The sequence below is a fragment of the Balaenoptera physalus genome, assembly GCF_965194825.1.
Source record: "Balaenoptera physalus genome assembly, chromosome: X".
Taxonomy (NCBI): domain Eukaryota; kingdom Metazoa; phylum Chordata; class Mammalia; order Artiodactyla; family Balaenopteridae; genus Balaenoptera; species Balaenoptera physalus.
Genome location: NC_138903.1, coordinates 118,023,974 through 118,155,393, shown reverse-complemented (window position 1 = coordinate 118,155,393; position 131,420 = coordinate 118,023,974). Strand labels below are relative to the sequence as shown.

The following is a 131,420-nucleotide window of genomic DNA, read 5'->3' as shown; positions in this document are numbered from 1 at the left end:
GACCTGGAGTAAACAGAAACTCACTTTTCTGAGACAGAAAAGATGGATGAGGAGGATCGTATACTGACAGGGATTGGGGGTGGGGTGAAGGGGGACATACAGAGCCTTCAGATCCAATGGCCACCACCTCTGTGTCCTCAGAACTTTGGAGGGAGAGAGGCGGGAGTTTGGCGGGGTTGGGGGGGCCATGTAGTCTGATGTCAAGCTCGGTAGAGCATGGCATTTCATAGGTAAATGACAGAAATCATGACACCAAGTGAGACTTGCTGCTTTTCAGCTTGTAAAGCACAAGCTGCAGCTAAACCCTCAGCACCAGGGACCTGAGACTGTTTAGCAGTTGTACTGTCTTACTTGGTTTCCATATGTATTCGTGGTGCCGTGAAGAGAAGAAAGCGCGTTTGTCGTATTACCTTCCTGCGCTCAATTTGAGGGGTCTCAGGCTCCGTCTGGTACATCCGCTTGCTTTATGAAACAATTTCCTCAAAACTGAGGAGCGCCGGGCTGTCCCTGTGGAGTTGCCATAATGCACCTACGTCACAGCTCCACTTGTTAATTTGGTTTCCAGATGTTACTGTCACTCACGACGCTCATGAGGAGAAGATGGAAAATGGTCAAATCTCACCCGATGGCTTCTTGTCAAAATCTGCTGCCCCAGAGCTTATGAATATGGCAGGAGATAGTATCCCACCCGACCAAGTGGATTCTCTGTCTGATGATTTCACTAGTCTCAGGAAAGATGGCCTGATGCACAATCCTGGTAGCAATGCACTCATAGGAGGAACCAAGAACTGCAATGTCTCTGTAGAGGATCGAAAAGTGTCAGTAACATCTGCTTTGGAAACTGGGCCAAATACGTTGCAAATAACTCCTGCTATGGCACAAGGAATCAATGCTGATATAAAACACCAGTTAATGAAGGAAGTTCGAAAATTTGGACGAAGTAAGTAGTGACAGAACATCTATCAGTAATGTAATGGGAGGTCCCTTTCCTTTTAGGATTCAGAATAGATTCCAGGTATCTCTTGAGGTGCATTTTCGGGAAGTATTGGGTTTTCACATAATTTAAAATGATTCCTCTTGCTTTACCTAAAAAAGACCCAATACGCCTTTCTCTCTCTTTTTCCCCTTACTTGCTGTAATAGTTTCCTTTTGCTGCTGTAACAAGTTATCACAAACTTTGTGGCTGAAAACTGTAGTATCTTAGAGTTGTGGAAGTCAGATCTGAAATCATTTTCACTGGGCTAGCATGAAGGTGTTGGCAGGCCAGGGCTCCTTCTGCAGGCTCTAGGGAGAACCTGTTTCCTTGCCTCTTCCAGCTTCTACAGGCTGCCTGTGTTCCTTCGCTCGTGGGCCCTTCCTCCATCTTCAAGCCAGCAACTTAGCCCCTTCTCTCCTCTCTAACCTCTGCTCCCACCCTTCCATCTTTTCTTTCTGACCAGCTCTACTGCCTCCCTTTCGTAAGGATATTTGTGGTTACATTGGGCAACATGTATAAGCATGGATAATCTCCCCATCTCAAGAGCCATAACTTAATCACATCTGCAAAGTAAAGTCTCTTTTGCCATGTAAGGTAATATGTTCACAGGTTCTCAGAATTAGGACATGGACAACTTGGGGGGCCATTATTCAGCGGACCACATTTAATTAGTGTTTAGAGTTTCCCTAGCAGATATGTGCAGATGTCTTGATTTGACAGTTTCAAATACAAATTATACCTAACTTTCCACACACAAGGAATGATTACTGATGACGTATAACGATTGAATTTTATTTTTCATCCATATTTTTAAAAATACTAATTTTTTAAATATCTGCAGAGTATGAAAGAATTTTCATTTTGCTTGAAGGAGTGCAAGGACCTCTTGCAGTGAGGAAACAATTCATTGAATTTACCATCAAGGAAGCTGCAAGGTGGGTGTAAAGAGGAAGTCTTCATAGTATTTTCTTTTAAGAAGGTGGGCCCAAGGCAAGACAGGCGGAGGCATTGGTGCTGCCTTGCTTTTCTTTTTTTTTAAATTAATTAATTAATTTATTTATTTTTGGCGCTGCTGGGTCTTCGTTGCTGCACGCGGGCTTTCTCTAGTTGTGGCGAGTGGAGGCTACTCTTCATTGCGGTGCGCGGGCTTCTCATTGCGGTGGCTTCTCGTGTTGTGGAGCACGGACTCTAGGTGCACAGGCTTCAGTAGTTGTGGCACGCGGGCTCAGTAGTTGTGGCTCACGGGCTTAGTTGCTCCGTGGCATGTGGGATCTTCAGGACCAGGGCTCGAACCCGTGTCCCCTGCATTGGCAGGCGGATTCTTAACCACTGTGCCACCAGGGAAGTCCTGCCTTGCTTTCCTAAGCCCTGGCCCTCAGTCATAGTTACAGCTGTCTCCAGAGGCGTTTAGATTAATACTACCTGAGGCCAACTCATTCATCCAGGTCTGTGGAGCCTTCTGGACTCCTCACACTCTGAGGTGGGCCTGGGCTCTCAGTTGGTACTCTCGGTATTAGCTAAGCCCTATCTTTACACGAACATACATTTTCTATTTGCCATGTGAATGGTCAGTCCCACTTTGTACCCCGCACGGTGCCTCGCACATCATAAATGCTTTAAGGACCTTTTGGTTAATAAAATTTCTTTTTCTTTTTTAGGTTCAAAAGATGAGTCTTAATTCAGTACCTTGAGAAGCTACTAGAATAAAATAGAATCCCATCACCTTCTCAACAACGTTAATCACATCAACAGCAGATCATGATGTTAACACAAAGACCAAGGAGGAACAAAGATTACTTTTTATGTGCTATAGGATAGAACGGGATATTGTTGAATATCCTACGATGTTTTAGTCAAGGGAACTGCCTTCCAGTGTTAGTTTCTGCTGTATAACAAAGTGAGTCTGCCATACATATACATATATCCCCATATCTCCTCCCTCTTGCGTCTCCCTCCCACCCTCCCTATCCCACCCCTCTAGGTGGTCACAAAGCACCGAGCTGATCTCCCTGTGTTATTCGGCTGCTTCCCACTAGCTATTTTACATTTGGTAGTGTATATATGTCCATGCCACTCTCTCACTTCGTCCCAGCTTACCCTTCCCCCTCCCCATGTCCTCAAGTCCATTCTCTACGTCTGTGTCTTTATTCCTGTCCTGCCCCTAGGTTCTTCAGAACCATTTTTTTTTAAGATTCCATATATATGTGTTAGCATATGGTATTCGTTTTTCTCTTTCTGACTTACTTCACTCTGTAAGACAGTCTCTAGGTCCATCCACCTCTCTACAAATAACTCAATTTCGTTTCTTTTTATGGCTGAGTAATATTCCATTGTATATATGTGCCACATCTTCTTTATCCATTCATCTGTTGATGGACACTTAGGTTGCTTCCGTGTCCTGGCTATTGTAAATAGAGCTGCAATGAACATTGTGGTACATGACTCTGGGCATAGATTTTTAAATAAGATACGAAAAAAAATGATTGACTAGTCAGATCTAATTAAGAACTTCTTTTCATCAGAAGACACCATTAAGAGACTGAAAAAGTAAAGCAATTATACTCCAATAAAGATGTTAAAAAAAAGTAAATCAGAGACTTATAGAAGATATTCATAGTATATACATCCAGCAAAGGAGTTGAACTCAGAACTCCTACAAATTGATAAGAAAAAGACAATCCAAATATGGGCAAAATTCCTTAAAAGGTACTTCATAAGGACATATCCAAATGGCTACTAAACATAAATAGGTGCTCCAACTCATTAATCATCAGAGAAAAGCAAATTAAAGCCATAATGAGATACCATTAAACACCCACCAGAATGGCTACAATTAAAGACAGACTACACCATATATTTGTGAGCATATGATGCAAGTGAACTCTTGTGCATTGCTGGAACCATTTTGATACGCTGGCTCCCCACTACTTCAGTTGGCGCTTTATGGCAATCATCCATCATGACACTTTTACAAATTGTGATGTCACTTCATGCCATGGGTTACTTTCATCCCATTTCCCATTAGCAAGAAGCAGAGCACTGTACTCAAGCCCAAAGGCACAATCAAATAAGTTCCCAAATCTCATCCTAAGGGTCTACCTTAGGGACCATGCACGGCACCAATTCTGTTTCAGACTGTGTTGAGTCAAGAGACAGAAACCAGATAGTAATTTGAACAGTGAACATTTAATATAAAGAATTACTGACTATAACGGGGAATAGAGTATCAAGAGATTGTCTAGTAAGAAGTCGAGAGCTCTAAACATAGAAAGAGCAGATATAAGGAGCTGTCACTATCTCCAAAGCTGAAATAGAGCACCTGCAGTGGATTGAATGTGCCCACCCCTCAAAATTCATATACTGAAACCCTAATATCAGTGTGATGGTATTTGGAGGCGGGGTCTTTAGGAGGTAATAGGTCATGAGGGCTCCACCCTCATGGGAATGGGATTAGTGCCATCATAAGAAGAGGCCAAAGAGCTAGCTGGCTCTCTTTCCACGATGGAGGATAAAAGGAGAAGTCACACCTGGGAGAGAGCTCTCACCAGAACCTGTCCATGCTGGCACCCTGATCTCAAACTTCCAGCTTTCAGACTGTACAAAATAAATTGCTGTTGTTGATAAACGACCCAGTCTATGATAATTTGTTATAGCACCCAAGGAAATCCATCCCCTAACCCCCATCCCCCAGCCATTGCTGAGACAGAACATTCAAGGGAAAGCCACTCCCCCCCAACCTTGGCTGAGTTAAGGCACTCAAGGCAGAATGCCCCAAAGATTGAGTTAGATCCCACAAAGAAGACTCTCCTGCTCAGAGCTGAGAAGGAGTACCCAAGGCAGAATTCTGCCCAGGCTGAGATAGAGCACCCAAGGCAAAGTCCCTCCCCACTGCCCCTGCACCAGGGAGAGCTGTGATAGAGCCCCTAAGGAAGAGTCTTTCCTACAGAGCTAAGATAGAGACCCAAAGAAGAGCCCTCTTCATGGATGACTTAGAGCACCTGAAGAAGACTTCAAACCCCTCCCGGGACAGAGAGAGCACCGTAAGTACAATTTTCCACCACCCTACCCCCTCCAAGTTGAGACAGAGCACCAAGTAAGATCCTCTCAGGGTAGAGTTAGAGGACACAAAGAAGACTCCTCCCCAGGGGATAGAGCACTCAAGAAAAAGTCCTATTCCTCAAAGTTAAGGACAATCCCAGCAATGCGGAAATAGAATACCAAGGACAAGCCACCTGGGGTTTGAGATAGAGACTCCAAGGAAAAGCCTGTACCTAACAGGGCTGAGACAGATTCCCCAAGGAAGAGTCGTCTGCCAGGACGGAGAAAGAACCACAGAAAGAGCTCCCACCCCAAAAGTAATACAAAGCACGCTAACGATGAGCCATTATCCCAGACTGACATAGAATATCCGAGTTAGCTGTCCCTCCACAGCTGAAATGGTACACCCAAGGATATTCCCCCCACCACCCCAACTGAAGAGCTGATGCTGGGCAACAAAGGAAGAAGCACCTGCTCCAAGACTAAAATAAAGCAGCCACTGATTTGACCCTTCCCACAGCTGAGAGAGTTCCCAAAGAAGAGCCTCAGGTTGAGGTAGAACATCAAAGAAAGTTCTCCCCACCCGAGCTGAGAGACAGCACTCAGTGAAGAAGCCGCAACCTGCAGTACTGATAAACAGAAATCCAGACCATGTTGGAGAAGCCCAGCTGTGGCTCACAGAGTGGCAGAGAAGATGTTGTAGTGTCACACCAGTGGAATTTGCTGGAACTCCATGCTCTGGAACATGATATAGAGCCACCAAGAAAAAGTACTCCTCCCGGGCTGAGATATAGCGCCCATGAGAATCCCACTGCACCCTCCCCAAGCTGAAACTCAGACCTTGTTGGAAAAGTCTGGAAGTGGATCACTGAATGACAGGGAAGGCATTGTGGTACCACAGTGGCAGAACCTCCTGGAAATCTGCCCTCCTAAACATGTGATAGGGCACCCAACGAAGAGTTCCTAACCCAGGCTGAGGTCCAGCATCCAAGGAAAGCACCCCCCCAACTTCACCCTGATGAACACCCAAGGAAGTGTCCCCCGCAGGTTGAGATACAGCACCTAAAGAAAGAATAGTCATCCCCCACCCCAGGACAGAGATAGAGAAACCAAGGAAACCATCCTCAACATAACCGAGTCCTCTACAGTGCTGATATAAAGCATCCAGGGGAAAGTATCCCTCCCCAAGGGCGAGATCGAGCCCCCAAGAAATGTCATCCCTCAGGACTGAGAGAGAGAGAGAGCACTTATGGAAAGTTCCCTTCTAGGGCTGAGATAGAGCACCTCAGAAATAGCCCCATCCCACAGAGATTGAGACAGAGCCCACGAGGAACCAACCATCCACCCCTGGGGTTGGGATAGCGCATTCATGTAAGAGCCCTCTCCCAGGAAGAGTAACCACCCTCAGGCTGAGATGGAGGACCAGCAAAAGTCCTCACCACGCTTAGAGTGAGCATACAAGGAACCACCCCCTCAAGGGCGGAAGTCTAGACCTTGCTGGAGAGGCCCAGCTGTGACTCAATGTGTGGCAGAGAATTTTTGTGGTGCCACCCTCTGAAATTAGAGATGAAGCACCCAAGGCAAAATCCCTTGTCCCAGGGCTGAGATAGGTCACCCGAGGAAAAGTCCCTCCCGAAACATGGCTGAGCTAGGAGTGCCCTGGAGATAGCACCTAACTACAGGGCTGAAATAAAGTACTCAACTAACCCACACAGGAGATACTTTTTCACCCAAGGAAAATGATCCCCTCTCCCAGTGTTGAAATTCTCACCTGGCTGGAGGAGCCTGGCAGAAACTCACAGAATGTCAATAAAGTTGTAGTGGAGCCACACCAGTGGAACTTTCTGGAAATCTGTGCTCTGGAAGTTGCTGGAAATCTTCCTGAGGTGACTGGCACTGTTGTACACGGGGAGGTGTCTCACCAGAAACACTCTGATATATTACTGCCCCAGAGGGGTCTAAAGGAAGCTTGTGGCTATGGAGTGGTGCTGGCCACACCGCCCTGCACCAGCCGGGCCCTGGAGAAGCCACGTGAGGTGCAGAGGCTGGCGCTGGAGAAGCCTGGTGTCCAGCGGAAGCCAGCTGTGCCAGCAACCTAGGACCAGGAAGCAAAACTCTAGCTTTTCACTGTCTCTGGCTCCCTCTAGTGGTAAACTTCAGTAACAACTGCCACAAGAAAAAAATGGAAAGGACCCAGAACATTTTCATGGAAGCAGGACAAAAAGGTGAATTTGGAGCTTACCGGCAATAGAACCATCGCATTTTATTGACAGATTAAAAGAGGAAAGTAATACAATCATCCCAATGAATGCGGACAACACATGGGATGAAATGCAACAACTATTCATAAAGAAAAATTTGAAAGTATGTTAAGAAGGTTACACACCAGAAATCTATAGCATACGTTATTCCTATATGAAAAAGTGGAAGTATTCCATGTAAGATCAAAAACAAGACAAGGATGCCAGCCATCACTCCTTCCTTTCAACACTGTAGCAGCTCCTGTAGGAGACCTCTCAGTGCTCTCATGCCCACTGATTGAAGTCAACGGAAACTACACCATCCTAATTCATTCAGGACTCCTAATGGCCATGAATCTCAGGAGTGAAACGCTGGGTCACCCCATCAGGAAAAGGACAATCAATCACCAGGGAAAGGGCTTGTGAGGGTAAAAAGATGTGGGATGGGTAGTAGAAGTAACCACATAACCATATGCGTAAACAAGGACTGTAATGATTATGAGTATTACTTCTTTGTTTTTGTATGAATTGATTCACATATATATTAACCAAATAATTTTGACTTTGACAGCCTCTCATCTCCTTATCTTCTAACACAAGATGTATTATTAGCTAATTATATTTTTCAGTATTTAAGATACAGGATATTAAACTGGGGTGTGAATCAGGTAGAAGAATGAACAAGACTTAAGATAGGACTTTGTGCCTTCTATCAGAGAAAGGTTAGTGTTTTCTTGGTTGTGGGAGAGATGCATCAGGTTAGACAGAATCATGATTTTGTTATTGCCTCTATTTAGAGATTAAGTATGGTCTTTTCTTTCTCTTGTGTTTCCTGCCTAGGGAAGTTCCTTTAGCATTTGTTGTAAAGCTGGTTTGGTGGTGCTGAATTCTCCTAGCTTTTGCTTGTCTGTAAAGGTTTTAATTTCTCCGTCGAATCTGAATGAGATCCTTGCTGGGTAGAGTAATCTTGGTTGTAGATTTTTCCCTTTCATCACTTTAAATATGTCCTGCCACTCCCTTCTGGCTTGCAGAGTTTCTGCTGAAAGATCAGCTATTAACCTTATGGGGATTCCCTTGTATGTTATTTGCTGTTTTCCCTTGCTGCTTTTAATATTTTTTCTTTGTGTTTAATTTTTGATAGTTTGATTAATATGTGTCTTGGTGTGTTTCTCTTTGGATTTATCCTGTATGGGACTCTCTACATTTCCTGGACTTGATTGACTATTTCCTTTCCCATATTAGGGAAGTTTTCAACTATAATCTCTTCAAATATTTTCTCAGTCCCTTTTTTTTTTCTCTTCTTCTTCTGGAACCCCTATAATTCAAATGTTGGTGCATTTAGGGGCTTCCCTGGTGGCGCAGCAGTTAAGAATCCGCCTACCAATGCAGGGGACACAGGTTCAAGCCCTGGTCCGGGAAGATCCCACATGCCACAGAGCAACTAAGCCCGTGCACCACAACTACTGAGCCTGTGCTCTAAAGCCCGCAAGCCACAACTACTGAGCCCACGTTCCACAACTACTGAAGCCCGTGCGCCTAGAGTCCATGCTCCACAGCAAGAGAAGCCACCACAATGAGAAGCCCACGCACCACAATGAAGAGCAGCCCCCGCTTGCCGCAACTAGAGAAAGCCCATGCACAGCAACGAAGACCCAACACAGAAAAAAATAAACAAATAAATAATAAATTTGTAAAAAAACAAAGTTGGTGCATTTAATGTTGTCCCAGAGGTCTCTGAGACTGTCCTCAATTCTTTTTGTTCTTTTTTCTTTATTCTGCTCTCCGGTAGTTATTTCCACTATTTTATCTTCCAGGTCACTTATCCGTTCTTCTTCCTCAGTTATTCTACTATTGATTCCTTCTACAGAATTTTTAATTTCATTTACTGTGTTGTTCATCATTGTTTGTTTGCTCTTTAGTTCTTCTAGGTCCTTGTTAAACGTTTCTTCTATTTTCTCCATTCTATTTCCAAGATTTTAGATCATCTTTACTATCATTATTCTGAATTGTCTTTCAGGTAGACTGCCTATTTCCTCTTCATTTGTTAGGTCTGGTGGGTTTTTACCTTGCTCCTTCATCTGCTGTGTGTTTTTCTGTCTTCTCATTTTGCTAAACATACTGTGTTTGGGGTCTCCTTTTCGCAGGCTGCAGGTTTGTAGTTCCCGTTGTTCTTGGTGTCTGTCCCCAGTGGCTAAGGTTGGTTCAGTGGGTTGTGCAGGCTTCCTGGTGGAGGGGACTAGTGCCTGTGTTCTGGTGGATGAGGCTGGATCCTGTCTTTCTGGTGGGCAGGACCGCATCTTATGGTGTTTGATATTACTTGGAGCTGGGAGGTGTCTGGTGGCCCAATGTCCTGAACTCGGCTCTCCCACTTCAGAGGCTCAGACCTGACCACTGGCCAGAGGAACAAGACCCTGTCAGCCACACAGCTCAGAAGAAAAGGGAGGGGAAAAAAAGAAAGGAAGAAAAATAAAATAAATAAAGTTATTAAAATAAAAAATTAAAAAAATTATTAAAAATAAAAAAGTAATAAAATTTTAAAAAAGAAAGAAGAGAGCAAGCAAACCAAAAAACAAATCCACCAATGATAACAAGTGCTAAAAACTATACTAAAAACAAACAAACAAACAAACAAAATGGACAGAACCTTAGGACAAATGGTGAAAGCAAAGCTATACAGACAAAATCACACACAGAAGCATAGACATACACACTCACAAAAAGAGAAAAAGAGGAAAAAATAATATATCCTTTCTCCCAAAGTCCACCTCCTCAATTTGGGATGATTCATTGTCTATTCAGGTATTCCACAGATGCAGGTACATCACGTTGATTGTGGAGATTTAATCCGCTGCTCCTGAGGCTACTGGGAGAGATTTCCCTTTCTCTTCTTTGTTCGCACAGCTCCCGGGGTTCAGCTTTGGATGTGGCCCCGCCTCTGCGTGTAGGTCGCCTGAGGGCGTCTGTTCTCCGCTCACACAGGACAGGGTTAAAGGAGCAGCTGCTTCGGGGGCTCTGGCTCACTCAGGCTGGGGGAGGGAGGGGTACAGATGCGGGGCGAGCCCGCGGCGGCAGAGGCCGGCGTGACGTTGCAGCAGCCTGAGGCGCGCCGTGCATTCTCCCGGCGAAGTTGTCCCTGGATCAGGGGACCCTGGCAGTGGCGGGCTGCACCGGCTCCCGGGAGGGGCGGTGTGGAGAGTGACCTGTGCTCGCACACAGGCTTCTTGGTGGCGGCAGCAGCAGCCTTAGCGTCTCATGCCGGCCTCTGGTGTCTACGCTGATAGCCGCGGCTCACGCCCGTCTCTGGAGCTCGTTTAGATGGTGCTCTGAATCCCCTCTCCTTGCGCACCTCTGTAGCTTTATTCTTTTAATTAATTTTTATTGGAGTATAGTTGATTTACAATGTTGTGTTAGTTTCTGCTGTACAGCAAAGTGAATCAGTTATACATATGCATATATCCACTCTTTTTTAGATTCTATTCCCATATACGTCATTACAGAGTATTGAGTGGAGTTCCCTGTGCTATGCGGTAGGTCCTTCTTAGTTACCTATTTTATATATAGTCGTGTGTGTATGTCAATCCCAATCTCCCAATTTATCCCTCCCCCCCTTTTCCCCTGGTAACCATAAGTTTGTTTTCTACATCTGTGACTCTATTTCTGTTTTGTAAATAGGTTCATTTGTACCTTATTTTAGATTCCACATATAAACAATATCATATGATATTTGTCTTTCTCTGTCTGACTTACTTCACTCAGTGTGACAATCTCTAAGTCCATCCATGTTGCTGCAAATGGCATTATTTCATTCCTTTTTATGGCTGAGTAATATCCCATTGTATATATGTACCACATCTTCTTTATCCATTCCTCTGTCAATGGACATTTAGGTTGCACTGTAGCTTTACAGTAAGTCTCGAAGTCAGGTAGCATCAGTCCTCCAACTTTGTTCTTTTCCTTCAATACTGTTTGCTTCTCCATATAAATGTTAGAATCAGTTTATCTATATCCACAAGAGGACTTGCTGGGATTTGGATTGGGATTGCATTGAATCTATAGATCAAGTTGGGAAGAACTGACATCTTGACAACCAAAAGTTGGCGTTTTTAATTCTCAGACGTGTCCACACTGAGCACCTAGCAATTTGTCAGTTATAGTTCAGGTTTTCCTACCCCGGCACTGGTTCTCACAGTGGTTTTCAGTCATGAATCTCTGCTCCAGTAAGCCATGACTACCTGTTATTTGCCTGTCTGTCTCACCAATATTGGAGGTTTGCCCGATGTCTCCCACTCTTACAGATCCAGTCTGTTCAGTCTTCTACTTGTTGGGACAGAGTGGTGGCTTCCAAGCTCTTTACATGAGGAACCAGAAACCAGAAGTCAGTGATTTAAAAAAAAAAAAACACCAAAAAAAACCACTATTACATCTTATAATTTTGTATGTCAGGAATTTGAGCATGGCTGAGATTGGCAATCATTCTGCTCCATATGGCATCAAGTGGTGTCAGATGGCAGCCGGGCTGCTCTGGAGCATTTTGTTGCTGTAAATTGTACATAAAATTCACCATTTTTTTTTTTGGCCACGCCACGTGGCTTGTGGGATCTTAGTTTCCCGACCAGGGATCGAACCCAGGCCCCTGGCAGTGGAAGCACAGAATCCTAACCACTGGACCGCCAGGGAATTCCGTAAAATTTACCATTTTAAAATGTACAACTCAATGGCATAAAGTATCTTCACACAACGTTGTGCAACCATCACAGAACTATCTGGTTCTAAAACTGTTCTACTATCCTAAAAGGAAACACCATCAGCAGTCATTCCCATTTCCCCCTTCCCCAGCCCCTCACAACCAGTTATCTACTTTCAATCTCTATGGATTTGCCAGTTCTTGATACTTCATATAAATGGAATCATACAATATGTGCTCTGTTTCCTCTGGCTTCTTTCACTTAGCATACTGCTTTCAATGTTCACCCATGCTGTACCATGTATCAGTACTCCATTCCAATTTCTCTGCATCCTCTGCACTTGTTCTTTCTTTTGATTATTACCATCCTAGTAGGTGTGAAATGTTAACTCATTGTGCTTTTGATTTGCATTTCCCTAATGACTAATGATGCTAAGCATCTTTTCATGTGCTTGTTGGCCATCTGTATACGCTCTTTGGAGATATGTCTTTTCAAGTTCTTTGCCTATTTCTTTCTTAAATTATATTTATGTTGTTGAGTTGAAAGAATTCTATTTATATAATGGACACTAGACCCTTATCAGATATGTGCTTTGCAAATATTTCCCCCTATCCTATGGGCTGTCCTGTCACACTCTCTTGATTGAGATCTTTGACGCACAAGAGCTTTGAATTTTAATGAAGTCAAATTATCTATATTTTTCTTTTGTTGCTTGTGTTTGGTGTCTTATTTAAGAAACCATTGCCAAATCCAAGGTCATAAACTATTACTCCAAAGTTTCCTTCTTAGAATTTTGTGGTTTTAACTCTTATAGGTAGGTACTGATTCATTTTAATTAATTTTGGTATATGGTATGGGGTGAGGGTGCGACTTCTGTTACTGATTTCTGGTTTGACTCTGTTATGGCAAAGAAGATTTGTTGTATGACTTCAATGTTATAAAATTTATTGAGACTTGCTTTGTGGCTTAATATATGGTCAACCCTGGAGAATACTCCATGAGTACTTGAGAAGAATATGTACTTTGCTGTTGTGGTGTGGGGTGTTGTACATGTGTCTATTAGACCTAATTGGTTTATAGTGCTGTTCAAGTCCTCTATTTCCTTACTTATCTCCTTTTTTAAAAAATATAAATTTATTTATTTATTTTTGGCTGTGTTGGGTCTTCGTTGCTGCACCCAGGCTTTCTTTAGTTGCGTCGAGCGGGGACTACTCTTCGTTGCAGTGCGCAGGCGTCTCCTAGTGGTAGTTTCTTTTGTTGCAGAGCATGGGCTCTAGGTGCACAGGCTTCAGTAGTTGTGGCACGTGGGCTCAGTAGTTGTGGCTCGCAGGCTTAGTTTCTCCGCAGTATGTGGGATCTTCCCAGACCAGGGCTTGAACCCGTGACACCTGCATTGGCAGGAGGATTCTTAACCACTGTGCCACCAGGGAAGTCCCTCCTTACTGATCTTCTAACTAGTTTTTCTTGTCATTTATTTTGCTGACCCTAAAGATTAGCCAGAGGTAAAATCTTATGGTCTTCTCCGGTCTTTTCTGACTGAGTCCTGCCCTGGGCATGCACATGGCTTTCTACATAACCAGATATACGTGGGAACATTTCAAAGCCCTTCTTCTCCAAAGCATCTCACTCCTCCCTTTTTCTTTCCGGGATTCTGGCATGACTGTTGTTTGCCATAAGCATCGGCAGCTTATTCACTTGCCTTTGAAAGTTTCTGAGGAACATCCTTCACATAGCTGCTTCTCCACTCTAAAAGAGTTTAGAGTTAAAACAAAAGAAAAGCAAAAAATCCCCTTGCGTCAGTCCTTCAGGGAGCCTTCTAGACAGCTTGAAACAAACACAATTCCTTGGGAGTAAGGTATACTCCTCCCTCCTGAGCCAAGAACCCTCACTTGGAATGCAGGCTGACATCCTCAAGACCGCTGCTCTACTAGGGAAGGGCTGGGGCAAGAATAAGTTTAAATGCCAGCAAATTCTCCTATCACATTTCAATGGCTCTTCTACTGACTTAACATTTGCTTGGTTGCTGTAAACCTCTAACGATCTTCCAGAGTTCCAATAAACTTGATTCTGTTCATTTTTTGTTAGTGTTTCCAGGGTTTCTGGAGTACCCTACCCAGAGTGCCCTACTCCACCGTGTTCACCAATTTCACTCAGTTCCGTGAGTGACGTTTTGAAGTTTACATCCTTCTGCTAACATCTTAATTTAACAGTGTGGTGGCTTCCCTGGTGGCGCAGTGGTTGGGCATCCACCTGCCAAGGCAGGGGACACGGGTTCGAGCCCTGGCCCGGGAAGATCCCACATGCCGCGGAGCAGCTAGGCCCGTGAGCCACAACTACTGAAGCCTGTGTGCCACAACTACTGAGCCTGCGCGTCTGGAGCCTGTGCTCCGCAACAAGAGAAGCCACCACAGTGAGAAGCCCTCACACTGCAAAGAACAGTAGCCCCTGTTCGCAGCAACTAGAGAAAGCCCGTGCACAGCAACGGAGGACCCAACGCAGCCAAAAAATAAAGAAATAAAATAAATCTATTAAAAAAAATAGTGTGCACTTTTTTTTCTGAAAGGAATAACAAATCAGAAGAAAGAGAAAAGTAGAAATTTCTCTAGCATCAGTGACCTTGTGAAAAATCAATAAAATGATTTATTTTATATATGCAAGTCAAAATCTCTTTGTACACTTAAACTTTTGCAAATTAATACAGACATAACAATACTGCTCCATATAAACCTTTGTATAAACATTAAAGGAAATATATACATTATTTTTTCTTTTAGTGCTTCTGAAGCACAGAATGCACAAGTCCACCTGAAGACTTTCTGGCGTCACATGCGAGAACAAATGTCAGGGGTTGAGGCAGCCTCAGGTGCACTTTGTAATGTCTCTAGACAAAATAGAACAGAGTTGGAGGTAGATTGTTTGGTGACTTCCCCTGCCCCTCCCACGGAGAAATAAGTTACCCAAATAGCAGCTTTCTTACTCTTTGATCCAAACTGTCCTGAATGTTGCATGGTTTTAAAGGCACAACTCGGAATGGTTGAAAACTTTGTTCAGCACACACAAGATTACCAGTTGGCCTCTGAACACCTGTTCTTTCTAAAGGACATAGTAAGAGCACCAAGGAGTGCTCCACCTGCACGTGGCCCCTCGTCACTCTGGAAATGCCCAGGACGGCCAAGTTCAAGAGTGAACCCTTATCACATGTGGCAGGGGCGACAGGGTTTACTGATTTTAACCTGCTGGATTAATAACATCACCCTCCTCAATTGGGAAAAGTAACAACAAAACAACCAATTAATACTTTCAAAGAAAACTCATAGGGCAAAAGCCAGCTTTTCCCGCCAGAGGATCTGAAAACAAAAAGCTCCACTGCTTTTTCTTAGCCTCTGGAAGGCAGTTCCCTTGACTAAAACATCGTAGGATACTCAACAATATCTCATTCTATCCTACAGCACAGAAAACTTATTCTTTTTTCCTCCTTGGTCTTTGCATTAACATCATGATCTGCTGTTGATGTGATTAACGTTGTTGAGAAGGTGATGGGATTCTATTTTTTCTAGTACCTTCTCAAGGTACTGAATTAAGACTCGTCTTTTGAACCTAAAAAAGAAAAAGAAATTTTATTAACCAAAAGGTCCTTAAAGCATTTATGATGCGTGAGGTACCGTGCGGGGTACAAAGTGGAACTGGCCATTCACATGGGAAATAGAAAATGTATGTTCATGTAAACATAGGGCTTAGCTAATACCGAGAGTACCAACTGAGAGCCCAGGCCCACCTCAGAGTGTGAGGAGTCCAGAAGGCTCCACAGACCTGGATGAATGAGTTGGCCTCAGGTAGTATTAATCTAAACGCCTCTGGAGACAGCTGTAACTATGACTGAGGGCCAGGGCTTAGGAAAGCAAGGCAGGACTTCCCTGGTGGCACAGTGGTTAAGAATCCGCCTGCCAATGCAGGGGACACGGGTTCGAGCCCTGGTCCTGAAGATCCCACATGCCACGGAGCAACTAAGCCCGTGAGCCACAACTACTGAGCCCGCGTGCCACAACTACTGAAGCCTGTGCACCTAGAGTCCGTGCTCCACAACACGAGAAGCCACCGCAATGAGAAGCCCGCGCACCGCAACGAAGAGTAGCCCCCACTCGCCACAACTAGAGAAAGCCCGCGTGCAGCAACGAAGACCCAGCAGCGCCAAAAATAAATAAATAAATAAATAAATTTAAAAAAAAAGAAAAGCAAGGCAGCACCAATGCCTCCGCCTGTCTTGCCTTGGGCCCGCCTTCTTAAAAGAAAATACTATGAAGACTTCCTCTTTACACCCACCTTGCAGCTTCCTTGATGGTAAATTCAATGAATTGTTTCCTCACTGCAAGAGGTCCTTGCACTCCTTCAAGCAAAATGAAAATTCTTTCATACTCTGCAGATATTTAAAAAATTAGTATTTTTAAAAATATGGATGAAAAATAAAATTCAATCGTTATACGTCATCAGTAATCATTCCTTGTGTGTGGAAAGTTAGGTATAATTTGTATTTGAAACTGTCAAATCAAGACATCTGCACATATCTGCTAGGGAAACTCTAAACACTAATTAAATGTGGTCCGCTGAATAATGGCCCCCCAAGTTGTCCATGTCCTAATTCTGAGAACCTGTGAACATATTACCTTACATGGCAAAAGAGACTTTACTTTGCAGATGTGATTAAGTTATGGCTCTTGAGATGGGGAGATTATCCATGCTTATACATGTTGCCCAATGTAACCACAAATATCCTTACGAAAGGGAGGCAGTAGAGCTGGTCAGAAAGAAAAGATGGAAGGGTGGGAGCAGAGGTTAGAGAGGAGAGAAGGGGCTAAGTTGCTGGCTTGAAGATGGAGGAAGGGCCCACGAGCGAAGGAACACAGGCAGCCTGTAGAAGCTGGAAGAGGCAAGGAAACAGGTTCTCCCTAGAGCCTGCAGAAGGAGCCCTGGCCTGCCAACACCTTCATGCTAGCCCAGTGAAAATGATTTCAGATCTGACTTCCACAACTCTAAGATACTACAGTTTTCAGCCACAAAGTTTGTGATAACTTGTTACAGCAGCAAAAGGAAACTATTACAGCAAGTAAGGGGAAAAAGAGAGAGAAAGGCGTATTGGGTCTTTTTTAGGTAAAGCAAGAGGAATCATTTTAAATTATGTGAAAACCCAATACTTCCCGAAAATGCACCTCAAGAGATACCTGGAATCTATTCTGAATCCTAAAAGGAAAGGGACCTCCCATTACATTACTGATAGATGTTCTGTCACTACTTACTTCGTCCAAATTTTCGAACTTCCTTCATTAACTGGTGTTTTATATCAGCATTGATTCCTTGTGCCATAGCAGGAGTTATTTGCAACGTATTTGGCCCAGTTTCCAAAGCAGATGTTACTGACACTTTTCGATCCTCTACAGAGACATTGCAGTTCTTGGTTCCTCCTATGAGTGCATTGCTACCAGGATTGTGCATCAGGCCATCTTTCCTGAGACTAGTGAAATCATCAGACAGAGAATCCACTTGGTCGGGTGGGATACTATCTCCTGCCATATTCATAAGCTCTGGGGCAGCAGATTTTGACAAGAAGCCATCGGGTGAGATTTGACCATTTTCCATCTTCTCCTCATGAGCGTCGTGAGTGACAGTAACATCTGGAAACCAAATTAACAAGTGGAGCTGTGACGTAGGTGCATTATGGCAACTCCACAGGGACAGCCCGGCGCTCCTCAGTTTTGAGGAAATTGTTTCATAAAGCAAGCGGATGTACCAGACGGAGCCTGAGACCCCTCAAATTGAGCGCAGGAAGGTAATACGACAAACGCGCTTTCTTCTCTTCACGGCACCACGAATACATATGGAAACCAAGTAAGACAGTACAACTGCTAAACAGTCTCAGGTCCCTGGTGCTGAGGGTTTAGCTGCAGCTTGTGCTTTACAAGCTGAAAAGCAGCAAGTCTCACTTGGTGTCATGATTTCTGTCATTTACCTATGAAATGCCATGCTCTACCGAGCTTGACATCAGACTACATGGCCCCCCCAACCCCGCCAAACTCCCGCCTCTCTCCCTCCAAAGTTCTGAGGACACAGAGGTGGTGGCCATTGGATCTGAAGGCTCTGTATGTCCCCCTTCACCCCACCCCCAATCCCTGTCAGTATACGATCCTCCTCATCCATCTTTTCTGTCTCAGAAAAGTGAGTTTCTGTTTACTCCAGGTCTGACACCTCTCCTCCGTTGACGCGTCCTGCTCTGTGCCGGGCACCGTGCCAGGAGCTGGGGAGAGGCAGCCAACAGGACAGGCGGAAACAATCCCCGCCCTTATGGAACTGCCATGCTCATGGGGAGGCCAGGCAGTGAGTGTACAATGATCCAACCAAACAATTACAGTTTGAATTCGTGTTAGGGAAGAAGCAAGCAGGGATGGGACAGACAGCAGGAGGGGGAGCCCCAGTGGACCGCGGGGTCGGGAAGGCCCTCCTGAGGAGGTAGGTGTCCTTTGGGCAGAGCCTGGAGGAGGAGAGAGAGCCGGCCTGTGCTCATGCAGAGGAAGAGTTCCAGGCTGCGGCAAGGGCACGTGCACAGACCCGGGGAGGGGACTGGCCAGGGAGCACAGAGCAAAGGACAGAGGCACAGAGAGCAAGCAGGAGACGACAGGCCACGTGTTAGGAGAGGATGGCGGGGCCAGGTCGTGCACAGCTGGTAGACCAGCGTCGGCAGTTCGGGTTGTGTTCTGAGCGCCTAGGAAAGGTGATGATGGGCTTTCAGCGTGGATGTGGCCTGATCTCATTTCTGCGTTGGCGTGATCACTTTGTTTGCAGGGCAGAAAGTGACAGATGTGGAGAAGATGGGAAATAGGGAAATCAGATAAGAAGCTATTGGAGTAGCCTGGTGACATGAGGGTAGCACAGATCAGAGGAATGGAGAGCAATGGTGGGATGCGGGGTTTATATTGGGCATCGTCCAGTGGAATGGAGGAGGCTGCGTCAGACTGCACTGGGTTGGAGCACAGAGAGGAATGGAGGGCACGGAGCACACATGCAGACCCATCCCTTATTGAGCCCATTTGCTCCTACTGACTCAGCAACTCCAAATGGCTGCACATCCTTCCGCCCTGCCCTGGCAAAGCAAACAGGCGTATCTCTTGCCATTTCTCCAACTTGTGCTAATTACTATGTAAGTAGAGATCTTCCTCCCCTCATATTTATTGAGATCCTTGAAACACGGTCTCCACTCCCCATGGGGCCCTTTGTACGTACCACATAGATGGTTTAATAACGGTTTACTTAATGAACAAAAACTGAATACAAAAGAAATGAATACAAAGGAAAAGAAAATTGTTTAGTGTCTTAGTCCTCTAGGGGCCATAAGGAAATCACAACCACTACTCTATACCTGTATGTACAAGGGTGGGTTTTATGAGGTTTGGATAAGATGGGAACCACGAGGCTGAGGGTGGTCCCTTTCCGCCCACGTGGTTAGTTACAGTAGGTGGTGTTTGTGGTTTCCTCAACAGCAGGGACATACTCCGCCTTCTCTTAGATGACAGAGGACTGCTGGCTTCTCCAGGACGTTTCACTTTGTTTTGTGGCCCTGTTACAAACTCATCTGCTTCATCAATCATCATTCCCTAGAAAACATCAATGAACATATTCCATTAAAGACAACACTGCAAGAACTCTTCACATGCATATACAATCATACGCTACATCAGCAATATAGATCTTAATCATGGGCCAGAGATTTGCCATTCCCCACAGAGACTGTTCTCAGAAAACGCTACTCAATTTCAATCTAGTCTAAGTGGAACGAGGAGGAAACTTGTTGTAAGGTCAAACATAACACAATCATGATTAACCAGAAAGCTTGGGGAATGAGCAACTCGATGAGAGTTCCAAAGTGGGAATAAACCCACAGTGACCTTTCTGAAGAAGTTACAAACCACTTTGCATCAACCCTTGGTAAGGGAAATCATTCCCTTTTGTGTGCTTTAAACGCATCCTTAAGAAATATTGATAGTCACTGTACAGAATGCTGCATGAAAATGGTGATGGGCAGGTAGATGGAAAATGTCATTCCCCCAACAGCAATCTCACAGAGATTCAAATATGTCCACCTTGGTGCTGGACAGAAATGAGGGAGGGGGCTTTTCACCCTTGGGAATAGATAAAAGATGAGAGCCAGCAGTATAGAAGGTTAACTAGAAGCTGTTCTCATCCAAGGATAACCCAAGAATGCACGCTCCCATTATTTGAATAAAATCATGATAAATGACTTTTCCAAAGCATTTCCCAAAGCAAAACAGTACATAAAGGGGAAAACATAGTCACTGAGCATGTACCACGTGTCAGGTAATGTTCTAAATGGTGTACAGGTACTAACAATACTCCACAGAGCTCTATTAGTTAGGTGTCATAGTTATCTCCAGTGCTACAAATGAGGAAACCAAGACACAGAAAGATTAAGAAAAACTCCAGTTAATTGAAGATTCAGGTGAAGCAGAATACCTTTCAGTCTATTTTTGTTACAGAAGACATTATTGCATGGTCTGCACCTTTATAACAATGGTCTCCTCCATGAATGCAGATATAATCTCCATTTGTCTTCATGCTTATATGTTCAAGTCAGTATATCTCTCACTTATACACACAGAGATACACACACACACACACGCATGCGCACGCACACATCTCACATGTATATCTCACGCACACATCTCACATATAGAACAAGCCATTAAGGCAACACCACTTAGTACTTCATATTTCAAGAGGAATACTTTATAACTGTCTAGATACAGCTCTAGAGATCTGAATAATGTAAACAGAGGAAATAAATGGTGATCTCAATATTAAAGGAATTAGTGTGTGGAGATGGGAACAAATACAGACTCTGGAGCTGGAAAGACAGGGGTTCAAATCCTGGCTCTTATCAGTTGTGTCACTCAGGGTGAACCATTTGACCACTGTGAGCTGTGATTTTATATTATAGGGCAGATAGTAGTACTCATCTGCAGTTGTGAGCATTCAATGTTATCATTTAAAACATCAGCTCCTACTACGTACGCAATAAATGCCAGCTATCACTTTTTTTAACCAACACACTCTTGCATAAGGAGGCTCCCACTTTCCATTCACAAAGAGCCCTGGAGGCGTATTTTATCTCTTAAACAAACAGAAGGAGAACCTCTGATTTATGTACATGTTGCCAAGAAGAAAGGAATTATCGCAAGAATATCACAATTTAGGCAGACATAGAAATAGATATCCCACCTTCTTATCTTGTTTAAATGGATTGCCAAAAGTATGTAGTCTTTTTGGTTGATCTGGATCAATCTCTCGAAGTGGAGAAGCCAATGTCTTTAGATATTCCTGATAGTTACCCATTTGTGCGACTGGAACACTATGAAGGGAATCTGCAAAATCACCGGAAAAGAAACAGATACTATACAGCAGAAGTGTGTGGTCCTTTTGAGAGGACATGATCATAATCTGATTTATCATTGTGTATCTTGGCAACCGATGGTCTAAAATCTCGAATCTAGCAGCCTAGGATCTAAAATCATCTCTCTTCATCCCACTCAGCACTCAGTCTACCATCACTACGGCCTACAAGCTCAAATCCCTAGGGCAAGAACAACTCCCTCACTCTTCATACCAGGTTTGAGAATGGGCTGACATTCCCTATACCACCATCCCAACTCAAAACCCCATATTTTGTGTTTTAAAGAGCCTAGGCTCGGGGCTTCTCTGGTGGCGCAGTGGTTAAGAATCCACCTGCCAATGCAGGGGACATGGGTTCGAGCCCTGGTCCGGGAAGATCCCACATGCCACGGAGCAGCCTAAGCCCGTGAGCCACAACTACTGAGCCTGTGCTCTAGAGCCTGTGCTCCGCAACACGAGAAGCCACCGCAATGAGAAGCCCGCGCACCGCAACTAAGAGTAGCCCCTGCTCGCCGCAACTAGAAAAAGCCCGCGCACCGCAACTAAGAGTAGCCCCTGCTCGCCGCAACTAGAAAAAGCCCGCGCGCAGCAACGAAGACCCAACGCAGCCAAAAATAAAATAAATTTTAAAAATAAATTCATTAAAAAAAAAAAAGGAGCCTAGGTTCCATGGTTTTCTCTTATCATCCAGAGAATCTTGGTTAGCGGGCCTCACCCTCTTGGAAAATTTGATTAGATCTACAGGCTCTCTTCCTAGAAAAGTCCCCCCTGCCAAAAAAAACAAAAACAAAAACAAAAACAAAATGGCGTATAATTTCAGGAGGTTGGCCAGGCTAAGATTTGCACATTTTAATGGACAAATGACCCTGCTTAAAACGAGCAAAATGGAGTAAAGGGGAATTACACACCGTCACCAATTATCCTAGACAATATCAGGTTCATTCTTTTCCTGTAAATGAGGAATGTGGATTGAATTCATCACAGTAGGCTGGGCGGTATAGCGTCGGGGCATGCAATTTCCAGAATCTGATAGACCTAGGTTCTGCCACTTTCCAACTCACTAAACCTGGGCAAACTACTAAAATGCTCACTCTCAGTTCCAATGTCCATAAAAATGGGCATAAAAACAGCATCTATCTCATGGGGCTGTTTTGAGACTTACAAGAGCTAAAACGTGTAGTGTAATATATGCACCGATTAATGCACACTTCCCCTTAAACCCGAGAACAATAAACTTGTGCCTGGGTAGCTGAAGGGATTCAGGGAAAAGAGGCATTATAAATAATAAAGTATTACAAAATAACTTACTCGTTATGCAATAAACATCTTCGTGAGAGTCAGACTTGACATTTCCCTAATCAACAAAAAGTACTTCTTTGTTCACTTACCTTCATCTTGTCCAACAATAAACTTGTGTGTTTTCAGCAGATTGGATCGCATTCTGGTTAACTGGTCTAAAAGACCTCTACGTGGAATATCATAAGCATTTCTATATGTCTGAGGTTTCAAATCCTATTTGAAATGAAACAATTTCAGTTACTCCTGAGGCTTTTAATATAGAAATATAATTCCTAATCCTCTTAAAATCTTAGTGAAGAGAGGGATATTCATTACAACTAACTACAGTAGAATTTTGCCAGTGGAAAATTTGCCTTCGCTGGCTCTGTTCTGAATTCTAATACACCCACGCAGCTTTAAGGCCACTGGGAATATCCTTTTACAAGTATGTCATTTAAAACATCAAATCCTGAGATTTGTGCCGGGGGCAGCCTTGCAGGCCCACTGTTTGTCATCTAGAGGTAGTCCGCCGGCAGCCACGGAGGTGAGCTGCTGGGACGTCCATCCGGGAAGCAGTGGCTGATCCTACAAGGGCTGCGGTGATCTGAGCACCTCCAGCCGCGGTACCTTCGGGATCTGGGGCAGCATTGGAGCCCAGGCTGTGCTCTTCGCCCGGCTGCCCCCAGCCAGTGATGGAGAATGATGGGGGACGTTAGGGCCTGGCCAGTTCTGCCCAACGTGGACCTCCTCTATGGGAAATCGTGGCGCCAGGCTTCCCTTCTGGGCTGGCCAAGACTTTCAAGAAGCCACACCTATGTCTGAGGCTCTTCATACCCAATTCTCCTTCCTTCCCCCGTCCTCTCACAAGTGTTAGTTCAGCAGCGTAATCTGATGGTTAGCAGACATTTGGTCCTGTCCAAAATGTCTGTACAACATTTGGTCCACGCCAGAGGTCCTTGATAATTGGTCACACTTGGTCCTGTCCAAAATGTCCATGGAGACATGTGGTCCACACCAAAGGGCCCTTGATATTTGGTTCTGTCCAAAACCATTTGGCATGAACCAAATATGCTCATGGATATGTTTTGGATCGAACCAGATTTCAAGGACCTTTTGGTGTGGACCAAATGTCTTATGGACATTTTGGATAGGACCAAATGTTCTGCAAGGGATCTGAAAGCTCTCTCTGCTTACTCTTGTTCCTTCTCCCCTTTATCTTTCACAGACCTTACCACCTCCCACCCCAAACAAGCTATTTATGTCACAGTTTACCTTGTTTAAGAGCCCTACTTGGAAGCCGGCAAATTCTTTGGTATTCAATTCTGCCAGTCTCGGTGCTGTTTCCCCTATGATTTCTTTCAATAGTTTTCTAAAATTTTTATTGTGAGTCAGGGACACTCCACCTCCAGAATGATTTTTCACTTTGATTCCAATTTCCTGGGGAGGTTTCTTCCCCACTGATGCTAGTATTCGTTCTGACTCTAGTTTGGTCTAAAATGAAAGTACATAGTATGTTATGAAAAGATCTATATTATCACTATTGTTTTTACTACTTAAGAAAGATAATACTTTAAGAACCCCATTGAACAAATTTCAATCGCAAATCACAGAAAAACGGATAATTAAACATTTTCCTGTGCTTCTCTGTACTACCACAGCAAACAGAGAGAGGGGGCTAGAAAGACAAATAATACACTTTTTTTTCTCTTGTCTAGTGTCAAAATTATGATTGAATCATGGAGAGAATGAAAACCATGGGTAAGAATTACATTCGTAGACATTTAAAATCACATTTTGTTACTGTAAAATCTAGTCTAAGTCAACATATTCATTTCGGACCCAGACATAAAGGGTAAAACTCTGTATTTATAAAAGTACACTAGTGCTAAAATTCAGATTACATAGATTGCATTATGTCTGAAAAAAACTTATAGTGTTTATTTCTAATATCAGACCACCCCCCAACAAGTAATACGCACTCAGTAAGTTTCTTACTAACTCACAACAAAAAAATCCTCTTAATAGACACTATTATACCATATTGATAAATATTGCTTGAGAATGTATTGTAGCAATATATTTGGGCATATTTCGTGATTTATATACATCTGAGATGGTTCAAAGAACACTGGTGACATAGAGTTATTAAATTAGTAATTAAATTAGTAATTAGAGCTAGTATAAATTAGTAACAATCTTTTCTTTTTCTCTAAAAGGTGGAATTCCACCAATGTCCAGTAAGCCCAAATTAATTTTGAATTTCTTGTGGTCTGGTCAGAGATACTCATAAATTTTCCCTAATTACTGGAATTAAGTATGTTTATTATCTTTTTAAAAATTTAGTCATGAAATAAGGGATAAGAGCAAATGAAGGGTCTGTTTCCACAAATTAGTCCTGAAAGGTCATTGATAAAACTATACAAGCAACGTGTCCCAGAAAGCCCCAGAACCTGCATGAGTTTCAACTCTGTTCACTATTCTTCCTTCTGGCCATACCCTGCTGACACAGCCTTAAAGGCCTAAGGTAAACATCAAATAAAAAAATATAAATCAATAGGTCAATAAATAAATAAATAACCAAAACAAAACATTTAACAACAACAAAAATCTATTAGCAGAGAGGGAAAGGGGTTAAGGGGACACTTGATAGATCAGAGATCTGGGTTTGCCTTTACTTTCTTTTGCATTTATGAGCACACTGGTCTGGTTGGAGCTGGTAAGCTCCAGGCTATACTTAAGCTTTTGCCAGTTCCTAGCAAGGTGTGTCAGCATCCCAAATTGTGGAGTCATTTTGGTTCTTTGGTGTCAGAAATCTGACACTTATTTGCTCTGACACTTATTTGCTCTGTTTTCTAAAGGCCCAACTTTGAAACATATCCAACTTGAAGCATTATTGTCACTGCAAATGCTACTACTATTCCCTACCTGGGAATACATTTGTGCACAAGAAGAAAGTAAAGCTGCTGCATTAATTTGTCATATAACATAACACATCTGTATGGCAGTGAAGCTCTAACTCAGTAGTTCTCAAACATTTCCACCCTGCAAGAATGGGCTAGGTAGAGGTGAGAAGTATGATAAGTAGGGGTGAGTGGAGGATGAGGTACTAATAGAGAGGGGCAGGCAAGGGACAAGGTGAATAATGGCAAATGAGGTGGGGGAACAGATGGAGGGCCTGTCACCCTCCAGTGCGAGGAGCACTGGTCTCACCTCCCCCTCTCCAAGAAAAAGCATACTGATATTTATCGCCTAAAAACGCATTTCAGGCAAGTCATTAATCACACCATGCCTCAGTGTGCTGACCTAAAAAGGGGGATGCTCTAGCCCAACGTGATTTGAGGAGAAACTAGGTTGAGGATAGACAAAATGTGACCCATGGATAATTCTATTAAGCCTCTGCCCCTCCTAGGCCACAAAATATCAACCAGCTTGTGGGTAGAACAAACTGGCAAGCGAAAGGAGAAATGGCACAGCATCAAATGATACTGACAGACCCTTAACTGCAGTTTAATGGTGAAGCTAGAAGCCATAGAGAATCACATTATTACTAATCCATAAAGTGTAGAAATATATACACATTTAATTTGAAAATTACAGTTACACTAAAGAATAAGGAAATGCACTTCTGAGGGCAAAGGATTTTTGTTTGTTTGTTTTTACCAATACTACCTGTTGGCTGAGTTTTTTAAGGTAAGAGATAACACTGTAACTAAGTCCACAATCTAAATTATCTGATATCAGATTTGGAGCTCCCATCATCCTTAGTGCTTTCTTTAATGGCTATAAGGAAACAAAATACACAACAGTAAGAATAGAATAAATCTTAAAATACTCAAACTTCAGTTATAAGGGGCAAAGGGACATGATTCATTTCTTAGAAGTCAAGGTGCTGCACATAAAACCAAACATGGAACATTAAAAAGTGGCAATGAAAATAGCAGAGAAGTAAGGAGCAGAAAGTAAAAAAATCAGAAGAGAGTGGGATAAGAAGAGCAAGTAACAGCAAATTCAAACAGGTAAATTGCTTTCAGTCTTAATTCCCAAGTCATAAAATCATTTCACATTGCATTTGATTGTGCACCCCATTCCTGCCATGGTAAATACTAACACACCCCAATTTCTCCTCCCAGTGACACCAACGGTACCACTTAAGATTCTGCCTTTTCACCTCTAGAAACTTGGCTTAAAGTTTACCACATCCACCTCTGAAATGATTTTGATAATCTTGATTTAGATTATATGACCAGTTCAAAATAATTATGAATATTTTTCTCAAATTGTAAAACTCCAAATGACGCCAAGTGATTTTTTACTCTTTTTGGATTCCCTCTAACCAGTGCCCCTACTTCATGCTGTGTCAAGGACACATCGATTTAACAAGCCATAAGTAAATATAATGTCTTCAGGTTGTTTGTTTTTTTTTCAGAGGAAAACCCAATAGTGCGAATTTCTAGAGTTAAAAAGGGAAGTTGATATAATACATAAATCCAGTCCTATTTTTCTTAAATTCCAAAATTATAATTTCACAAGGTTAGCTTTTATAAGAGAAACATAGATGTGTTTCATAACAATAACCATGGCAGTTAAAGGAAATAAAATAAGCAGTTCTCTTTTGTGCCGCCATGACATCCCCAAGCTCTTACACATAATTTGAGAAGACAATGGCGACCCAAATTTACAAATTAAAAAAAAAACTATCTTATTTCAGGGGTGAAGTTTTTGATTGATTGGATAGAGTTAATACATACTAATAAGTAGTATGGAGGCAGAGTTTTTAAGTAGCTGTCAAAAGCCTGTCGCCACTTCACATTTGGCTTAAGCTTGTGAACTTTAAACAAGTCATCTGCAAGAGAAAATCCAAGAAAATATTACACTATTCCAGTCCTAAATTCCAAGATCTAAATCAAGCAACCCACATCTATTATATCATATCCTAGAAATTTCCAGTTTCAATTACATTAGATGAACATTTCATCGGAGTTTATCTGATTATCTTTTTTTGGTACTATGTACCAAAATTATATATAGCAGTTTTCTAGAAAATGAAATAAATTCTCAGGTTACATATTCATCTTCCATCCGTGAAGCTACATAAAATATAATATTAAAACACTGATTCTGATCTATGTGAAATATTATCTTACATATTGGTAACTCTAGTGTAGTAATTTTCACCTGAGAAGGAATCCATGGTCACTGGTGGATGGAATATTTCTTTTATTTAAATAGAGAATGTTAAAACAACAAGAACAACAACAACAAAATGAACTCATAGATACAGAGAACAGATTGGTGGTTGCCAGGTGTGTGTGGGGGGGTGAAATGGGTGAAGGGGGTCAAATGGTACAGACTTCCAGTTATAAGATAAATAAGTCATGGGGATGTAATGTACAGTGTGATGATTATAGTTAACTACACTGTAGTGCATATTTGAAAGCTGCTAAGAGAGTAAATCTTAATACTTCTCATCACAAGGAAAGAATTGGAACTATGTGCGGTGATGGATGTTAACTAGATTTATTGTGGCGATCATTTTGCAATATATACAAATATTGAATCATTATGTTGCACACCTGAAACTAATAGAATATGTCAATTATACCTCAATAATTTCTGGGCAATGATGGCATGCTCTAAATTACATTTTGGATTCTCCTTAATCAGCATATATTTTGTTTATCCATATTTCCCCCCTCTTCATTTCCTTGATTTCAGTGGTCAGGCATTTTGAGCCAAACTTTGGGTCTCTCAAACATTAGTTAACAATTGGCTGATGGCACTAGTAAAAGCAAGTAGAGATGTATGTTGAAGTTGAAAATTCTGTACAACTAAATATGGTTCTTGAATATGGTGCATTATTAATACAACTAAAGATATTTTCCTTAAAAAAGGAGATATCCCCTATATTTTTACACTCAAATTTAATTATTTAAATAATCCAAAAGCATTATATACACTACATGGAAAATTCCCAAAATATCTCATTATTTCCTTCCAAGGATAAGAAATTTTTTAATATAATAATTCAAAATTGATATCCCCAGACATCAACCAACATGAACCTGCCACACTTATTATAAATATCAAAGATATTATAAATTCACTCTCTATATTGTTTCTTCATGTTTTACTGGCTTTTATCCAAAAAAACAAATGCTTTCCTTCTAGGAACAAAACCATCCCTATGCCATATGCACAATTTCTCTACAAATAGGGCTATTCTTTGAAATTCTGAATTTATTTGGTTAAGAAAAGCAACTACATTATTTTCTTCCTTTTACTACTATAATAAATTATTCACTCCTGCTGAAACTAATTTAAATGAATTTACAAAGTCATAAAATGTAGGTCTTTTGTTCTTTTGGTACAGGGTAGAAAGAACAAAGGAAAAAAGATCTGAAGAGATTTCTGGCTCATTGTAGCATGCAGGTCCTTTAAAGACCATTCATACCTTGACAGAAAGGAACGGGAGACGTGGAAATATCCTGTTATACCATGTCTTTGTGTGAAGTCTGTGGGGAATTAGGCAGATTTTGGAAACTAACTGACAAATGTAAATACTACAAGACTGAAGAGACATTTAGATATAAATAGATTAGACAATGAGAGTCAATAATAGTCTTAATATTTCTAACAATGCCAATTGCAATGATTCCACCCAGGAGCCAATTTAGTCTAATTACTTCTTGTCGGATTTATTTTTTAATGGGGGCGAGAGGAAAAAAGAAAATCTTCCACAGACTAGATCAAGGGTAGAGAGCAGTTAGGGTGACACGGCTTTAGTCACTATCTTTGTAGCTCAGAAAATGATTTCCATGGTATTAGATTTCCATTCACATGCAGTCTCCAGGATGGTACAGTAAAAATGTCATCAACAATCAGCTCATCCACATTTGAAAGATGAGATGAGAGTGTGGAACGAGAGTAAAATGACACTGCCAACACCTCAAAAACTACAGATATTTTCTCTTCCGGTTCCTTTCTCCCCATTTCCTGCTTCAAAAAGGCAGGGGTTTGAGTTCAAGCTCAGACACATACTATGTACTTAGCTCAGTGAGCTTTGAGAAATCACTTCACCTTTTTGTGCCTCCATTTCATCCATAAAATGAGTTTAATGATAACTGCCTTTTCCCACAGGACTGTTCTGAGGAACTAGATTATGTACGTGAAAACACTACATAAAATTTATAAATAGCGTAAACTGTGAAGCAGCGGATATATAGTGGTAAATAAACATCAGATTATCCTCTTTCGGTTATTCTCTTTCCCTCCTCCTGATAATAACTGGTCTTAATATGGAGATGAACTTTATTTTTTACACAAGTCCCCAGTTCTTAATTTTTTTTAAAAAAAGGTGACTGAATGTGGCATACTTAAGAAAAGAAAAAAAAAGAGGGCTTCCCTGGTGGTGCAGTGGTTGAGAATCTGCCTGCCAATGCAGGGGACACGGGTTCGAGCCCTGGTCTGGGAGGGTCCCACATGCCGCGGAGCGACTAGGCCCGTGAGCCACAATTGCTGAGCCTGCGCATCTGGAGCCTGTGCTCCACAACAAGAGAGGCCGCGATAGTGAGAGGCCCGCGCACCGCAATGAAGAGTGGACCCCACTTGCCACAACTAGAGAAAGCCCTAGCACAGAAATGAAGATCCAACACAGCCATAAATAAATAAATAAATAAATAAATAAATAAATAAAATTTAAAAAAAAAAAAGAAAAAAAAAGACAAGTTGCAACAAATGCCTTAATTTCTGTAGTTACTGATCCTCAATAGAAAAAAAAAATTTCCTAATTTCCTGATTGAGAGATAATCTTGCCAACTGTGATAATCTGGTTACCTACCACCCTACTAACATGATCCTTATGTTAACCTTCTTAACTTGCAACATTCAAAAGAATTGCTTTTTCAGGACATTTAATACATATAATATTGATAGCAATAAAAATCTTATGCTTTCAATGACTATATTAAAACTTAGTAAAGGTTTGTTCCTTTTTGCAAAAATTAAGAAACCTCAGCAACTAAAAATGTTCACAACTTTACAAAGAGAAGGATACCGTGTGGTACTGTATTACTCTAAACAGATGTGGCTCTTTAAATGAGAAAAAGAAATCACACACATTTTCAGTGATGTCTGAGTAACAGCTTCTGGAGTTGTTCCTTTTAGAATCTTGCCATGGAAGCCACAGCTTCTACAACTGCAGTTATTGCAGAATTCACTCTTGTATCTATTTCCTTAACTTGCTACTCTGCCTAAAACACATGCCTCAAGAGCATTCAATATTCTTTTGTGGAGGAACTTAGTGCAAGCCAACAGCCCCACGGAAGCCCTATTTTCTGAAGAAAACCATCAGATACTTGAAGTGTTAACCCCAATCAACTTTGGGGGGCCCAAACTAGTTTACCAAAAGCCAAGTGCACTTAAAACTGGAGAGAAGAGGGGTGACAGCATTGGAGCTTGCAACCCAGAGAGCAGCATAAGAATCACGCCCCCCGAGGTGAAGAGTCTCTTCTGTTTGATGTAAAAACAACGAAAGGAAAATGAACAAAACAGAAAACAGGATGCAAATTCTATCCTTCCAAATCAGTTTTTAGACTTTTATATATCCTGATATCCATTACTCTTTGACTACGTTTAAAATGCTTAGTTCATCGTCGATTTTCCTTTTTTGTTGTATTTCAAAGATGACTAAGTGGCACATACTTGACTTACCTAAAAGAGGGAGTAAAACTGGGTAGTTGTACGGCATCACAAAGAGGTTTACACAAGTTAAAGTCGTACTGGCTTTTAAATAACCAAACGGATATCCAAGTTCATTGTATTTTCCACTGCTAGTAACAAATACCTGAGAAGATGGTGAAGTAATGTACCGTTACGACAATAAGGATTTTATGTAAAACTAAACACAGCAACATTCCATACTGACATCTCTGGCACAATTTAATTGTAATTTAAAAATGGGAATAGTGCTTTCACTATATTTATGTCAAAACATATCGTACTAAAGAAGAATGTTCAGATTGCAATTCTTCTGCAAATTGCGTTAAGAAATGAAACCGTACTATGCAATAACGATTCAGAGACCACAGGCTGCATCAACAATACCCAAATATTTACTTGGTTAGCACGATGGAAAATAAGGCTGAAATACCACTAAGTGATACCAGCCATGAAAACAAATTGACTTCTCAAAAGAACAAGTGGTGACCAGAGTGGAGACTCTTAGGAAAATGGAACAAGCCCCTATGCCTAAAGCATGCAATTACAAAAACGAAGCCCATTTAAAGGATTATGCTAACACTCCTCATGTGTACTACTATTAAGTTTTGCTCTACTTCCCTTTTATGCCCCACTCCCCTACCCATTTATTCATTTTTCATCCAATAAATATTTATTGAGCAGTCTGTTACAAGCCAGGCACTGGTGATAATTATTTTGATGCAATTATATTGAGCAAGGAGATGCTTTGGTTCAATCTGGAAGGCACTTTCTCTTGTAAATGATCCTGGTGGAGCAAACATTCAATAAAAATGAAAACATTAATCTTTATTCCATATGACTAGCATCTTATTCCTTATTGATATTCCTGATGTGATATATATTATATTGTCAGGTCCCATACACCTGATATGCTATTCTGGAGTCCGCTGGCTATCATGTTTTCTCTGTGTTCCATGGTCACTCTTTGGCCCAAATCAGGGCATCAGTATGTACTTTTAGGGACCTAGACCTTTACCTTTTCTAAAGCCCTTCAGCAGGATTATTTAAGACAAAAGTCAAACCCTGATGGTGAACAGAACCCACTTACTTTGCTAATTCTTGGTACCAGCCATATCACCTACCAGCTCACTAAATTCTTGCTATACTTAGCTGTAGCTAAGAATAAACCCTTCCTATGTAATGGATGCCTCCACAAAAAAATGGGTTGTGCTAAAACGTGACTCACCTACTAGATTTCATGTCTTAATCTGAACCTTAATAGAAACAGATAATTGTAATAAAACATGTTGGATTTCCTCCAGTTTCCTAAGTGTGTATAATAGAAAAGGGGGAAAATCATCATAAAGGATAAAAAAGTTACAGCCAGCAAGGATCAGACCTGTAATTCCCCTGAAAGGAAAAGCACTGTTTTTTGTTCCTTTCTCACTCCCTTTCTGTCTTTACTCCCTCCCTTCCCACCTTCATACCTTCCTTCCTTCCCATAAGCCCACTGAGTTTTTCCAAATTTCTTATCACCTGCAGATTCATAGAATTTGGGGGTTCAAAGGGATCATTAGAGACCATCTAGTCTAGAGAAAGTGTCTGATCCAAGACCACATAGCTGGTGGCAGAGCTAGGGTTAGAATCCAGTCTCCATTATGATTTTGCCAAATTTCCCAGCTCCTGGCTCATCTTATTCTTTTTCACTCCCACTAATTCATCGCATTAAACTACTCTAAACCAAAGTAACGTAAGATGCGAGAGAAAGACATATGGCATATTCGAGGGGCGCTGCAGGGATCTTAAGGATTTCTTAAGTTCCTTTGGAGAAGATTTACAAGGAAGGTGCCATATAGAAAAGAGGGTTTCATTTAGGGAAGAAGTATAATTTATAATTTTATTTGCTTTTATTCCAAAATGTTTTTCAATTCATAAATTCAAGCCTCTGTCTTGATTTTAACTTAGCATTCTATCATCCCTATCTCTACATTTCTAGCACATTTTTGGTGTATTTTATTGAAATATAAACATACGTTCAAAAAAGTGCATGAATTATAAGTATACAGTTCAATGAATGTTCAAAAGCGAATGCACGTGTGTCATCAGCACCCAGATCAAGAAATAGAACCTAACCGGAAACCCCCTTGTGTCTTTTTCTGGTCACTACTCTGTACCCCCAAGAGAAATCACTGTCCCGACTTTTAACAGAGTCAGGCAGTCTTACCTCTTTTTGAACTATATAAAGTCGAATCATATGATATGTGATCTTTTACGTCTGGCTTCTTTCGCTCAATATCATATTTATGAGATCATTCTGTTTCTTGCACTTTTACATCCTTGTTTTATGCCTGTTCCTTTTTTTTCTACCCAGTTTTAGCATCTTTGGAGAATTCAAGTAGCTTAAAGGCAAGTAGTAGCAATGATTTCACATTTTAGGATGAAACAGATGGCAGTCTGAAAGTGTTCCTTGCGTAAGTGGAACCTAACAATTACTGATTGCTATACGGTGCTGTAGTTTAGAAATAGAACAAACATCCTTACAGTGTAGGGCTTCCTTATTATATTCAAATAAAAAGGCTGTGACTGCCACGTCCGGATTTTCACAAATTAAAATCCAAAGGTGAGTCTATTAACAAATCAGCAAGCCCTTCTGGCTGAAGTATAACCCTTGGAAGAGCCAGTGTATGTGCATTTGCCTGTACATTTGCCTCATCCAAGGAAAACCCACACTACACTCACCAATGTGGTTTGTACTACAGGAAGAAGGGTTTGATTACATTACACAAATAAAGTAGTTTCAGGCTTATTTATTTATTTATTTTTTGGTCAAAAATATCTTGTGGGCTTCCCTGGTGGCGCAGTGGTTGAGAATCTGCCTGCCAATGCAGAGGACACGGGTTCGAGCCCTGGTCTGGGAGGATCCCACATGCCGCGGAGCAACTGGGCCCGTGAGCCACAATTACTGAGCCTGCGCGTCTGGAGCCTGTGCTCCGCAACAAGAGAGGCCCGCACACCGGGATGAAGAGTGGCCCCCGCTTGCCGCAACTAGAGGAAGCCCTCGCACAGAAACGAAGACCCAACACAGCCAAAAATAAATAAATAAATACATAATAATTAAAAATGAATATCTGCGAAAAAAAAAAGAATAAATAAAGGAACTCCAGTTTAAAAAAAAAAATATCTTGTACTGGGAATTCCCTGGCGGTCCAGTGGCTAGGGCTCCGCACTTCCACTGCAGGGGGCACGGGTTTGATCCCTGGTCAGGAAACTAAGATCCTGCATCCCAATTTTAAAAATTAAATTTTTAAATATTTTTTTAATTAAAAAAATATTGTAGTTCCAATCTGTCAAGTTCACAATAAGGACTGAGAACATTGCTTCAGCTGAAGAATCCATAGGTGACTAGAATTACATCCTTTAGGTTAGGGATTCTTTTTTTTAAAATTTATTTACTTTCCTTATGTTTTTTGGCTGTGTCGGGTCTTAGTTGCGGCACACGAGATCTTTGTTGAGGCATGCGGGATCTTTTTGTTACGGTGCACAGGTCTCTCTCTAGTTGTGGCATACAGGCTCCAGGGCACATGGGTTCTGAAGTTTGCGGCACGCGGGCTCTCTCATTGAGGCACACGAGCTCAGTAGTTGTGGCTCACGGGCTTAGCTGCCCCACGGCATGTGGGATCTTAGTTCCCCAATCAGGGATTGAACCCGCGTCCCCTGCATTGGCAGGCGGATTCTTTACCACTGCGCCACCAGGGGAGTCCCTAGGTTAGGGATTCTTAACCTGGGGTCCCTGGATAGGCTGTAGGGGAGTCCTCTAAATCCTCAAATACATAGGCTTCATCAGATCATACTTCCTTAAATGGCAGTCTACGGTAGGCTAGTGATTCATATCAGTCTGAAATTATTTGCTTGGACTTGTTGCTTATTTGATAGCATTTGTGAGAAACATGATCAACAGACTCAGCTCGACTATTCCCAGATTAACCTTTGAAACTTCTTAAAACAATTCCCAGATCTCAGAGTGGTTCCAGACATTTGGCTGACAACAAAGGATAAGTACCTGCCAGCAGGTATGGGGAGACTTTCGTTCCAGGATGTACTGAGTTAACGGTGAAGGTTCAAGTTCGTATTTGTCAAAGGGAAGTTTGTCTATTACCATTGGCTCACAATCTACACAGGAGAACCTCACAACAGGATGAGATGTTCGTGGAGGCTAAAAAACAAGAGGGGAAAATATAATCCGTTATCAAGAGGGCTTACATTTCTGACAATTCTGCAACCCTTTTATGTTTTGTTAAACCATCGCTGAGATCCAGACTACTGTTTTGAGAAAGATGAATTGAGAAAGGTAAATTATAACACTCATAACTACGGTTTCAGGGAAGTAAAAAATAAAACTGCTTTGAATATTAAGAACTCTGAAATTCAGATCCACTTTGCGACCTCCAAGGACTACCTGCCCTTGACGCCTCTGTACCATGAGGTTTCAGACAGGCCAGACACTGCTAGGGAAGAAGAAATCCATGAAGCTTTCTAATGAGGTAATGACAGAGCTGGAGCTACTCACAAGCAAGGTGAATGACTGTAAAGGCATGTAAACGGCAAGATAGAGACTGAAAAGGAGCCCATCACAACTCCAGAGCCTGGTTGAAATTTTCTTCGCAGCTGAGTTTTTACAGCATTTCTCACACCCACACACTTCCTTGAACAGCTAGAGCTGGGGATGCTTTTGGCTGGGCTGAAAGGCCCGTGTACCTGGGGTACCAGAGCAGATTGATGGAGCAGCCATTTTATTAATGGCTTTAGCTTGTGGGGATGGAGAGCACCAGAGAGAGAAATGGTGGCAGCAGGGGCAAATGGAGAGAAAAAGAGATTGGACAAGTTCCAGGGTCAAGAGTGAGACGTGGCTCTACCTACTCTGGCTGAGAGATCTGTAAGGCTGATGTGAATACGACAAAACACCTGTTTCCTTCATAAAAGGGAAAAACATGCCCATTTGGCGTTATGATTTACAAGCCTACAAGATGTTTTGGAAGCTGAGAAAAATAGCCTTCCAATGTGCTTTTAAATCTGAAGCTACGAGCTATGTGTGAGTTTCCTGAAATTCCTTCTATTCTGGTTTTTAAAAAATTTTTTATTTTAATCAAAGTTGCAAAATATTTCTGGCTTATTAGATTGAAATCTATAAAAAGACATGAGTGGGGACTTCCCTGGTGGCGCAGTGGTTAAGAATCCGCCTGCCAGTGGATGCGACACAGGTTCGAGCCCTGGTCCGGGAAGATCCCACATGCCGCGGAGCAACTAAGCCCGTGAGCCACAGCTACTGAGCCTGCGTTCTAGAGCCGGTGAGCCACAACTACTGAGCCCGTGTGCCACAACTACTGAAGCCCTCATGCCTAGAGCCTGTGCTCCACAACAAGAGAAGCCACCGCAGTGAGAAGGCCATGCACCGCAATGAAGAGTAGCCCCCGCTCGCTGCAACTAGAGAAAGCCCACACGCAGCAACAAAGACCCAACGCAGCCAAAAATAAAATTAATTAATTTAAAAAAATAGAACTTCATTTAAAAAAAAAAGACATGAGTGAAACCCTGTCACCAGCAATAATGAAGCAAATTTGTAACGAAAACATTCAGTCTGGGGTTTGAAGGGGCTGAGAGTAACTGGGCCCTGAGGTTTGACAAGCGCGCCACCTTGGTGCCCCAAGGGATGGGATTAGGAGACAGAGCCTCACCCACGGCAGGGGCTGAAGATGGCTCTTCAGTCGTACATTCGGGCCTTTCGTGGCCACCTCTGAAAAAAATGCAGGAGCCTCAAAATAGCAATCCAGGAGAAAATGCAGTTCATGTCAGAAATGTCTAAAACCTAGATAGACTATAGATTAGCTGAACCAAGAAGGTGCTGGAAGAGCAGTGACCTTTTTGTGCCCCCTCCCTCCCTCAAGGATTACTCTGGCCTTTTTATATTGGCCGCGGGGAGGGAGGAAGATGAAAGGGAGAGTGGGTTTCATATGGTTTCCCTTATTACTAGACACCGCGCCTTCCCCCCTCCCAAGCCAATTCATCTGGTGCTAGGAGCAACTACAATATCAAACCTTCTTCCACCAAATACAGTGAACAAAAAGATAAACCCTTGCTTAGAGATTATTTTAAAAATATTGCTTAATTACCCATTGTTGAAAGGTGCATTGCCAAGGAACTCAAGTCCACTGATTACAAAAACCTGAAAAGTAGGCCCACAAAGTCCCACTACATGTCTAATGGCTCCCTCGGAGGAAGTAGAATGACCTCTGCTTTGAATATGTTTCTAGAGCCTATACAAGGTGCAAACTAAGTTCTAATTTCCAGGGGATGTACGTGAAAATCAATGCCTGCCCTTTTTAGAGATTGTTTTTACCATGTAAATCAAGTCAGCGGCTCTGGCTCTGAAATAACAACCAAGTCACAGATTGCAACAGCATCAAAAATAACAATATTTTAACATCTGAACAGGGCGGGTCAAGTGGCAAAGGCAACTGAAAGAAAGAATGCCAGAACAGAAAGGAGGTCCTCTCTTGCTTTTAGGTACAAGCTAGACTTTTCAGTAAGAAATAGAAGGCACAACTTAAAAGCTTCCAAGCTATTTTAAAAGGTTCTCTGCAATCAACTAATGGAAAATCCAGAATGATGTTTACCTTATTGTTTTATGACACTTACTAGTGAAGGTAAATTCTGATCTGGCCAAAAAGATTCTGGAATTGGCCAATGTCCAACAGGAACACCAGTCTTAGAGTTAGGTCGCACATAAATGAGCTTATGACAGCTATGCCATGGTTGAGCAGCAAATGAATTGCTTGGCCTGGATGAATCCATAAGTCCATCTAAAAGTTAAACAAAAGACAGACTAAGGCATGAATTTCCTTTCACAGCCTCTGATCTTCTTGTACAGATTTTTCAGTTAAAAGCAAAGTACAAAACAAAACCAAATCAGTGATTCATGAAAGATGGAAGTAAAAAGTGACTCTACTAGGATTTCTGAATGTTCTCTCTAGCAACTCTTTTCATCATCTAATCCACCCCCTCTAATCCAACATCCTGCCCCCCCCAATTCCTTAATTACAACCAAAATATGTAGTTATATGGAAGACTGTTACAAAGTTAGTTTTAAATTTTCTGAGATTTGGACACATAAATTAAACACACTAAATAAACCACAACAGTTATTTTTCCAAATTAGGCAAATGAAATTGTTCATTTCCTGGTATAGTTTTACATTTTTGAATCTGACAAATGGGTCATAAATTCTATTTAGATTTTCTATTTCCAACTAGATGAAAAAAAGTATTCTTTACTAAACAGTTAGACCCAATGACCACAAAGGCAAATTCACCAAAAGGTAGAAGGAATGCTGACAACACGATCTATGTATATAGTTGGGGAGGGAACACAAAGCAAATGCATCAAGTTTATGTGGACTAATTCATTATAGTTTGCCCATCCCACCATTAAAATCCCATGGAAACTGGGCATCGTATAATGCTGAATAATATATCCTGAATGCATTTTAATTATTTGAACTAGCATATTTCATTTGCCCCCGGAAAACAGGACAAGGCAGAGTTACATAACCTTTAAGGGGATGATTCATTAGTCTAAATTATATTTGTAAAAGATATGTGTTAGTGATTTGAGTCTCATTTTTTTCTTCAATATCATTTGATTTACTTAAGCATTACTTTAAACAAGTAATTACTTTAGAGCAGGGGATTTACTGCGGCCCATGGAGCTCTAGAGAATACATGTAATGCTTCAGGGGACCAAGACACCCCCCCCTAAAGTTGAGCTCACAATTCTGGGGATGTGCATTTTTCTGAGGAGAAAGTTCTTAGCTTTCACCAGAATCTCAAAGGTTAAGAACTCTGGACAAAGGGGAAATGGAGCTAGAAAGAATGTCTGAGCTATTTACGTGACACCATCAAACTGGTTTTCAGTAGGAAAGTTCCCTGTTCACATGAAGGTAATGAACACAAAATTATAGACCTGAGTGGTCAATCGTTACCAATATAACATGTCCTTCCTTTACAACTAATTTAATTAGTTTAAAATGGGCTGTGAAGCCTCAGTCTTCTACAGCAGGTGGTTTTTGTTGTTGTTGTTGTTTTTGGTTTTGGTTTTTTGTGTGTGTTTTTTTTTTTTTTTGGCCATGCGGCATGTGGGATCTTAGTTCCCTGACCAGGGATAGAACCTGAGCCCTCCGCAGTGAAAGCCCGGAGTCTTAACCACTGGACTGCCAGGGAAGTCCCTACAGCAGGTGTTTTTAAATTGGAGTCCAAGAACCCCTGAAATGAAATGCAAAATTATGTGTGTATGTGTTGACCATGTCCATTTTCCTGGGGAGAGGGCTCTCTATTTTTTCTAACAGCTTCTCAAAGGGTTCTGGGGACTAAATAGCAAAAAGGTCAGGAACCACAGGATCCACTGCTTCAGCAAGAAATGTGTGTCTTTCTGCCCCTTTGCACTTACTCCCTTTGCTTCTCCAGGCAGCTACCACTAATTGTGGGCACAGCGATTAAAATGTATGGATCAGATCAGACAAGCACTGTGGTGATGATGGAGTCTAGGTACACATATGTATGTATGTGTGTGTAGGAATGAGGAGAAGCGATGCCCTAGAACAGAGCTCTGAGGAAGCCGTGCAATGGGGTATGACTCCCTTTCCCAATACAAAAGTAGCTCTGCTTTCATATTTTGAGATGTTGAAGTTTCTATAAAATCTCATTTGAAGAGAAAAGGTTCTGCAGTTAAAAAGTGGCCAGGAAAATACTGGTGTAGGATCTTATAGAATATTAGCAGTTCCTGGCTAAACACACAGATTTCATCAAGATAGCTTGGCACGTTTGGCGCTCACAAGACCAAAAGCAGATGGCTGGTTAAATGGCACTCTGTAGTCAATCTCCAGATATTTCATGAATAGAGAAGTGAAGAATTCAGTGTCATCCCAAGACTGGGACCAGGAATATGAAATGGGTAGGGAAAAGGGAGAATTTTCTGAGGAGGATTTGACGTTGAATTAAAGCTAGAATTTGGCTACCTGAAATGTATCCACAGGCAATGAATGAATGGTAGTTGTTTGGATGGATGTTTGTAACCACTTGATTGTGTGTGGCTAGTGAAGACTGCGTCTATTGCGATTAGTTCAATGTTTTCTCAACTTCAGATCACTCTCCTATATAACACTTTAAGGTTAAAAAAAAAAGGGTTATCTACTGTACCTTCTCCAATAGGAAGTGGATCTGGTCCCGTTTTTTCAAAGTTAATAACTACACCACTCTGAACTTTTTGAACTAAAGATTCTAAACATTGATTCAACATTCTCTGTGTTCTAACACAGTAGGAGCGACCTATACCAGAAGGAAAAACAAATAGTACAAGTTTTATCAAATAAAACACTACTTAACAATACAAGCATCTGAAATCCTAAAATACAACTTGAAATCATCAAAACTACACTGGCAGCAAACATCACACTGATGATGAGCTTAAGCAGCAGAGTTGAAAGATTCGGAAGGAAAAGAAGTAAAGACTGGATGTGGCATTTAAGAAAAACGGTGCTCTGCTGCCCTGAATTTTTCCTTTAGAAATAGTAAATATTGCCAATACCTCCTGTGACCTCACACATCTGTGTGATGGCAGATTCATCAGTTGGTACACTCCCTAGCTGCTCTGGTTCAGTAGAAGTCAATCCAGGCAAACGCAACACCAGGGCAAATAACCTTTGATCCCAACGAAAAGGTTCTTTGGTTAGTTCACTTCCAGGCAGAGGAGAATTCAAAGGCAGATGAAGCTGATAAGGCAAAATTGGAAAAGTTTCATCATAACAACCCATACAAAAATGAAGACAGTTCAAGAGTTATAGAGTTCACCTTTCTTTGATGTCGTCAATAAAATGAGGCAATCTTTCAAGGATTACCAAGATGGAACGTTTGATCAAACTTATTCTTAACTGAAAGAGCTGCATGTTCTCTGCCATTTAAACGAAATTCGAAAAAAATGAAATCTCACCTCTTCTTGAACACCAGCAGTACTTGTTAACTTGTTTCCATCTGTGATGGTAATTAAAATAGATGGTTCTAAAAAAAATGGATTTCTCCCCTAAAATACATTTAAGAAGTATTAGAGCTGTGTAAAGTAATAACATTGTATTTCAACTTTTACATTTGCCTCGCCTGTGATCTTTCAAGTGTGTGATCAAATTTGCCTGGATCAATAAGAAGGAAAAGATTAGGGACTGAAGTGGGTGGGAATCAAAATAACAATCCCTGCAGAGGTAACATTCAGAATAAACTGAGGAATTCTTATAATTCAGGAACCACCCCAAACTATAACATCCGAATTCCCCTCTCCCTCTGCTTTCCAAGTAATCATAAAAGAAAGATATTAAAGGGATTATAATGGCAGCATTCCCCACACCCGTGTATCATTCAGAATCCTGGCACAGTGAGGGGGACGTTAGTGACTTATGCTCTGCAACCTGGCCAGGGACTGGTTATTGTGAGCAGAGCTTTTACAGTAGGAAAGTGTAATGATAGCATCAGCAAATGCTATTCTGCCTTCCTCTTATACTAGAGCTTTTTCGTTGAATTGAGAGGGACGAGGGACTTAAGGACTCTGAAAGTTTCTCTTCAATTGTCTTGTTCCAATATTTCTCAGCAATTTATTCATCCCATGATAGCTGATGATCTGATGCGTAGGCAATTTTAACTATTTTATGGTCAAGCCACATAAAAGACTCCCCCAAAAGGATTTTTGTTAAAGTATGTATTTAAAAGATACATGGACCTCCTTTTGGACGTTATAAAAAGGAGCAGAAAACTTGGTAGCCATGCCCAATTTTAAATTCTTACCCCAAGTCACCAAAATAAATTAGCTATACTCACTCAAAAATTTTTTTACCTGTCCATAATTGTCTATTCCAGATATTAATCTATTGAGATTTAACAAATCAAATGAGGATCTTAGAGCCTGACCAAGAGTAGTCAGTCCAGAAGCCTGAAGATTTTTTAGTTCACTCATGAATGTTGCGTGATTTTCCTTCCAACCAGCCTGAAAACCAAACATTTACAAAGAAATTCTCAGTTATACAATGAACGATATATAAAGTGCAAACAACCACCAAATAGCAAGTATCAAACCTCTAACAAATTAATAATTCCTTAATCTAATTCTATTCTATATCTCGACTGATGAAGTGGAACAAAAGCAGGCCATTAGGTTCAGAAAGATCTGCATTCAGTCCATTATGGCTGGAGGGCTTTGGCTCAAGAAGTCTAGTTTGCTATTCAGGCTCAATCAAACCTACCAAAACACCTCAGTATTTACCTTAGTTTGGCACTGAGGATGAGCACAGAGTACGGGGCAGAGGAAGGAGTAATTTTTTAAATGCATCGTCCTTGATAGAGACAATTAGCTATTGAGTGTCTGATTTACATGAACTTTTCTAACCAAGATTTTTTTCTCCCAAACAATATTTTCACTTTAAACAAGAGTATAGGTGGAATTATAGGAATGGAGCCACAACTATGTGGAGACAATCCTTCTGGCATCTTTAAGCATTCAGAAAGGCGCAAATCTGGAATAAGGGAGAAAGAAAAGAAACAAAAAGTTTTGACAAAGAAGCAGCATCGCCTAGGCACCCCCAGCAGCTATGAACAGCAGCAAAGAACCAAAGACCCAAGGTCAACAGCCAACATGCTCTGATTGAATCATTTGTAGAATGGAAGGAAAGGACCACGTTGACTGTTCAGCAATGTGGTTATAAAGACAAAGCAGCACAAAACGCCAAGAAGAGAAGCCAAAAGAAGATGGCAGCTAACAGTAGGTCACAGAGGAATAGGCCAGCAAAGGAGACAGTAGACAGCACAGCCCGGCGACTTTGTGGGACGAACGGCCACCTGAGTCTTGGTAGCCCTGCGGGCAGTAGTGTAATATGTTGAAGGTTCAAGTCATGCCAACCAGACCAGTAGAGCTAGAGGTGGAAAGCTAGCGCAAATAATGCAGAGCTAAACGAAATGACTGAAGTTTCATGTTCAGCTAAAGACCATTATCCACACAACTAGAGCAAACGCTATCTTTTCTAGTTTCATAGCCTCCTAAAGCAATCTGGGTCAGAGTGACTGAAAGGCAGAAAAGGGGCCCATTGCCTGTACCCTACTATGAAGTATATGCATGACCTTGAGCAAACCTGTCATCTCTTAGGACCTAAGTTTCATTATCTGAAAATGAAGAGGATTAGATAAACAGGGATACTGTGTAAGGCTGTGCATGTTACAACCCTGGAGAGCCATTCACATTGTGACCCATGAGAATGGCGCCCCCTAGGCTTGAACAGTATGCAACGTCCATAACCATACAAGGTGAAGGTGATCCTGGTTAAGATCCTTTCCAGTCCAATAGTCTGGATTCTGTGAAATTAAAAATGTGCCTTTAGGGACTTCCCTGGTGGTGCAGTGGTTAAGAATCTGCCTGCCAAAGCAGGGGACACGGGTTCAAGCCCTGGTCTGGGAAGATCCCACCTGCTGTGGAGCAACTAAGCCTGCGAACCACAACTACTGAGCCTGTGCGCCTAGAGCCCGTGCTCCACAACAAAAGAAGCCACCACAATGAGAAGCCCGCGCACCGCAACGAAGAGTAGCCCCGGCTCACCGCAACTAGAGAAAGCCCGCGTGCAGCAACGAAGACCCAACACAGCCAAAAATAAAATTAATTAATTCATTAATTTTTTAAAAATGTGAGTTTCCTCTTTGTGTGTGTGTGTGTGTTTCCTAACATATCCTGTAAGTCAAAGGATCTAAAGGTAGAAACTTTCCATGTATTATTCCTTTGGCCAGACTGTATATATGACTTATAGTAGCTGGGAAAAGTAGAGGATGGGAATAATTCCTTGTGGCCCAAGGAAAATCTTACTGAACTAGACAAACTAAACTTTTGTTAAAAGGAAGGATTATGATTTGAATTGTCCTCATCAAATACCTAGAAATATCAGCAGGTGATTATAAGTCACACTGAATTCAAAACTTAGCTTTCTTATTTGGGGTAGAAGAGAAGGTCTACAGCTGCAGGAGAGGGATAGCATCAATTCTTTCCTTTATTTATCCAACAAATTTTTATGGACCAACTATGCTATGCTGGGCAGAATGCTACATGCTGTAGATATCAAGAGGAATTAGCCCTTGAGGAGTTCCTGCCGCAAAGGAATAAGGAATGCAGTTATGGAGACGGAAAGAACAAATGACCAGGGAGTTAGGGAAGGCTTGTCACAGAAGACGGGGCATTTGAAGAAGTCTAATGGCATGAGGAGAAGATCATGGGATCCCCACACTGATGTGAGGAGTGGAGGGGGCAGGGCAAAGGAAGAGAACAGAGTTTATAAAAGGACGGGGCTTCCTGGGGAACCGCAAGTAATTTGATTATCATCACTCTGAGTACGCAGCAGGAGGCAGAGCTGATAAGCTGGGCTCTGACTATAACGTGCTGTGTACATTGTGCTCAGTAGTCTGGATTTTATCTGTTGGCCCTGGGAATGACTTGAGGTTTTTAATTAGGGGCGTGGCATGATCAGATCTGTATTTTAGCAAGATCGTTCTGCTGGGAGTTGGAGAATAAATTGTGGGGTGCAGGGGAAGCTGAAGCTTGAGGCAGGGAAACTGGTTTGGAGAATGTTGCAATAGCTTATGAGAAAAGTGATGAAAGCCTGAGCGAGGGCAGCGGGGATGGAGAGGAGGCTGCAGATTAAAGAAGTATTTCAGAGGTGGAGTCAGAAGGATTTAGTAGCTAATTAGGGGCATGGGTGAGGGAGAAAAAGGGTCATACATTAGGTTGAGTTCTCTTGCTTGGGCAAGCCTGTGAATGGTGGGGTCTTTCACCCAGAAGCCACTTTACAAAGTTGTCTTTTTTTTTTTCAGAACGGCTTCATTTAGCAATCTAACTTCTACACTGTACACTCAGAGTTATATCTGCAGCAAGTGTTGAACTCCTGAGAGCCACAAGATAGTTCAAGGCATGACTAAAGAAAAATCAGTGAACTACTTGATCTGGTAAAGGGTTGGGATAAGGTTTGAGTACCACCTAAGCAAGCACCCTATAACTCATCTGTGTTTAAAATAATGTGTCCTAATTGTCACTAATCAATCTGTCAGAATGATTGCTCTTTAAAATTTCCTTTCTAATATGAATTGAAAACATTTTACAAATTGTTTCTGCACCTGAATCACTGGCATTCAATTTTTAGGTCAATTCCAATCCTTTGCAATGAATTAGACAATACTTGAAATTTGAATGCTATTCCTATCTCAGTACTACACAGTGTATGGGCTACATTTACAACCCAAAGCAATAAACTTCTTGGTAGCAGTTTAGCTCCTTCAAGAGAAGAATTAATGCCCCTAAATCCAGTCCTCAGAATGCTGAAGGGGAAAAAAGGCCTACAGAGTAATTTAAATATCTAGAGAACCTTATTAATGTGAAAAATTCTTCCAAAAAGATAATTATTAGTTCTAGTGGGAGAAAGTATATGTTTATATTCTTCATTCATTGCTTGCAGTTGATTTTTTCATAAATGAATTCAGGACAGCCCGTTGACCTTCTTAATACAGTCTTTTCTTTCAAGTAACTCCAAAGATATCCTACTCTCATGTCAGTAAAACCTTTACTCCTGATAATAACTTCCATACATTTTTATGGAGCTTTACAGCTTACAAAGCATTTTCATACTTCACATTTGCCCAAGACAATCCTATAAAATAGGCATGGTATTACCATCCTTATTTTGTTTTAACAGACCAGGAGGAAGTAAGACTTGAGTATGTCTTGTTTGTTGGGGGGATAGTGGATAGTCAGAGAGGCACAGTCTGGAGCTGCACTATCTGATCCAGTAGCCCCCCAGCCACTGAGAACTTGAAACATGGCTAGTCTGACTTGAGATGCGATATAAATGTAAAATACACATGGGATGTTGAGGACTTGGAACAACAACAAAGAAGAATGAAGATATCTCATTATTTATTTTTCGATTGATTGCATGTTGAAGTGATAATGTTTTGAATGCTTTTAGGTAAATAAAGTATATTACTAAAAGTGTCACCTGTGGCTACTAGAAAATTTGAAATGCTGTGTATGGCTGGCATTATATATCTATTGGACAGAGATCATCTAGAGGGAACTGAAGGTCAGGCAGAACTTGGCCTTGCTTCAGCAGAAAATAGACTCATTACAGATTCCAAGGCTGGGAGAAACAGGATCAAACAGTGTCTCAGGAAGGTCAGTCTGGCAGTGAATTATAGGATAGACTGGAGAAGGAGAAGCTGTAGTCAGGAAAAATAAGCTAGGAGGTTAGAATAGGCATCTAGGCCTGAGGAAGGGGTTAACTGAGAAACATTTTGAACCACCAAGATAGGACTTGGTGACAGACAGACCATAGGCCTAAATGAGACAGAGTAACAGATGATTACAAAACTCCTAACCTAAGACGACTAAAGAATAGAGGTTTAGGACAAAGGAAAAACCCGGGGTGAATGAAATCCTAAACTAAGAGTTTACTGTCTTCACAGGTCAAGTTTTTAAAGCCTCCCAGAAGTAAAGTGAGAATAATGATGATGATGATAAATAATAATCATAGGTAATATTAATCAGTGCCTATGTGTCAGGAACTCACTTATGCTAAGCAGAGCATTTTATATCTATCCTTCTCATCTGAGCCTCATAACCACCCCATGAAGTAGGTGCTATTATTATGTCCATTTTATAGATTAGCACACTGAGGCTCAGAGAGGATAAGCAACTTGTCCAGGTCAAAACAACTAATAAATGGCACAGCCAGGATTTGAACCCAGGTAGCCTAACTTTAGAACCCACCAATGTAAAGCACTCTACTAGAGATTGTTCTACCTATTCTACATATTCACCTCATAGACACGTCTCGTTACACTAGCTTAAAGGTTCATAAGTTTAATGGAATTTCCAAATTTCATTAATTTAAGCCTACTTTCCCTGATGTCAGAACGCAGACCAGTTCGGTGTGGGGAGCAGTGAATTAGGACTTGGAAGACCCTGGTCTAATCCTGGCTGTAACTAACTAGCAAAACAAGTGGTCCAGAGTAAGTCGTTTCCCCTTACTGGGGCTGTTTCCTCACCTAAGCAATGAAAAACCTGAAAACCAACTCTAAGGTCCCTTCCAGTTTTCATATCCTAGCATTCCATACCTTGTATCCATCCTTTATATAAATCTGACTTACAGAAAGAAAATGCCTCATATCTTAATAAATATGCTAATTCAGGTCTGGTTTAGATTTGTATAGCCAACTAAAGACATCTTTGAATATCAGCAGGAAGAATATGGGCCTTTCAGTCTGTCAATGACTTGGGTTCTCCCCGCAGCTCTACGGACTAGCCTACTAGCCTTTTATTCCCTACTCATATCACCACAAAAAGGAGAGAGTCTGTACTCCTTTCCTCAGAAGGGCAAAGCCTAAAAGAAATATTTTCTACTACCCTCTGCACCCCTATTTCCATGTCCTTATCTGGTATGTTCTCTGCCATATGGTGCTTAAAGGGTAGGTTTTGCCCCTGTGACAGAACTATAGTGGAGGTCTGTCAACATGCAAACTATTTGGAAGCTTTTTATGAACACACATCTAAGTTATACCCTCCAGTCTAGCTTTTTTCAGGAATAACGCTGTTACTTAGAATTCTGGCTGGCTCCTGTGTCTTATTTCTCCATTGGTGTCAATGGAGGAGGGAAAGGTAGGGGTGTTATTTAATGGCTCCCCCAAACCTCAGCATCCGAACACTTGTCCTTCCTGAACTTCATCCCATTTCGGCAGGACCATTTCTCTGATTCATTGATCTTTATTTTATTTTTATTTTTTAAAATGAAGAACCCTTTCCTCCAAGGAAATCTTGCCAGGAAGTATAAACAAGTAAAAGAGATAAAAACAGATCAACTGTCCTTGAAGAGGATGTGGCAGGAGCACTCGGGAGCCAGAGGGCCATGTGGCAGTGGTGTTAGGGCCCTTTCTGTAAACGCCTGCTCTATCTCTGAAGGTCACTTGCAATCCTTTTCCAAAATATAAATGATCGTGTTAGACTCAGTATATAGTGCAGATTTAATGAACACGGTATTAACTTCTCCATCCAAGGTAACTGAAAAACATTTTTTAGGGCAGCTGCATCTAGCTTTCCACAGAAGAAGCGCCCCTTAAAAGACCATATAAATGGAATATGTATAAATAAAAAAACAGTTGAATAGTTAAAATCCTCTAGGGTGACAGCTCCTGAAAGAGAATGGCAGTGAATCTTTTCAAACAGCAAAAATAATCCTTCTCTATTACAGATTGTCACAAGCCAGGCTCTCACATGCAGCGAGAGAACCTCTCACTGGAAGGGCATCACTTGCTCTGTCCCTCTGACTGGGTGCTGAGACACTGCACTAACCCATTTTGGGCAAATGCACCCGAAAGCCTCTTTGGACCCTACCCTGAAGAGCAGTTCAATTCAATCCAAGGCTCCCTAGCTTGTTAGCAAGCCCTTCACAATGAATAAAAAGCCTCGCTGGATTGCAGAGAGAAAATACATGTTGTTTCCCTCTCCTTGACAAGACTTTTTAACTTCTATTAAAGGAAATGAAATCAGCCTGGTAATATTTGCCCTTCATAAACTCATATAGAGGGCTATCCCGAACCTTGGGCTCTTCTTCTAGGTGCTTACAAACAAGATGATTAACGGATTTAAGTATTTTCCCAGATGTTGCAAGTTAAAGCCAAAGAGTCTAAATTTAGCAGGGCCATCATTTCTCTTGTTGAAAGATAAACTATTTTCCTTTTTCCATCTGCTCTCCACAAGTTGGGGGAAACTTGCTCTGCAACAACCCAGACAATTTGAATAAATCAACTTCAACGGCATTTTTCAACTAACTTAACTTTCTTCTCCAATTTAACATTCTATCATCTTTGTCATCACAAACTGTTCTTGTGTTGGTAAAGTGACCAGTGGGACAGGATGACATGAAAAATAAGAAGCCCTGCTTTTCCAATCAACTCTCTCTCCTGAGAAGACAAATGACTTTTCCCTTGGTCTTTGCCCTTAGCTTTATATGGAATATTTGTGCGAGTTAAAAGTTTTCAACTTCGAGAATTTTCTTCTCACAACTAAAATGGACTCCAATTCTGATACATATAAGATGAGGTTTACTTGCCCTTTTAGGTAAACAGAACACTGTAACAGCTGAAATCACTTTAATATGTTCAAATGTCTTTTTTTTCAGTATTTTATTTTATTTTATTTTGTGTGTGTGTCTCCATATAAAACGTCTTTTTAAATTGTGTTTACAGCTAGAGCACTTTAAAGGAGGTTGTTAAAACCATGAAATACACATTAGGCAGACGCTATATCATTGAAAGAATAGGATTGTCTCGCTTCTTGTATCAACTTTGAAAACTCTTCTTGCACTATATTTTCTGACCCTATCTGACGCAATATTTTTCCCTTACTACTCTAGCAATTTGGTCTGATTTCACTTTTTTTTGTGGTTTTCTCACTTGACTCAAGGTACTGATACAGTTCTAGGTTCAAAGGAGACATTCTATTATTCTGTGTTTTATGTGTACTAATAAAGCTTTCTCTTGTAAAATTACTTGTTTTAAGACTATCCAGTTCTCAGGACAGGAATAAAGACGCAGACGTAGAGAATGGACTTGAGGATACGGGGAAGGGGAAAGGTAAGCTGGGACGAAGTGAGAGAGTGGCATTGACATATATACACTACCAAATGTCAAATAGATGGCTAATGGGAAGCAGCCGCATAGCACAGGGAGATCAGCTCGGTGCTTTGTGACCACCTAGAGGCGTGGGATAGGGAGGGTGGGAGGGAGTGGCAAGAGGGAGGAGATATGGGGATATATGTATATGTATAGCTGATTCACTTTGTTATACAGCAGAAACTAACACACCATTGTAAAACAATTATACTCCAATAAAGATGTTAAAAAAAAAACAAAACAGAATATCCAGTTCTCTTGGATTCCTTTTTGTCAAATTTACTTCCTCAGGGGCACTTCTTAGTGTCCTGAACTTGCTAAGATACTCGAAGCCCATTTTATTTGATTACATCAGTTCTCTTCCAGAGAACTCTGAATGTTATCATTCTGTGGTTGAGTCCACCAATTTTCATCCATAAGCTTCAGGAAATACTACCAGCCAAGACCACAAAAAAGAAATCTAGCTTACTTGAGTCTTCTACTTTTTAAAAAAATTCTTAGAAATTGACCCCCTAATATATTGCAGAAACTTATTTGACAGTCTGTGGCCTGCTGAATTGTTTTTTCAGCAGATGGTTAAAGACTCTCATAACCACATATTTTTAAGTAAACCAGGCAAAGACATGATTCAGTTTGATTCCACCCTCACAAAGTTCACCATTTTGTGTTACTGGTCTCTTTAAGATACCTAGGATGAGGGTTTTTTTTTTTTTAGTGGATTAACAATCATAAGGATTAGTCTAAAATATCTGCAAAATTCATTTATGACTTTTCAATTCTTACCCAAGGGAATTAAGATAAAATTATGAAGTAGCACACCTCTCAGAGTTCATGTGAAAGCATAAGATCAAAAGAAATTTGATCTTCAGCAGAGGACGCTAACATGTAGAAACCAAATTTTCTCCTCTGTCCAAGAGGCAACTGAACTGTTACTGAAAGAAAAATACCATAGAGTTGCAAAGAATTTACCAAACAACTCGGTCAGATATAAATGTTAAGTTTCCTCTTTCACTCCGAGTTCATTTCAACTGTAGCTACTGACCAATACTCATTATTAGAAAAACAAAAACAAAAATCAACCAACCAAACAAACAAACAAAATAACGCTATCATGCAGAGCACATGTTCAATTGCTTAGGTTTGGGGTTCTGATAGGAGATATTTTTATGAACACATACACAAGATAAAAATCAACAAAAGTGGCCTTGGAAAATACACAAGGACAGGAGTGAGACTAAGCCACCCAAACATTACAGAAAGAGTTGAAGAGAGGAGAGCGCAGAATGGCCATTCCTTACTTTCTAAAGATCTTATGGCATCTCTTTCCTCCAGACTAATTCTTTTTAAAAAATTCTCTCAAAAATTTTTTATGAGCTGTTTTTTACATTATAAAAGTAATGCACATTCATTGTTAAAAATCCCAACAGAAATACAAAGTTAGTCTATCTCTTCACCAAATTGTCAGTTCCACTATTCAGAGGTAACCATTGCTAGGAATCTGTCCTGAAAATTAAACTGTTGGCAGCAAGCAGAAATGACTCCAATAAGATGAAGTGACATTTACCAATAAGATGGAGTGACCGATTTAACCAGTAGGTACGTGATACAGCACTTTAACCACTTACAGAAACTGTTTTCTAAAATTTAAAGCAATTTTGGGACTTCCCTGCAGGTCCAGTGGTTAAGACTCCGCGCTTCCACTTCAGGGGGTGCAGGTTCAATCCCTGGCCAGGGAACTAAGATTCCGCATGGCATGCGGCGCAGCCCCCCCCCAAAAAATTAAAGCAATTCTGAAATCCCCCTGACGTCCCAGCCAGAATTATTCCACTTCCTGCCTTTCAGTTATACAATTCTCTCCTGACTTTTTTCAGAAGGAATAGTGGAAATAATCTAGTCTAATCCCTTCGTTTTACAGATAAGAAAACTGACACGTAAAAGGTTATGTGACTTGCCCAGGGTCATGTGTCTAATCGGTAGCTACCAGACAGGCTATCCTATGACCACTTTTTCAAATCTAATTTTTATGAAAGTACCTAGGAAGACTTTAAATAGACTTCTAACATATAGCTCAAAAACTTCACTATGAAATGGAATTTACAATGTCTATACACACGTAAGCTTTTAAGAAAAAGGAGCGCTTTGCTCCAAACATCTTGCACGTTCTCCTACGAGACATACAACAGGAGGGACCCCCAACTTTCCAATGTCACGGCTGTATTAAAGACTAGATATTCTCCCTGGAATCCCATTATCCAGTGTCTAGCTGCGTGGGCTCCCTTCCACAGAGACAAAGGCAGAGAGGGACTGGTTAGATAAACGGCAGGGCTTCCCGGCATCTTGAGGCCAATTTAAATCAGAACATCTTGGTCTGGTTCAGGCTAATCAACCACTAAAGGTCAGAGTCCAGCTCTCTCCCCCTTCCTCCTGCAACTTCTCATCATTATAACAGCATTTAAAGCACCTTCTGTCACATCCTCCCCCTCAAGTCACACCCTTGCTGGCATGCTTTCGGTTCATTTTCTCTCCTCCCCCAGGCCTCCGGCTCCTCTGGCTCTCTCTCTCTTCTCCCTTTGGTTAACTGATGGTCTAAGAGTTGGCATCAGGAGTGGGGAGACAAACTCAGGGGGTGGAAGAGAGAGGTCTGGCTGAAGGGCAGGGCTCCTGTGGGGAAATGATGGGAAATACGTTTATACAGACACATGGAGCAGGTCCTAGAGAGCTCAGAATGGCAGACTGAGCAATTTTGACTTGATTCCATAGGCACTGGGGAGTCTCTGAAGGCTTATGAGTGGGGGAGTGATATGATGAAACCACCTTTTTTAGAAAGTTAGCAGTTGGTATGGGTAGAGAGTAGGAATTTGGGAAGCACTTGGAAGACTACATAAGAAGGTTGTTATAGTGGCCAAAGCACAGAAGTCAGGACCTGGACTGAAGTGTTGGCAGCAGACGTTGAGTTGAAGGAACATATGTAAGGGACATTGCAAAGGGATAGGCCTCAGAAAAAGATGGAAGGACAGGATCAAAGCTGAATAATGTCCACCTTGCAATCCTGAGTGACTAACAAGATGGGGAATATAGAAGAGGGGATAGTTTTAGAGCCATAAGGAGGTCTGTTTGACATGCTAACTATGAGCTGATGGCAGGATAGACAGGCAAGTGGAGAGATGTCCCGTCGTCAGCTAGCGATGCCCGGGTGAGAAGCTGAAGTTGGGGAGTAGAAGGCATATTTGAAATCATGAATGAGGTAGGATGCATTCAGCAAGGGAAAGAATTTGGCAGAGAGGGAAAGAATTATCAGAGAGAGGGGTGGAGAAACAGAATGGAGGAGGTGATAAGTTTCTGGAAGGAAGAAGCATTAACAGTTTCAAATATAGGCAAGGACAAAAAGAATAAACATTAGTAAATTAGCCCAAGTAGCTATATAGTAAATCCTAAGACCTTAATAAACTATATTTACTTTCCTCAGTAGTACTACTCCCTACTCACACAAACAAATGTTTTGAGCCTTCTGTTCAATAACATTCAAGTCCAGAGTTTGGTTCTTAGTACTAAGTTTAGTGAACTATTCGACTTAACAGGGCAGGATATAACTAACGAAAGAGCAGGTGCATATGGCTGAAGATACAGGCACATATATATTAAGATAATCACGCACATATGGTTTAAGATACAGAATTCTATTTTTTCTACGAACATCTGGCACATCTGGCACAAAAGCCTTCGTGTAACTTTTCTCTGGTTAAGACCCCAGTGGCTAAATTGGCAGCACCTCCAATCCTCTGAAATTCATCCCTTACCAACGTAACTAAGCAGGAAGCGGGGGAAAAAGCTATCTGCCTATGGCAGGGGTGTGGCTTGAGGAGAGTGGGAGATCTGGCTGAAATGAGGAGCGGACCATTAGATCAGGCACAGGCTGATAGATAAAACTCGGCGAAGGCAGTATGGCGTACTCAGGCCTTTTACAAAATGGCTTCTGCCTCTCCCACAGGTTGTGGATTAAAGGAAACTAAATGGCTACTGTGGAGTACACTGACTGTCTTTCTTTTCCCTACAAGAGAAACATTTATCAGGAGAGTGACAGGGTGAAGATGATGTATCAGTTTCTGGAGGCCATTAGATCGCCAAAAACCACCCTGTTGCTTTCTCAAGCCTACCGTTCTTCCCACGGGGCCTACTCGGCCTAGGCCCCAGTGCTCAACCTCTACTCCCCAACTATCTCAAGTGCCATCAACTGAGAGTCCCAACAACTCCATCTCTTTCCCTGAGTAGGGGCATAACTGTGATATCAAAGACCAAAGTGTTTCACAAACAAATGCACCATGCTATTCACCTACAAAGAATCAGAGAAATAATAAAAATGGTAACACTAGCAGTAGTCATTTTCATTCATCGAGTGCTTGCTCTAGTATCAAACACTGTTATATCAAAAGCAACTATAAATAATAGCATGACAATTCTGTCTAAAAAACATGATTCCAGGACATATACCATAATGAGAAAATACCACTGAGAAATTATTAAAAGGAATATTCTACCATAGTTGATAGGGAAAGTGAAGTGGCTCATTACTTAAGACTTCGGAATAGAGACAGACCTGGGTTACTATTCAGTTGTGTTACTTAACCTCTCTGGCCCCCAGTTTCCTTATCTGTTAAGTGGGGATAATAATAGTACCTGTGATGTAGGCTGGTTGGGAAGATAAATGAAATAAGCACTGTACATTCATTGGCACATTGCCCTGTACATAAGCATTATTCAATAAATGTCAGCTGCTATTATTAGAAAGCTATTATATTATTGTTCATTATTATAAGGAAGTAGATATAAGTCGAGTCATATCTGTAAAAGCCAGATAACACCTTTGACTATAAGATAGGTTTTAGGAGGATCTAAAACTAGGGCTATAAAATGGTTCCACATCATATACATGCTATTCATCAACATATCTGTACTCTCACCCAGGCTCAGAATTAGACATTGGTATTTATTCCTTAAATGGGAGCCATTACAGTAACAAAAAATAACATTGTCACTCCTGTAATCCCCCTTAGGAGGATTGAGCTTAGAGAAAGCAACAATCATGGGAGCCCGCCCATGGCTCCACTTGGACCTCCCCCCTCCTTTTAATGCTACTGATGACTTCCCATGATATAAGACAAGGGCCTTGCTAGGGAACCTCAAGAAACCCTTCAACAAGAGCAGTGATACAAACCCCTCTTTGTTTCTTAGGTTTTACACTATGCCAAGCTAAAGAATTTATCCTTTATCCTCCTTCTGTTGATGAATACTGTTCCTGGGAATTCTTGGGCCAAGTAGCTATGTAACTCTAATAAGGGATATGTTACATATTTCTAATAGCACTAGAAGCATGGAACATTTTGTGCCACTGGTGACCACATATTACAAACAGAATTCTGAATTACTGTAGTTACATTAGGAGTTCACATACATATTTTTTTCTACTTAGCCCAGGAAAAAAACTTCTAACCCAACCAGTTGGATCACCAACTGTATCCAAAAGTCTAAGCAACCAAACTGGCTTTCAATACAAACAAGAATGGGATGCTTTCATATTTTTACCCCAGGGCCAAGGGTTATCAACCCAATCAACTCTGAACTGTACGATAACCTTTCATGCACAAATGACTCCATTATGGAGGCGCTCACTTAAAACAGAACTTTGAGAGGGAGGATCCCCCTTCAGAAACAATTTCTAGGACATGAACATCATAAATAGGTTAAGAAAAAATAGAGACCAACACGGCTGTCCAATAGAAACGCAGTGAAAGCCACATATGTAATTTTATATGTTCATGTACCCACATTAAAAAAATAGAAACAGGTGAGATTAATAATATATTTAATTTAATCTAACATATCAAAAATATTGTCTAAACTTGTAGTCAATATAAAAATTGTTAATGAGATATTTTATATACTTTTGGTACTAAATCTTCAAAATCGCGTGTTTAGTTTACACTTACAGCACATCTTGATTCAAACTAGCCGCCTCTTCAAGGGCTCAATAACCACACGTGGCTAGCAGATGCTGTACTGAACGGCGCAAATACAGCCAATCTGACATGAATGACTCACGGACACCTCAGCCCTTCACCCTCTCTGCTGGAGCTCTTACAGTGTCCACCCCCCCCTCTCTGGGACCACTAATCCACCTGGAGTTGTGAGGAAGAAGGGGGGGAAAGGATGTGTTTTTAACAAAGCACCTTGGAAACCCAACTCCATTTCCCAGTAGAAACAATAGCAAACACAATAGTTCTATGGCTAAGTGGTATTAAGGGTTAAATAGGCTTTCCTGGGGAGGAAGGTCTGGGAACCTAATCACCATTTAGAACACTATCCAGGAGATAGCGTGTTCCAACCTTCCAATAGGCACACAAAGAGACTGCCTGGATCTCTCATCTACACTCTTCGGAAAAGGGAACTGACAGCCATGTTTACAAAGAGCTTTCATTTAAGTACTTAAATTAAGCCAGTTGGTTCCCTTCTTCATCCCTGTCCCCTCCTCCCCGCATTCAGAGGGTCCTTCAATCCTGCCCTTCTCTGGAAAGCACATTTCTCCCTGAGATGTGGAACAGCTGCCATTTTGGAACACTCCGTGAAACTGAGAACCCTGTCTTCTGAACAGTTCTAGTCATCTTCCTGAAGCAAAGGCAAACTGAAAAGGACAATAGTTGCCCTTTCCTTATGTGTGCCCTGCCCTTCTGCCACCCCTCCTACCCCCATCCTAACCTCAAAGTCAAAAGCTCTCAAGTGGCCAGCACTAATGCAAAACTAGGCAATTTCAACTACATATTTTAGATCTCCCCCACCTCTCATTCTCTCATCTCCCCAGCCCACCTCAACGTACGCTTCTGCATGATAACCATGCAAGCACACAGACAACAAGCCTTACCCTATTTGTCTTCAAATCCACCTCATAGCTCTTCATTCCAGGAGAAATGTACAAACTCTAGCTTGCAGGTTTCGAAGCCCTTTTGTGATCCAGTCTTAACTAGTTGCAATCTTGACTGGATAAACTGAATCATCACTGGGTCCAGTCAATTCTCCCTCCCTCACCTGCAATCTGTTGGTTAAGAGTCCACTGTTGTTGACATCTCCCGTATCTTAATCCACATTCTCCAGTCACCTTTTTCCAATGACTATTCTCAAGACCCTTGAGGACTAGGACCATATCTTTTACTATTCCAATTTCCCCTCGGGCCAAGTCTTTCTTGGTGTCTCCTTTGGCCCCAAGTATAGTATAGTATAGTCCACAGAGGGTGTTGAATGAACATACAGTATACGAAAGCCTAGATTGCTATAGTAGCAATCCAATGTCAGACTTATCTTCCAGAAACACCATTTTGGTCATATCACCACAATAGTGGTAAAAGTCAGACCAACAGCTACCTTCAGGGGAGGAAGGGATTGCAGGAAGAAGCAAGAAGCATTTTCTGGGTTAAGTTCTAGACAGAGGGTTAAGGGATCATAGTGGAAGTTGTTACACTATTTGGAGTAGGGGTGGGCAGAGGGGCAGGATGACTTTTGAGAACGTAGAATGAAGAGGTGAGGCATGTCAGGCCAACCAGTGTGTCCCAGGCAGAGGGAACAACATATGCAATGGCACAGAAGCAAGAGGCAGAGTGAGTCTGGAGAAGTGACTCTGAAGAGTGTGGAGAGACACTGTTGGCAAAACCAGGTTAAGGAGTTTGGATTTTATTCTGAAATATAATGGGGAGTGCCTGAAGAATTTTTAGTAGGGGAATGACTTTTTAATTTACTTTATTTTAAGAATCAGCAATCTAGTGGCGATGAGGGTGAAGAATCAGTGGCAAGACCAGGAGGGAGACCAACTGAGTGCCTGCTGAAACAATGGTCCAGATGAAAGTTGAAACAAGGGAGGAGCAAATAAGAAAGAATGGATACAAGACAGGTTTAGGATACAGAACAGACAGGATTCCATAATTGTCTCAGCACTCCCTAGTCATCTCCCAGCTGGTACCTAATGTGAAAGTAGCACTTACTCCCTTGACCAGGGATCTAGTCTTCTACCCCTAAATCTCCCCTTTTCTTTCTTTCTTTTTTTTTTAACAAGAAATATTTTATTCGCTGCAAAACAAAACAATAAACAAACAAAAGTGCAGATAAACATAGTAGTATACACATGACCGATGGAGGGTTCTCTGTATAAGCTTTCACTAAAGTTCTAATTCCTCCTTCTATTCTTACACAAAGAAAAAGAGCTATCAGGCAGAGTACCTCATTCTTAAAATTCTTTCTAGTAAACTATATTTAATTCACAGGTTGGATAGAAGTCTGGGAGCATTTACTTTTTATGTATGTATGTATGTATGTTTAATTGATATTTAACATTGTATTCGTTTCAGGTGTTCAACATAATGATTTGATATTTGTATATACTGCAAAATGATCACCACAGAAAAGCTAGTTAATATCCATTGTCACACAAAGTTACAACATTTTTTCTTTTTTCTTATGAGAACTTTTAAGATCTACTCTCTTAGCAGCTTTCAAATATACCACACAGCAGTGTTAACTATGGTCACCATGCTGTACATTACATCCCACGACTTATTTATTTTATACCTGGAAGTTTGTACCTTTTGACACCCTTCACCCACTTTACCCACCCTCCACCCCCTGCCTCTGGCAACCACCAATCTGTTCTCTGTATCTATGAGCTTGTTTTGTTTTTGTTTTCATTTTGTTTTGTTTTAGATTCCACATTTAAGTGAGATCACATGGTATTTGTCTTTCTCTGTCTGACTTACTTCCCTTGACATAATGCCCTCAAGGTCCATCTGTGTTGGCACAAATAGCAAGATTTCCTTCTTTTTTATGGCTGAATAATATTCCATTGTATGTATATATCACATTTTCTTTATTCATACATCGATGGACATTTAGGTTGTTTTCATATATTGGTTATTATAAATAAGCTGCAATGAACACAGGGGTACATATATCTTTTCAAGTTAATGCTTTCATTTTCTTCAGATAAGTATCCAGAAGTGGAGTTGCTGGATCATACGTTAGTTCTATCTTTAATTTTTTGAGGAATCTCCATACTGTTTTCCATAGTGGCTGCACCAATTTACATTCCCACCAACAGTGGAGGAGGGTTCCTTTTTCTCCACATCCTCTCCAACACTTGTTACTTGTGTTTTTGTTAATAGCTATTCTAACAGGCCTGTGGTGATATTACTGTGGTTTTATTTACATTTCCCTGATGATTAGTGATGTTAAGCATCTTTTCATGTACCTGCTGTCCATCTGTATATCTTCCTTGAAAAAATGTCTATTCAGATCCTCTGCCCATTTTTTAATCAGATTGTTTAGTTTTTTTGCTATTGAGTTATATGAGTTCTTTACATATTTTGGATGTTAACGCCTTATCAGGTATATAATTTGACAAGATTTTCTCCCATTCAGCAGGTTGCCTTTTCATTTTGTTGATGATTTCCTTCCCCCTTTTTCGTCTCAAAATAACTATCATCACACGCTTCAAATGGCCAATGAGGAAGGTGAAAAGGAAGCAAGATCAGGGGAGGAACAACTAATTATAAAAGTCAATGCCCCACTTTTGTGGCATTTTGAGTTTTCAATGCACCTTCCATTGCCTCCGGTTGTTCTCACAGGCCACGTTGCCACTGTTTCACCCAAAACCACTTCCTTAGCTTCCAACCACAATGAAAGGCTCCCCTAAAAGTCACTCCTTTTCCAAATAAGCCCCATAAAATATACTCATGGACATATGAAAAAGTTAAGCCTTAGTTAAAAATACCACTAAATGCTTGGAACACAGATCCTTTAAAAAGCATAGGTTTACTTCTTAAATCTGTAAGCCAAAATACTGCCTTTTGCTGATACATGTTGACGAAGGCACACAGATACCAGTAAGCAAGGCTGGCTACAGGATGTGAAAAAGCAACACTCAAGGGAAAATTGCACTTTTTCAAATGCTCTCTGTTTCAAATTACAGACTTGGGATATTTCTCTGAAACAACTCTCCCTATTTATTAAAAAAAAAGTCTGTACATGATTTATACATGTGTTTCAGCTATTTCTAGAAAAATGACTCAGTTTTATGTTTAGAAAAAAAAGCATTTCCTTCAATGAAAAAGAAATCGCTTTAAGAAAGTAGCTTCAAACATCAAACCATTTTGAATACTTATTATCTACTTCAGTCTTACGCCTCACTTTCTTCTTGGTGCCCTCAATTTGCTCAGAGTTAGTAGTAGCGACAAGCTTACCTCTGCTATTCACTGAATAAAAGGAAATTATGACTCATAGCAAAACAAAACATACAAGACAGCAGAACCTCAGCCAAAACTATTAAGAACTATTATACCAAAAAAAGAAAAAGAAAAAAAAAAACCACCCCACTTCTTAAAACCATGTATTAGTCTTATAAGGATACACTGGAAATTTAAAAATATTAAAAGGCTTCATCCCAGCTGTGTACACTAAAGATACCATTGTATAAATGTAGTGTTAACATTTGTGACACTATGTATAAAACCTGTCTACAAAGCAACACTTGAAACAGATGTAGCACAAAATACTTGCATTTCATATGCTTTTTATATGGTTCCCCAAATCAAACTTAATTCCATCCATGCCCAGCTGACTGCAAGTAACAGGTATGACTAATTTTAAAAGAGCACATAGCCATGTCCTAAGGGGTATGCAGTAAGAAGCTACTAAGTCCTGGGTGAAATACTATATTCACATGCTCAACAGTATACTTTAGTGAAGAATTCCAGTCACAGTAACTTTTCACAACAAGATTTATTGTCAGAGCTTGTAAGTGGATATACTGGGAATAGTTCCACGCCTATTAGGAAAAAACCCTTCCAACCAAATGCACAACTCACGCCTGTTACACCACCAGCAGAACTGAATCTTCTACTAGGAAAAAAAATCGGTTTTGCAGTGTTTAGAGTTGGATATAACCAAGACCTGAGAAATAAGTAGGCAGTTACTTTGACAAGAGATAAACAATGGCCCTCCAACTGTACAGAAATCCAAAAATACACTTCACGTTATTCTGCAGAAAAACAAGTTAACAAATAAAACCCTATCTAACATCACTTTGCTGAAAGGACCTCAGGCTCCCAGCGAAGAGTGCAGTTTTAAGTAGCAACTAAGACGCCTGCTGACAGTCAAATAAAGACCTATTTGATAATCAGTGTGACAGAAAACAGAACATTTATGGCTCACAGCTATTAGCAAGTGAAAGATTAGACTAAATTTTAAGAAAAATTCACCAAATGTTCTAAAATTTCAGACCTTCCAAAATGGCTAGGTCCTAAAAGCAAAAGAACAAATAGTTACCACATGCTGAGGGGAGGGATGGGGGCAGGCAGCAGGGAGTGACTGAAAGGGACTCACAGAAAGAAAATGCTACCAAAATATGGCATATCATTAGAAATTCAGGTATAGACAGCAAAATGACAAGAACATCATTAAGATCATTAACCATTCCCTAGCACATGTAGTTATCATGTAAGATTAAAATGAAAAAACCTGAATGACTTTAGAGAAGCCTAAAGACTAAAGAAGATAACTCATGATCAGCAATTGAAAGTATTATACAAAGTATCTTCCCATACCTGCCCTGCATAAGAAAAGAAAGATCAATGTCAACTTGGAAGAAGGTTTTTTACTTTAGGAAAAAATGTAGTGTAGAAGATGGCAAGATAAAACGAGCTGACAGATGAAATTTCCACTAAAAACAGAATTCAACTTTTCCCCTCTGTTCACAGAACTATCTGGAGCCTCTAAAATACCATGGATAAGTTACATAGCCACTAAAAATTTTAAGTATGAAGACTATGTGGCAACCGGGAATAATTCATAGGACAAAATAGGTGGAAAAGGCAGAACTCAAAGTAATATGTACACTATGATTACAATACTAGGTAAAAAGCTGTAATGATGGTTGTTAAGAAGGGGGCCAGACTTTCTTTTTCCTTTCCAAAGATTCTGTAAATATTGCCATAAAAGTTTTATAGATCAAAAATCATGTTTAAACTATGAGTCTTGGCATTCAGGAAAATGTTAAATAAGTTATTCCTTTCAAGAAAAAAAAAAAGGCACACTGCTTTGTAGTTTATCCTTTTTACTACTTCAAATTAAGGAGGATTTCAAATGGCCACACTACAAACGGTGGGTTTTTATCTGTATGAGTACTCAAAGGGTGTAGACTTTCATACTTAGGATGGACAAACATCTGCTTTTCTATGTGGAAAAAATGGTCACACCCTTGTAGGAAACTGACATGTTTAAAAAGCTTATGGCATTCTTAAAGATGTCTACTTGCTCCATTTTTCTAAGTAGATAAATCAAAAACGGAAAACAAAGCATCAAAACCAGACCGGTCTTCAGGGGACCCTACTAATCAAACTGTTAACCGAAGCTACGAGTTACAAAAGTAAAGCCTCTCTGGTTTTATTTCTGAAGGAACGCTCTCTATAGCCAACTATTCAGTTTGGTAGGTTCCATTCTTTCAAACACCTCACTCGGCTAAAACGGATTACAACACATCCAGTGCCTCCCCGACCCTGTTAAGAGAATTCTGAGAAAAAGAGGGTATCTAGCGAAAGACGTCAAGGATTATGGTGATGTATTTTAAAATTTTCAATATGCAAGCAGGACTCTTATGCAGGTTGCTTTAATAGTCTGAGTTCTATTTTATCGGGCTACTGCAGGCAAAGCAGTTCTTTATCTCCTCACCATTAGGACAAGGGTAGGGAGGTGAAGTGCTCCCTACTTCTCTCCTGTAGGTCAGAACCCTGTGGATCGAGTCATCGCATTTGACTATTGTAACCGCGCTCAGCGAGTCCTCCCCTTCCTTCCTTTCTTTTCCCTGGACAAATCCCTACGTGACTAACACAAACCTAATTTATGATGTCAATAGGTAGGCCAGGTCCCTAAAAAGCTCTGTCCCCGCGGGTTCAGACTCTGCAACTCCCCGCCCCACCCTGTCGCGGCTTGGGTGGAATCGCCAATGAAACACTAACAGTAGCTAAGGTAACAGAGCCGGGCTTAACCGGACCGATGCCGGAGAAGAAGTGAAAAGAGTTTCTCCGGGCCTAGGGGTTGGGAGGCTGGCTCCGCGGACTGATTTTCCATTGGGTGGGGGTGGGTTAGAGACCACAGAAGCGCAAAAGCAGTAGTCTAATCTTTGAAGGCCGGCGGCCGGCTCTGCCACGCTCTCAGCAGGAAGGGGAGGGGAGCGGTAGGAAGAGGAGGAGGAGAAGCGGCGAAGGAAGGGAGGAGGGGGGGAAGGAGGGGCCGGGGGCGGAGCCAGGGCTCCAGGAAAACCCGCGCGCGAGCCCGCAGCACCTCGGGGCGGAGTCGCCGGCTCCGTCCGGCCCCTCGGCCTCCACCGCGCGCGGTGCGCCCCGAAGGGGCGGGCCCGCCCGCAGCCTCCCTCCGGGTCTCGGGCCCTCCTTCCCCTCTCCTCCCTCCCCTCCCTCCTTTCCATCTCAGCAGCGCCCTCGGTCTCCCTCTCCGGCTCATACAAAAGCAAAATGTCCGCCATCTTCCGAGGCGGCTGCGCTCGCCGCCGCCACCGGCCCGGCTCTCCTGCGCTTTCTCCCCGGGGCCGCCCTTCCCCCGGCCCCCTCCCCGACCCCCGGCGCCGCGGCTCCTCGGAAGCCGCGGAGGCGCCACTCACTCCCGCCCTCGCCCCCACCTCGCCCCGCCCGCCCCGCCGGGCGACGCAGGACCGCCTCGGGCGGGGGCAGGGGGGCTCGGCTGCCCAGGCCGACCGGCTCCCGCTTCCCGCCCGGCCCACCCCCTGGATGGCCCCTTTACCTTGATGCAGTACGGGGATTCGTCGTAGGTGACCAGCATGTACCTGTCTCCGCGGCTGGCCGGGTCCCGGGCGCGCAGCTGAGGGACGAGGGATGACGGAGGGGGCCGCGAAGGGAAAGGGGGAGGAGGGGGCGATACCAACGTTACAGAAGCACCTAAATCCACCACCACCCCCATCCCTAGCGAACTCTCCCCATCTCTCCCCTCCCCTCCCTTTACCTTCAAGAATAACTCCACAGCGCCTTTGGCAATGTCCAAATAGGTGGTGCCCAGGTCAGTGCGCTGGTTCATAGAGGCGGACGTGTCTATGAGGAACAGCAGGATGGGCATCTTCCCCCGCACCCCTGGCTCCGGTGCCCACTCTCCTGGCCCTCTTGCCCTCACTGCCGCGTACTGCCACCCGAACCCTCAACTCTCGCAGAGCCAGGGTGCAGGGAGCAAGAGTAAGAGGGGGAGATGGGACGGGACGGATGGAACTGCTCCTGGCCTCCTCTTTCTGCAGCCGCACCTCTTCTCCCTCCAAGGGAACTTGAAAGTGTGAGCGTGTGTAGCCCTCGGGACCCTCCCCCTTCCTCTCTTCTGCCACCACTACTGCCGCCGCCGCCGCTGCCGCCGCAGGGACTATTGCCCGAGCATCGGTCCAAGCTCACTGAAGCGCTCGCCCCAGACTGAGAGCTGTCTGTTAACCAACACACAACTTCTGTTCGCTCACCTACCATGGGCACCATGTGACCAGAACCCACGCCATTGGCTGCCAATTATGTGTTATTTGCATATTCATTAGATGACAGGGCAAGGGGAGGGACTTGGGCGAACCCTGGGAGTTGAAGTTTGAACCCAGGCAGGGGGTAAGGGGAAATGTTAAGGACCCTCATTTAAAGGACTTGGAAGCTGTTAGGATACTTAGGGTGGTCTGGATGGACTTTTCTCTTGCTCTTCAAAGATGATAATTCGAAAGGAAGAGTGAATTTGAGCAACAGTTGTGCAGAGGTACAGAAACAGATGCTTGGACAGGCTGTATAGAAGACGCTTTGCTAACTGCAATCGATCAATCCTGCCAGTGGCTAAGACCAAAACATTTCAGAAGCAGCAAACTTCTTTCCTGGCAAGACCTACTCGCATTCCTTCAGATCCCTCCCCACGCTTGATCAGTGTTTGTGAGTCGGTCGCTGGCCTTGCATTCCGCGTATATCTACTTAGAAAGGAAACTAAAACTTAAACACAGTTACCTAAACTGGCCTTTTGTGTGCACAAGCTTCTTCAGTTTCATTGAGCACTTTGAAGTATTGCCCTGCCTGTGATAATTCCACCCACTGTCGTGTCTGTGCAGCCTTTACACATGGAAGGTTTGCCATCCTGGATTCTGATTCATCTCACATTTATTGAGCACCTATGAAGTGTCAGCCACCCACGTTAGTCTCATTTAGTCTTTGAAATAATTGTGGTAGGTGGCATTATGTTCAATTTTCAGTAAAGGAAAGTGCAGCTCAGGGAGATGAGGACAACACTGAGGGATGTTCTCAGGTCTGGCTCTACGGAGAGTCTCAATGAGTGGCCAACCACGCTTGGCTGACTGCTTCATGTAACTCGAATTTTAAATATGGAGGTGTGTATTCCCAGCAGTATGCTGTGCACAACGTGGAATCCTGAACTTCAGTGAGTTTACAACTTCATTTGATATGTTCCTTGTAATATATATAAAATCCATATTCAATAACATTTTCATAAAAATAAGATTTCAGAAGAGGCCATATAGCAATGTATGAATCAGGGACAAACAAGTGATGCAAATAAAAAGTGCAGTGGGGGAATTTCCTGGTGGTCCGGTGGTTTGGATTCCATGCTCTCACTGCCGAGGGCCCGGGTTCGATCCCTGGTCAGGGAACTAAAATCCCACAAGCCGCGTGGTGTGGCAAAAAAAAAAAAAAAAAAAAAAAAAAAGCGGTGGAAGCAATGGTCCAGTGGTCTCGAAGTTCAGAAGGTTTCCTAGATGAGGCACTTAGCAGGAAGGGAGGGATTCTGGATTGAAAGGAATGGTGGGAACAAAAATTCAGCCAGAGATACTAACATGCATAGCACAATTCAGGCCCATCTGGGATACAGCTGGTGGGAATTAATGGGGAAATAAGGATGAAAAAGACACATTTGTTATCTCACAGTTGCCATGAGTCAGGGGTCTGGGCACGGTGTAGCTGGATTCTCTGCTCAGTCTCACAAGACCGCAATCAAGGTGTCAGCCAGGCTGTGTTTTCATCTGGAGGCGTGACTGGGAGAGAATCAGATTCCAAGGTGAATCTGAATCCTGAATGGATGTTGGCAGAATTCATTTCCTTGTGGCTGTCTGCTGGGTGGAGGCCACCCTCGGGTCCACCTGCACTTACCTCCCTCCCATAGGTTGTTCACAGTATGATTGTTTGCTTCTTCAGGGCCAGCAGGAAAATCACTCACTGCAGTCTTCTAAGATGGAGCCTTATATAATGTAACTTAATCATGAGAGTGCCATCCGTCACCTTCGCCATATTCTATTGACTAAAAGCAAGTCACAGGTCTTACCCACACTCACTCAAGGAGAGAAGATTACACAGGACATAATATCACGCAGGGGAGATCATGGGGACCATCTAAGAATTCTGCCTCGCATTAGGTGGGGATGAGATTATTACCTGGAAACAAACTTTGCCTCATTCACAGTTTTTGTTGAAGTCAACTCCAAGTCATAATATAGCACTTTCAGCTCACTGGATCACATGCATGGGGTTGATTGCTTGTTTAGACTATCCTTTGGTGAAGAAATACAAGATTTCCTATTAGGAGCTATATATATACACACACATATATATGTGAACTGGGGCATATCACAGTCCTTATTTATATACTTAAATATATATAAACAAACATATATTTATATAATAAATATAATCAAGATATTTAATTATAAACATATAAATAAATATTTATGTATTATGTATATGATATATTATAAATGTATATGGACTGTGATATGCCCCAGTTCACAGTGTTTATTTATCTCTTTGTTTGTTTGTTTATTTCTTTGAAGTATAGTTGATTTACAATGTTGTGTTAATTTCTGCTGTACAGCAAAGTGACTCAATTATACATATAAATGTTCATTTTCCTATTCTTTTCCATTATGGTTTATCCTAGGATACTGAATATAGTTCCCTGTGCTCCACAGTAGGACCTTGTTGTTTATCCATTCTATATGTAATAGTTTCCATCTACTAACCCCAACCTCCCACTCCATCCCTCTCCCATCCCCCCTCTCCCCCTTGGCAACCACAAGTCTGTTCTCTATGTCTTCACAGACAGTATTTTAAGATGACATTTAAAAATCTTTACAATTTTCCCCTAACTTTTTACAATGAGCGTGCTTTGCTTTTATAATCAGGAAAGAGGCTATGTTAAAAATCACAAAGTATCCCAAATACAAATTACAAATTTACCAAAAAAAGAAGAAAAAAACCCTCCAAGGCGAATACTATTGAAACAGTTTTCCAAAAAATGCTAAGGAAGCACAAATAGTCTTAGTCACCAGGCGCTCCAGTGGGACAACATCCATGTCTTCATTATAAACTACAAAAGTGACAATATACAAAAAATAACCAGGGGGGAGGGGTAAATTGGGAGATTGGGATTGACATATACACACTACTATATATAAAATAGATAACTAACAAGAACCTACTGTATAGCACAGGGAACTCAATACTCTGTAATGGCCTATATGGGAAAAGAATCTAAAAGAGTAGATACATGTATACGTATGACTGATTCACTTTGTTGTACACCTGAAACGAACACAGCATGGTAAATCAACTATACCCCAATAAAAAAAATAACCTTCTGGTGGATTTACGAGTTTATTCAGATTAAACCAAATTCCAAGCCCTTAGCCTGAAGCCTCTCTTCTTCACTTCTTAGGGGAAAGTAAACCCTGCATTATGCTGGGGTGGGTATTTTTATTGCGTTTCTTTGACACACACCAACACTAAGACCCCCAGAGCCCTTTCTACGTCTTTCTCTGCTACAGAATATCAGCGCCGCCCCCCTTGTTATAGGTTGACTTGTGCTTTGGCTTTGCTGCTGTTGGAATGTAAACTCCTGGAGAGCAGGCTGAGCCTATAACCAATGCCTGGTGCCAAGTACCAGCTCAATCAATGGTTGTTGAAAGAAACAGTTGCATGTGCTGTGGCTGCCCTTCTTTCATTGTCTTCCCAGGTGCCCCTTTCCTCGGGGTGCCCAGCCCTGCCTGTCACCCCACCCCAGCAGGGCGGGAGGCCTAGCTCCCTGTCCCTGTGGATGCAGGGTCTTTGGGATTTGGGGCCCAGTAGGCCCCTTCAGACCAAGCCCTGGAGCTGACTGCCCCCCCACCCCCGGGCAGAACCCCTGCAGCTTCCAACTTTCAGGCCCACTTTCGCTGCCACCTCTGGCCAGTTAACAGAATTCTTTTTTCGCGGCAGCTCTATGACCTACACCAATGCCCCTGTCTTCTTTCTGGGTTGCTCTTGCTTTTTTGAACTCCTGAGCTTTTGAAAATAGTTTTCTCTTTTCTCTTCGTGTCTCTACTCTTTTTTTGCTTTTCTTCCACTCATAGCCTCTAAATCAATTCACTTTAATACTTCACCATGGCCCCTCATTGCAGGCCTTTCTATTGTACCTCATGTCTGAGGTTACCAGACATCTCTCAGGAAGGAATTCCTACCAAGCACTGCTCTCCTGGCCTTCATTCTCTTCACAACAAATGTTAGCATACTTTGTGCATGTTTCCATTTCATGTGGCTGGCCTTGGGGTGGTCCACCACCATACAATAGACTCTTTGTTTTGATGAGGGCTGGTTTGATTTCTCACTCGCCAAAGATTTGTTACTTCTTGCCTTTAAGCAGGCCCTAATCACCGCATCTTGACAAAAAGACCTTACTTAACCTGATTACTACCCCCTCCCAAATTCCAAATTCCACCATCTACTCCCTCCTCAAGGCCATGCAATCTGGTTTTTCTCCCTAGCACTCTTTGGAAACTACTCTGAGGTCCCAGGGGCCAGCTCCTGGCCAAATCCAATGGTCTGTTCTATATTTTCCTTTGTCGACTGTAGAGCCATTTGTCACTTGCCTTTCTGAGCTTCCCCTGCCCCCGCCACCTTGCCTTTCATCACCTGCCACTTGTCCTGGAATCTTCCTTACCCCTTGGACTATTTGCTTTCAACTTCTCTGACTCCTAAACTTAATCTCTGTCTCGGTCTGTGGCTACCGCTTTTCCTCCCACTGGTCCCACAAAGGACTGTGTTATTTCCACAGCCTTTATTCATTTAGCCATTCTTTCTTTTAATCAAATATTCCTTGGGTGGACCTTCTATATGACAGGCAACGAGAATATATTGGTGAACAAGGGACACAGCATGTTATAACGGTTAAGAACTTGGATTTGGGGGCTCAAATCCCAGCTCTGCCGTTTACTAGCTATGTGACCTTGGGCAAGTTACTTAACTCTGCCTCAGCTTCATCATCTGTATAATGGCAATAACAATAGTACCTCATAGGATTGTTATGAGGATTAAATGAATTAATATTTACAGAGTTTACAGAAGTGCTTAGCACAGAGTTATCTCTGTATAAGCATTAAATAAAAGAATAGATATAGTCCATGGCCTCATACATTACATTCTAGTGGGGAAAATAATCAAAAGTGTAGATGCAATGTTTTATTAAGTGTTATGAGAGAGGAAATGCATAGTGCTCTGGGAGCAGTGGAAAGAACGTATATTCTAGAAGGGCTGGAGAGGTCAGGAGGACATACAGAGAAGGTTTCCTGAAGGATATGACTTGCAGGAAATGTAGGAAGTAGCCTGGTGAAGGAGGGCTCGTGGAGGTAAGGAATGGGGCAGGCGAGGAGAGAGAATGTTCTAGGCAGGCAATGGTGAGGTGGTCAGATGGTGAGAGACATTGAAAGAAAACCAATGGAAAAAAGAAAGTTCTGTATTGCTAGAGTGTAGGGGAGCTGGGGTGGGGGGGAGTAGGATGGGGAGAGAGGTGGCTAGAGATGAGTTTGCAGGGGTGAGAGGGATCAGGTCATGTAAGGCCTACTAGGCCCTGCTAAGAACTTGGGATTTTATCCGGCAATATGGAAACTGTGGGTCCACTCGCTGACACAGGCGACAAAGGAAGAGACGCATATTTGGAGCGGGGGCGGGGGGGAGGGGTTCATTCAACAAATGTTTATTAAGCATCTGCTATGTGCCGGGAGATTCTCCCAAGAGCCAGATATACATCAGTGAACAAGATAGACCCAATGGGACTTCCCTGGTGATCCAGCGGTTAAGAGTCAGCTCTTCCAGTGCTGGGGACGCAGCTTCCATCCCTGGTTGGGGAACAAGGATCCCATATGCCCTGCGGTGGAAAAAAAAAAAAAAAGCCTAGTGCCCTGCATGCAAGGGCACAAGCTGGCTGAGTGAAGTATAAAAGTAAAAGTAAGTCTCCGAGTGGGGAGAAGCTGCCCCCCTCTGACAGATTTTGGGGGGATACACTAGAGTCGTGAGTGCTTCATTTCTTAAGCACTATGTGCCAGAGCAGCCTTCCTGCGATTTAAGGGCTATTATTTTTCGTCCCATTTTGCCAGGGGAGGAAACTGAGTTTGCTCAGGTGGTCAGCCTCCCGATCCCGGAGCCCAAGCTTCCCTCCCGACTCTGCAGGAGCAGTACCAGAATGAGAGGGGTGTGCGGGGTGCCTGAGAGCCTGAACGCATTTGAAGGAGCCCAGCATGGGAGCAGCTCGCCAGCAGGGTGCAGAGGGGCCAGAAGAGAGAGAGGAGGGTGGGAGGGAGCCCACCAGCTCCAGGCAAGCACCACAGGCCTGGGAGAGTGCCCTCTTATTCCCCGACAGATTGGCCTTGGATAACCCATCCTGTGGGATTGTGTGGGACCTGGCTTTGCTGTGATCTGCCTCCTGACACCTATTGATTTTGCCTGTGCTCGGGGAGCCTTATTTCTGAAGCCTGATTGGAGGAGAGCTGGTGAGGGTTGATGGCTCTGGTGGGCTGCGCAGAGAACTGAGGGCAGTGGTCCAGGAGGTAACCCGGGGCACCGGAGATCCAGCCATCTGCCAACCGAGGGCAGCGAATTTTCCAGCACAAGGCTTTTTAGCGACTCCCTTCTGCCCTGGGCCCAGGCACAGCAAGTGGTATGGACATTTATAGACCTGGTTACTCTGAGAGGTGGCGTAGGCTAAAAATAAAAAGAGCTGATGATGAAACTTGGCCCAGGGCAGCCCCCAGACAAGCTCCCCAGCGGGTTTTGCCACTTGGCTAACCTCTTGTCACCAGTCAGGGGGTAGGAGCCTCTGGGTGGCCATCTTGGAATCTCCCTCTTTTCCTTTCATATCTTCTGTGCTGCTCCCCTCGTTCTCTCTCACCGCCCTGAGGCCACCGCCCTACGTCCCCTGTGGTGTGGGGCTTCAGTCAGGAACTCACAAGGCATCCTCAACCCTTCTGTGGAGCTCCAGGGGGCACAGCACACACAGGGAGTAACCACAGCCATCTGGAGCCCTCCGTCCCTCCCCCCATCCACCAGGCCATCAGGTCCTGGGGAGCTTTCACCTTGTAGGTATAACTCAAATTCATCTCACTCCTTTTCCCTTGGTTTAGGCCCTTTGCATATTAGTTAGCCCACGGCAATGACATACCTCTAGTTTCTTTTTTAACTTCTGGGTTTTCTATTCCTGCTAAGGCATAGATTTCATAATTCTTCCCTCTCCTTTTTTTAATTTATTAATTAAAAAAAATTTTTTTTTGTTTTTTTTGTTTTGTTTATGGCTGTGTTGGGTCTTCGTTTCTGTGCGAGGGCTTTCTCTAGTTGCGGCGAGCAGGGGCCACTCTTCATCGCGGTGCACGGGCCTCTCACTATCGCGGCCTCTCTTGTTGCGGAGCACAGGCTCCAGACACGCAGGCTCAGTAGTTGTGGCTCACGGGCCTAGTTGCTCCGCGGCATGTGGGATCTCTCCAGCCAGGGCTCGAACCCGCGTCCCCTGCATTGGCAGCAGATTCTCAACCACTGCGCCACCAGGGAAGCCCCCCTCTCCTTCTTAAGGCTATTTTTTTTTTAATTGACAGCATTTAAACCATGTTAGCACATACCTTTTAAAATGTAACAATGGTAGAACTGTATTTGTACTTAGGTGTAGCAAGAACCTCTACAGCTAGTTTATTTGTCGTAAATCACTTAATTTGTCCCAAATATATTGACAGGTTTTCCATTCCCCCCCCCCACTATGTGGGGATGGAAGAGCTCTTGATAGCAGAGCTGGAGGGCCTTGCACCGTCACCTAGGAAGTCACTTACCTGGTGTTCAGTTACCCGGATATGTACCTCGGCCCGCTCTGCTTGGCACTCCGCTAAGTGCCTGGGGCTAAACGATGAGCAGGACGTACTTCCTGTGCATCTGAGCTTCTCCTCCACCGAGGGAGGCTGGTTATGTACGCAGATACTTTCAATACAACGTGGTAAGTGCTGAGCTAGAGAGATAGCTGTAGCAGGGTTTTATTCAAGCCCAGAAGGGTAGGCTGTAGCCGGCTAGTTATCAGGGAAGGCGTCCTGGAGGAGGTGATATCAGTGAAGAAAAGGAGAGGCGGTTGTATCCCCGGATAAAGGACTAGTATGAGCCAGGCTCTGAGGCCTTGAAACAGGTGACCGTGCGTGGTGGCCCCTGCTGGTGCCCAGCCCACGTCCCCTTTTGTGAACACGAGCTGCTGGAGGCTCACCGCTGCTCCCCCTGCTCTGGAAAATTCCCCTCAGGAGGGAGAGCTGCCTGGGCCCAGAGGTTAGGCTCCATGCCATGTGGGCAGCCTGCCCGCCTCCCCTCCCCCAGCCTGCAGCCAGCGACACAGCCCCCTTGCCTCAGAATGGGATCACCTTGTGGTGTCATTCGTGCTTTACAGCTTTAGGGATCTGGCCAAAGCTAGACTCCAAATGAGGCCACATTCTTGCTTAGCTCCATTGCCTGCACTACCCTGCTTCTCTCTCTCTCGTCCTTCTTCCTGAGAGCTCTCCACCAGTAAGTTGCAAGGACCCGGATCCTTGTCCCAGGCTCTGCTTCTGGAGAACCTGACCTAAGAGAGTGTGTTTGATGAACTTCTCGAAATTTGGCATACCTGGTATTTTGACATACTTTGTATTTAAGGTGTGAGTTAAGGAATAATTGGAAGATTAAATCTAAGAATTAGGCAAGGACCGGATCATAGACAACCTTGTGTGCCATATTAAAGACTCTGAGACTTTTTACTTTTATATTAAGTCTTTCTATATTGAGCCTTTTATATTAAAGGCTAAAATACTCTTCCTTGGGGATTCCCCTGGTGGTCCAGTGGTTAAGACTCTGCGCTCCCAATGCAGGAGGCCCAGCTTCAATCCCTGGTCAAGGAACTGGATCCCACATGCCACAACTAAGAGCCTGCATGCCAGAACTAAAGATCTCGTGGGCCGCAACTAAGATCTGGTGCAGCCAAATAAATAAATATTAAAAAACAAAAAACAAAAAAAGAATAAGTCTTTCAAAAAAAATAAGATAAAATACTCTTCCTCGATTCATGCTTCCCACTTTTAATGATGTAGCCTCCTCACCTTCAATGACTTATTCACTTAGGTTGAGCCATGGGGGACTACTGGGGTCCTTAGTTAAATACAAATAGCTCTGAAAGTGATAATCCATTACTTAGAGCCATTAATAGTCTAATTCACCTTAAGATATGATAGAGTGTGAGAGACTGTATTGTCCAAAGATGGCCACATCTATGTATTTATCTCACCTGCATGCTTTTATAATGTTACTAATATTCTTCCCACTGTGAGATGGGGTCTATGCTTCCTGCCTTTGAATCTGGGGATGGGGGCTGTGAATGCACTGGCCAATGGCATGCAGTGGAAGCAATGCTAGGAGATGGCCAGGGACCTCCCTCGTGGTTCAGTGGCTAAGACTCCACACTCCCAGTGCAGGAGGCCTGGGTTCAATCTCTGGTCAGGGAACTGGATCCCACATGCCCCAACTAAGAATTCGCATGCCACAACTAAAGATCCTGCATGCTGCAACTAAAGATTCCCTATGCCACAATGAAGATCCCGCATGTGGCAGTGAAGAACCCATGTGCCGCAGTTAAGACCTGTCACATCCAAATAAATAAATAAATATATATATATATATATATATATATTAAGAAATACTGGGAGATGTCCAAGGCAAGGTCATAAAAGGCAATGGCTTTCACCTGGATCGATTCTCTCTCTCTCCCTCTCTCTCTGTCAGGATGATTATTCTTGGAACTCAGCCACCATGTTGTGAGGAAGCCAGGCCACATGAAGAGGCCACATGTTGGTATTCTGGCAGACAGTCCCAACTACGCCCCCAGCTGACACCAGCATCAATCGTCAGACATGTGAGTGAAAGAGCCATCAGATGATTCCAGCTCCCAGCAGACATCATGGGGCAGAAACAAGTTTTCCCTACTGTGTCTAGCCTGAGATCCCAACCCACAGCAACCACAGAGATAATGCATGATTATTGTTATTTTAAGCCGCTAAGCTTTGGAGAAATAGGTAACTAATACATCTGTCTAGACTCTGAAGTTACAATTTTCCCTTCAAAATCAGCTCCTCTAGCTTCCCTACCCAAGTTAATGGTATCTCCAAGTTCTTTCAGTGACAGAGCTATTTTTAACTCACCCTCGTCTGTCCACTTACATATAATTAGTTGTCAGGTCCTATAGATTTCCTTTCTACAGTGTCTCTGCCATCTATCCTTTTCCTCGGTACTGTCTCTCTCCAGATTAAACTAAAGCCCAGCTCTCATCATTTTCATACCCCTGCTCTAAAACTGTCAACTTTCACAAAAACATACCTTCTAGATGAATTCTATAATTTCATCTGGAATATATGTATGCATATACGTATTCTAAATATATATATATTCTCTCTATACATATGTTTACAGAAATAATGCTTTGCTTGTTCATTGTAACAAATTCAGGTTTATTACCATACAGATGTGTGCAAAAAAGTGAATGTTTCACTCACCAGAGGTAATTACTGTTAACATTTGCTATGTTACATTCCAGACATTTTTCTAGGTAAATGTGAGTGTTTGTGTGTATTCTAGGCATGTGTGTGTGTGTGTGTGTGTGTGCGCACGCATGTAAGAGAGAGAGAGAAAGAGCATGCTACGTGTTATATACACATACATGATAGATACATTTAAAAAACATTGTTTATAAAAATAGGATCACAGCACACATCTTGTTCTACAATTTTGTTTTTTACCCAACATTACTTCCTGGTTATCTTTTCATGACAGCACAACGCAGCTCTACTTCATTTTAAAAGTTGCACAGTATTGCACCATAATTTATTTAACCATTTCCCTATTGAAAAACATTTGGTTGTTTCTACATTTTGCTATCAAACAGTGCTGCAATGAGTATTGTGCAAATATCTTTATGGACTTGTGCCATTTCCGTAGATTAGAGTCCTAGAAAATGCAGCCGCTGGATCATAAGGTGTGGACAATTACGGATTGACAGGGAGCACTAAACTGTCCTTCTCATGTGGTTGTGTCAATTTTCACCCTCATAACACTGTGTCGGTGCCCATTTTCCCACACTGCAGCCAAAACAGGCTACTATTAATCATTTTTAATTTTTGCAAAGCTAATAATAAAACGTACTTCTGCATTGTTGTTTTAATTTGTATTTATTTAATTGGCGCAGTTGAATAGTTTTTTCAGAATTTTATGAGCCACTTATATTTCCCCTTCTATGAATTGACTCATATCCTTTATCCATTTTCCTATTGAATTTTCAATATTTCTTAATACTTTCTATGTGCTTTTCATACAGTATGACTCTTAATTCTGTTGTAACTATTTAATCCGACCTGTTGATATGTGTTTTAACTTTGTTCATGGTGTCTGTTAAAAGTTTTAACTTTTCTGCTGTCAAGTTTGATTGACATATTCTTTATGGCTTCTGGGTTTGTTGTGTTTTTTTTAAATTTTTATTTATTTATTTATTTATGGCTATGTTGGGTCTTCGTTTCTGTGCGAGGGCTTTCTCTAGTTGCGGCAAGCGGGGGCCACTCTCCATCGTGGTGCGCGGGCCTCTCACTATCGCGGCCTCTCCCGTTGTGCAGCACAGGCTCCAGGAACGCGCAGGCTCAGTAATTGTGGCTCACGGGCCTAGTTGCTCCGCGGCATGTGGGATCTTCCCAGACCAGGGCTCGAACCCGTATCCCCTGCATTGGCAGGCAGATTCTCAACCACTGCGCCACCAGGGAAGCCCCTGTTGTTGTGTTTTAAGAAGCTCTCCCTAATCCATGATTATAAAAAATGTTCTATATTTTCTCCTAGTACATTCATGGTTTTATTTTTCAAATGTTTAGATCTTCATTCCAAAGGCTAAAAAATAATCACATTAGCAACAAAATGGATTATAACTTCAGTCTCTCAAAATGGTACTGATTAAGCAAATTACGGTGTACACATACATACTGAGCAGCTATTAAGATTGATAAGGTAGATAGATCCTTAAAAAGTTGTTTACCAGGACTTCCCTGGTGGCACAGTGGTTAAGAATCCACCTGCCAATGCAGGGGACATAGGTTCGAGCCCTGGTCTGGGAAGATCCCACGTGCGGCAGAGCAACTAAGCCCGTGCGCCACAACTACTGAGCCCACGTGCCACAACTACTGAAGCCCACGCGCCTAGAGCCCGTGCTCCGCAACAAGAGAAGCCACCACAATGAGAAGCCCGCACACTGCAGCAAAGAGTAGCCGCTGCTTGCTGCAACTAGAGAAAAGCCCGCCAGCAGGAACAAAGACCCAACGCAGCCAAAAATAAATTAATTAATTTTTAAAAAGTTGTTTACCAAATTAAGTGAAAAAGACAGAAGGCATAGTATGATTCCACCTTTATATATATGCATAAAATGTCTGGAAGTACATATACCACAGCTTTAATAGAAGTTCTTTCTGTGAAGTAGGCAAGTCTATGGAGAACATTAATTTTTTTCTTTATAGTTAAAAATTTTGTTCTATTATTGTCAGAAAAGAGAGATTTTTTTTCATTTAGAAAAACACTGCATGAATGATGTGAGCGTTAGAAACGTGCTACACATGGATAAAAGAAAAAAGGAACACGATGGAGGAAACAATGAGAAAGCAGTTAGAAAACTACGGTTGACATCAATTCACATCTGTTAACTGTGGGAACTGACTACAGAGACATAATTAGACTTAACATCAAATGGACTTTACAAATACACAGACCATTTCCCATTGTTTAATGTAGCTCAAATATAAGAACACTTCCTTGCTCTTTGGCAAACATCTGTGCTAAATCAAAATTCTGATTAAATTAACACTCTTCAAATAAGCTGCTGAAACAAGGAGACATTTCAGAAAATAGCATAATTTTCAATTAAAAGAGAAAAAACCTTTAATGGCTCCCCATCACTTAAGACTGTAATTCCCAAACTTGTTTGAACATCAAAATCATTCCAGGTATTGTTGATAGATTTTCAGGCACCACCCCAGACCTGAATCTAATTACGACCCAGAATCTAAATCTTCATTGAAGGGGTCTGGGATTCTGTAGTTTTAAGAAGCTCTCAGATAATTCTTCTAATCAGACATATTCAGAAAACTAAATTTGTGATCTACAGAAATAAATACAAACCCTTTACCTGGACACTTAAAATCTCTGTAACTCCTGTCAGCATTTGCAACTTCATGTGAAGTATAATGCTGCCAATTGTTGGAATGTGTTAGGTGTTACCCAGGAAGAATGTTTTTTAATTGAGATATAATTCACATACCATAAAATTAATCCTTTTAAAAAGTACAATTCAGTGGCAGTTAGCATATTCACAAGATTGTGCAACCATCACCACTCACTAATTCCAAAACATTTCATCATCTGCAAAAGGAAACCCCATGGCCATTAGCAGTCACTCCCCGTTTTCTCCCAATCCCACCAGCCCTGACATCCACTAAGTTCTGGCTCTATGGATTTGCCCATTCTGGATCTTTCCTATAAATGGAATCATATAATATGTGGCCCTTTGTATCTGACTTTTTTCACTTTACATAATATTTTCAAGATTCATCCATGTTGTAGCATCTATCAGTACTTCATTCCTTTTCATGGCTGAATATTATTCCACTGTATGGCTATAACACATTTTAATTACCTGTTGATGCATATGTGGGTTATTTCCACTTTGGGGCTATTATGAATAATGCTGCTGTGAACATTCACGTCTGGGAAGCTTTAAAAACTACCAGATTCCCAGTTCTCACCTCAGACCAATGGAATAAAAGTATCTGAGGGGTGGGGGGTAGGTGATGACTGGACATTCTTTTTTTGAAAATTAAGTTTACCAGGTGATTCTAATGGGCATCCAGAATGGAGAATAATCAGGCTAGATATCCCTAAGGGAGTGGTCTTAAAATGTGGTCCCTGAACCAGCAGTATTGGCTAGGACTTGTTAGAAATGCAAATTTCCAAGCCCCACCCCACACCTCCCTTATCAGAATACTCTGAGAGATGCAGGCAGAAAACTGTGCTTTAATAAGCCCTCCAGGCAATTCTGATGCACACTCAAGTGTGAGAACGACTGTGCATCCAATTACCATCTTAAAATCCCCCAAATTCTGAATTTCAAAACACATTTCCAGAAAGATGGAGTAGATGTGCTTTCCCCTCTTCCTCCCATGAAGTACAGTTTAAAACTCTGGACATTTTTTATAAAAACAAACCCAAGAAGACACTGAAAGGTGGAGAGAAAAAGGCAGAAGGAGTAGGAACCTGGAGGATGCAAGGCTCTAAACAATGGTGAATTGTCTTGGTTTTCTTTTTGCCTCCTAGATCCCAGACTGGGTACACAGGCAGAAAAGGCAAAGACAGAAAATCCCCAAGGAAAGCCTGCTCTCTCCAGCCAAAGGACAAGTAGAGGGGCAGCCTAGCAAGACAGAAACCTTTTAGACAATGAACGCTCTACTCCAGCCAAACCCCACAGAAAAGACTGTGGCCCAAACCCACTCATGCTAGTGAAGACCTAGTGTGGAACCTAGATTTCCACCCTCCACAGCCTGTAACAAGGCTCCCGACCCCCCTTTAGGGTGAAGTCAGAGGAAGCCTAGTGAAGAGTCCGAGAGGCAGAGCTAGCATCCCTGTGTAACAGTAATGAGGAGCCACCCTAGGTGTCAATGCAGGCCAAGTGGAGAACCTGGACTTCTACCTTCACCTGTCGGTAAAGAGGCTGTGTCTGCCCTTCCCCTGCCAGAGCAGTGTCAGAAGAAACTAGCTAAAATGGAAGGCGTAATAAGAGCCAGAGTCTCCCAGCATAATAAAAAAATGTCCATAAAACAAAATCACTTGTCATACAAAGAATCAGGAAGCTCTCCCATAATGGAAAAAGGCAATCAGTGGATGCCAACACCAAGATGACAGAGATGTTAGAATTAGCCAACAAAGCTTTTAAAGGAGTTATCATAAAAATGCTTCAAGGAGCAATTATGGACACATTTGAAACAAAAATAAGAAAATTCCAGAAAAGAAATGAAAGAAGTTAAAAAAAAAACGAATTGAAATTTTAGAATTGAAAAATACAAAAATAAAAAAGGCAATTGATGGCCAATCAGCAGAAAGGACAGGATAGAGGAAAGAAGCATTGAAGTTGAAAATAGAGCAATAAAAATATCCTTTTATAAAAACTCTTATAATGGAGACATGTGGACTATAACAAAAGATCTAACATTTATGTCAACAGAGTCCCAACAGAGAAGAGGGAGGAGCTGAAAAAATATTTTAAAAAATAATGCCAAAAAATTTTGGCAAAAGAAACAAACCTACAACTCCAAGAAGCTGCACAAACCCCAAACAGGATAAATCCAAAGAAATTCAGGGCAAGATAAATCACAATAAAAACTAAATACAAAAGGAAAATTTTGAAATCAAACAGAGAGAAATGACACCTTACCAACAGGGGAAAACTAATTCAAATATCAGCAGATTTCTCATCAGAAACCATGGAGGGCAGAAGGAAGTGACAACATTTTCAAGTGCTGAAAGAAAAGAACTGGTAGTCCAAAATTCTGTTTTCAGCAAAAGTATCTTCCAGGAATGAAGGTGAAATCAAGAGAGTCTCAGATGAAGATAAACTAAGAGAATATGATGCCAGTGGGAAAGAATGTTTACAGAAACTTTTATAAACAGACAGGAAATAATAAATGGAGTCTCAGATTATCAGGAAGAGAGAAAAACAGAATGAACAAAAAATATGGTAAATACAATAGACTTTTGTCTCCTTTGGAGTTTTCTAAATTATGTCTGATGTTTGAAGCAAAAACTACAACACTACCTTGACCTGGTTGTCAATTATTTGAGACAATTATATTATAGTTGGGGGAAATGAAAGGGACATAAAGGGAGATGAAGTTTCTACACTCACCTGAACTGGTAAAATGATGATACCAGTAGACTGTGATTAACTATGTATGCATAATAAAATACCTAGAGCAGCCACTAGAAAAGCTGTACAAAGAGATACACTAAAAACACTATCGATAACTCAAAATAGAATTCTAATAAATGTTTTAAAAACCACAGGAAGGGGCTTCCCTGGTGGCGCAGTGGTTGAGAATCTGCCTGCCAATGCAGGGGACACGGGTTCGAGCCCTGGTCTGGGAAGATCCCACATGCCGCGGAGCAGCTGTGCCCGTGAGCCACAACTACTGAGTCTGTGCGTCTGGAGTCTGTGCTCCGCAACAAGAGAGACCACGATAGTGAGAGGCCTGCGCACCACGATGAAGAGTGGCCCCCGCTTGCCGCAACTAGAGAAAGCCCTCACACAGAAACGAAGACCCAACACAGCCAAAAATAAATAAATAATTAATTTAAAAAAACAAAAAAAACTCCATTTATAAAAAAAAAAACCACAGGAAGGCAGGAACAATGAAACAGAGAAAAGTAGCAGGAATAGAGGATCATTACATGATAAAAGAGCCGATCCCAAATGTGTATGCACCAAATGGCAGAGCTGAGAAATTTGTGAAGCAGAAAAAGAATAGAACTGAAAGGAAAAAATAGAGAGATTCACAGTTATGGTTGAAATTTCAACACTCCTCTCTCAACAATTGATAGAACCACCAGGCAGAAAATCTGCAAAGATACAGAAGAACTCAACACTATCAACCAAAAGGGTCTAATCAACATTTAGAGCCTGCTCCATCCAACAACAGCAGAATGCATCTGCGTTTCAAGCGCCCATAGAACATAATAACAAGATAGACCATACTCTAGGCCCTAAGGTAAACCTCAACAAATGTAAAAGAACTGAAGGCAAACAGAGTTTGATTTCTGATCACAGTGGGATCAAACTAGAAATTAATAAGTGAAAGATAACAGGAAAGTTTTTAAACACTGGGAAACTATAGAACACACTTCTAAATAAATTCATAGATCAAAGAAGTTTCAAGGGAAATTTAAAAATACATTGAACCAAATTAAAATGATAATACAACATATAATCTTTGAGACCATGCTAAAGCAGTGTTAAAGGGGCACTAAATTTATGGCACTAAATGCTTATGTTAGAAAAAAATAGAAGTATCAAATTAGTAATCCAAGCTCCCATTTTAAGAACCTAGAAAAAGAAGAGCAAAATAGACCCAAAGCAAGAAGGATGGAAATAATAAAGAGCACAAATCAGTGACATTGAAAATAGAAAAAACATTACAGAAAATCAATAAAAAGAGAAGCTGGTTCTTTTAAAGAGTATATAAAATTTAAAAACCTCTAGGAAGAATGAAAAAGAAGAGAGATGACACAAATGACTAATATCAGGAATGAAACAGGGAATATCACTACAGACTCTGTAGCCATTAAAAGGATAATAACAGAATACTACAAACAACTCTACACACGTAAATTTGAGAACTTAGATAAAATGGACCAATTGCTTGAAAAGCACAAACTGCCAAAACTCACCCAATATGAAACAGATAATTTGAATAGCACTATAACAATGAAGGAAATTGATTCTGTAATTTTAAGTCTCCCTTAAAAGACATCTCCTGGCCCAGATAGTCTCACTCAAGAATTTTACCAAACATTTAATGAACAATTAACGCCAATAATCCACCACTTCTTCCAGAAAATAGAAGAGGGGAACACTTTTTCAACTCATTTTATGAGGCCAGTTTTACTCTGATATCAAAACCAGACAAAGAGGTTGCAAAAGCAAAAACAAAAATTATAGACCAATAGCCTTCATGAACTTAGATGAAAAAAATACTTAAGAAAATATTAGCAAATAGAATCCAGAGACATAACAAGTTTATACCTTAACCAAATGACTTTTTTTCCAGAGATGGGTCAGTAGTTTTAAAAACTGAATCAATGTAATCCACTATAATAATTGGCTAAAGAAGAAAAATCACATGATCATATCAATTGATGCAGAAAAAATTTGACAAAATCCAACAACTATTTATGATTTTTAAAAAACTATCGGAAAAGAAATAGAGGGTAACTTCCTCAACTTGATTAAGAACATCGGCAAAAGTCTTCAGCTAACATCATGCTTCATGGGGAAAGAATAAATACTTTCTCCCTAATATGGGGAACAAGGCAAGGATGTCTGTGGCTATTCAACATACTACTGGAAGTTCTCTAAAATGTAATAAGGCAAGAAAAGGAAACAAGTCATATAGATCAGAAAGGAAGAGGTAAAACTGTCTCTATTTGCAGATGATATAATTGTCTATGTAGAAAATCCCAAGGAATCTACCACAAAACTCTTAGAACTGATAAGTAAGTTCATCAAGTTCCCAGGATACAAGATAGACATATAAATTAATTGCATTTCTGTATACTAGAATTGAATACGTAGGCACCAAAATTAAAAATACAATACCATTTATAATTGCTCAAAAATGAAATAATTAAGTGTAAATCTAACAAAGCATGTAAAGAACTATGACTTGTATGTTGACAACTACATAAGACTGATCAAGAAATCAAAGACTACCTAAATAAATATAGAGAATATTGTGTTCATGGATTGGAAGACTCAGCATAGCAAATACTTCAGTTCTCCTCAAATTGATGTACAGCTTTAACACGATTCAAAATCTTAGCAAGATTTTTTGCAAATATAAACAAGATTATTCTAAAATTCGTATGGGGGCTTCCCTGGTGGCACAGTGGTTAAGAATCCGCCTACCAATGCAGGGGACACGGGTTCAAGCTCTGGTCTGGGAAGATCCCACATGCTGCGGAGCAACTTAGCCCGGGCACCACAACTACAGAGCCTGCGCTCTAGAGCCTGTGAGCCTCAACTACTGAAGCCTGCGCGCCTAGAGCCCGTGCTCCACAACAAGAGAAGCCACTGCAGTGAGAAGCCCGTGCACTGCAACGAAGAGTAGCCCCCACTCACAAGTAGAGAAAGCCCGCACGCAGCAACAAATACCCAACTCAGCCAAAAATAAATAAATAAATAAATAAATAAATTTTTTAAAAAAGAAAAAGTCAGTAAATTGGACTTCATCAAAAAGCAAAAAAACATTTGCTGTGTGAAAGACCTTGGGAAGAAGATGACAAGACTAGCTACAGACTGAAAGAAAATACTTGTAAGCCACACATCTGACAAAGGACTGGTGTCTAGCATATATAAAGAACTTTCAAAACTCAACAGTAAAAAAGCAAGTAATTCAATTAGAAAATGGGCAAAACACATGAACAGACATTTCACTGAAGAGGATACAAAGATGGAAAATAAGCAAATAAAAAGATACTCAATATCATTAGCCATTAGGGAAATATAAATTATAGCAACAATGAAATCTCGCCTATCAGAATGGCTAAAATTGAAACAAAAATAAAGTAACAATACCAAACGATGGCCAGGATGCAGAGAAACTGAATCACTTACATATTGTGGATGAGAATGTGAAGTGGCATAGCCACTCTGAAAAATAGTTGGGAAATTTCTTAAAAACTCATCATAGGGCTTCCCTGGTGGCGCAGTGGTTAAGAATCCACCTGCCAATGCAGAGGACACGGGTTTGAGCCCCGGCCAGGGAAGATCCCACATGCCGCGGAGCAATGAAGCTTGTGCGCCACAACTACTGAGCCCGTGTGCCACAACTACTGAAGCCTGCGTGCCACAACTACTGAAGCCTGCGTGCCTAGAGCCCATGCTCCGCAACTAGAGAAGCCACCGCAATGAGAAGCCTGCGCACCGCAGCGAAGAGTAGCCCCTGCTCGCTGCAACCAGAGAAAGCCAGCGCACATCAGCAAAGACCCAACGCAGCCAAAAATTAAAAATTAAAAAAAAACTCATCATATTACCCATGATAAATGCCACTCGGGTATTTATCCCAGAGAAATGAAAACTCCACCCTTAAAACCTGACACTACTGAGACCCAATGCACCAGACCAGAAAAGGGGGCTGGTGAGGGTGTCTGGACCTCCTTGTTCCAGCCATATTTTGACCTATTAAAGTCTTCCCCATCTTTAAAATATTTGAATACCAGCAATTTAATATTTTTCTACCTAAATATCTCTGCTATGTCATCTCTGTTACTGTACCTTGACTTTCAGCTATCCACGCCCCGCTTTCCTCTCCTCTACTAGGTTGTGAGGTCCTTAATGTACTCTTTCTTTCTGTAATCCACAACACCACCTAGAACAGGGCTTTGCACCCACTGTTGGTGGGAGTGGTCAGTCTCTAAGACCCAAGGTTCTCAGACTGTCGTGTGCCTAAGATCCATGGAGAATGCTTGTTTCAATGCAGGCTCATGGGCTTCATCTCAGACTCTGGGTGTAGAATCTAGAAGTCTGCATTTAACAAGCTCCCCAGCAGATTCAGGCACTCAGAGTACTGCACATGGAGAACTTCTGGTTAGGGTTCAAGTGTTCAGGCAAGGCGGAAGGCTTGTTAAAAATCACAGATACCCAAGCCTTGTTATGTCTTGCAGTATTCTTTCTAATGAAGTATCTCAACCTTGGCTACACATTAGAATCACCTTGGGGATTTAAAAAAGTCTACATGCCCAGACCACACCCCAGAACAATTAAAACAATGTCTGAGGGAGGAGAGCCCAGGATGTCAGTATTTTCAAGAGCTCTCTAAACAGTTTTGTTGTTCAGTCATGATTGGGAAACACAGTGAAAATAGGAAGGGCAATGACCTGGTCAGGATTTACTCTAAAATAGTGAGAAGGCAGAAAGAAGCAACGTGATCAGGTGAGAGTGGTACTTCTTGGTCCTTGCTTGGCTTCTAATTGCAGGGGTGGAGATGGAGTAGGGAGAGCCACTGTTACAGCTCGAGTGCCTTGTATTAGACAGTCATTTGCTCACTAGAATGTGAACTCCGTGAGGGCAGGGACTGTCTATCTTGTTCTCTGTTGTATCCCCAGCACCCAGTGCTAATTATGTGTTTGTATCATCAACTAAAGAATAAGTCCCATTTTAGGATCATCTGCCCCAGAATCACCTGAGAATCACCCCAGAATCACTCATTGAAACAACAGATACCCTGCCTTATCGCACTACTGCTTTTCTTTCTATTCTGTCCAGAGTAGTTCAACTAATGTTCCCTTGTCTTTTTCATTAATCCAGTCTTCATAGCATCCTCCAAAGTACTCCATTATGAAACCCTTTCAAAGTAGTTAGCAGGATGAGAGCTTTCATTCATTCATTCACCAAATATTTCTTGATGAATAAGCCCTCGACCCTGAAGAAACAGCATTCTAGTAGGGAATGAACACACACCAAACAAATGAACACACTAATAAATATATACCTATAAATCATGAGAAGTTCCATGAAAGAAAAGAATGTGATGTGCTGTAAGGTTGAATTACGGGAGACACTAACAGATTGAAGAATCAGGGAAGGCCTCTCTGAGGAAGCAGCATTCCAGCAGATTTGTAAAATGTCTGAGAGTTAGTCAGTTGAAGAGTGGCAGAGGAGAGCTTTCTAGGCAGGTGAAATAGCCAACGTGGGTGTCCAGTGTCAAGGAAGAACGTGGTGCTTTTGAACTGAAAGAAGGCTGGAACACAGTAACACGTGGCGGAACAGCTAATGAGGAGGGCAGGGGCAGTTCCTGCAGGGCTTTGTGGGAGAGAGGAAGGAGCTTGGTTTCTTCCTGAATGTGGTGGGAAGCCAGTGTAAGGTTGACGCGGGGGAAGTGCGTGATCTGATTGACACAGCTGCTGTCTAGACCAAAATTGTAGCAGGGCAGGATGGGAAGCAGGAGATTCCCATGGGAGGCTCTTAGTGTACCCTGGTGGAGTAGCGGAGGTGGGGAGAAATAGATGATTTGGGATGTTTTTGCTGGAAAAATGAGTCTTTTCCCCCACTCTAGCCCTCTCTGTACTGTAAGAAGGAGACATCGTATAAAGCTCCATGTTAGGACACAGGGGCACGTAAGGCTAGAGATGCCAACACACAAAAACAGACCACAAGACGTGACAGCTTTGCTTCAACCATTTCAGTTGGAAAGAAACCAGCATCTTAGGTGAAATCAGTGACAGATTCTTTCAAAGCATTATCGATCCGTTGGTTGGTTACCTTATTTTTATTTTTTTATTGAGGTATAATTTAATTCCGTTAAAGGCACAGACCTTGAGTGTACAGTTTTATGATCTTTGAAAAATGTAAGCATCCGTGTTAGTATTACCCAAGTAACCACAGAAAGTCCCCTTGTGCCTCCTTCCAGGCAATCCCTACTGCCTTGTAGGTACCCACTGTCCGGAATCATGTCCCCATCAGTTATTTCTGCCCGCTCTTTACCTTTATATAAGCGGAGTCGTACGGTATATATTCTCATCCTTTCTGTTGCTGAATAGCATTCCATCATATGAATATGAATACACTACAGTTTGTTCACCCATCGTCCTGTTAATGAAAATTTGAATGGTTTCTCATTAGTTAACTTTCAGTCTGTCTCCAGTTTCATTAGTAGACCAAGGTCCAGCTTCAATTCATTTTTCACTTTTCAGCCTTATCTCATCATTTTCTACTTCAAATTCCACCTCTTATTACCCTTCTATTTATCAATTCCTTTCCATAAAATCTTTTAACCTTTTCTATGGGAATACCCTTCTGTTTTTAATCTCAAACAATTCCAGTTACACATTTTCCAGGAATACTCATATTCTCACTCCAGTTGTATCTATCCCTAGAAAACAGATGATAAAAGTCAGCTAGATTCTTATTTAGAATATATTTCCTTCTGGAAAAATGATTCCTAGATGTGATAGTAATCCAGGTAGGTGATGAAGGCTGTGTCTCATTTGCGATTTTAATTTCATAGAGAGTATATGTATTTCTCAAAACTGGTAAAATGAATTGTTTTAAAACCTTACATTTCCCAAAACTAAAAAAAATGAGGGAGGAAAGTGACATTGTTTTGCATTTTTAAAAATCTCTTTAATGTCTGGTATAATAAAAGACAGCTAGATTCACATAATCTGCTTCTGTGTTGAGTCGGTTGTCATATGTTGTTTTGGTTACAGTATGTGAAAAGAATCAGGACTTATATAGATACAAAGCTGGAAAAAAAAAAGGAGGGTGTTAATAACTTTCTCAGATAATTATGGATATTCTTTGATACTACATCACGTGCCATGTATTCTGATAGCTCTGGGAACTTTGGGAGATTGGGCTGGTGGGGCTGCTGTAATCCAATTGTGGAGGCGTTGAAGGAGCTCTGTACCTTCCTACAGGTGCTAGTTCAGGCTTCAACCAGAGCAGGGTTTCTCAGCCTCGCCTCTCTTGATATTTTGCACTGGATCATTCTTTGTTGTGTACAATGTGATGTTTAGCAGCCTCCCTGGCCTTTACCCGCTAGACATCACCTTCCCCAACACGTGATAACCAAAGATGTCTCCAGACATGGCCAAATATCGCCTGGTGGGACGAAGTCACCCCTGATCAAGAACCACTGGACAGACACTCCAGAAAGAACCTTTTTGGCTGGACTGAACAATTCAGGATGAAAGTTGTATTATAAGGAATATGTATTTGTAGATAACTTAAATTTCTCGGTTGAAAATACAAATGACAACAACTATCATTTACTAAGCCCTATTAGGCGCTTTGTAAACATGAACTATTTCATCCTCACAGCAACACTAGGAGGTAGGTATTAATATTCCCATTTTACAGATGAGGAAATAAAAACTCAGAAAAGTCAAGTCACATGCCTAAGAGAGGAGCAGAGCTGGGATTAGTATCTTCATCTAACTGACTCCTAAGCTATGCTCTATACACCATAGTATTAGTTTTGTTAGAAATGTAGTGTCCTCTGCAGTATATTAATACTGGCACACATTGTATAATCCTGTCTGATGACCTTACTGGGATCATAGAATCATGCATGATTTTAAATGGGAAATAGAATAGAGGGTGACTTCTTGACCTAGTACCTGGAATAGCTTTGGGATAAACGTAATTGAAGCATTACTTTGATGGATTACAGAGTCTTCTGAGGTAAGATCAAAGAGACGCGAATAAGGCCTCGAGGCACCAAATTACCCATCTCATTGGTTCTAGAAGCCATGGCGATAATGAATCAAGCAGTCTTGTGAAGGTGTTGGCAGGACTCTTTCTGATACCTTTGATTATCTCCCTCAAGGGGGAACAATACCACCTCTGATTGACCCCAGGCCTGGCTGTTAAGCCCTTTGCTTTAGTTGAGGAGAAAAATGTTTGGGGGAGTGTAGACCACGCACTCTAACCTCTAATGCAGTGTTCTCCCAAGTGCCCGTCACAACCCTTTCGGGGTCAGGAAATCAATCCAGTGGATCATGAGCAACATTTGAAAACAAATAGAAGAGACCAGAGTAGCGAGTATCAAAAGGCCTCACACACCATAAGCAGGACCGGTGACAGAATTTGCAGAGCGAAATGGAAATGTGGGACTCCTTGATCAAAAAGCAGATAAAAAGTATTGTTAAAGTTGTTCAGATATAAGCGTTTTTCCTTTCTTCCACAACCTCCCACTTCACTTGTCATAGTATTTTTTCATGTGCTATTGATCGTCATCCTAAGTTAAAAAAGATGTTTTTCATTATTAACAGGAATTTTACCTTACATCTTTTTGTCTTGCAATGCCAGTTTAAAACGCAAATGCCAATACTCTGTAATGACCTATATGGGAAAAGAGTTTTTTAAAGTGTGGATATACGTATATGTATAACTGATTCACTTTGCTGTACACCTGAAACTAACACAACATTTTAAATCAACTGTACTCCAATAAAAATTAAAAAATAAAATAAATGCAAATGTAAGAGCATCTAACTTATATGCAAAATCACCAAAATTACATAATTCTACAGCTCATACATGCATATATATTATGTAGGTCGTACTTACCAGGACAATGGGCTGGCTGCACAAAACTAATTCAACTGTTGGTTTTTTTTTAACATCTTTATTGGAGTATAATTGCTTTACAATGGTGTGTTAGTTTCTGCTTTATAACAAAGTGAATCAGCTATACATATACATATGTCCCCATATCTCTTCCCTCTTGCGTCTCCCTCCCACCCTCCCTATCCCACCCCTCTAGGTGGTCACAAAGCACCAAGCTGATCTCCCTGTGCTATGCGGTTGCTTCCCACTAACTATCTATTTTACGTTTGGTAGAGTATATATGTCCATGCCCCTCTCTCACTTCGTCCCAGCTTACCCTTCCCCCTCCCCGTGTCCTCAAGTCCATTCTCTAGTATGTCTGTGTCTTTATTCCCGTCTTGCCCCTAGGTTCTTCATGACCATTTTTTTTTTAGATTCCATATATATGTGTTAGCATACGGCATTTGTTTTTCTCTTTCTGACTTACTTCACTCTGCACTGCTTCGCACACAAGACTTCTACCCACACCCTCCCTTCAGCTGACTGATGAGTAAGGGTCGATGAGAGGGAAAGCCTTGGCTTATCGTCCCCTTTCCTTCTCTGTCATCATTTCCAGCATAAGAGGTTAGCTAATATAGGAAAGTAACACAATAGGATGTGATACGGTTCCTCGGCCTTCATGTTTCTCAGAACTCAATTGCATGCCTTCTGCGCTGGAAACAAGTTTCCTCTCCAGCGAGAGGAAAGGAGGGCCTCTTTGGTTTGTCACCACCACTACTCCCCCACCCCAGCTCCGCCTTCCTCAGCACACTGACCTTGTCCTTGCTTTCAGCCTTGCTGGACTCCCACGCGGCACAGGCCCAGGGCAGTTCCCTGATTACGGGGCATCAAAAACACTACGTGCCAGCGGGCCAGCAAGCGGTGGCAGCCCCCACACATACTGCCTGAATGGCGTCTGCTCGCAGCCATGCTCTACTCTTCCACTTGACTTCACTTGCAAAGCACAAGTTCAAAAATCAAATTATTCAGAATTTCAAGACAATGACAGCAGGACATTAAACCAAATGTGGGCCCGAGCACGGAATCCTGTGCTACCTTAGAGGTCACATGCCTAGGCAGCCGGCCCTGATCATAAGGTATTGTCTGTGCATAGAAAACAAACTTATGGTGACCAAAGGGGAAGGAGGATATAAATTAGGAGCTTGGGATTAACATATACACACTACTATATATAAAATAGATAAGCAACAGGACCTACTGTATAGCATAGGGAACTCTACTCAGTATTCTGTAATAACCTATATGGGAAAAGAATCTGAAAAAGAATGGGTATATGTATATGTATAACTGAATCACTTTGCTGTACACCTGAAACTAACACGACATTGTAAATCAACTATACTTCAAAAAAAAGTCAAAAAAAAGGAGGTATTGTCTTTGGATATTTTATTCCAGGTGTGTGAATGAGCGTGTGCTATGTGTGTACTGGGATTGTCATCAAAGTTTGAGAGCCCCTGCTTTTCCCCTTCCCCTCCTCTACTAAGGGCTGGAGATTTTTCAGGGGGCGTGTGGTAACTTCTTTTAGTTGGAAGAGGACTGGGACCTGCTCTTGAGTGTGGAGCAAGTTCTCTCCACGTTATCCCTCAACCCAGGGGTGTCCCCATCCCCCGGGCCACAGACTGGTGCCAGTCTGTGGCCTGTTAGGAACTGGGCTGCACAGCAGGAGGTGAGCGGCAGGCGAGTGAGCGAAGCTCCGTCTGTATTTACAGCCGCTCCCCATCACTCGCATTACCGCCTGAGCTCCACCTCCTGTCAGATCAGCAGCGGCATTAGATTCTCATAGGAACCTACTGTGAACTGCGCGTGCGAGGGATCTAGGTTGTGCGCTCCTTATGAGAATCTAATGCCTGATGATCTGAGGTGGAGCTGAGGCGGTGATGCTAGCGCTGGGGAGCGGCTGCAAATACAGATTATCATTAGCAGAGAGGTCTGACTGCACAGAGACCATAATAAATCCATTGCTTGCAGACTCATATCAAAACCCTATCAGTGAGTAGCAAGTGAAAACAAGCTCTGGGCTCCCACTGATTCTGCATTACGGTGAGTTGTATAATTATTTCATTATGCATTACAATGTAATAATAATAGAAATAAAGTGCACAATAAACGTAATGCGCTTGAATCATCCCGAAACCATCCCCCCACCCCCGGTCCGTGGAAAAACTGTCTTCCACAAAACAGGTCACTGGTGCCAAAAAGGTTGGGGACCACTGCCCTAACCCCTGCATCTTCTGGGCTGTTATGACATGACAGACCAGGGTCACCTCCTGTTACGAGCAGGCACGTTTGACCTTGCCCAAAGAGGAAAGCAGGGTGGACCGAGGAGAAAAAAGTAGGCCTACCTTAGTTCTGCTGAGGCCTGCTTCTGGCCTAAGTTCCTTCAGCTCAAGGGGCAAAAGGGCTCTTTTCACCTCACACATAATGCAGGTCAGTTTAGCAGGATACGTAACTACTTAGTGATTCAGTACTAAGTAGGCTCTTTCCTGGACCATCTTTGTGACTATATCTTACCCTTGGGAATCTGTGGGGCTGGGCAGTAAGATGGGCTTCGAGGATCCACAGAACTTTAACCTTACCTGCCTTTTCCACTCTTAACATAATAGGACTTGACATTCGTTTCGCTTTTCACATTGTAAAGATTCTACAAGTTCCACAGAGAATTGAGAAGATACAGAAAATTTTACAGAAGAAAACAAAAATTGCTTATCACCTGTCATTGCATCATAATTGCTATGAACATTTTTTATATTTTCTGCCATTCATTGTCTATGTGTATACACTACAATGAAAGACAATGGATCATATTGTCTACAGAGGTTGAAATCTAGTTTTTTTTCACTTAATATTATGAGATTCAGTCTCTCTGTCCCTTAGTGCTGCACATGTACCAAAAAAACTCTCTCTCTCTCTTTCTCTCTCCTGCTGTCATCTATAAAGACATTATTTCTTTAGATGCATTAAGATCATTGATTCAGCTAAAGTTTAAGTAGTTTTTCTTTGTAATTAGGAAGCATTTTTTCCCCTACCTGTTAGTTTCCCTCTCAGAGGAGGTCCTTATTCCAAATTTCATCAAGGGTGAAGATTCTCCCTTGGAGCTAGAATCGGACTTCTACACTAAGTTCAACTTTTTTTTAAAAAAATTATTTATTTATTTATGGCTGTGTTGGGTCTTTGTTTCTGTGCGAGGGCTTTTCTCTAGTTGTGGCAAGCGGGGGCCACTCTTCATCGCGGTGCGCGGGCCTCTCACTATTGCGGCCTCTCTTGTTGCGGAGCACAGGCTCCAGACACGCAGGCTCAGTAGTTGTGGCTCACGGGCCTAGTTGCTCCGCGGCATGTGGGATCTTCCCAGACCAGGGCTCGAACCCGTGTCCCCTGCATTGGCAGGCAGATTCTCAACCACTGCGCCACCAGGGAAGCCCACTAAGTTCAACTTTTTATCAAAAGAATATATCTCTTTATGACAAGCGTATAAGTACCAAAACTTTAAATGCAATGCCCATTAACTCTGGTAACCAAATATAAAACCCTATTTATGTACATTTTTTTTTAAAGTAACTTGGCAGCCCTTTGTCCTTTCTTGCCTTTAAAACCTGACCTGGACAAGAAGAATTTCTCTTCTCCTTAGTCCTACCTGTACTTCCCTAGGCCTCCTGTCTACTCCCCAACTGGGAAGGCAGGGACAGTGCTTAATTGATGTAGAACTGTGGTTTTTTAAAAATTTAAACAGCTGAATTATAATAGTAATGATAAAAAGTAACTACTCCTTTCCCCCAAAATCTGACTTTTGAAACACATTTATACAGAAGAAAAGCAGTTTCAAAATACATACAACAGAGTTTCTTCCCACTGTTAGAGGCTTTGGCTGACTCCACAGTTCTTGAACTGAGTTTCCTCCCCTCATCCACCTCTTTCCCCCACTTCTAAGGATCATTACCCAGTTTCTTCCTGAGAGTCAACACTAGTCAGAGACTCAGGATGATCAGGCCCTGGTGTAGCCCATTATATCCAAACAAGGCAAGAGTATTTGGAGAGGACTTCTAAGGAAATGCCTCTGACCATATTGTTATCACAAGAACATTCTAGAATACATGAGAAATAATGGTGGCAACTATCCAAGGATCTCATACCTCTAGTTATCTTGAGTTTGCAGAGTATGAAAATCACAGAATGTCAAGCTATGCAAATGATCCCATCCTACTACTTCATTTTGGAGACACGGAAACAGATCCAGGAAGTGAAGGAACAGATTTGAACGTCACATATGTAGTTAGTGGCAGATCTGGAGCTAAAAGGCCAGGTTACCTGACCCTGAGTTCAGAACTTTCATCTCTGCCAAACTATCTTAAACTGGGATTTGCTCGACTTGCAGAATGATTTTAGGCTCTGGTGAACAACAGTGTGCTGAATGGTACGAGCCAACGGAGAATACCGCCACCTGCTGGCAGCAGGAATGAATTGGCCGGGTGGTTATTAAAAGGGAAATTCATTCGTTTGTTCATTCAATTCCATAAATATTTGCTATCAGCCTGGCATGTGCAAGCAATATGCTGTGCACTATGGGGTTTAACTTCATCGGGCTGACCTTTTTAAGGGAGGTCATCACAAAAAAACCACTCTGTAAGGTAGTGTAAGTGCATACCATGAAAGCAGTGCAGATACAGCTATGCAAGAGTTTAGGGGGAAAACAGTTTGATGCTTTCTGATGGGGATCTGGGAAGGGCAGCGTATGGAGAAAGGATGGGTGAACTTGGCTTCGAGCTACAAATAGTTTAGGGTTTGTTGAAAGGGAGATGAGGCAGAAAATTCAATCCTAGATCTGGCTGGAGATCTAAAGCCTAAACTCTTAAACATTATGCTGTATAAGCCCTTTGACTGGGTTGGGAATTTAGGGTTGGGAAATGGCGTAGGGCTTTGAATGCCATGTTAAATGATTTGGATTTAGTCTGTAGGCAACTGGTAGCCATGGAAGGTTTTAAGGAAGGTAGTCTCATGTGAACTGTGCTCTCATCCCCCAAAGTGTTAAGTGCTTAGAACATTAGGCCCTGAGAGCAGATCAAAGACAGCAGTGCAAAGGCCTGGGTTCCATCAGAAGCTCTGATGCCTGGTAATTATGCTGCAGCTTTAATTGCTCAGAGCCTTTTGCTAAACTCTACTCTGTTACACATGACTGGTCAAGTTAAGTGCTGTCAAATCTACTCCCTGAGCTATAGAGTAAACCAGGATTTTCTCAGAAGTTAGGTTTTATTCAAAGAATGCTGTTATATGTTTTCTCAGAAGAAGTTTTTACATTGTTTTTTAATTAGAAAAAAATTAATGTCATTTCCTGATTCCAAAATCATTACAGAGCCATACAAGTATTCTAGAAAGCGAAAGTATCCCATAGTCCCAGCACTACAAAGATTATGACTGTTGAGTTGGTATCTATTCTTCCAAACATTGTTCTTGTATGTATAATAGCATTTATTAAGACAAAACAATTTTTTAAACAACCTATTCATACTATTTTTTAAATTTTATTTATTTATTTATTTATTTATTTATTTTTGGCTGCATTGGGTCTTCATTGCTGCGTGCAGGCTTTCTCTAGCTGCGGCGAGCCGGGGCTACTCTTTGTTGCGGTGCGCGGGCTTCTCATTGCGGTGGCTTCTCTTGTTGCGGAGCACGGGCTCTAGGCACACGGGCTCAGTACTCGTGGCACGCAGGCCCTAGAGCACACGGGCTTCAGTAGTTGCAGCATGCCGGCTCAGTAGTTGTGGCTCGCGGCTCTAGAGCTCAGGCTCAGTAGTTGTGGTGCACGGGCTTAGTTGCTCCGCGGCGTGTGGGATCTTTCTGGACCAAGGCTTGACCCCGTGTTCCCCGCATTGGTAGGCAGATTCTAAACCACTGCGCCACCAGGGAAGTCCCATACTATTTTTAAACTTTCTTTCTTCACTGATCTGTACAACATGAACATTTTTCCATATTAGTACATTAGATCTATCTAGGGTTTTTTTTAATGCACTATTGTATATCTTCTCAGTTCCTTTATTAATAGACATTTGGGTTGTTTTCTCTTATGAACAATACTGCAATAAACATCTTTGTACATAAATCTTTGCACATTTGTGGTGACGTCTCTATAGGATAAATTTCTAGCACTTGAAATGGTGGATCACTGGGTCTGAAATTTATCTTTTAATAGATACTATCAAGTTGCCCTTTGAAAATATTATACCAATTTTCACTTTCAGCAAGAGTGTGCTAGCTTTTCCACATCCTCTTTAATATTATCAAACTTTTAAACCTTTCCTACTATGATGGACAAAAAATGATATCTTATTGTTCCAACAATCAATACATATACGGTGAGCATCCATATTTAGAGTGAATTAGGAAGCTAGTGTTAACTGGTCTCTATCATTCTTGCATGTAAGTTGCAAATGTCTTCAGAAAGTTCTGAGGGCCATTTTCCAGGAGCTGCCATGTTAGGTACCCACTCTGGGAGCACACACCAGACATATGCCTTGTACATATTACTTCATAGAGTTTGTATATAGGAAATATAGATAAAAATGGATAAAAGTGTAACATAGGTTACACACTAGCCTGATCCAAGGAAACAGCCGAATTGCCCGTCAAAAGTCATAGATGAAGAAGATCTTCATCAGGCAATAAATACCTAGCGAGTGCAGTGCATCTGTCCTGGGTCTGCCGCTTACCTCTTTGTCTTGTTTCATTCACACCATGGACAAATTGCATTTTCCAAATGGTGACAACAACTTCACTAATACTGCAGCTCGTGTAATGTATCACTTTGCCAAATGGCCTAGCATTGTTGGCTCAAACCCAAGGACAGATGATGGCATAGATTCCAGCTAGGAAAAGTAACAACTGTAACAAAACCATCTAAGCCCAAACATTTGGGTACTTGGCTCTCTGAAAACAATAAGCCAACTGACCCACTTAGCACACAATAATCCTAAGTAATATGTTTAGGAGAAGTCTCGCCCTCACCTAGCTGGTGTTAGTTGAGCTGCTTCTCTTCTTCTGAGCACTCTGGAAGATTCCTCTTCTCCGTGCCCTTTTGCTGTTGGGAGGGACCATGTCACTCACTCTGGCCAATGACTTGTGAGATGAAGTGACATATTTCGTGACATATTTCAATTTTCGGTGTGAGCCCTTCCACTTTCCCTTCTGCCTCCCACAGTGATTGTGGAAGCGTAGGTAGAGACACAAAATCAGAGCAGCAGGTATCACTGAGTCACCACACGGGGGAAAGCTGCTCCAGAGTGTCACCTGGACTGGCAATGGACTTTGTGAGGGCAAGAATTTAAATTTTATTGACGTCAGCCACTGAGATTTTAGCGTTGTTCGTTACCAAGGCATAACTAATACAGCACCCCTTGGCCAAAATGCATCTGTTATATGGCCTATCAGCTGAAGAGGCTGATGTCCAACTAAGAATTAATTCCTAAGTGATTCCTGTGTGCCCAGGAGAGGGCTAGGTGCACGCACAGTGCAAAGATGTCCGAAACATATTCAAACTCTCACTGCCTCTGGCGTCTTCTTTGATTGCCTAGCCCCCATCCCCCTGGCTACCCAGTGGACAGAACTGAATGCTTCCTCCTGTGTGCTCTCATAACCCTTTCTCCTTGCCCTCACTCTCAACCCTGCAGCCAGGCTGAACTACTTACTGGCAGTTCTGGGAACAGGTCAGGATCTCTCTCCAGGCCTTTGTCAATGCTACTCTTTCTTCTGGGGATGCCTCTTCCCCTTTCCAGCTCCTTGCCTGGCGAGCTCTTACTCATCCTTCATGTCTCCAGAACTTGAGTCCTTCCCTGCTCTCCCAAGCCTGGGTTTGGGGCCTCTCCTCTGGGCTCCCACAGCTCCCTGGACCTCCCTCATCACACCACCCATCACGCTGCAATCTGATTGCCTGGTTAGCTGTCTGTCACCTCCACCAGATGGCTAGGGACCATCTTGTTCAACTTTGTGATCTGGAAGCTGATTGAGATTCTGGCATGGAGCAGGCCTCCAATATGTTTTTGAATGAAACAGATACAGCATCTCATTGTAATATGACAACCTGTGAATGAATGTGCTTGCCGGGTTCATGGGACACTGATGGGACAGACCTGATCAGAGTAGAAGAGGCGTGTTAGGAGTCTGGGAAGTGAGAGTGGGTGGAGGCCGAGATGAGGCCTGATGGGGGAAGGTCTGGATAGGCTAACAGGTAAGTTTTTTTTTTTCAAGGCAAATATATATATATATTTATATTGGAGTATAACTGATTAACAATGTTGTGATAGTTTCAGGTGCACAGCAAAGTGACTCAGTCATACATATACATGTATCCATTCGGCCCCAGACTCCCCTCCCATCCAGGCTGCCACATAGCATTGAGCAGAGTTCCCACTAACAGGTAAGTTTAGACTTTCTGCTATTGGAAATCCGGGGAGCCATTGAAAAGCTTAGCTCAGAGGAGTAAGTGTCACGTGTGGACATTTAAGGATTATTACTCGGGTATCCGGTATGTGGGATGGATGGAAGGGGGGAGTCATTGTGGTTATCCAGGCCACCCAGTGATCACGCAGGCAGGAGAAAATGGGAGCCCGGGCTACGGTGGAGGTGGTGGGACTGGAGAAGAACAGATGGTGACAGAACATTTTAAGTCCCCATCACCAGGAGCCTCGGAAAATCACCTCACAATGCCATCTCTGATCATTGCAGTCTGTTTTTCAAATCTAGGGAAAATCAAGTTCAAATGCATGCCAAGATTGTTTTAAAGGGAAAAGGAGTCACAGAGCAGGATGATTGACAGTGGATGTCGAAGAGCGGCTGCCAGAGAAGCTGGTCTCTGAGCACTTTACAGCCTCACTTAGGGAGCCTCAGGTAAGTTTGATTTTTCTATGTCAGACACTTATTTTTTTCTCCCAGCACTCCCTGTACATGAGTTCCAGCATGGGGGGCTCCCAAGGCCACTTCCCCAACTGACCTTAAGGTGGGGATGATTTTGCAACTTGAGGCACGTTTTGTGTGTGTGTGTGTGTGTGTGTGTGTGTGTGTGTAGCAGTAGTAGCAGTAGCTCTCTCACAGCAATAGCATCTAGAAATGCAAGGCTGTTATAGGTACGGTCCTTCATTTGATAGCTATCCTGAGCTAACTTGTTGCTTCACACACACACACACACACGCACACACACACACTGGTGCACATGCACCTGCGCACCCCTAAATAGGAAGAGTGGATGAATTGAATGAGTTAGCCCAAATTAGAGAAGTTTGCCATACATTATAGAAATAGGGGAGTTCTGGTTTCTCCACAAAAATTAATGACTGTAAGTCCTAGAGCAATGATATTCAAAATAAGCTGAAAAGAGGCATCCAGAATGGACATATAAACATTGATAGGAATATAAAACAGCACAGTCAATTGACACGTAGACATAATTTTCTCGTTCAATATTGTATGGAATTGATTAGGGTGAAGTGTTTAAGAGAACAGACCATAGTCAGACCTGGTTCATGTCCCAGCCACCACTCACCAGCTGTGTGTACTTTAACCTCTGTGTGCCTCAGTTTCCTCAGATATCAAATAGGGTAATGATAATACTAATTCCATAGGTTTTTCATGAAGATTGAAGTAATATATACAAACAGGCTGATACATGATAGTGCTTAATGCATAAGAGCCATTGTTTTGTTTTTGAAGTATAGTTAATTTACAATGTTGTATTAGTTTCAGGTGAAGTGATTCAGATATATATACATATATATATATATATTCTTTTTCAGAATATATATATTCTTTTTCTTTTTCAGATTCTTTTCCATTGTAGTTTATTACAAGATATTGAATATAGTTCCCTGTGCTATACAGTTGGCCCTTGTCTATCTATTTTATATATAATAGTGTGTATCTGTTAAACCCAAATTCCCAGTTTATCCCTCCCTCTTTCCCCTTTGGTAACCATAAGTTTGTTTTCTATATCTGTCAGAGTCTATTTCCGTTTTGTAAATAAGTCCATTTGTATCATTGTTTTAGATTCCACGTATAAGTGATGTAACATGATATTTGTCTTTCTCTGTCTGGCTTACTTCACTTAGTATGATAATCTCTAGGTCCATCCATGTTGCTGCAAATGGCATTATTTCATTCTTTTTATGGCTGAGTAATATTCCACTGTGTGTGTGTGTGTGTGTGTGTGTGTGTGTGTGTGTGTGTGTATTGTATACATATATATATATTCCACATATTCTTTATCCATTCATCTGTCGATGGACATTTGGCTTACTTCCATGTCTTGGCTATTGTACATAGTCATAATAGCTATTGTTCTTTAAATGCAAATGGAAGGTTGCATGTTCCTTATTGGTGGTAGTATTTTCTCAACTGGCCAGATGGCCAACCATCACAGCGGAGTTAGAGGACGATGATGGAAATGATTAAGGCAAGAAGCCAGAGCCTTCATCACACTCACCTATGAGTTTTCTAATTGATTAGTACTGGCTGACTTTCTATTTATAACAACTTAGTGTACTTTGAAAAAGCTATGCATATTTTAAAACTCCTGTGAACCTGAATATGAAATTTTGATCAAAAGGCTTTTTTCTCTCAATAATCCATCTTCTTGTCCCAGCCCAAGACTTAGAACACCTAAGAGGCCGCCATTCAAAGAGTCATTCATTTTTACTCTCGTGTGGTTTTAAGAGTGTGGACTCTGAAACCAGACTACCTGGACTCAAATACTGGAGGTACTACGTGATAGTTATGTTTTCTTAGGCAATTTATTTAACCTCTCTGTGCCTTGATTTCCTCATCTGTAAAATGGCCACAATAATTGTACCTCCCTCACAAGATTCTTCTGAGGATTAAATGAGATCATCTCTATGCTACTTTTTATTATTATCTTCCTATTTACATATACTGTCTCCCCAACTAGGTCGTAGCACATATCACTGAGGGCAGGAACTGTGTGCTATTCATCTTTGGAGCCGATGTCCAACAGGCATTTGTTGTTGATTATGAGGAAACCTGAAGTAATATTTTTCTTTAGTACATCAATTTTGAAAGACAGATCTCTGCAACTGACGTGAGATGGGTGTTAGTTGGCACTTCCGATTTATACTGAAAGTAGGTCAATGAAATGGGTCACCTGCCACCTTCGCTTTATAAAACAAAACCAGACACTCCTCATACAATAATGAGTGTCTTAACTACACATATAACCCAGTGTACGGCGTGAAGTTTTGGTCTTCATTTTGAAGAAACTCCAAAAGGTGAAAGTGCTTTTAGCAAAGTAAAGGATTTCTGCTGTGGGTATTGTGTTGTACAGGACTTGTAGGTTTGCTTCCTAAAGAAAGTGTCTTTTTTTGGAGAGCATGTAATTGGCTACAGATGGATCCATCTTGATTTGTTGCCTAGTGACGGCCAAAGGAAGTCACCCTCTGGTGAACCGAAAGTCTGTTTGCCATTACAGTTTCACACAAAATGCCCTCGTAGCAATGTTTGGTGAAAGCGAGAGAGTGATCATTTGATCCCAAAATGGTTACCTTGCGGAGGCTACATTCTGAACCCCTGGCTTTCTCTGGGGTGCCCTAGGACCACCAGCAAGATTTGGGCTGAGATAAGAAAGAGTCCAGTGGCTCCAGTGAAGCCCCCTAGTTACCTGGTATCGCCCTCTATAAATCCGGGTTTTTCGGAAACTCTGGGGCAACTGATTATTCTGTACATCCCCTCAAAACATCCTAACTGCTTCAGGGGTCTGAACTCAATTAGCGTCTACTCTCTACTCAGCTCTGATTCTTCAGGCTCTTTGACTCCCTTACTCTCCATATAGCTAGTATTAGCTTGCTAGGGCTACTATAACAAGTACCACAAACTGGGTGGCTCACAATAACAGAAATGTATTGTCTCACACTTCTGGAAGCTAGAAATCTGAAATTCAAGTGTTGGCAGGGTGATGTTCCCTCTGAAACCTCTAAGGGATTCCCTCCTTGCCTCTTACTACCTTCCGGTGGCTTGCCAGCAATCTTCGGCAATTCCTTGGATTGTAGATGCATCACTCCAATCCTCTCTCTTCACATGATGTTCTTCCTGTGTCTACATTTTGTCTTTCTTCTATACGTGCCTGTCTCTGTGTCCAAACTTCCCCATTTTATAAGGACATGTAAAGTCATATTGGTTTAGAGCCCATACCAATGACCTCAGTTTAACTGGATTACCTCTATAAAGATCCTAGTTCCAAATAAGGTCACACTCTGAGGCACTGGAGATTAGGACTTCAGCATCTTTTTCAAAATAACTAATTAATTAATTAATTAATTAATTTTTAAATTTTTGGCTGCATTGGGTCTTCGTTGCTGTGTGCGGGCTTTCTCTGGTTGCAGTGAGCGGGGGCTACTCTTTGTTGTGGTGCACGGGCTTCTCATTGCAGTGGCTTCTCTTGTTGCGGAGCACGGGCTCTAGGCGCGGGCTTCAGTAGTTGTGGTATGCGGGTTCAGTAGTTGTGGCACGCGAGCTCTAGAGCGCAGGCTCAGTCGTCGTGGCGCAAGGGCTTCGTTGCTCTGCGGCATGCGGGATCATCCCAGGCCAGGGCTTGAACCCGTGTCGCCTGCATTGGCAGGCGGATTCTTAACCACTGCGCCACCAGGGAAGCCCCTAGCATATCTTTTTTGGAGTGGGCACAATTCAACCCATAACATACGTGTTTGTTGTTGTTGTTTTGGTTTGGTTTTTAATCTCACCAGATTTCAGTCCTGACGCTTCCATGTTCTCATAGTCAATTCACCTCTGTCTTCAATTCCTTCCCGATCCAGAACAGACCTGTGGTACATAATTCAATGACTCCGTATCCTCTTATATTTTCATTCCACTTCCCCAGAAGAACTCCAATCCTGGATCAATCCAACTGCACCTGCCTTCCTTCTGCTTCCTTACTGGAGGGCTGCTGAGCGCTGCAAGAGGAAACCCTGCCACCATGTGGATAGGTGCCGGCCACTACAAATTCCTGGTCGCCACCCCGAACTCAGTCCTGGATGCCATCTAGCAGTGTTCTCTGTATCCCAAGCCAGCAGTCTCACTCTCTCTGTATTAGTCAGGCTTCTCCAGAGAACAAAACCAATAGGATATATCTCTAGGTAAACATATGTCTACCTATCTATCAGGATTCTGAGGAGTTCCGAATCCTCACACGATTGTGAGGGCTGGCAAGTCTGAATTCTGCAGGGCAGGCCGGCAAGCTGGGGACCCAGGGAAGAGTTGATATTGCAGCTTGAGTCCACAGGCTCAGTTCCTTTGAGCTGACAGAATTCCTTCTTCCTCAGAGGCTCTCAGTCTTTTGCTCTTAAGGTCTTCAACTGATGAGGCCCACCCATTTTATGGAGGGTAACTCACTTTACTCAAAGTGTACTAACTTAAAAGTTAATCTCATCTGAAAAATACCTTCCCAGCAACATCTAGCCTAGTGTTTGACCAAATACCACAATAGTGTGGCCCACCCAAGTTGACACATCAAATTAACCATCACATTTTTCCATGTCCCACTTTTAACCGTCAGTAAAAGATGCTTCTTACTCTTCAGGGAAAATGGATATTTTAAAGCAGGAAGCCCCTCAGCTTTCTACCTTCAAGCCACTGAAACCCCACTCATTTCAGCAGCCGTCCTTGCCTCCTCTCTTTTTGTCACAGAGGAAGAGGGGTCACTGCTTCTGAGCCCAGCCTCTCCACCTGTGCTTTGGGTTTTGATTACTACTGCATTTTCAGGACCTATACAGTGTGAGGGAAATGGTAGCCTCTCAGACATTTGAATGAATCCTCTCCTGACCCCTTTCCTCCATTCCTCCCTTGTACTCTCTATTTTCAACCCCTTCTCTACTCTTTAATGTTTCTCATCAACATTTAAACAAATTCAAGTCTTTCCCATTAAAATAACACCAACATAATCAGCACCCTCGACTCTGCCTATCTTTAGCTATTGCCCTTTCTTCTTCCTTCAAGGTCATGCTTCTCCAAAGAATTGTCTATATTTTCTGCCTTCACATCTTACTCTCCTGTGTACTCCTCAACCACTGCAATCTGGCTTCTACCCCCATCATTCAATTGATGTGGTCTTGACAAAATGGTCTTTTCCTTTCTGGTCATCTCCCTAGTATTGGATATTGTTGATTGCTGTCCTCCTCTCCCCTGTCCTCAAAATTATCCTTCACACATGACCTCTTATTTAGCCTGAACTGCAAGATCCAACCCTTCAATTACTTTCTTGCTAATATCACTTTCTGGCCCCCTTTACCCTTCAGTCCTACGTACTTGGAAGAACTCCATCACACTTCTTTTACTGAAAGACCTCATTGTTTCTCCATGGTGTTCATTCTTCCTCACTGCAAAGTGAGTAATAAACCCAACTTGTCTGACTGCAGGTGTGCTCCTGGCGATCATTGCCTGAAGGGCACTGACACTTTCAAGTTACCCAAATATTGGGGCATAAGAAGCACTGATAGGCATCAGAAAGACTAAAAATGAAGTATGGAAAGTTTTCACTCCTCCATCCCCATCTCACAAACCAGCATTACTTGACACCCATTCAGCTGAATTTATCACAAGAACACAGCAATTAGGTTTTGCTGTCACAGGCAACTAAAGGGTTCCTATGCAGAAATTGGTCCCTAGAAGTAGGGCCGGGAAAAGAAACAAGCCAAATAATGTGGAATTGTCTAAGGCAAGGTTGGGTGAATGGCAGTGAAAAGCCCTCTATCTTGAGTTGGGAAATGGGCAAACCAGTTATATGGCCTCAAAGTGGTCGTTTTTTGTAAACTGTGTGCCTAGTAAGGCTAGGGCCTTATGGGATTTTGTAGAGGATCGAGATACTGGTGTTGATTTAGTTGCTCCTTGTGGCATTCAGAAAGGTTCTACAAGCAAGAGACAAATTTTGGGTGGTGAAACTGATCCATCTGAAAGCAGAGAGGGAAGAAAACACAGCTCTCCTAATAGAAGCCCTGTAGCCTACACTCCAAGATGGCTGAGTGATGACTATTGTACAAGGTGGACAAAGCCCAATTATCTGCCCCAAGGTGAAGTAGGACCAGTGAAGGCAGAGACCTCGGGGGAGCCAAAGCCTGATCTTCTCAGTCTTTCCCAAACACCTTACGCCTGGGAAAGATACCAATTATCCTCACGGGGCCTCTCCATCCCAGGGTATTGTTGTGAACTGTCCTAAAGCAGAAACCAAGGATGTCATTAAACTCAGAGACAGGGGAATGGGCTTAGCCGGCACAGATTGATGCGAAGAGACAAAACCACGCAGTCTGGAATCTAGTGTTTGGTAACTGTCTTCTTTTGTCATCAGTCTATAGAATTGACCAGAAGCAAAGAGATGCCTAACCTCCTCAGTTGATAAAGAGGTCATCTTGCTGGAGAAACCTCTAGCTTCACCATCAAGGACGTGTGAGTGCTTACCCCACCATGCACATAGCTTACCACCAGGAAGTGGGTGCTACATCCCAGAAGGGGACTGCTTCTCCATGCCTTCCTCAGATGTGGCCATGACAAAAATGGACAAGGTTGATCTTCCCAGAGAGCGGAAACCAGGAGCAGCAGAAAGGTCGCCTAAGAAACTCACGCCTTTGTCAGAGTGGGGAGGCCCTGCTTCTCTTCTCCAGCAGAACGTGAGATATGTGAGGATTTGGGGACCACCGAGGGTGATTTCTCCCCTCCCCCTTTCTAAATGGATATTGTATTGCAGGTATTCTGTTATCTTATTCTCATCTTGTATTGTGACTGTTAGGGACAGTTAATGTTATCCTTTAACTGTAGGTCTTTGAACTATGAGGTGCCACATCCAGAAAGGAACAAGAAGAAGGATCATCACCTAGAGGTACTGCACTTGAAGCTCGATGTAAAACAAGGAGGAGACTTTGGGTTGTCTCCTTTGGGAGGGGGGTGAGTGCCTTTGGCATAACGCATGTGACATAGTGACATTATGATAAGGAGCATTTTTGCAAGTAAATGAATGAAAAGAAGAGTGTGCATGTGGGTGCTAGGCAGCTGCTGGGGTCTGGGGAAGCGGGGAGAGGTTAGGCGACAGTGAACATCAGTTGTTTTACATACTTTATGCATCATTTCCCATATTCTAGTAGGATCAATGGCACCTTGCTGACAATCTGTGCACGACGAATTTCCAATCATTTGGATCATTTCTTTAAGATAGTGTCCAAAATTGGAATTTCAGAAGGTACAAATAGTTTCATGGCTCTTACTAAATATTTGAAAACTGCTTCCAAAAAGAGTTAGAGCAATTGACATTCCTACCAGTAATACAGGAGAGTGTTCCTATATATTTCATCAACTACTTCTGAAGTTTAATGCTCCACAGATATAGCCTTCAGCTTTGAGGGAACAGGCAAGCCTCTATGGTTATCCTCTACATAGATTGACTAAGAATCATCCCTCCAAGTTTATTTGTGATCCACGTGATAAAGCTGCACCCCCAAAGAGAATCTTCTCCTAGTTTCCCTCTGATCAATTCTGCTGCCACCAGAGGGATTAATGCACGTAGTTCTCCTCTTCGGACAGCGATTTTCTGGCTGCAGCTCAGAGCATCATTCCACTTCCTGCCTTTTCCTCCTGGCATCTCATTCAAATCCGAACACTCTAAGATAGCAATTGAGACATCAAAATCTACTCTAGTGTGGTGTGAGGCATCTCAGGGTCCCAGGTAGGTACTCTATATAGGTGATCACCTTAGTCACATCTTATTTGGTTCAAATTAGCTTCTAAGTCAGGCTTTTCCAAGTTTTGGAAACATAAACAAAATTTTAAACCCGAAACTCAAAATGATACGTGCTTGTGAGTGTCATTAGTCCAAAATTCACAGTCTGCAGAGAAGAAAATACGATCTCCAAAGTTTAAGGGTCTTGCCCAAGGGCACACAGTTAGCCCAGGACTGAGATTTCTGGACTTGTGATGCCACTAGAAACTGGGACTATGGTGGTTCTTAACATGGCAGTCATTACTCATTGCCTGGTCCTCACATCCGGAAACATCCAGCTTCCCTCTCCTCTAGGCTCCACAGCCTGGCTAAGACTGGGGCTACTCTCAAAGCTGGGACAGATCTTTCTCCATGAAGACCCTTTCAGTTCAGGAGCTTGCAAATACCATTCTGGCATTGTCATGTTTTCCTGCCTCCAGCCCTCCCCTCAGGGCTTCCATCCTCTGCCCGGATATAGTGTCAAGGAAACTGCAGGTACAGGGATAACCCCAGACTCAGAGCTGTCTTTGAAGAATCAGAGGGGTGGGGGGAAGTGGGGGTGAAGGAATGCCTTTCATCAGTCTGTTACTTCTAGTCTCAATCCAGGAAACCCTTAGATCAGTGGATCTTATATTTCTTTTGGCCACAGGCCACCTTAGGAAACTGATGAAAGCAACAGACACTCTCTCAAATTCACATTAGCACAAAATTATACCTACAATTTCAGGGCCATCAAAGACCATCTGAACCCCATCCAAGGTCAACGGGTAATGGTAAGAGATTCGATCACAGTGGTTACATCCTAGTCTTCAGCAGAGATACTTTCTAATAATCATGGGGAGAATTTGAACCCTGCAGGTTACTTCCTTGTGTCAAACAGAACATGGATAATTGTTGTGTCTGGAGTGGAAGGTGGGGGATTTTTTCCGTGGCAGGTTTTCTTCCTAGGCTCATTCACACGGATGGCCTCCTAGAGAACCGTAGGGATGTTATCACAGTAGGTGGCTACCCGAAGTCTTCCTGCTAATTAATGTACCTCTTGGGCACGGGATACATTATCCTGCACTGACTGTCAAAAATAGTTTCAGTCTCCAGGAGGGACTTTAACATTGGGAACAAAAAGCTGCTTATAACTGCTTTTGGTTAGCTTTTAAGATTATAGCCGAGTTAACGCACAGTCATTTTTGCAGAGTAGGAAAGTAAGCTTGCCAGATAAAGTCCTTGACCATAGTCTCTCCCCACTTGCTATGGTTATGTCCCTGAAAACCATCATGGTAAGAGAATTTACAGTTGATGAACTTAGAACCTTACAGGGAAAGTAGAATCAGGAACCAAAAGTCAAATCTGTGTCTATAAAAGCTCTTAGAAACATTTTTTTGGCTTTCACTAAAATGAAATGTTAAAGATGGCACATCAAATAAAAAGAACGTCAATGTTTTATATAGGTTTTAATTTAGAAAGAGCCATGAAGAGTTCTGTACCATTTCCATCTACCATTCCTTAATAATTACAGCATTTTTAGGAGCCCTCTCTTCCTCTGTTTTATCTTTATTACTGTTGTTTATTTTTAAAGTAGCACTCTTATAACAATTTAATTGTATAGAAGTGCTATAAAGTAAAAAAGCAAAAGTCTCTCAAATCTCACTCCCTAGTCGTAGATAATCACTATTAATGGAAGGACATTTGGGCTGTTTCCATTTGGGCTTTTTTGGGTTCATTTTTCAGGTTGATGGTTGAGGCTGCTGGATTTTAAGGGTCCCGTGAAGCTGGGGAGAAGGGGATGGGAATAGTCCAAGTTAAAAAGCCATAAAGCCTGCTGTTCTCACTGTTCTTATGAGATTCGGCAGTTTTGCTTGGATAAAAGCATCTCAGAGTGTCGCAAGCCTTTGGTTAATTTCCAGAGTTCTGAACAAGCGGGTACTGACAATTTCTGCCCGCGTTTCTTTGCTTTTATGGGGGAGCAGGTTTATGGACGCCCTCACCCTGCCATTCCGGACTTCCCATCACTATCCAAGCCTTTTTAATTTCTCTCTTTTTAAAAAAATATGGAGGCCCCTTGGCAAGGAACTGTGGGCAGCCTCTAGAACGTGAGAGCGACCCCCAGCTGACAGCCAACAAAAAAGTCATAAAACCACAAAGAAAGGAATTCTATTAATAACCAGGGATCCTGGAAGAGGACTCTGAGCCTCAGATGAAAATTGCAACGTGGTTTCAGCCCAGAGCAGAGGACGCAGCTAACCTGTTCCCAGACTCCTGACTCTTGCCCTACTTCTCCTCCGCCTGCCCCTTCCCCTGCCAAGGCCCCAGTTCAGAGTGGACACCCTTCCTCTAGGACAATTAAGGGGCTTGCACTAATGGAGTTAGTTTTCACAAATATCTTCTAGGATCCACAGAAACCAGAAGTCTTTCATTCCTGGTAGTTGTTGGAAAGTGGCCAGGTGGTAAGGAAATAATTTATTTTTAATGTTTTATTTTTTTTTAATTTACTTATTTTATTTTCATTTATTGTTTTTGGCTGCATTGGGTCTTCGTTGCTGTGCGCGGGCTTCTCATTGCGGTGGCTTCTCTTGTTGTGGAGCACGGGTTCTAGGCGCGCAGGCTTCAGTAGTTGTGGCTCGTGGGCTCAGTAGTTGTGGCTCACGGGCTCTAGAGCACAGGCTCAGTAGTTGTGGCGCATGGACTTAGTTGCTCCACAGGATGTGGGATCTTCCCAGATCAGGGTTCGAACCCGTGTACTGTGCATTGGCAGGTGGATTTTTAACCACTGCGCCACCGGAGAAGCCCAAGCCATGCATTTTACATTCATGGGTACTGTACATGAGACAGCATCAGGCTGGCCAGGAAAGGTATAGAAAAAGAACCCATGAACATTCCAGTTTTCCAGCCTTTTTTCTTACTCCCACAACTGGACACATGCATGGACTTGAGCTTTGGAAATGTTCACAGCAGTTCTTTAACATATCAGTAAATCTTTCATTTTCAGCAAGTCATGTCCAGAAAACCTCTAAGTCATTTCAGAATGTAGGGTGCTTCTCCCCTGATCCATACCCACATCCTATTCATGCTGAGAAAAATATACCTTAGTACTAGGCAGAAGGCTCCCCTGCCCTCCCAGCCTTTCCTTCTACTCGGTGGGCAAAGCCATCATTACTCAGATGTTTAGTTTTCATTGAATAAAGCCCAGGAGGAAGGAAGAAGTCCTGGGATTTGTTTTCTTCCCTCCTCATCGCCATCTGCTGGTAGATTGTTGCATTTCAGATGTGTATGCAGAGTCCAATTAAATAAATAGTGCCAGCCTACCTACTGCTGGCCACAAGGTGCCAAGGCTCTGCAGAGGAATCCATTCCTGCAGTCCTGGGCCAGGACACACCACAAGCACCATGAAACCCTACTCCTTGTTTTACCCAGGCCAGGGTGGCCGAGGACAAGGGCTACATCAAGCATTCCCAGCCTCAGTGAGAGTGGTTTTGGGATCAGGAATCAAGAAACTAAGGCTTGGGACTTCCCTGGTGGTCCAGTGGTTAGGACTCCGTGTTCTCACTACCATGGTCCCGGGTTCAATCCCTGGTCAGGGAACTAAGATCGCGCAAGCCGTGAAAAAAAAAAAAGAAACTAAGGCTTTCTATTTAAGAATGTTCTGGTGTATCCAGATACAGAGAACAAACTAGTGGTTACCAGTGGGGAGGGGCGGGGAATTACCAGTGGGGAGGGGCAGGGAAGAGGCAAGATAGGGGTAGGGGATTAAGAGGTCCAAACTACTATGTATAAAGTAAATAAGCAACAAGGATATATTATACAGCACAAGGAATATAGCCAATATTTTATAATAATGCTAGATGGAGTATAATCTATAAAAATATTGAATCACTATGTTGTATATCTGAAACTAATACTGTAAATCAACAATACTTAAATTTAAAAAATTAAAAATAAAATTATTTTATTAGGTGTAATTTTTAAAAAGAGTATTTCGGTGCATCCGTTATATTTTAAAATGGTCTTTAGAAGGAACAAGGCTGAAATGTTTATTGAATGTGGCAGCTGCCCAGCCTGACAGCAGAAGCAGAAGCAGTTGGTGATCACATGTCCAAAGAAGTGGACAGTGGTCCCCATATTGTTCATCCCAGTCCTTGCCAGAAACTGGAATCCTAGCCTTGAATTCCCACCAGCTTAGGGACATCACAGTGCCAAATGCCTACCCTCCTAGACCTTTTCCTATCAGGCTGTCGGACTCCAAAGACAGTTTCTAGCAGGGACCAGGGTGAGGAATGTGTCAGGAGAGGGGAATAGTGGGGACCAGGTTTGACCCCAGTTCTTTAATCTATTTATTTGTTTGTTTGTTTATTTATTTATTTATTTATTTATTTATTTATTTATTTATTTATTTTTGGTTGCGTTGGGTCTTCGTTGCTGCGCTTGGGCTTTTCTCTAGTTGAGGCAAGCGGGGGCTACTCTTCATTGCGGTGCGTGGGCTTCTCATTGCGGTGGCTTCTTTTGTTGTGGAGCATGGGCTCTAGGCACGTGGGCTTCAATAGTTGTGGCTTGTGGGCTCAGTAGTTGTGGCTCGTGGGCTTAGTTGCTCCGCAGCATGTGGGATCTTCCTGGGCCAGGGCTCGAACCCGTGTCCCCTGCATTGGCAGGCAGGTTCTTATCCACTGCGCCACCAGGGAAGCCCCTTGACCCCAGTTCTGGAGCACCTTGATGTTAGGTAAGGAAGCAAGTCATGGATTTAGATGCAAGGACATGAGACAGGGGCTTGGTCCCAGAAACAAAGCGTGAACTTGTCCCCTGGGACCAGAGGGGAATCTGCCATAGGGTGCAATTGACAAGAATAGTGCAGAAATGGCTGAGCTGAAAGTCAGGCCACCTGGCTGCTAACCTTGGCTCTCCCACCCACTAGCTGTGTGGCTTTGTGCACATCGTTGTGAGCCTTCCTTAGTTCATTTGTGAAATACAGTTCACTTATGTCAGCCTCTCCAGCCTCAAGCTACCACGGAGCTGTGCTTCTCAAACTCTAATGTGCACTGGAATCACTGGGCACGTTATGAAAGTGCAAGTCCTCATTCAGCTGGTCTGGGGTGGAGGCCTCAGAGTCACAAGCCTCCAGGTGGTGCTGATGCTGCTGGTCCGTGACCCACACTTTGAGTAGCAAGTAAGCATAGACTACAGAAGTGGCTCAAGGGCTCTCACTGCTGGTGTGGATGGAAGGCCAGACGCAGGACTCTAGTCACCCCCCCACCCCAGCTTCAGCCAGAGCACCTCGCCTTTGATTTGTTTTACATATTAGGGTTCCACCTAAGATTTTATTTGAAAAATAAAAGGAGTCATTTTGTTTATTTTTTTAAGAGCTTGACAACCATTGAATTGCAGCCCTTTGGGGGGATAGGATAATTTAACCTATTTTTATTATGGAAGATTTCAAACATACAACAAATTCAAAAGAAAAGTCTAACAAACTCGCAAGTACCCATTACTAAGATTCAACAAGTACCACAATTTGTCAATCTCGTTTCATATCCAACTGATAGGAACTTAAGAAACCAGGGCACAGGGCAGCTCTTGTGTCTGGCCTTGGGCTCTGTTGAAGAGACTTCTACAGCGGCTGACTGGGATATTCATTCATGCTTTAACGGGACTGAATTTGGACAAGATTAACTGCAACTTCTGAAGGACCGATTCCCAGAATTAAACAGCCACCACATAGAGCAAAATGGCAAAGACTAAGACCACCAAGAAATGTCCTCAATTCACCACCTCCAATGTATTTGCCATATTTGACCAACGACAGATTCAAGAGTTCAAAGAGGACTCCAATGTAATTGATCAGAACAGAGATGGTTTGATCAAGGAAAATTTGCGTGATGTGCTTGTTTCTCCAGGGAAGAACCCAGCTGCTGCATACCTCAATGCCATGATGAATGAGGTCCCAGGGCCCACAAATTTCACCTCGCTCCTCCCGGTGTTCGGTGAGAAGTTAAATGGTGCAGATCCAGAAGATGTCATCAGAAATGCTCTTGCTTGCTTTGATAAAGAAGCAGTAGGCACCATTCAGGAGGATTATCCAAGAGAGATCTGACGACAATGGGAGATCAGTTTGTAGATGAGGAAGTGGATGAGCTGTACAGAGACAATTGACAAAAAGGGAAACTTTCATTTAACTGAGTTCACGTGCATTCTTAAACTTGGAGCAAAAGGCAAAGAAGACATTGAAAGAACTTTAGCTAAAAACTTCCAACTACTGGGACTTCCCTGGTAGTCCAGTGGGTAAGACTCCGTGCTTCCAAAGCAGGGAGCCCGGGTTCGATCCCTGGTCAGGGAACTAGATCCCGCGTGTCGCAACTAAGAAACCCTCATGCCGCAACTAAGATCCTGCATGCCACAACGAAGACCCAGAGCAGCCTAAATAAATAAATGGTTTTAAAAAATTAAAAAACAAAAAACCAAAACACTTCCAGGGACTTCCCTTGCAGTCCAGGGGTTCAGACTTCGCCTTCCGATGCAGGGGGTACATGTTTGATCCCTGGTTAGGGAGCTAAGATGCTACATGTCTTGGGACCACAAAACCAAAAAAACCATAAAACAGAAGCAATGTTGTAACAAATTCCATAAAAGACTTTAAAAATGGTCCACATCAAAAAAATCTTTAAAAAACAAAAAAACAACTTCTACTTACTATATCTTACTTTTTAAAAAAATGTTTTTATTAGAGTATAGTTAATTTACAATGTTGTGTTAGTTTCTGGTGTACAGCAAAGTGATTCAGTTATACATATATGTATATATGTATAAATATACATATATTTATTCTTTTTCATATTCTTTTCCATTACACTTTATTACAATATATTGAATATAGTTCCCTGTGCTATACAGTAGGATCTTGTTGTTTATCTATTTTATATATAGTAGTTTGTCTTACTCTTTTTTTAAATTGAAGTATAGTTGATATACAATATTATATGTTACAGGTGTACAATATAGTGATTTACAAGTTTTAAAGGTTATACTCCATTTACTGTTATAAAATATTTGCTATATTCCCTGTATTGTTACATATATCCTTGTAGCTTATTTTATGTGTCTTGCTCTTTTTTATTTCCCAGACACTTAACCCCACCCTCATAGAATCTGTTGAATGCAACTTGGTTTCACAGCTCCCTCCCACCCCACTTTTTTTTGTTAGATTTATTCCAGACCTTTCTGCCACTTAGCATTTGTATAATCAGACTGGAAATGGGGATGAGGTTGTAAATTGTATTGAAAAAGAGATTGTGAATAAAAATTGACATGTGAACCTCCAGGAAAATATATCCATATCTCTGGTTTTGCTAGATTTTTATAGTTTTGTATAATTAAAATGATATTTTGAAATAAAGATTATTCTCACTGAAATGGAATATAATGGCAAGTTAAACAGAAGAGTGAGTGGTGGTTTGGGGATAGTTCTTTTTTCAGTTTGCAATGTCATATAATTCAGGTTTCATGGTAAACTTGATTTTTCTCATATACGGGACAGTGTTCTTCAAAACTCTTAAGTACACTTTAACATTATTATGCAGTAAAAACTAGTTATGTGTTTGTTTTTTTTATGCTTCTAATAAGTTGTTTAAACTACTGAATGACACATGTAGAATGTATTTGGGAGAACATTAAACATTTTATTGATCTAAGATTCTAAGATGAGGCAAAATTCCATAGACTAGTTATGACTGAGCATTTACTGTGTCTGAGGCATTGCACATATACGATTTTCACTGAATCCTCCCAACATGAGAGTTGGAATTCCAACCTAGGGCACCTCACCCCAGAGCTCACAGTGCTGGAACCACTAGGTTGTCTCTATGAAAACCCACAAATGCCTAAAAGAATCAAGACATTTCCATTACATTATAACATAATTCTGCAGTCACTATCGAAATTTAAAATAATTGGGGTCATTGATTATGTGAATAGAATTTCAGAAAATTCTATCCCAGGTTTAAAAAAACTACAGAAGACAAAGATGATAAGCAATACTATTGTCTGTTTGAAGGCAGTTCATGTAGTGTAGACTCTAGGGAAGGGGAAGGACTGAAAAACACGGCAAGAAGGCCGCTACAAGCTCATTTTAAATTCTCAAGGCCCAGCAATTTGACAAACAGGAGATTTTAAAAAGGAAAATATCCATTGAAAGAAGTTTTTCAACACTGTTCAACACCTATTCCCTCTCCTAAAAGCATATTGGAAAAAAAAAAGTATATTGGAATTTTGTCTCCTTAAAATCAATGCATTTACATATTGTTTAATATTTGTGCTTTATAGCTGGGTGCAGTAGGCAGATCTCTGTTGATTTGCTATCACTTAAAAGAATTTTTTTTCTTGGCTTCCTTTCCCCACAGACATAGAAAACAAACTTATGGCTACCAAAGGGGAAAGGAGCTGGGGGCGGAATGAATTAGGACTTTGGGATTAACAAACTACTATACATACATAAAATAGATAAGCCACAAGGATTTACTGTATAACACAGGGAACAATATCCAATACCTGGTAATAACCTATAATGGAAAAGAATCTGCAAAAAAAAAAACACCCTGAATCACTATGTTGTACACTTGAAACTAACACAATATTGGAAATCAACTCTACTTCAATAAAAAAAAAAGAGGGAGCAGTTCGACTATGGTGGCCTAGTACAGTGCTTTGTAGTTCATAAGAGCTTTCACATTTATTATCTAATCCTCACAGCCCACAGGGTAAGTAGAGTGTAAGTCAAGTTGAAGTTTCAAAAAGTCAAAGCGCTTATCTAAGGTTTCTCAAGTACAAGAGTTCACATCCGGCTCCCTTTTCCACTTGCAAGTGTAAAGTCACCGTGAAGTGTCACAAAACCAGGTGGAAAATCACTATATGTTTAGGGAAAGGGGAAAAGGTGGTGGGATTATCTTGATCATCATTAAACCAGTGCTTCTCAGGCACCATTTAAGTGTTGGGGACAGCTGGGGGGCAGGACAGACAAGGACGCTGCCCTCCTGGGATTCACGCTCTCTAGTGAGAGCCAGATGATCAATAACTCACCTCAAGTAAGTCCTGTGTGACAAAGAACTGACCAAACGAAGCAGAGGGTAGTCAGGAAGGGCCTCTTTGAGAGGTCACATTAAGCTGAGGTCTGAATGACAGAAGGAGGTCCCATGAGATGATCGGGGTTCAAAAGGGACAGCTCTTCCCAAGGCACATGCAGCAGGAGCATTGGGGGAGCACGAGAGAACACAAGGATGGTGTTTGCTGCGTAGTTTAAGTGTGGAATCCTAGGGCTTTAGGCAGGGAAGAAACGTGATTCATGTTTTAAAAAACTCAGCCTTGCTGCTGTGTAGAGGGGCAAAAGGCTTTCAGGTAGGAGGAGGCTCTCGCCATCATCCAGGCAAGACATGAGGACAGCTTGGACCCGGAAAATGCTTGAGGAGGTGGCTATAAGATGCCTCTCCTTGTCTAACCTACTTCCTCCCCTCCAACTACCATCTTTCTGGCATAATTTTAATGCATGTATTCTATTGTTCTGCTTGAAGCCAGGTTTAAAAGATTGGGGGGGAAAAGCTTTCAAGATTAAAAAAAAACTTGGTTGTTCCTTGAATGCCTTATGTTTATCTGACACAAGCTGCTCTGTTTCATCTATGTTGTCTATAAAGAGCATTGTAGAATCCAGTACTATGAGGTGTCTAGGCGAGAACCTTGTTCCTCTTCAGGGTCCAATAAATATTCTTATTATTTTTTTAACATCTTTATTGGAGTATAATTGCTTTACAATGGTGTGTTAGTCTCTGCTGTATAAGAAAGTGAATCAGCTATACATATACATATATCCCCATATCCCCTCCCTCTTGCGTCTCCCTCCCTCCCACCCTCCCTATCCCACCCCTCCAGGTGGTCACAATACTATTAGCGATGACGATGAAACCAAACCAGACTTTTTGTTAAACCTGTTTGGTTGATTTGTTTGTTGCCTTCTGTTGAAAGCAACAACAAGGGAACCTGAAGACTATCTTTGGTTTCTGAAATGCTGGGGTTCAAAATTCTTCGCACTACCAACAAGCTCCGCAGCCTCACTGGCTGGACTGAATGGAAAAGTGGGGAATAAGCGGGCCGGGTTTGCAGCGACCTCGGGAAGCAGGGACACACGGAACTGCACAAAGCATTACAAGGCCGGCTTCTCGCTGACACGGTGAAGTCACAGGAAGGACGGAGTGGGGACAGGAATGTGGCCGGGCTCTTGTCCTTCAGTTGTCCTCCCAGAGGCACTGGCGAGGAGAGACAGCCCTAAGGGGCGGCGGGAGGTTAAAGGTTCCGGCGAACTAGGCCTCTGGACGTTTCCAGCAAAGCTGGGAGCCAGCAGAGGCAGGCTGTGAGCTTGAGGGAGGCTCACCGCGGATTTCAGCGGTAGTACCGCCATCAAAGTCACAGAGTGGCTTTGTCTTTTCCAAATCCGGGGAAATGTTGATGGATAGAATCGCCTGTGTCTCCTGTTTTCTCTTTCTCCCTTTGGAGCTCGGCTGCCCCCTCTGTGCAGCTGAGGGCGAGCAGATGAGAACTGGGGGAACGGGGCGCGGACCGGGCAAAAGGAGACCTTTGGTTCCGGGCGGTGCGCGGCTCCGCCGCCCCTGCGGCCGGGTTCCCACGGCAGCCGCCACCCACCCAGCCCTTCCCACGAGCCAGGCCCTCCCCACGCTCGCGGCCGCCTAGGACCCCGCGACAGCCCGCCAGCTGCGTGCTGCCCACGCCAATTGGACCGGTCACGGCGCTGCGGCTCAGAGAGGCCAGGGCCATCCCGCCGCCCTGATTAAGTGGTAGAGCTGCTGTGTCCAACGACAGTTTGCGCCCTCGACCCTGACGCACTGCTGCCTTTTGACGTCCTGAGACTGAGCAGCTCGTCCGACCAGCTCCGAATCAGGCTGATCACTAATAAAGGCGAGTCCTCGTGTACGAACCGCTCCCACGTGTCTGCCACCGCGCTCAGTGTTCACTGACTGATGTGCGTTAGTTCACCGATTCCTCAGAGAACCTGGGAATTACTCATCATCTCGCAGATGAAGGAAGCGAAGCGCAGAGAGCCTGAAGGACCTGGCCAAAGTGACTCCGCTCGTAACCTGAAGACGCCGGGTTCGAGCCCAGCTGGTTTCCCCCTCCCAAGCCTGCTCCAACCGCCGTGCGCCTCGTTTAAAGATGGGACGGCCCATCTCCAGTACTGATGGTGTTCTGAAAAGTCCCTGGTGACTTACTGGGATGCCCTGCCCGCCGGATGCATATGCAAGTCTTGTTGTAGCGTGCATGGAAATCGGAAGCACGTAATCAGTTCATAGGTTCTTATTTGCCCAAGATCTTGCACCTCGTATAACTCGAAAACCTATATATCTCGTCCTCATGGTTTGTTCATTTACAGAAAGCGAATTCTGCCAAAGCTGGGTGAAAGCTCCACGCTCCAGCCCGAGGCTGGCCGGCGCTAGTGGAGCAGCGCCATCTCCTGGTAGATTCCGTGAACTACATCAAAAACCGCTGGAGGGTGTTGTGTTGCCAAGGCCTTCAGACACAGGGACAGCACCCGTGCACAGCCAGTTTTGATAAGGGGAAGAGAAGAAAGAGAAGAGAGGTTTTGGGGCACAGGAAGGGAGTGGGGGGAGTGGGTGTCAATGTGAGGTTGTAGAGCCTCTGCTTTAGCCATTCCGCTGTGATCCCCAGGGTGATAGAATCTGACTTTTTATTAAAATTGGCATCGGGGAAAGGGCACCCAGCAGTGCAATATTGAACTGCAGTAATTCGCAGGTGGCATGTATTATGGTTTTATCTCATATGTATGTCATGATATCGAGTTAGTTTTTGTATATGATGTGAGTTAAGAGTCAAGTTTTGCACGTGGCAGCGAAGATCCCACGTGCTGCAACTAAGACCCAGCACAGCCAAATAAATAAATAAATACATAAATAAATTTAAAAAAAATTTTTTAAGTCAAGTTTGGTTTTAAAGATGTGTTTTTCCAATGTTTCCAGTACTTTGTTGAAAATATTATCTTTTCTCCATTGTATTGCCTTGGCACCTCAGTCAAAAGTCAATTGTCCATATAGTCGTGAGTATACTCTGAACTCTCTGTTCTGTTCCATTGATCTCTCAATCTATCTTAATGCCAATACCACACTGCCTGGCTTATTGTTGTTCTATACTAAGTCCTGAAATGTAGTGTAAATCCTGCATCTTTGTTCTTTTTCAAAAATTTTTGGCTGTCCTTAGCCTTTTGCATTTCTATAGAAATGTTGGAATCACTTTGTCAATTTCTTTTAAAAGTCCTACTGTGATTTTATTGGGAATGCATTGAATCTATAGATCAGTTTGGTAGAGCTGACATCCAGCAACACTGAGTTTTCAAATCTGTGAGCATGGTATATCACTCCATTTATTTATGTATGTATTATTTAATTTCTTCTGTAGTTTTCAGTGTACAGGTCTTGCAGACCTTTTGTCAAATTTATCCCTATGTACTTAATATTTCTGCAGAGAAGACATATAAATGGCCACCAAGAGAATGAACAGATGCTCCACATCATTAGCCCTAGGGAAATGCAAATGAGAATTACTATGAGATACTACTTCACATATGTTAGGATAGCCATAAATTAAAAAAAGAAAAATAACAACTGTTAGAGAGCATGTGGAACCATCATACATTACTGAGTGAGACTGTAAATGGTGCAGCCTCTACGTAAAACAGTTTGGTGGTTTCTCAATAAGTTAAACATAGAACTACCAAGTGATCCAGCAATTCCACTCCTAGATGTGGACCCCCAAAATTGAAATCAGATGTTCAAACAAACTTGTACTTGAATGTCCATAGTAGGACTATTCACAGTGGCCAAAAGGTGGAAGCAACACAAATGTCCATCAACATATGAATGGATAAATAAAATGTCATATATCCATAAAATGGAATATTATTCAGCCATAAAAAGGAAAAAGGTACTGATAATACAATAATGTGAATGAACTGCCAAAATATTATCCTAAGTTAAAGAAGCCAGATATAAAAGGTCACATATCGTATGATTCCATTTTTTTTGAAATATCCATGAAAAGCATATACATAGAGACAGAAAGCATATTTGTGTTTGCCGAGGGCTGGGGTAGGGAGGGAATGGAGACTGACCACTTAATGGGCATGGTGTTCTCATTTGGGGTGATGAAAATGTTCTAGAACTAGATAATGGTGATGGTTACACAACATTGTGAAGGTAATTCATGCCACTGAATTCTATACTTTAAAATGGTTAAAATGGCAACATTTGTTATATGTATTTTGCCACAATAAAAGACCCAATTGATCATAAATTTAAGGATTTATGTTCCAATCTGTTCCACTGACCTACACACTTATCTTTCTACCAGTACCACACTGTCTTAATTACTGTGGCTTTATAAGTTTTGAAATAGGTATGGTAAGTCCTTCAACTGTTTTCCTTTTTCAAAATGTTTTGGCTGTTTAAGGTAATATAAATGTATATTCCACATACATTTTAAGATCTGCTTGTCAATTTCTACAGGAAAGTCAGCTGAGATTTTGATAGATATTGTGTTCAATCTACAGATAAATCTAGGGAAGGTTGACATATTGACAATATTGAGTCTCCCAATCTATGAACTACCTCTATTTATTAAGAGCTTCTTTAAATTTTCTCAGCAGTGTTTTATAATTTGTAGTAAATTTTAGTATGCAGGTTTTGTACATATTTTATCAGATTTATCCTTAAGTGTTTTATTCTTTTTTTAAGGCTATTGTGAATCAAATTGTTTTCTTAATTTCGTTTTTGGAGTTTTTGTTGCTAGTATATACAAATACAATTGATATTTTGATGTTGATATTGTGTCCCATGGCCTTGCTAAATTTGCCTGTGGGTCTACTAGCTTTTTTGTGTGTGTGCATTTCTTGGGATTTTCTCCATATAGGATCACCTGTGAATAAATACAGTTTTATTTCTTCCTTTCCAATCAGGATGGCTTTATTTCAGTGAGGTAGGGGGCTTATTCCACTGGCTAGAACCTCCAGTACAATGTTGAATAGAAATGGCAAAAGTGAACACCCTGCATTGTTCCCAATATTAGGGAAAATATTCATTCTTTCACCATTAAGTATTATGCACACTGAGGTTTTTGTAGACACTATTTGCCAGGATGAATGAGTTCCTATTATTCAAAATTTGTTAAAGGTTTTTAAAATCAGGGACTTCCCTGGTGGACAGCGGTTAAGACTCCACGCTCCCAATGCAAGGGGCCTGCGTTCGATCCCTGGCCAGGGAACTAGATCCCACATGCATGCCGCAACTAAGAGTTCACATGCCACACCTAAGGAGCCCGCCTGCCACAACTAAGGAGCCAGCGAGCCGCAACTAAGACCCGGCACAACCAAATAAATAAGTAAAGCATCTTCCCAGCAATCAATAAAAAACGTTAAAAATTTATCAAAAAAAAAGTTTTTAAAATCATGAATGGGGGGACTTCCCTGGTGGTCCAGTGGGTAAGACTCTACGCTCCCAATGCAGGGGGCCTGGGTTCGAGCCCTGGCTGGGGAACTAGATCCTGCATGACTGCTGCGACAAAGAAGTCTGCATGCCGCAACGAAGATCTCGGAGGCCGCAACTAAGACCCGGTGCAGCCTGAATAAATAAATATTTTTAAAAAAATCATGAATGGGTGTTGGATTTCATCAAATCCATTTTTTAAACTTATTTCAATGATCATGTGTTACCCCTTTGTTCTATTAATATGGAGCATAACATTAATTAGTTTTCTGATGTTAAACCAACTTTGCATTCCTGGGATAAATGCCACTTGGTCATGGTATATAAGTCTAGGGGGTTTAGACCAGGCCTTTCCTGGTCTCCCTACTTCCCATTCACAGAGGATGTGATCCATGAAGCAGAAAAAAGAGAATCATAGTGAGGGGGGTGTGGAGCCCCCAGCTTCTTCTAGGGCTGCATCTCTGATCAAAAAGCCACACCTTCCATGCCAGGCTCCCATCCTCCCAAGGACCCCACAGAGGAGCCCCTCATCCCCCTGAAGCACACACAGGGCATAGACCCCAGCCCATTTCCCTATGGCCACCAAATTGGCGCCCTCACCAATGACGGGAGGAGCCAGGATGTCCCCGCCCACCTCCTCTTAGCGGCCACAGGAGCCCACCCGCTGCACCCTCATCGGCTGGACGGCCACGGAGGTGGGCCCTGTGCATCGCACATCCAGGGATTCGAGCATGGGGCCCGTGTCACCTCCTAGGGTGGCAGCAGGGTTCCCTGGGGGCACCGAGGCTGAGAACCGACAGCAGGAGGCTCAGGCCCTGAGAAGTCACTTTGACCAGAGGGCATCTGTGAGGCAGCGGCTTCGACAGAAGCAGACCTCGTGCATCATCTCGTGTGGCGCGTGCCCAGGCTGCGGTGACCACGCTCAGGCCTCTGACCAGGGCGGTGCCCGTCTCCCGGAGGAGGGGGACCCCGCAGAGGGGTAGTGCCCCAGGCAGCCAAGGCTCCCACCAGGTACCCTCTCAGTCCCCTTGTCCCCCCACAGCACCCTCGCCAGAGGGGCTCCCTCACCCCTGGTCTGGGCGGCAGAGGCGGCTCCGTCTTGTGTGCATTGGTCCCAAGTGGGGAAGACGGGGGCAGAGAAGGCCCACGGGGGCGCTTCCCGGCCCTGCATTTGCCCAGCTGCTCCTGCAGCAGATGCCTTTCCAGATTTCCCCTACGGTGCATCACCCTGAGCTAAGGGTGAAGTTGATTTTTTTTCACAAACGCCCGTGTATTTGAAGCCAAGTGGAAGAACCACGATCTGTCCCCGGTCGGAGGGCAGAGGCCACGTTGAACTTGCTCACCTTTGTGCCCTAAAAACCTGCCCCAGAGTCTGGCACTGAAGGGATGACTTGGGGGACACTGAGAAAGCGTCATTTTGTTGGTGGGAATCCATTAAACTGAGAAAGTTTGCTGGGGAAGGTGGCATCCGTGCTGATTGCATTAATTCTATTGCTTGTTGAGTACTTGCCTGTGCCCGGGCAGGAGAGGGAAGTGAGCACCCGACTTCACCCTGAACCCCAGGCACCAGGACAACTCCCATGTCCCTAGGTTCTAGGTTTTAAAAACAGAACTGCCATATGGTCCAGCAATTCCACTTCTGGGTATCTATTTAAAGGAAATGAAAACAGGATATCAAAAAGATATCTGCACTCCCATGTTTATTGCAGCATTATACACAATAGCCACGCTATGGAAACAATCTAAGTGTCCATCAGTGGGGAGTTCGCTGGTGGCCTAGTGGTTAGCATTCTGGGCTTTCACTACCATGGCCTGGGTTCAATCCCTGGTTGGGGAAGTGAGATCCCACAAGCCACGTGGTGTGGCCATTAAAAAAAAAAGGTTAATTATCCATCAATGGATGAATGGATAAAGAAGATGTGAGATACACACACACACACACACACACACACACACAAAGGAATATTATTCAGTAGTGGAAAAAGAAGGAAATCCTTCCATTTGTGACAACATGGATGGACCTTGAGGGCATTAGGCTAAGTGAGACAAGAACAACAGAGAAATACAAATACTATATGATATTACATTATGTAGAATCCAAAAAAGCCAAACAGAGAGTAGAACGATGCTTAGCAGGGGCTGGGAGGCGGGAAAATCAGGGATCAGTTATTTAAGGATACAAACTTGCAACAAGTAGATGAATAAGTTCTGGAGATCTAATGCACAGCATAGTGATTATAGTCAACAATATTGTATTATAAACTTCAAAGTTGCTAAGAGACTAGATCTTAATTATTCATACTACAAAAAAGAAATGATAATTATTTGATGTGATGGAGGTGTTAGCTAACACTACAGTGGTAATCAAATTGCAATATATAAATGTACCAAACCAACACGTGTACACCTTAAAGGTAAACAATTTATATGTCAATTATATCTCAATAAAAAAATTACTCCCTACAATTTAAAAGAAAACTACAAATGGCCAATGGACATATGAAAAAAATTTAATCCTGATATGTATTGAAAGGCATGCAAAATAAAATATCAAAATAAAAAAATTGGCTTATCCAATTGAGAGATTTAAAACCTGTCTTGAGACTTCGGTACGGGTAAAGCTGAGGAACAGAAAGAAAGGATCCACGACTTTATCCCAGGACAATTGGAGAGTGGATTTAATTCTAGCCACGAATTGGGGATGATGAGAAAGGAAGAGTTTTAGGGAAATGATGAGTTAAATGAAAGATCACACTGATCTTGAGGAGAGAGAAGTGCACCCAGCTTGAGGCAGGAAAGGCAGTAACCAATTTTGAAACGTGTTGTGACCCACAATTGCCACCCTTGTCTCAAAACAGTCTCACTCCTGAGTGGCATGAGCAGAGTGACTTGGCACCGCTGCTCTGGAGGGTGTCAAACCCCTGAGGCACGCGTACCCTCCGGCCCACTTGCACGAGTGTATGGTAAGAGATTGACCATGACTGCACCACAGTATTTATCCACAAGGACATCTGTCACCGCGTCATCAGTAAAAACCAACAAAAACCACAAAAGCAAACCAAACCCAACAACAACCTCAAACTCAACCCCCCAAACAAACAACAACAAAGGAAAACAACCAAGAGGCAGTGCGAAATACATGATGAAACCTTCATACCAGAGATACTCTGTGGCTTTGGAAGCAGAAGCATACTTAATCACACAGGAAGATGAGCAGGAAGTATTTCTGTCATAAAGTGAAAAAAGTCATATGTTCCTAATTTCACATATATAAAGGACATGCACACAAAGTGAAAATTCATCCGAAACTCGGCAGTTTCCCTCGGGGTGGGATGGGCTGGGACTCTGTACGCCGTGTCTATCTCTCGGGTTCTGACTGTGCTGTGTTCTGACCAGCCCTCCTGGAACTGCCCTCTCGGCTGCTCTTTCGTCCTCCCCTGACTCAGCTGCTTGGATCCCAGTCAGTCTCCAGAGGTGGGAGGTCCGCGAGAAGACAGGTGGGCCCACCTCAGCGTGGCCCCAGCTGCTCCAATGCGGAGCTCCACGTTGATAAGGCTCCCGGCTCCGCCCCCAAGCCCTGGGTTTCTTATCTGACCCCTGGCCCCTACCCAGAAAGACCAGGGTCGCCTTCAGGCTGTGTCCTTGCACCACCCCTCCAGCCTAATTCCCTGTCCCTCCAGGAGGCCCTGGGGCCTCAGGAAAGGAGCTCCTGCTTGGGTTTCTAGTTCAGACTGGGCTCCAAGACTCAGTTTCTCTGAAAAATGGGGATAACCGTGGTGCTGGTTTGCAAACTGGTCCTGTACACAGAAGGCAAGGAGAGACCTAGAAAGAAGCAGACCACTCCAGATGGGGAAGGGGGCAAGGTTAATAAGCAAATGAACTTACAGATGAGGCTTGTCTTGTCTGCACGAGACAAGCAGATCTCCCCACCCACCTGCCAGAATCTTAAAAGTTTGTACAGAGGTCTTAATGGAATTCAGTCACATATTCAGTCCAGATGGTCCCAGAGACGCCTTACTCTCTCAAGGCCGCGTCCTCAAAAGGGCTCTGGCTGTGGGAACAGTGGGCAGAACGTGCATCCCAAGGACGGGGAAGGGTGAGGAGCCTCCAGCTGCCGGGGGCCAGCTCGAGGTTCAACCTCAGTGACATCCTCGTGGTGACCCCTCCAGAAGGTGGCCACGGGGATAATGAGGCTAAGGCACGGTGCCTGGAGCTCGGCAGGCTCTCATCACCTGTCGGTTCGTTTCCTATCCTCATGCTGACAGGGCTGCTCTGGCTGAGACCTGAGGACACTTGTTGAAGAGACATCCTCACACTGAAGGCCCACAGCACCCTGAAGCCTCCTTCCTGAAAATGCACGAGTGCCCGGGGCTGGCCTGGGGCTCCGCCGTGGTCAGGGGAAGAGCCGGGCTCAGCGCGCAGGTCTCTGGTCTCCTAGGTGCCCCTCTTAACCAGAGCGTGATGTGCCAGCCTGCCTTCCTCCCTCGCGGGGGAACACGGTCCTCCCTCATCACGGTCCCTTGGCCCCTGGGTGCTGGATCCTCTCCCCCATCGGGCTGTGCCAGGCTACCTGGTCCCCGAAGTGGGTGCAGAGCCATCAGGGAATGAACAGGACCATCTGGATCAAGGGGCGGGAAGCCCGGGCCTCCGGCTGGGACTGGGGTCTACCCCTCCCTCCGAGGGTGGCGGATGTTGGATGGGGCCCTCTTGTCAACGTGCCTTGACCCCTGCGGAGCTCTTGGCGACAGGTGTCTTACCCCAGGCTGCGCTCCTCGCGTGACCACACCCCGAGTCCTCAGGACACCCCTCTCCTGGGTCCTATGGGCCTTCCTTCCTCCGAGGCGGGTGCTGCCCTCCCCTGCAGGCGTCCCTCCCCCAGCCCTCTGTCCTCGGCCCACCCTCCCCCTGCAGCAGCCTCAGAGCCCCCGCCCCGGCTTCTCTGACGGGACAGCTTGCATCTAAGGTCCCGGGGGTTGATCTTCTCCAAAACTCAGGCACCACCTGGCCAGCTGGGAGGTGATGGAGACCCTGCCACCTGCTGCTGCGGAAGGGCCTTCGGGGACACAAAATGATCTGCAGACGGTCCATTCCTCCTCACCTACCCCAGCCCACCCCCGGGGTTCAGCTGAATTACGCGCCTTCTAACACCAGCCTCTGAGATGAAGAAAAGGCTTAGGTGTTAGTTTATTCAAATGAAGTTTGTGAATGGGACAAAGTGCCACCTCTTGGGCCAGGCCTGTGCTGCTGCCTTCCCCTCACGGGAGCAGTGGTCCGGGTCAGGTCGGGTCTCACTGCATCTTCTGACCAGGCACCAGCCCCGCCCTCAGCCCCGCCCCCTTAGGGCCCTCGGGGGGCTCCCCTCCCCCAGCTCCCGGCCACCAGAGTGGGGTGAGCTCGCCGCCGGCCCCTCTCTCCTCCGAGGCGGCAGAAACAGGAGGCCTCCAGTTTTTATGTGATTGAACTCAAAGGACTTTCTTCTTAACTGAGACAGACAACAAGATTTGACAACACCCGAAACAAGAACATTTCTCTGACCAGACGCTGCTGCCCGGTGCAGAGTACATCACACACAGAAAAGTGGAAGTTGTCTTATTCAAGTCGGTGTCTGATTTTGTAGAAGCTCCACTGCCTGAGAAACAGACGGCAAATAAATAAAGTGCTCTGAGAGCCCGTCAAGCAGCAAGGGCCCAGTGGGGGAGACGAGGAAGAGGTGGGAAAGCAGAGGCAGCTAAGTACTCAAGGCCAGAACCGTAAGAACAGCTGCGGCAGGAGCGCATGCTAAGGACGCGTCCCCAGCCCCTCCCACGGCCAGTCCCTCAGAGCGCAGACAGCCCCAGCCAGGGCCACCGCCGTGCCCCTCCCACGATGGGGGGGTTCTCTGCGGGTGGGAGGGGGTCTGTGAGCCCGGGCCCCTGGGCCTCCAGCACGCTTTCTCCCTGTTGGGAAGCAGCCCCAGGCAGCTCCGGCTGAGCCCCGAGCCCAGCGAGGACGGGGCACCCTGCGCACCTCACTCTGCGCAACAGCTCCGCGCCCGCCGCAACGCACAGCCACTCGTGTGTGTGCACGAGCACCCACACACACGCTCACACCCGCCCACACTCATACACGCGCACTCACACACGGGCACCCACGCGGTCAGCGAAGAGCCTCCCCTGTGCCACTCTCAGGCCCTCTCAGGCTGGCCCAGCAAGAGGCTGCAGCTGGGGATCGAGCCACCCGGGGCGTGAGAGCTGGGCTTCAAAGGGGCACATCTGCGAATCAGCCCCAAGGAGGCCCCTCGCCCTCTGCTCCTCTCCTCCCGTGCAGCCCCGTGTCACAGTCTCTCAGAGGCTGTCCCCAGAGCTCCGTGGATGCAGTCCGCAGGCTGGCAGGCTCCCAGAAGTGGACACAGTTGGGGTGGAGGAGGCGCCACCAGGACCAGGGCTCCCGGGTGACTTGGCACAAGGAAGGAAGCCATCAGGCCCCGTCGGTGGGCATCTGTGGGCGGCACGTGGTGGCCTTGGCGCAGCCTCCGGCCCCGGGGTGAGGCAGGCAGAGATCCTCACCTGGGACCCGGCTCCAGCTGGGCAGCTGAGGAGGGCACATGGTGTGAGGCTCGGCCGCTCTGTCCTGGGGGCAAGCAGGCTGCTGGGGTCCTCAGCCCCAGGAACTCTGAGTGCATCGACCATGAGCAACCACCGCCCGAGCAGACGTGGGACCGGTGCGGGGCGAGGGCCAGGGCCTCTCCCGCCTCCCCTCTGCACCACTCCTGGTGCGGCAGTCAGCAGCGCAGCCAAGGCCTCCAGGACCAATGCAGGCCCATCCAGAGGAGACTCTCCCGTCCGATGCTGGGCCCAGTGGCCAGCCTGGGGACAGAGACATGGGGTCAGGCGTGGGGCTCAGCCCCATCCCACCCACCGCTGTCCCTTCCCCTCCTGGTGACACGCTCCCCAGGAGCCACCCACCCTCCCGACCCCACCACCCAAACTGAGAGGGTTGCGCCACTCAACACCGAGGAGCCCTTGGTCCAGCCTTGGGTGGGATTTGCGCCAGGGTGGGGAGGTCCGGCTCTGTGTGTGAGGACCTTGCTGCCCGGGGGTGCTGGGACTCATCTCTCCCGCGCCCATCTCAGCTCAGACTGTCCCCCAGTCTTCCCTGTGACTTCCCCTACACTCCACTTTCCCTACCATGGGCCCCTCTGTCTCTAGGTCCCCTGGGAGCCTCTGCTCCCTTCCCCCACCCCACTGTGCTAGGTCTTCCAGAAGAAGGTGGGAGAGTGCAGGCCGAGAGGCAGATTTGTCTCCACCACTTCCTACCTGTGTGATGAGGGCAAATCTCTCCCCTCTCAGAGCCCCAGTACGTGGGGAGGACAGAGCTCCCCCAGAGTGTTGCTAGGTCTGTCCTTCCTTCCCCACGCCAGAACCGGACCACTGGGCCACCCCACCCCTCGGGGTCTCTGCCTGGTCCCTTCCTCTCCTCGTGGGTCAGGCCCTTCTCTAGGCTGCTCCCCAGGCAGCTCTAGGGTCAGGGTTAGGGTTAGGGTTAGGGTTAGGGACGCTCTTGACAAGACCAGAGAAGGGGCAGGTCACTTCCTATAACACCAGTTCCTGAGACAAAGAAAGAGATGGGGACTTGCGAGCTGCCTCCCCACCCAGAGAGGTCCCTGTCTCCCCAGGCGTCACCTCCTCTACAAGCCCCTTCTCCATCTGCTCTCCACCCCAGCCTGAGAGCTGCCCTCCTCTCAACATCCCCACTTTCCCAAATCCTTTGGGACATGGGGGCTGCTGGAGGCCGTCCAGGGCTGTGGCGCCGGGAGGGCACTGGGACGAGCTGGAGGGAGCGCGGCTGAGATGGGGGGAGGGCCGGGGAGAAATTCATCTTTCCTGCTCTTCCCCGTCCCCAGATGCGGAGCTTTGGAGGATGCCCTAGGAGAGCGGAGAGGGGAGCAACAGGGACAGCAGAAGCAGGCAGAGAGCAGTCCCCTGGCCCCAGAGACCAGGCAGGAGGCCGGTCTGCAAAGGGCTGAGAAAGAGACAGACCTGGGGTTTGGCCAAGAACACAACCACCCTTCCAGGCTGCCTCCCAGTGGGTAGAGGACAAGGGTAGCAGCATCTTTTCTCCTCTAGGGCCTCCCCTGGGCCTCCCCGACCCCATTTCCCTCCACTCCCCCGTGTTCAGGTGACACCACTGGGGCCGTGGGCGGGAGGTGATGGGCTGACCCTCCAAGATGCCGAGGCCGCCGCCCCTCACCCCCATCTTGGAAATATGACAAGGGAGTCCGGAGGGCCTGCGCCCGCCCTGCCTTGCCTGCTCGCAGCTCGGCAGCTTTCCGGGCTGGCTTCCTCGGGCCCCTTCCACGTCTCCCCCAAACCACCGAGGGGCCTGGACATCTAGATGTCATGGCAACCGCCTCCCTCCAGCCCGAAGTCCAACCTCTGGCCGCCTACCTCTTTGGTCAGGGCCAGTCATTCACGTTCCTGCTGCAGAATTTCTTCCTTCCCCTCCCCCCTTCGGCCAAGGTGAGGCAACAGGTCGGCCGCACTCAAGTAATTTTCTCGAGTTCGATGGAAAGGGCCCGTTTCGCCAGTTTCTGTGCAGTTCGTCACCGGCCGCGACGTGGGTGGCCAGAGCCGGGGCTTGGGGCTCGGTGGCCGTGACCTCCGCCGAGGTCTAGGGTCCGGGGGCCCGGGCCGCCCCTCCTCCTTCCCCCGCCGCGTCCTGGCGGCCCCGGGCCCCGCGGAGCCTCATGCCGGCTCCCCTGCCGTCGCGGCCGGGCGGCGGTGGTCGCGGGCGCTCACTCGATCCGCACCTGCAGGCGGACGTTGAGCATCACTGAGGCCACGATGTAGAAGTAGGGGAAGTTCACGCGCAGCCGCCAGGCCAGGTCGAAGAAGGTGATCAGCGTGCGTGTGAGCCCCTTGCAGAAGGCGCCGTAGGAGCCGCGGGCCGCGGCCGAGCGAGACAGCCGCACCGCCAGGCCCGACAGGGCAGCTGCCGCCGCCGCAGACAGGGCCGCCGACGCTGCCATGGGCCCGGCCCGGCGCACACCCCGCCGACCGACCGCAGTGGGAGCGGGTGGGCAGGTGGACGCGAGGCCTGAAGCCGACAGCCCACCCCGCCCGCTCCGCCGTCTCCCGAGGCAGCCGCAGCCACAGCCACAGCCACAGACAGCTCCACCCCCTCGCCTGCTCCCTGAGTGGCGGCCGCCAGCCTAACCCCGCCCCTAGCGTGGCCGCGCCCCTTTCGGGGGCTACAGACTGGCCGCCGCGGACTCAGCCCCACCCACGGGACCCGCCCCGCCGGCAAGCCCCGCCTCGTCCCCGACTCCCAAGAAGAGAGCCCGAGGGCCTGAGCGCGTTGTAAGGCGCTGCTGCCCTGGAATCCTTTTGCAGAATGCGCTAGAGCAGGGGGGTAGAGGCCGTGAGGGTCTGGACCGCTGGGCTGATTCTGCACAGAAGGCCCACCCTGAACCGTCTGCCCCGTTTACACCATCTCCTTTCCCTCACTGTCTCCACAGAAAACCGGGCCAGCCAACCCACTGTACTTTTCTTTAATTCACATTTTTATGGTAACTCTGCACTATGGAGTTTCACCAAACCCACACGCGCATTTTTTTCCTTTCGGGTATATTGGCTGGTCATGTGTATTTCTTTATTCGTGAATTGCTCCATTGCCTCATTTTCCTTACCTTTCACTCCGTAGTGATTTCTAAGCACTCCTCTTAGTCTATCTTTGCCCTGGATACCGCACAAGGTCCTCTCGGGTATTCATCTGCTCTCACTCATTGCCTTTTTCTTGCTGTTGGGCTTTAAAGCCTTTTCGTGGTTTCATCTAATCTTTTTCTAAACCACATCCATTCCAAACTCCGTCACGTTTTCAAGACTATTGAAATGCGCATGCTTCATTATAGTCAGGACTTTTAAGAAGCTGTCTGCAAGAAGCTGATTCACGAAGACCTCATCCCAGTTTTCACAAGGAGGGCTGGCCTAAGTTAATACCTTAATAGTCCCTCTCAAAATGCCTGTTCACCATCACACTGAATATCTCTGTAGCCTCTGTATAAGTGTTGAAGGAACCCAGCAGATTCATATACACTGAGCAATTGTCCTACTTGCATGATCAAGGAAGAAAAGTAAGTTTGAGAGGCACTAGGTTATTGGATTGCATCATGATTTTATCAACAATATAACCATGCATGGATATGAATGCATAAAAAACACCAGGGCAGATATATATCAAATTACAGAACATTGTTTACTCTGGTTAAGGCAGTAGGAAGGAGGACATACTTTTTATTCTCCATGTATATGTACATATATCCATATGTATATCTTTAAGTATTACTTGTATAATGCAATAAAAATTATTTGAAAAAGAAGGGGCACAGGAATATAGACTTAAGCTTTATAGAAACCCTTTGTTCCAGACTGGATCCAGCGTCATTCATTTGCAGAACCTGTTCCCTCCAATCATTTCTGAAACCTCTCCTTGGCCTCATCTCATTTATTTTTAACATTTTATTTTGAAATAATTATAGACTCACAGGAAGTTGCACAAATAGAACAAAAAAGACATTGTGCCTTTCACCCAGCTTCCCCAATGGTGGCATTTTCTATAGATACAGTATAATATCAAAACCAGGAAACTGACACTGATATATTACTCTTGACTAGACTACAGGCCTAATTCAGTTTTCACTATTTTTCTA

The 131,420-nt window shown here is 43.3% G+C and overlaps 2 protein-coding genes and 2 pseudogenes across 19 annotated transcripts in view; 2 read left to right on the top strand and 2 right to left on the bottom strand.

The window, feature by feature from the left end:
• Positions 1–5,663, top strand: part of LOC309652008 (integrator complex subunit 6-like) — a 10,638-nt gene extending 4,975 nt beyond the window's left edge. The window contains exons 2-4 of the mRNA XM_082445456.1: positions 566–940; positions 1,818–1,911; positions 2,635–5,663. Of these exons, the coding sequence (XP_082301582.1) occupies positions 566–940; positions 1,818–1,911; positions 2,635–2,647 (482 nt within the window). The 3' untranslated portion in view covers positions 2,648–5,663. The remainder of the gene's footprint in view (positions 1–565; positions 941–1,817; positions 1,912–2,634) is intronic.
• An 8,891-nt stretch (positions 5,664–14,554) lies between these two features.
• On the bottom strand, positions 14,555–70,004 carry INTS6L (integrator complex subunit 6 like). Of its 13 annotated transcripts, none has more exons than XM_082445282.1 (19): positions 64,217–70,000; positions 63,998–64,075; positions 42,297–42,446; positions 41,406–41,495; positions 41,004–41,187; positions 40,616–40,744; positions 38,061–38,224; positions 35,428–35,580; positions 31,380–31,512; positions 27,419–27,513; positions 26,340–26,450; positions 23,943–24,161; positions 22,781–22,904; positions 21,222–21,364; positions 19,345–19,579; positions 17,231–17,605; positions 16,260–16,323; positions 15,500–15,536; positions 14,555–14,820 (listed from the first exon to the last, which is right to left on the bottom strand). In XM_082445282.1, exons 1-19 carry the CDS (start codon positions 64,325–64,327, stop codon positions 14,710–14,712), a joined length of 2,706 nt encoding a protein of 901 aa, XP_082301408.1. In that variant the 5' UTR covers positions 64,328–70,000; the 3' UTR covers positions 14,555–14,709. The 13 variants fall into 13 exon arrangements, 12 of the variants coding, with proteins under 12 accessions (XP_082301408.1, XP_082301407.1, XP_082301410.1 ...); XM_082445281.1 differs by having other exon boundaries at positions 16,260–16,353; positions 64,217–69,999; XM_082445284.1 differs by lacking the exon at positions 40,616–40,744 and having other exon boundaries at positions 16,260–16,353.
• Positions 70,005–110,593: 40,589 nt separating this feature from the next.
• LOC309652016 (myosin regulatory light chain 12B pseudogene) lies at positions 110,594–113,176 on the top strand (annotated as a pseudogene). The gene has a single exon. The product of its transcript is annotated as a myosin regulatory light chain 12B pseudogene (transcript).
• On the bottom strand, positions 112,165–129,914 carry LOC309652022 (small integral membrane protein 10-like protein 2A pseudogene; annotated as a pseudogene). 4 transcript variants are annotated; one of them, XR_014268786.1, is made up of 2 exons: positions 129,160–129,914; positions 112,165–112,319 (listed from the first exon to the last, which is right to left on the bottom strand). The product of XR_014268786.1 is annotated as a small integral membrane protein 10-like protein 2A pseudogene (transcript). The 4 variants fall into 4 exon arrangements; XR_014268787.1 differs by lacking the exon at positions 112,165–112,319 and adding an exon at positions 126,058–127,578; XR_014268788.1 differs by lacking the exon at positions 112,165–112,319 and adding an exon at positions 128,537–128,637.
• Between the last annotated feature and the right edge of the window lie 1,506 nt (positions 129,915–131,420).

What these genes read in the sequence shown, in the direction of transcription:
- INTS6L (XM_082445277.1), bottom strand. Translation starts at nt 64,327, where the DNA reads ATGCCCATCCTGCTGTTCCTCATAGACACGTCCGCCTCTATGAACCAG. An exon ending in AATCCCCGTACTGCATCAAG is followed by an intron (nt 42,447 to 63,997) that starts GTAAAGGGGCCA and finishes TTTGGTTTTCAG; the next exon opens with GCTGGTTGGAAGGAAAATCA. An exon ending in GAATAGACAATTATGGACAG is followed by an intron (nt 41,496 to 42,296) that starts GTAAAAAAATTT and finishes AATGTATTTTAG; the next exon opens with GGGAGAAATCCATTTTTTTT.